Here is a 111,635-nt window from a genome sequence, read left to right on the forward strand (position 1 = left end):
GAGGATCGAAGAATCAAGTGAAGATGCAAGCAGAGTGGTAGTTTTGTAAATTCAGAACTTTTCAAGAAGTTTCGCCGCGGCGAAGAAATACTCTTCGCCGCGGTGAAGTGAGCCAAACACACACCAGATCTGTTTAGTTCTTCGCCGCGGTGAAGTTTCTTCTACGCCGCGGCGACGGTTGTAATTTTCAGTTTTGTAAAACACACAACTTTACTTTGTGCATGTTTTTCTGAGGACTTTGGGCGAGGTATAAAAGAAACACTTAGCCTTTTGGTCAGGGGGTCGTCCAGAAAATAGGTTTAACAGTTTTTACATTTTTCTTTGATTAGGTTGGAGCATTTTTAGAGATTAGAAGGTTGAAGATTCGATTTTGAACCAAATGATTCATCATTCGGGGAGATTTCTTGTCCTTTCTCTTACTTTTCATTATGTTAAACTTAAATATTATCGTTTTTCTTAGTTGTAGTGTTGATTTAGCTATGAACTAACTCATTTTGGGTTAGGGTTTTGATGGAAATTCGGATTTTATTGGGTTAAGTGTTTGTTTGTTTTATTTTCATATGATTATGCTTTGGTTGTGTGTTTGCTTTGAGTTTTAATGCTTATATTTGATGAACATGATGAGATTGAGAAATGAATCATGTTAAGCTTCTTGGGTAATCACCATTGTAGTATTGGATGCTAGAGATAGATTCAAAAATCAATGAAATCATTGTAGGATTCTTTTGCTTAATGAGTTTGGAATTGTTAACTTTCAATTTGTTAGGTGTGGAAAGTTAATAAGGAAGAATAGGAAAACATAGCTTGAGAAGGTATGTTTAACACCTTAGTGAATCCGATTTATAACCAGTGCATATGAATGTGAATTTAGTTTAAGGGTATATTGGCTGGAAACTAGAACCCGCCTTAAAAACTGCCTAGCAGTATTTGGCAACCTCTGGTATAACAACGCCACGTGCACCTTAATTTTTAGGTTTAACCCATAAAATCCGGATGAAGTCAAAACCCTTCCCATTTTAATTGAATTGAATTTATCCGTGTTTTCATTTTGCATTCGTAGTTAAAACCTTAAGTTGGTAGTTTCAGTTTTTGTTTACTTTAATTAAAAATTGCTCCCAATTATCCAAAGAATTCGGTTGCTCCAACTTGAGAACATTAGGAAACTTATAAGTGCTTAGCTAGTAGTCCTCGTGGAAACAATACTCACTCATCACTTTATTACTTGAGCGATTAGTATACTTGCTACATATTGCATGTTGTAGGAAACACGCATCAAGTTTTTGGCGCCGTTGCCGGGGAATAGTTTTAAGTTAACATTGAGTTTTTCTATAGTTAGCTAGATTGGAGTTTTTATTTTTTGTTTTATTTTTGTTTTATTCTCAGTTTATTTGTGATCTCACTTTCCTTCCTTTCTGTTTTTGCAGTTTATGCGAAGAGCGAGACATCAACCAGTGGTTCCTGTTGATCCTGAGATTGAGAGAACCATTAGACGACGTAATAGAGAGAGAAGAGAAAGAGAGGATTTAGTTGTTGAAGTAGAAGAAATAGTTGTTGAAATGGCAGAACCAGAAAACAGGACACTAAGGGAATTTTTAGTTCCCACGGTGAATGGTAGTGGGTCAAGTATTACTAGGCCTACGGTGCAAGCCAACAACTTTGAGATTAAACCGACAATCATCCAGATGATCCAACAGTCGGTTAGATTTAATGGAGATTTGAAGGAAGATCCGAATCAGTATATTACAAATTTCTTGGAAATTTGTGACACCTTCAAGTCAAACGGAGTGTCGGATGACGCCATTAGGCTGAGGTTGTTCCCATTCACATTGGGGGATAAAGCTAAGGGATGGTTAATGGCACTACCACTGGGAACTATAACAACTTGGCATGACCTAGCACAGAAATTCCTTACCAAGTTCTTTCCTCCAGCTAAATCAGCAAAATTGAGAAATGATATCACATCATTTCTACAAGATGAGTCCGAGTCATTGTATGAGGCATGGGAGAGCTACAAGGAGTTAATGAGGAAATGCCCATACCATGGCTTGCTAGTTTGGCTTCTAGTCCAAACATTTTACAATGGATTGATGGGTAACATGCAAACCATGGTTGATGTAGCTTCAGGAGGGGCCTTATAGAATAAGACACCAGAAGAGGCCTATGAGCTGCTTGAGGTTTTGGCAAGCAACAACTATCAAAGACCAAATGAGAGAGCAACACCAACGAAATCTTCGGGTCTTCATGAAGTTGATGCCTTTACAGCCATCTCAGCCCAACTCACGGCACTTCAGAAATAGTTGGGAAGTATGCATGTAAACTCTATTCAAACACCTCAACTAACTTGTGATTTTTTTGCAAGGTAATCATGTGAGCAGCGAGTGTCAAGTTGGGAACACATTTGCTTCGTCATCTTCATCAACGGAGCAAGTAAATTACTTGGCAGGAAATCAGAGACAACCAAACAACCCGTACTCCAACACATACAATCCGGGGTGGAGAAATCATCCAAATCTGGCTTTGGGCAATTAGAACCAGCAATTTATTTATTGGAATCAAAGAACATTGCCAAACAACCAACCAGGGGTGAATAATCAACTGGGAGATGGAAGAGTGACAAAGTTGGAAGACATGTTTGGAAAATTCATGCAAGAGACCACGGGTTTCATGAATGAGACGAGGACAAATTTTAGGAATCAAGGGGCGTCCATTCGAAATCTTGGGGTACAAATGGGCCAATTGGCCGAGAAGCTAAATGAGAGAGCTCAGGGTTCTTTACCGAGCAACACGGTGATTAACCCACGTGAGCAAGCAAATGCCATAATTTTGAGAAGTGGGACAGTTTTGGAAGAGGTAGAACAAGCTACCAAGGAGGTTGAGCAACCCGGAAAAGAAAATTCTGATGAGGAAGTAGATGAAGAGATTGTTGCTGAAGAGAAATCAAGTGGTTTGGAGGAAGAGAAAAAGAAAAAGGAAGAAAGGTAAAAGAAGAAGGAGAAATTGCCATTCCCCGAAATACCATCAGAGTTGGCACATCACACCCCACCTGTGCCTTTTCTTCAGAGATTAAAGAAAAAGAATCAGGATAAGCAATTTTCAAAGTTTATTGAAATTTTTTAAAACTTTGAAAATTGCATATTAACAATCCTTTTGCAGATGCATTGCAGCAGATGCCGAGTTATGCGAAGTTCCTGAAGGAAATCCTTTCAAACAAAAGGAAGTTAGAAGATGAGGAAACAGTGATGCTCACGGAGGAGTGCAGTGCCATCCTTCAGAAAAAGCTACCCCCGAAGCTTAAAGATCCAGGGAGTTTTACTATTCCTTGTGTTATAGGAGATATTACTTTTGATCGTGTTTTATGTGATTTAGGAGCTAGTATTAATTTGATACCTTTTTCTTTTTTCAGGAGATTGGGAATTGGTTAAGTGAAGCCAACGACCATATCGTTGCAACTAGCGGATAGGTCAATAAAACACCCGAGGGGGATAGTTGAGGATGTTTTGGTGAAGGTGGGCAAGATTATTTTTCCAGTTGATTTTGTGGTGTTAGACATGGAAGAGGATAAGGAAATTCCTCTGATTTTGGGCCGACCATTCTTGGCCACGGGGAGAGCACTTATTGATGTACAGGAAGGAAAGTTACTGTTGAGAGTCCAAGATGAAACAATAACTTTCAATGTCTTTGAGGCGATGAAGTTTCCGGCTGAATCAGATTCATGTTTCAGTGTTGATGTGGTGGACAGATTGGTTTGGACACTATTGAAGAGAACACCCCACAATTACCTCTAGAAGCATGTATAGCCAAATCAAAACTAGTGGAGGTAGATGAGTCGGCTAGTAATGAATGTGCTAGGATGTTAGAAGCACTTCAACCGATTGATGAGAGTCAAGATAGAGAATTTGAGGAGTTTGATTTTGACAAAGAGAAGGAGAAGGAAAAAAAAAATGAATAACCTCCAAAGCTAGAATTGAAACCTTTCCCTTCCCACCTCAAATACATTTATCTTAGAGACTCAGAAACCTTCCCAATGATCATTAGTTCAGGTCTGAGTACATTAGAGGAAGAGCGGTTGATTAGAGTGTTGAGGGAACATAAACTAGCAATTGGATGGACCATATCAGACATTAGAGGTATATCACCATCATTTTGCATGCATAAGATACTCATGGAGGATGATATTAAGCCTAGAGTGCAACCACAGCGTAGATTGAATCCTTCAATGAAGGAAGTGGTGAGAAAAGAGGTGGTGAAACTCTTAGATGCGGGGATTATTTATCCTATTTCTGACAGCCCATGGGTGAGCCCAGTACAAGTGGTTCCAAAGAAGGGAGGTATCACGGTGGTAAAGAATGAGAGTAACGAGTTTATACCAACAAGGATGGTGGCGGGCTGGAGAGTGTGCATTGATTACCGGAAACTTAATGAGGCGACAAGGAAGGATCATTTTCCATTACCTTTTATTGATCAGATGTTGGAGAGGTTGGCAGGACATGCCTATTATTGTTTCCTGGATGGGTATTCAGGATATAACCAGATTGCCATCGCTCATGAGGATCAAGAGAAGACGACCTTCACTTGCCCCTATGGCACCTTTGCTTACCGAAAGATAACTTTTGGGTTATGCAATGCACCAGCAACATTTCAAAGATGCATGATGTCAATCTTTGGAGACATGGTGGAACGGTTTATAGAAGTCTTCATGGATGACTTCTCAGTTTTTGATTCATCTTTTGACAACTGTCTAACTAATCTTTCTCTTGTTTTGCAGCAATGTAAAGAGACGAACTTGGTGCTGAATTGGGAGAAATGTCACTTCATGGTCCAAGAGGGAATAGTGCTCGGGCATAGGATTTCCAATGATGCGATTGAAGTTGATCGAGCAAAGACGGAAGTGATTGAGAAGCTACCACCACCATCAAATGTCAAAGCAGTCCGAAGTTTCTTGGGGTATGCGGGGTTTTACAGACGCTTCATCAAGGATTTTTCTAAGATTTCTAAACCCCTTTGCAATTTGTTAAATAAAGATGTTGTTTTTGACTTTAATGATGATTGCATGCATGCCTTTCTAACTTTGAAAAAATTATTAGTACCTGCACCTATAATTGCAATTCCCGATTGGGGACTACCCTTCGAATTGATGTATGATGCTAGTGATTTTGCTTTAGGAGTATTTTTAGGACAGCGGAAAAACAAAGTGTTGCATGTAATTCAGTATGCTAGTAAAACACTGGTTGATGCACAATTGAATTACACCACCATTGAAAAAGAATTGTTAGCCGTAGTTTTTGCTTTTGATAAGTTTCGTTCTTATTTGTTAGGTGCAAATGTGATCGTATACACCGACCATTCAGCACTCAGGCATCTATTGGCAAAGCAAGAAGCAAAACCTCGGTTGATAAGATGGATTTTACTACTTCAGGAGTTCGAGTTGGAAATCCGAGATAAGAAGGGGTCGGAAAATATGGTGGCTGATCACTTGTCAAGAATTGAGAGACCACTCAAGGGAAGTGAGGAGGAATTGCCAATTAGAGAAACATTTTTGGATGAAAAGTTGATGAGAGTGGAAAAAGCACCATGGTAGGCAGATTTTGCGAACTATTTGTCATCAAGGGTGCTCCCAAGTGGTATGACGTATCAACAAAAGAAAAATTTTTCTCAGATTTAAAGTTTTACTTTTGGGAAGAGCCATTTCTTTACAGACACTGTGCAGATCAAATGATACGGAGATGTGTCCCGGAGGAGGAGATGGAAAGCATCCTACGACATTGTCATGAGAGGGAAGTTGGTGGCCATTTTGGAGGGGCTAGAACGGCAGCCAAGGTTTTACAATCGGGTTTTTATTAGCCAACCCTCTTTAAAGATTCTTTTCGGATGATTCAGGAGTGCGATCTATGTTAACGGGTAGGTAATATTTCAAAAAGAAATGAGATGCCATTGAACAACATCCTGGTGGTTGAGCTTGTTGATGTGTGGGGGATTGATTTCATGGGTCCTTTCCCAAGTTCTTTTGGGAACACATATATTTTGGTAGCGGTGGACTACGTGTCGAAGTGGGTAGAAGCAGTTGCATTACCGACTAATGATGCTAGGGTAGTAATGAAGTTCATGAGAAAGAATATTTTCTCCAGGTTTGGGGTACCACGGGCAATCATTAGTGATGGAGGATCTCACTTTTGCAATAGGCAAATGGATGCACTATTGAGTAAGTATGGAGTGACACATAGAGTTGCAACACCGTACCATCCACAGACGAGCGGGCAAGTGGAACTGTCGAATAGAGAACTCAAGGGGATTTTAGAAAAGACAGTCAATGCATCTAGGAAAGATTAGTCACGAAAGTTGGATGATGCATTATGGGCTTACCAAACTGCCTTTAAGACTCCTATTGGTATGTCTCCATTTAGGATGGTTTATGGGAAAACGTGCCACTTGCCGGTTGAACTCAAGCATAAGGCATACTGGGCTGTCAAACAGCTAAACATGGACTTGAAAGCTGCTGGAGAAGAAAGGATGTTGACTTTGCACGAGCTTGATAAGTTTCGTCTCAAAGCATATGAAAATGCTCGGATTTATAAGGAAAAGACGAAAAGGTGGCATGACAAGCATATCCGGAAGAAGGATTTTGAAGTAGGGTAGAAGGTGTTATTGTTCAACTCTAGACTTAGGCTTTTTCCCGAAAAACTCAAGTCTAGATGGTCCAGACCGTTCACAGTGACAAGAGTTCACCCATACGGAGCAATGGAAGTGTCACATGAAGAAAAGGGCACTTTCACGGTAAATGGACAGAGACTGGAGCCCTACATAGATGGGATGTTGAGGCACAAATCCATCCTAATCCGGCTAGACATCCCGACTTGAAGGATGGAGAGAGTCAAGCTTTCGACTATAAACAAGCGCTCCTTGGGAGGCAACCCAAGTGTTTTTAATTGTTTATTTTTCATTTTGGTTGTTTGAAGTTGTTTGCATTCAGTATGAGTTTGTATGATTGTTAATCTTTGTGTTTTTGGGTGTTTCAGGTGACATTTTCAGCAAAAGAAAGGAATAAAAATGATCCAGACTTTGCCGGGGCGAAGTAGCAAAATAATTATGGGAGCTCCTGGAGAGTTTCGCCTCGGCGAAGGAAATGGGATAGAAATTTTGAAAAATTTTCTAAGGCATTCTCGCCGCGGCGAAGAAATTTCTTCGCCGAGGCGAGTTGCCTCTGTCTGTCTTCACCACGGCAAAGAATTCTTCTTCGCCACGGCGAGACCTGGGTATGGTTTTTAGGGTTTGTGAATGATGAACATCGCCGCGGCGAAGCTTGCTCTTCGCTGCGGCGACGGTACTTTTTTATAAATACCCACTCTTCTTTCTCATTCTTCATGCGACTCTTCACATTCACTTGAGAGTAAAATTTTCAAAATTCAATCTTTTGCTTCCCTAGTGCTTTTCCAACCAAATTTCTTACTCTATAACATTCCTAAACACCAAAAAAACCCATTTCATCAACAATTTTCGCGAAAATTTCACGAAAATTTTTGGATAAAAAATTGGGGGCTTTTCAATCTGGGCTGTTCTTGGTTCAATTGGTGGCGAATACTCCTTCATAGCGGTAAGATCTCAAGTTCCCTAACCTTTTTATTGCACAATTTCAAGTTTTTGATTGTAGATCTGAAAATTTTTGTTGCGATTGAGTTGTGGGATTTAGTTGATTTTGAGCATTGATTGTGTTTGAAGAAGGGTAGTTCGTGCATAGGGTGATTGTTAGGAGTGTGGGTGTTGAATTATTGGAGTGTTTGTGTAGAATTGAAAATTTGAAGTTTGGGGGTAAAGTACAAATTTTTGGAAGTGTGGTGTGTTTTTGTAGGATTGAACTGATTGTGTAGAACAACTAGGTTTGAATTGTTAGGGAGATTTTTGAGTGAATTTTAATTGTGAACAATGCCTGCCAAGATTAAGCACCCATACACTGGTAAGGGCAAAGGGAAGAAAGTTGACAACCGTTTTGTAAGTGAACAAGCCCGTGAAAGGTATGAGAAGGCCATCCAAAGGAAGGATAAGGGTATTATTCCTGAGCGCGGATTGACTTCTAGTCACGCCTTGGATTGGAGTAGATGGAGAAAGTGGGAGATTTTTATGAGTGCTTCTACACTAGCGGCTGTCGAGCCGCTAGTAAGGGAGTTCTATGCCAATTTCCCGGAGAGTCAGGAAGGAACAGTTTTTGTGAGAGGGGTTGATATGCTTTTTAGGGATAGGGAGATCAATCAGTTCTACAACTTTCCTAACCTTGGTCATGATGAATACGTCCGGTTTTAGAGATCACGGATTGAGGACAGTGTCATCCTTCAGGCCCTTGCAAAACCGGATGCAGAACGGGCAGTGTTGAAGAAAGAGAAGAAAACCATCAAGGGAACTCAGTTGACCCCGATGGCTCGACTGGAAGCTGCATGCATAATGCTTCTGATCAAGCTCTTTGATCGCTTGGACACTTTCCATATTGCTTCTAATCGCGATTACCTTCTGTTCGCTTCTTCCAGATCACATGCTCTTGAGACACATGATTATAACACATCTACTTTAGCTTGCATCCTTCTTATCTAGCACATCTGGTCGCTAACTTTAGATCACAAAGCCTTTAGATCATTTTTATGTTTACAGAAAGGTATCACATGTCATAACGAGATGGTATCCGCGACTGGTTAAATAAAAAATGACAATTTGAAGCGTTAGAAGATTCTCGATATGCAACAGAAGTTGAGTACAAGAAACAATTGAGATTCAAAATGACACTAATTTAACCTGTTTGAGGCAATATATTCTTTGTCAAGACAGACAGAGTTTTTCCAGGAGTCAGTTTAGCCTACTATTTAAGATGTGGATAAATTGCCTCATCTGACTGTCTCAAAGAACTGGAATCTGGAAGAAACAAGAGTTATATAGGCTTACGTGATAATTACCTTTAAAATTAAACAATTATAAAAAAAATTGCTTACGAACTTGATAAGTTGCATTGCCTTGAAGAAAAAAAAACAAAAAAACGCAACGCTTGCAAACCCTTAAAACCCAGTTTGTTTAGATTTGTTTTGACAAGCACTTTGCTTTGTTTCTCTTCGATAGCAGATAAAGCTCAGGTTTGGATCAAGTCCTTCCTCCGTTAATCCATGAAGTTGATGAACAATCGAAGCAGGACAATGCTGATACTAACGAAAGCGATAGTAACTTGCAAATCACGTGCTTCTCCGACCCTCGTAGATGATGTCACTCTCAGTTTTCATATCATCTGTTTCCTAATTAGGTTCTAGTTCTAGTTCTACTTCTACTACATACATAACGTGATATGCATAACTAGATAGTAATAATTTACTTTGATTTTTGTTGCACAAAACAAGTATATGCTTAATGTTGGTTGTAACTCTACAAAATTGGCCGCTGATATGCAGCTGTGCCTACTCAGCCTAAGTTATTTTAATTCAATATTTTTTAGTAAATTTAAATTCATCATGAACTTCATTTGAAATTATGAAAATCATCGTTACTATAATTATTAAATGAATTTTCAGCTAACATATATTTTAATGAAACCAAAAATTGTCATTGTAACCAAATATATTTTGGTGTTAGGACCCGGTAATGAGGTACGAACCTAGAAGGAAAGAGAAAAAGTGATTGAATTTTTCTTACTGTAATTTTTATGATGAGTTTAGAACAATACAGTGAGTGTTAGTTCAATACTTGAGGAGTTTCTGACAATACTAGATATGGCATTACGTGAAGATTAGGTATTGTATGGGCCAAAATTCTTGGGTCTTATCAGGCCCAAGCAAATTTTTTACGATGTAGGCCCAAGGCCGTGGCCTAATTCCGATTGGGCCAACATCATAATTCATGCCATGGCCATAACGCACGGCCTAAACCCAGCATCTTTCTAGATTGGGCATCACCATTGGCCCACCTAGGGCCAAGCCCATTGGTCCAAGAATTAGGACCTCTCTTATTGGGTCCTATCCTAATTCACCCAAGATTCCGTATTTTAGGTGAATTAGGACTCTTAATCCTATTGAGGCAAGTAAATCCGGATCTTTTCGTATCACTAACCTTTACCATTAGGATTCAAAGTCCTACTAGATACAAGATCCTACGACTACTATATAACAGGGGTCACACTTCTGTTTGGGCATTCAATCTCTACCACCTACTCGCATCGAACTCTTACTTCTAAAAGTTATACACCTACACCGTGTTGATAATCTATGGATTATACAGTTTTCATTAGAATTTTTAGTCGGATTTCAGGTACTTTTTAGTTTCATTTTGACCTGAATTGTTACTTAATTCTTCACATTTTGTGTTTCAGGTTAAATGGATATTTGAGCAAATAAGGACAAAACTGGAAATTCTGGACTCAAAAGTACGGATCTCAGGAGTTGGGAGAGTTCTGAGCAGGATAAAGCACTATGAGGCTTGTTACAGAGGGAGAGCACCGAGGATCGAAGAATCAAGTGAAGATGCAGCAGAGTGGTAGTTTTGTAAATTCAGAACTTTTCAAGAAGTTTCGCCGCGGCGAAGAAATACTCTTCGCCGCGTTGAAGTGAGCCAAACACACACAGATCTGTTTAGTTCTTCGCCGCGGTGAAGTTTCTTCTACGCCGCGGCGACGGTTGTAATTTTCAGTTTTGTAAAACACACACTTTACTTTGTGCATGTTTTTCTGAGGACTTTGGGCGAGGTATAAAGAAACACTAGCCTTTTGGTCAGGGGTCGTCCAGAAAATAGGTTTAACAGTTTTTTACATTTTTCTTTGATTAGGGTTGAGCATTTTTAGAGATTAGAAGGTTGAAGATTCGATTTTGACACCAATGATTCATCATTCGGGAGATTTCTTGTCCTTCTCTCTACTTTTCATTATGTTAAACTTAAATATTATCGTTTTTCTTAGTTGTAGTGTTGATTAGAGCTATGTAACTCATTTTGGGTTAGGTTTTGATGGAAATTCGGATTTTATTTGGTTAAGTGTTTGTTTGTTTTATTTTCATATGATTATGCTTTGGTTGTGTTTTGCTTTGAGTTTTATGCTTATATTTGATGAACATGATGAGATTGAGAAATGAATCATGTTAAGCTTCTTGGGTATCACCATTGTAGTATTGGATGCTAGGATAGATTCAAAAATCAATGAATCATTGTAGGATTCTTTTGCTTAATGAGTTTGGAATTGTTAACTTTCAATTTGTTAGGTGTGGAAAGTTAATAAGGAAGAATAGGAAAACATAGCTTAGAAGGTATGTTTAACACCTTAGTGAATCCGATTTATAACCAGTGCATATGAATGTGAATTTAGTTTAAGGGTTAATTGGCTGGAAACTAAACCCGCCTTAAAAACTGCCTAGCAGTATTTGGCAACCTCTGGTATAACAACGCCACGTGCACCTTAATTTTTAGGTTTAACCCATAAAATCCGGATGAAGTCAAAACCCTTCCCATTTTAATTGAATTGAATTTTCCGTGTTTTCATTTTGCTTCGTAGTTAAAACCTTAAGTTGGTAGTTCCAGTTTTTGTTTACTTTAATTAAAAATTGCTCCAATTATCCAAAGAATTCGGTTGCTCCAACTTGAGAACATTAGGAAACTTATAAGTGCTTAGCTAGTAGTCCTCGTGGAAACAATACTCACCATCACTTTATTACTTGAGCGATTAGTATACTTGCTACATTTGCATGTTGTAGGAAACACGCATCAAGTTTTTGGCGCCGTTGCCGGGGAATAGTTTTAAGTTAACATTGAGTTTTTCTATAGTTAGCTAGATTGGATTTTTTATTTTTTGTTTTATTTTTGTTTATTCTCAGTTTTTTGTGATCTCACTTTCCTCCTTTCTGTTTTTGCAGTTTATGCGAAGAGCGGACATCACCCAGTGGTTCCTGTTGATCCTGAATTGAGAGAACCATTAACGACGTAATAGAGAGAGAAGAGAAAGAGAGGATTTAGTTGTTAAGTAGAAGAAATAGTTGTTGAAATGGCAGAACCAGAAAACAGGACACTAAGGGAATTTTTAGTTCCCACGGTGAATGGTAGTGGGTCAAGTATTACTAGGCTACGGTGCAAGCCAACAACTTTGGATTAAACCGACATCACCATGATCCAACAGTCTTAGATTTAATGGAGATTTGAAGGAAGATCCGAATCAGTATATTACAAATTCTTGGAAATTTGTGACACCTTCAAGTCAAACGGAGTGTCGGATGACGCCATTAGCGTGAGGTTGTTCCCATTCACATTGGGGGATAACTAAGGGATGGTTAATGGCACTACCACTGGGAACTATAACACTTGGCATACCTAGCACAGAAATTCCTTACCAAGTTCTTTCCTCCAGCTAAATCAGCAAATTGAGAAATGATATCACATCATTTCTACAAGATGAGTCCGAGTCTTGTATGAGGCATGGGAGAGCTACAAGGAGTTAATGAGGAAATGCCCATACCATGGCTTGCTAGTTTGGCTTCTAGTCCAAACATTTTACAATGGATTGATGGGTACCATGCAAACCATGGTTGATGTACTTCAGGAGGGGCCTTATAGAATAAGACACCAGAAGAGGCCTATGAGCTGCTTGAGGTTTTGGCAAGCACAACTATCAAAGACCAATGAGAGAGCAACACCAACGAAATCTTCGGGTCTTCATGAAGTTGATGCCTTTACACCATCTCAGCCAACTCACGGCACTTCAGAAATAGTTGGGAAGTATGCATGTAAACTCTATTCAAACACCTCAACTAACTTGTGATTTTTTTGCAGGTAATCATGTGAGCAGCGAGTGTCAAGTTGGGAACACATTTGCTTCGTCATCTTCATCAACGGCAAGTAAATTACTTGGCAGGAAATCAGAGACAACCAAACAACCCTTACTCCACATACAATCCGGGTGGAGAATCATCCAAATCTGGCTTGGGCAATCAGAACCAGCAAGGTAATCAGTGGAATCAAAGAACATTGCCAAACAACCAACCAGGGTGAATAATCAACTGGAGATGGAAGAGTGACAAGTTGAAGACATGTTTGGAAAATTCATCAAGAGACCACGGGTTTCATGAATGAGACGAGGACAATTTTAGGAATCAAGGGGCGTCCTTCGAAATCTTGGGGTACAAATGGGCCAATTGGCCGAGAACTAAATGAGAGAGCTCAGGGTTCTTTACCGAGCAACACGTTGATTACCCACGTGAGCAGCAAATGCCATAATTTTGAGAAGTGGGACAGTTTTGGAAGAGGTAGAACAAGCTACCAAGGAGGTTGAGCAACCCGGAAAAGAAAATTCTGATGAGGAAGTAGATGAAGAGTTGTTGCTGAAGAAAATCAAGTGGTTTGGAGGAAGAGAAAAAGAAAAAGGAAAAGAAAGAAGAGAAATTGCCATTCCCCGAATACCATCAGAGTTGGCACATCACACCCACCTGTGCCTTTTCTTCAGAGATTAAAGAAAAAGAATCAGGATAAGCAATTTTCAAAGTTTATGTGAATTTTTTAAAACTTTGAAAATTGCATATTAACAATCCTTTTGCAGATGCATTGCAGCAGATGCCGAGTTATGCGAAGTTCCTGAAGGAAATCCTTTCAAACAAAGGAAGTTAGAAGATAGAGAAACAGTGATGCTCACGGAGGAGTGCAGTGCCATCCTTCAGAAAAAGCTACCCCCGAAGCTTAAAGATCCAGGGAGTTTTACTATTCCTTGTGTTATAGGAGATATTACTTTTGATCGTGTTTTATGTGATTTAGAGCTAGTATTAATTTGATACCTTTTTCTTTTTTTCAGGATTGGGAATTGGTTAGTGAAGCCAACGACCATATCGTTGCAACTAGCGGATGGTCAATAAAACACCCGAGGGGGATAGTTGAGGATGTTTTGGTGAAGGTGGGCAAGATTATTTTTCCAGTTGATTTTGTGGTGTTAGACATGGAAGAGGATAAGGAAATTCCTCGATTTTGGGCCGACCATTCTTGGCCACGGGGAAGCACTTATTGATGTACAGAAGGAAAGTTACTGTTGAGAGTCCAAGATGAAACAATAACTTTCAATGTCTTGAGGCGATGAAGTTTCCGGCTGAATCAATTCATGTTTCAGTGTTGATGTGGTGAACAGATTGGTTTGGACACTATTGAAGAGAACACCCCACATTACCTCTAGAAGCATGTATAGCCAAATCAAAACTAGTGGGTAGATGAGTCGGCTAGTAATGATGTGCTAGGATGTTAGAAGCACTTCAACCGATTGATAGAGTCAAGATAGAGAATTTGAGGAGTTTGATTTTGACAAAGAGAAGGAGAAGGAAAAAAAAAATGAATAACCTCCAAAGCTAGAATTGAAACCTTTCCCTTCCCACTCAAATACTTTATCTTAGAGACTCGAAACCTTCCCAATGATCATTAGTTCAGGTCTGAGTACATTAGAGGAAGAGCGGTTGTTAGATTGTTAGGAACATAAACTGCAATTGGATGGACCATATCAGACATTAGAGTATATCACCATCATTTTGCATGCTAAGATACTCATGAGGATGATATAGCCTAGAGTGCAACCACAGCGTAGATTGAATCCTTCATGAAGGAGTGGTGAGAAAAGAGGTGGTGAACTCTTAGATGCGGGGATTATTTATCCTATTTCTGACAGCCCATGGGTGAGCCCTACAAGTGGTTCCAAAGAAGGGAGGTATCACGGTGGTAAAGAATGAGATAACGAGTTTATACCAACAAGGATGGTGGCGGGCTGGAGAGTGTGCATTGATTACCGGAAACTTAATAGGCGACAAGGAAGGATCATTTTCCATTACCTTTTATTGATCAGTTGTTGGAGAGTTGGCAGGACATGCCTATTATTGTTTCCTGGATGGGTATTCAGGATATACCAGATCCCATCGCTCATGAGGATCAAGAGACAGACCTCACTTGCCCCTATGGCACCTTTGCTTACCGAAAGTACTTTGGGTTATGCAATGCACCAGCAACATTTCAAAGATGCATGATGTCAATCTTTGGACATGGTGGAACGTTTATAGAAGTCTTCATGATTGACTTCTCAGTTTTTGATTCATCTTTTGACAACTGTCTAACTAATCTTTCTCTGTTTTGCAGCAATGTAAAGAGACGAACTTGGTGCTGAATTGAGAAATTCACTTCATGGTCCAAGAGGGAATAGTGCTCGGGCATAGGATTTCCAATGATGCGATTGAGTTGATCGAGCAAAGACGGAAGTGATTGAAAGCTACCACCACCATCAAATGTCAAAGCAGTCCGAAGTTTCTTGGGCATGCGGGGTTTTACAGACGCTTCATCAAGGATTTTTCTAAGATTCAAACCCCTTTGCAATTTGTTAAATAAAGATGTTGTTTTTGACTTTAGATGATTGCATGCATGCCTTTCTAACTTTGAAAAAATTATTAGTACCTGCACCTATAATTGCAATTCCCGATTGGGGACTACCCTTCGAATTGATGTATGATGCTAGTGATTTTGCTTTAGGAGTATTTTTAGGACAGCGGAAAAAACAAAGTGTTGCATGTAATTCTATGCTAGTAAAACACTGGTTGATGCACAATTGAATTACACCACCATTGAAAGAATTGTTAGCCTTAGTTTTTGCTTTTGAGTTTTCGTTCTTATTTGTTAGGTGCAAATGTGATCGTATCACCGACCATCAGCACTCAGGCATCTATTGGCAAAGCAAGAAGCAAAACCTCGGTTGATAAGATGGATTTTACTACTTCAGTTTCGAGTTGGAAATCCGAGATAAGAAGGGGTCGAAATATGGTGGCTGATCACTTGTCAAGAATTGAGAGACCACTCAAGGGAAGAGGAGGAATTGCCAATTAGAGAAACTTTTTGGATGAAAGTTGATGAGAGTGGAAAAAGCACCATGGTAGGCAGATTTTGCGAACTATTTGTCATCAAGGGTGCTCCCAAGTGGTATGACGTATCAACAAAAGAAAAATTTTTCTCAGTTTAAAGTTTTCTTTTGGGAAGAGCCATTTCTTTACAGACTGTGCAGATCAAATGATACGAGATGTGTCCCGGAGAGGAGATGGAAAGCATCCTACGACATTGTCATGAGAGGGAAGTTGGTGGCCTTTTGGAGGGCGAGAACGGCAGCCAAGGTTTAACAATCGGGTTTTTATTAGCCAACCCTCTTAAAGATTCTTTTCGATGATTCAGGAGTGCGATCTATGTAAAACGGGTAGGTAATATTTCAAACAGAATTAATTATTAATTTTTGAATAATTTCTTTTAACCCCCAATATTTCAGATTTAGCTAAAATACTCCCGCTTATATAAAACTTTAATAACAAAATCACCCCCACCACCCTGCTGCCATCGCAAACCATTACCGGAAGTCGCCTAGAGTTGCCTGGAGTCACTGTGAGTAGCCCACCGTGACTGAGAGTCTCTGATATGGCAGTTTTCGGCTATATTAATGGCCAAAAATAGCCATATTAGACTAGATCTGGCTGGATGGGTCTGGTTGTTCCCTAGCCATTATTGACCAGATCTGGGCGAGATCTACCCAATAATAGCTAGGGATTTGGACGTTTTTGGCTATCAATATGGTCAGAAACAACCATATCGAAGCCTCCCAGCGACTCTCAATCATTTTTGGTGACTTTCTGGTGGTGGTCCGCGGTGGTTGGCCCGCTGTCGGCAGTGGTGGTTAAGCGGCATGGTGGTCTGTAATTTGTTTTAAATATAAGGGCAATATTGTCCAAAATTTTTATTAATAGGGATAGAATTGTAATAAAAATAAGATTACCTTGCCAATCTTACAATACCTAAGAAAATAGATGTAATCAGAGTACCTCCAATATTACCAACAGTAACTACTGTTGGTATTGGAAGATTATCGGAATCTTATATTGCTTGACAACCAAATGTGGTAATCAAAGTAATATAAGATGACATAACTCCAGTAATGTGATATTACCCCCAACCAAACGCCCCCTAAGAAACAGTTGAATCCCTTCGGCTAGTTAACTGTCTCTGAAAACATTGATGGTGACTCTAAATCAACGACCTCTTTCAAGCAGCACGCATGATACGTTTACAAGTCCTAAAACACTTGNTGTGAGTTTTCTTATAGTTATAGTGAAGTCTTATTTGGTTGTTATTGTTCTTGTTGTTGTTTTGAGTTGTAGAGAGAAGACAAGACAACAAAGGAAAGGAAAAGTGCTAGAGAAGCCACTTTTTCACAAGGTAAGTAAATCCAACCAAGTTGAGTTTTGAATAAGCTTTTGAGTAGAGATTGTGTATGTATATGTGTGTATTATGCTTTCTGAGAATTTGAGATGTTATGAGTATTTGTCTATGTTGATATGAATTTAATTGAGTTATGAGAAGTGTTGTGATTGCATGATGATGAGTTGAGTTTGAGTTGAAGTTGGAGGAGTTGTGTATGAATATTTTTGGGAGTGTTTTCTTTGGCAGGAATTTTGTTTTTATGAGTGTGTTTTCCTCCCATTTTTGATGATTAAAGAGAAGAGTAGAGTTATAGATAAGTAGAGCTTTGGTATGCACATGAGTTGTTTGAGGAAATGCCTAAGTGAAATCTGCCCTGTCACAGTCGTGACTTTCTAGGTAAATTTTGGGCATCTTACAGACTGAACTGGGCTGAGACAAAAACATCAAAGTTGTAGCCCTGTATCTAAGCTTTAAAACGAGACCAAACCTGTAGCAATCCGAGGTGTATAACGCAAGTTATGGTCTTCTTAGTGTGACCTGCGCAGAATGGCCGTTTTGAGGCAATCTTGCATTTGACATTTCATAAGTGCATTAGTGAGCATGAGTTGTCCATACACATTTTTCTTATGCACTTAATAAGTAGCTTGAGACATGATAGAGAATGTAAGTATAAGGTACTTTAAGAGTAAAAAGAGAGAAAGAGAGAATAAGCACTAGAGAACGAAGAGAAGAGAGAATAGAGTAGGTTATGCGATGGGGAACCCGTGAGTAATGGGTAGAGTTTCCCGCATGTACGCCGCATTGAGAGAGCGGCATGAGTATGAGAGAGAGAAAAGTGGTGTAGCCCGTGAGAGTGCATGCGGATGAGGGCTATACCCGAGAGTACCCGAGAGAGAGATTATACACTCACATGGCCAAGGGTTCCGAATCCATGCATAACCGAGTCTGATCGGCTAGAATGAGTAGAGGTCACGTAGAGTGAGAACGAGTCCCGGCTATGCCCCCAGTAAGATGGGGTCGTGACTTACTAAAGAGAGTTAATAGCAAAGAGTTCTAAGAAAGAGAAATAAAGAGAGAAGTACCAAAGAGAGAAATTGAATGAGGAGTTGCAAGGAAAGAATTAGACAAAGAGAGCTACGGGGATAAATGAGTAGAGGATTTACTTACTGAGCATTATTTTAGTGCTCACCCCGTTGTTTTTCCTATGTTTTGCAGGATCTAGGTGAGGACACGGTCGGATGGACGTCAGCGCTCGAGGGGAAGCGGTTACACTGTCTACCATATTTTTGATGACTTTTGTACATAGTATAATTTTGTGTAAAAATGTATATGTTTGTAAAGAATGTATATGTATATTTAATAAAAAACAAAAATTTGGGCCCAATTTCTTATATTACTTTATATGTATTTCATATGAGTATTTGAATAGAAAGTGGCTATTACAATATGATTATGCTTTGGTTGTGTGTTTGCTCTGAGTTTTAATGCTTATATTTGATTAACATGATGAGATTGAGAAATGAATCACGTTAAGCTTTTTGGGTAATCACCATTGTAGTATTGGATGCTAGAGATAGATTCAAAAATCAATGAAATCATTGTAGGATTCTTTTGCTTAATGAGTTTGGAATTGTTAACTTTTAATTTGTTGGGTGCAGAAAGTTAATAAGGAAGAATAGGAAAACATAGCCTGAGAAGGTATGTTTAACACCTTAGTGAATCCGATTTACTACCAATGCATATGAATATGAATTTAGTTTAAGGGTATATTGGCTAGAAACCCGAACCCGTCATAAAAACTGCCTAGCAGTATTTGGCAACCTCTGGTATAACAATGCCACGTGCACCTTAATTTTTAGGTTTAACTCATAAAATCCGGATGAAGTCAAAACCCTACCCGTTTTAATTGAATTGAATTTATCCGTGTTTTCATTTTGCATTCTTAGTTAAAACCTTAAGTTGGTAGTTTCAGTTTTTGTTTACTTTAATTAAAAATTGCTCCCAATTATCCAAAGAATTCGGTTGCTCTAACTTGAGAACATTAGGAAACTTATTGCTTAGCTAGCAGCCCTCGTGGGAACAATACTCACTCATCACTTTATTACTTGAGCGATTAGTATACTTGCTACATATTGCATGTTGTAGGAAACACGCATCAAGTTTTTGGCTCCGTTGCCGGGGAATAGTTTTAAGTTAACATTGAGTTTTTCTATAGTTAGCTAGATTGGAGTTTTTATTTTTTGATTTATTTTTGTTTTATTCTCAGTTTATTTGTGATCTCACTTTCCTTCCTTTCTGTTTTTGCAGTTTATGCGAAGAGCGAGACGTCAACCAGTGGTTCCTGTCGATCCTAAGATTGAGAGAACAGTTAGACGATGTAATAGAGAGAGAAGAGAAAGAGAGGATTTAGTTGTTGAAGTAGAAGAAATATTTGTTGAAATGGCAGAACAAGAAAACAAGACACTAAGGGAATTTTCAGTTCCCACGGTGAATGGTAGTGGGTCAAGTATTACTAGGCCTACGGTACTAGCCAACAACTTTGAGATTAAACCAGCAATCATCCAGATGATCCAACAATCGGTTAGATTTAATGGAGATTTGAAGGAAGATCTGAATCAACATATTGCAAATTTCTTGGAAATTTGTGACACCTTCAAGTCAAACGGAGTGTCGGATGATGCCATTAGGCTGAGGTTGTTCCCATTCTCATTGGGGGATAAAGCTAAGGGGTGGTTAATGGCACTACCACTGGGAACTATAACAACTTGGCATGATCTAGCACATAAATTCCTTACCAAGTTCTTTCCTCCAGCTAAATCAGCAAAATTGAGAAATGATATCACATCATTTCTACAAGATGAGTCCGAGTCATTGTATGAGGCGTAGGAGAGATACAAGGAGTTAATGAGGAAATGCCCATACCATGGCTTGCCAGTTTGGCTTCAAGTCCAAACATTTTACAAGGGATTGATGGGTAACGTGCAAACCATGGTGAGTACTTCAGGAGGGGCCTTATAGAATAAGACACCAGAAGAGGCCTATGAGCTGCTTGAGGTTTTGGCAAGCAACAACTTCAAAGACCAAATGAGAGAGCAACACCAACGAAATCTTCGGGTCTCATGAAGTTGATGCCTTTACAGCCATCTCAGCCCAACTCACGGCACTTCAGAAATAGTGGGAAGTATGCATGTAAACTTATTCAAACACCTCAACTAACTTGTGATTTTTTGCAGGTAATCATGTGAGCAGCGAGTGTCAAGTTGGGAACACATTGCTTGTCATCTTCATCAACGGAGCAAGTAAATTACTTGGCAGAGAAATCAGAGACAACCAAACAACCCGTACTCCAACAATACAATCCGGGGTGGAGAATCATCCAAATCTGGCTTAGGGCAATCAGAACCAGCAAGGTAATAGTGGAATCAAAGAACATTGCCAAACAACAACCAGGGGTGAATAATCAACGGGAGAGTAAGAGTGACAAAGTTGGAAGACATGTTTGGAAAATTCATGCAAGAGACCACGGGTTCATGATGAGACGAGGACAAATTTTAGGAATCAAGGGGCGTCCATTGAAAAATTGGGGTACAAATGGGCCAATGGCGAGAAGCTAAATGAGAGAGCTCAGGGTTCTTTACCGAGCAACACGGTGATTAACCCACGTGAGCAAGCAAATGCCCTAATTTTGAGAAGTGGGACAGTTTGGAAGAGGTTAGAACAAGCTACCAAGGAGGGTAGCAACCCGGAAAAGAAAATTCTGATGAGGAAGTAGATGAAGAGATTGTTGTGAAGAGAAACCAAGTGGTTTGGAGGAAGAGAAAAAGAAAAAGGAAGAAAGGAAAAGAAGAAGGAGAAATGCCATTCCCCGAAATACATCAGAGTTGGCACATCACACCCCACCTGTGCCTTTTCTTCAGGGATTAAGAAAAAGAATCCGGATAAGCAATTTTCAAAGTTTATTGAAATTTTTTAAAACTTGAAAATTGCATATTAAAATCCTTTGAGATGCATTGCAGCAGATGCCGAGTTATGCGAGTGTCCTGAAGGAAATCCTTTCAAACAAGGAAGTTAGAAGATGAGGAAACAGTGATGCTCACGGAGGAGTGCAGTGCCATCCTTCAGTAAAAGCTACCCCGAAGCTAAGATCCAGGGAGTTTTACTATTCCTTGGTATAGGAGATATTACTTTTGATCGTGTTTATGTGATTTAGGAGCTAGTATTAATTTGATACCTTTTTTTTTTCAGGAGATTGGGAATTGGTTAAGTGAAGCCAACGACCATATCGTTGCAACTAGCGGATAGGTCAATAAAACACCCGGGGGGATAGTTGAGGATGTTTTGGTGAAGGTGGGCAAGATTATTTTTCCAGTTGATTTTGTGGTGTTAGACAGGAAAGGATAAGGAAATTCCCGATTTTGGGCGACCATTCTTGGCCACGGGGAGAGCACTTATTGATGTGGAAGGAAAAGTTATGTTGAGAGGTCCAAGATGAAACAATAACTTTCAATGGCTTTGGGCGATGAAGTTTCGGTGAATGATTCATGTTTCAGTGTTGATGTGGTGGACAGATTGGTTTGGACACTATTGAAGAGAACACCCACAATACTCTAGAAGCAAAGCCAATCTATGAGTAATGAGTCGGCTAGTAGAATGTGCTAGGATGTTAGAGCATTCAAGATGATGAGAGTCAAGATAGAGAATTGAGGAGTTTGATTTTGACAAAGAGAAGGAGAAGGAAAAAAAAATGAAAACCTCCAAAGCTAGAATTGAAACCTTTCCTTCCCACTCAAATACATTTATCTTGAGACTCAGAAACCTTCCCAATGATCATTAGTTCAGGTCGAGTACATTAGAGAAGAGCGGTTGATTAGAGTGTGAGGGAACATAAACAGCATTGGATGGACCATATCAGACATTAGAGGTATATCACCATCATTGCATGCATAAGATACTCATGGAGGATGATATTAAGCCTAGAGTGCAACCACAGGTAGATGAATCCTTCATGAAGGAAGTGGTGAGAAAAGAGGTGGTGAAACTCTTAGAGCGGGGATTATTTATCCTATTTCTGACAGCCCATGGGTGAGCCCAGTAAAGTGGTTCCAAAGAAGGGAGGTATCACGGTGGTAAAGAATGAGAGTAACGAGTTTATACCAACAGGATGGTGGCGGGCTGGAGAGGTGTGCATTGATTACGGAAACTTAATGAGGCACAAGGAAGGATCATTTTCCATTACCTTTTATGATCAGATGTTGGAGAGGTTGGAGGAACGCCTATTATTGTTTCCTGGATGGGTATTCAGGATATAACCAGATTGCCATCTCATGAGGATCAAGAGAAGCGACCTTCACTGCCCTATGGACATGCTTAAGAAAGATACTTTTGGGTTATGCAATGCACCAGCAACATTTCAAAGATGCAGATGTCATCTTTGGAGACATGGTGGAACGGTTTATAGAAGTCTTCATGGAGACTTCTCAGTTTTTGTTCATCTTTTGACAACTGTCTAACTAATCTTTTTCTTGTTTGAGCAATGTAAAGAGACGAACTTGGTGCTGAATTGGGAGAAATGTCACTTCATGGTCCAAGAGGGAATAGTGCTCGGGCATAGGATTTCCAATGATGGCGATTGAAGTTGATCGAGCAAAGACGGAAGTGATTGAGAAGCTACCACCACCATCAAATGTCAAAGCAGTCCAAGTTTCTTGGGGCATCGGGGTTTTACAGACCTTCATCAAGGATTTTTCTAAGATTTCTAAACCCCTTTGCAATTTGTTAATAAAGATGTTGTTTTTGACTTAATGATGATGTGCATGCGCTTTCTAACTTTGAAAAAATTATTAGTACTGCACCTATAATTGCAATTCCGATTGGGGACTACCCTTCGAATTGATGTATGATGCTAGTGATTTTGCTTTAGGAGTATTTTTAGGACAACGAAAAACAAAGTGTTGCATGTAATTCAGTATGCTAGTAAAAACTGGTTGATGCACAATTGAATTACACCACCATTGAAAAAGAATGTTAGCCTAGTTTTGCTTTGAAAGTTGTTCTTATTTGTTGTGCAAGGTGATCGTATACACGACCATTCAGCACTCAGGCATCTATTGCAAAGCAAGAAGCAAAACCTGGTTTGATAAGATGGATTTTACTACTTCAGGAGTTCGAGTTGGAAATCCGAGATAAGAAGGGGTCGGAAAATGGTGGGGCTGATCACTTGTCAAGAATTGAGAGACCATCAAGGGAAGTGAGGAGGAATTGCCAATTAGAGAAACATTTTTGGATGAAAGTTGATGAGAGTGGAAAAAGCCCATGGTGGAGATTTGCGAACTATTTGTCATCAAGGGTGCTCCCAAGTGGTAGACGTATCAACAAAAGAAAAATTTTTCTCAGATTTAAGTTTTACTTTTGGAAGAGCCGTTTCTTACAGACGCTGTGCAGATCAAATGATACGAGATGTGTCCCGGAGGAGGAGATGGAAAGCATCCTACGACATTGTCATGAAGGGAAGTTGGTGGCCATTTGGAGGGGTAGAACGCAGCCAAGGTTTACAATGGGTTTTTATAGCCAACCCTTTTAAAGATTCTTTTCGGATGATTCAGGAGTGCGATTATGTAACGGGTAGGTAATATTTCAAAAAGAAATGAGATGCCATTGAACAACATCCTGGTGGTTGAGCTTGTTGATGTGTGGGGATTGATTTCATGGGTCCTTTCCCAAGTTCTTTTGGGAACACATATATTTTGGTAGCGGTGGACTACGTGTCGAAGTGGGTAGAAGCAGGTGCATTACCGACTAATGATGCTAGGGTAGTAATGAAGTTCATGAGAAAGAATATTTCTCCAGGTTTGGGGTACCACGGGCAATCATAGTGATGGAGGACTCACTTTTGCAATAGGCAAATGGATGCACTATGAGTAAGTGGAGTGACACATAGAGTTGCAACACCGTACCATCCACAGACGACGGGCAAGTGGAACTGGTCGAAAAGAGACTCAAGGGGATTTTAGAAAAGACAGTCAATGCATCTAGGAAAGATTAGTCACGAAAGTGGATGATGCATTATGGGCTTACCAAATGCCTTTAAACTCCTATTGGTATGTCTCCATTTAGGATGGTTTATGGAAAAGTGCCACTTGCCGGTTGAACTCAAGCATAAGGCATACGGGCTTCAACAGCTAAACATGGACTTGAAAGCTGTGGAGAAGAAAGGATGTTGACTTTGCACGAGCTTGATAGTTTCGTCTCAAGCATATGAAAATGCCGATTTATAAGGAAAAGACGAAAAGGTGGCATGACAAGCATATCCGGAAGAAGGATTTGAAGTAGGGTAGAAGGTGTTATTGTTCAACTCTAGACTTAGGCTTTTTCCCGAAAAACTAAGTCTAGATGGTCCAGACCGTTCACAGTGACAAGAGTTCACCCATACGGAGCAAGGAAGTGTACATGAAGAAAAGGGCACTTCACGGTAAATGGACAGAGACTGGAGCTACATAGATGGGATGTGAGGCACAAATCCATCCTAATCGGAGACATCGACTTGAAGGATGGAGAGAGTAAGCTTCGACATAAACAAGCGCTCCTTGGGAGGCAACCCAAGTGTTTTTATTGTTTATTTTCATTTTGGTTGTTTGAAGTTGTTTGCTTCAGTATGAGTTGTATGATTGTAATCTTTGTGTTTTTGGGTGTTTAGGTGACATTTTCAGCAAAAGAAAGGAATAAAATGATCCAGACTTTGCCGGGGCGAAGTAGCAAAATAATTATGGAGCTCTGTGGAGAGTTTCGCCTCGGCGAAGGAAATGGGATAGAAATTTTGAAAAATTTTCTAAGGCATTCTCGCCGCGGCGAAGAATTTCTTCGCCGAGGCGAGTTGCCTTGTCTGTCTTCACCACGGCAAAGATCTTCTTCGCCACGGCGAGACCTGGGTATGGTTTTTAGGGGTGTGGAATGATGAACATCGCCGCGAAGCTTGCTCTTCGGCGGGAGGTATTTTTTATAAATACCCACTATTCTTTCTCATTCTTCATGCGAATCTTCACATTCACTGAGAGTAAAATTTTCAAAATTCAATCTTTGCTTCCTAGTGCTTTTCCAACCAAATTTCTTACTCATAAACATTCTAAACACCAAAAAAAACCCATTTCATCAACAATTTTCGCGAAAATTCACGAAAATTTTTGGATAAAAAATGGGGGCTTTTCAATTGGGCTGTTTGGTTCAATTGGTGGCGAATACTCCTTCATAGCGGTAAGATCTCAAGTTCCCTAACCTTTTATTGCACAATTTCAAGTTTTTGATTGTAGATCTGAAAATTTTTGTTGCGATTGAGTTGTGGGATTTAGTGATTTTGAGCATTGATTGTGTTTGAAGAAGGGTAGTTCGTGCATAGGGTGATTGTTAGGAGTGTGGGTGTTGAATTATGGAGTGTTTGTGTAGAATTGAAAATTTGAAGTTTGGGGGTAAAGTACAAATTTTTGGAAGTGTGGTGGGTTTTTGTAGGATTGAAATGATTGTGTGAACAACTAGGTTTGAATTGTTAGGGAGATTTTTGAGTGAATTTAATTGTGAACAATGCTGCCAAGATAAGCACCCATACACCTGGTAAGGGCAAAGGGAAGAAAGTTGACAACCGTTTTGTAAGTGAACAAGCCCGTGAAAGGTATGAGAAGGCCATCCAAAGGAAGGATAAGGGTATTATTCCTGAGCGCGGATTGACTACGAGTCACGCCTTGGTTGGAGTAGAGGGAGAAAGTGGGAGATGTTATGAGTGCTTCTACACGAGCGGCTGTCGAGCCACTAGTAAGGGAGTTCTATGCCAATTTCCCGGAGAGTAGAAGGAACAATTTTGTGAGAGGGGTTGATGTGCTTTTAGGGACAGGGGGACCAATCAGTTCTACAACTTGCCTAACCTTGGGTCATGATGAATACGTCCGGTTTTAGAGATCACGGATTGAGGACAGTGTCATCCTTCAGGCCCTTGCACAAACCGGATGCAGAATAGGCAGTGTCGAAGAAAGAGAAGAAAACCATCAAGGGAACTCAGTTGACCCCGATGGCTCGACTGTGGCAATATTTTGTAGTGCGAAATTGATGTCGGAATCACACTATAGCACAGTACTCACGAGAAAGCAATACTGCTTTATGCTATTGCCACGGGGAGAGTATCGATGTGGGAGACGTGAGGGAAAGCATTAAGCAGGCCTCCAACCTAGGCGAACAAGTTACGGTTTTCACATTTCATCACAGTCTTGTGCCTTAGAGCTGGAGTCAGGTTCAGGATGATGAGCACCGTATTCAAGCTGCCCTAGTTCTAGACTCTGAGATATAGGAAGCACCTTGACCGTCCGAAAGCTGCGCAACCAAGAGTCGGGGCAAAATGACAGAGAACCATACAAGGCCCTGCCAATCATCCAGCTCCACCGCAACACAGAAAAGAGATGATGCAGTAGATGATAGATATGATGAAACAGATGAGAAAACCGACAAGATTGGTTGGTTGAGCAAACCTAGATGATGTTTTGAAATGCAGAAGAAGAACGTTTCAGCGAGACAGATTGACACTTCGCATTCCAATGGGCTGACTAGGATTCGGATGATATAGGGGCTCCGAGTCAGAAGAAGATGAGGATGAAGAGGAAGAAGAGGAAGCAGAAGAATGAGCTGGAGCACATTTTGTTTATCTTTATGTTTATTTGTTTTTATTGTGTTTGGCGTTCATTTAAACATTAAACTCAGTTTTTTTTCTGTTTTGGATTTGTTTAGTGTTTTAGTTAATTCTTTGATTTGTAGTTGTTAAAAGGACGGGACTAGGTTGAATTTTTAAGTTAGTTTGTGAATTGTGCAACCCAAGGGACACCACAGTTTCAATGTTTTGACAGATTCAGGTGATGAAAAGTCCGAGACCGGGTGTTCAGGGTGGAGCGACACTTCACGGATTAACAACGCCACGTACACCTTAAACGAAAAAAAAAATTGTTTTTCTTTAGTTGATTGTTTTTGCCGATGATGAACTGTATAAATCAATGATGAGAATTGATTGTTGAAATTTATTTGTGAGAAATGTGAAGCATTGCTTTAAGTTTTGTTGTATTGACTAGATTTTTATTGAAATTTGTTGAGTGGTTCAGCCAAAATTTCATTATTTCGGCATGCTTAGATTCATTTTATGTGTTAGGTGAAGTTTGATAATGTTGGTGGACTCTAGAACCTAGTAGAGAAGTGCTTGAGGCGAAATTTTGGTTAGACCTGGTTGAGAAGATGATTAGGCATTTTTCGGAACGTTTGAGCCTTTAGCCGACCCATGAATAAATTTTCCGTAGTCACCCATTTGAGCCGTAGATTTTTAGTGCTGTATTTTCCTTGTCAACAACAAAATTTTCCGATCCTTTTACCTAAACATTTGTGTACCCTTAGGAGAATCGGTCTAATGCAAAACAAAGAACGGGAAGAGTGTACGAATAAGCCAAAAGAATAGTTTTGGGGTTGGGAGAAGAAAAATGACGAATAGGCCAAATGAATTGTAACAACTACTGAAAACTAGTACAATGCATGCATAATAACAATATAAAATTGGGCCCCAAAATTTTCTTTCATTATAATTCATATGTCTTTTATACCCAAGAGGACTGTTTACAAAAATTCGTTTTAAAAGACAAAACAGGGAAACAGTGTAGCTATTTCTTCGCTTGCCGACGCCCCTCCGACTGCATCATCACTAGATCGCATCACAAAGGAAAAAACGGGGTGAGCACAAATAATGCTCAGTAAGTAAAACCCTCTATCTGTCTGTCCCCGTATGTGTAACTTTAATCTTCCTTACCTATTCGATTCTATCTCTGTTTCTACTAAACATCATGGCCTCATCTTACGGAGGTACGGCCGGATGGGTTCACACAGCACCATCTCACTCTCTATGGCTATCGGGTGGAATTCACAAGTACCAACCCGTTCTTAGTGGACTACTGAGTGGGATCACAAAGCACCAACTCGGTTCTTCCTAACTAGGGTGGAGATCACTTAGCACCTACCGTTCCTCAGAATTTGGGTAACGATCACCAGCATTTACCCGTCTCTAGTCACTATCGGGTGATGGTCACAAAGCATCGACCCATTCCACTAAATGTCGGATGATGATCACAAAGCATCAACCTATTATCTAATAACTAACCGGGTGGTGGTCACAAAGCACCATCCGTTTATTACTTATCGGGTGACAATCACAAAGCATCAACCCATCTCTAATGGCTATTCGAGTGATGATCACAAAGCATCAACCCGATTCCACAACCGTTGGGTGATGATCACAAAGCATCAATCCAACTATACTACTCTCTAATTCATCTATTATACATCTTCAATTCTCTCTACCCTTAGAGTAGTTGTACCCACCAAGCTCTCTACTCATGGGGTGATTGTATACACAAAGTTTCCTACTCTTTCTTAGGTCACTTTTCATGCATATAATAATGCATATGGATGGTTCACTCTACCAATGCACTATGAAATGCCAACATTCAATGTTGCAAGAATTAAGGTTCACTACTCACACTCAAACCTCTATTAGGCATTTCATCAAACAACTCAAGTGCACTATAAACTCTACTATAGCATGATTCTAAAAATTTTCCTTATCATCCAAAATGGGAAAACCCTTCACATAACCATAAAACCTGTCAAAGAAAGCACTTCCAAAAAGGGATCCATGACACCCCTTCAATTCCACCTCAAACTACCTTTCCAACCCAACAAACTCATTTCTCATATTTGCAAGGTATTAACACTCACAAAGCATAGAAATCTCTATTTAAACCTCCAACATGGCATATCACATGCATAACCCATACATACATCATTCTATCAAAACCCTAATCAAGAGAATTCTTAAATCTCAACTTGGGTTGGGGTGTTACTTACCTTGTTATGGAGAGACTTCACCAACTTTCCTTCATTGTTTTGCTTGACTTTTTCTCTACTCTTAGGAAGCTAGGTGATTTTCTACCCAAATCACTTCAAAAACCCCTTAGAACTCTTTGATCAAAAGAAAGAAAAGTTGAGAGGAGCAAGGATGGAGAGTTGCGTTTTTGAGAAAGAGATGAGGGTTTGCTTACTCTTATCCTTTTAATGAAATTTATACCAAGCATTCCCATTTTGCCCTTATCTTCTTTGGGAATTCCATCTATCCTTTGATTCATTACAAACTCACCCCCATAACAACTATTCTCCATGAAAAATCCTTACAATTAAACTCCCACTTTTCCTGTAATTAGGGTAGAAGGTAAATTGCCTTAGGGAAGAAAATATCAAAACTTAATCAACATTTTAACGGCCTGTCGCGCGCGTGAAGAAACTTCTGTCGCCGCGGCGAAACTGTCCAGCAGCTTCCCCGTGGCTTCGACACCTCTTCGCTGTGGCGAAGATTCTTCTTGCCCGGTGAAGACTGAAACACTAAATTTCTTCTATTTTCCACCAATTCAGGGCAAACATTCAACAACAACACTCAACCAAACAATATTACCAAAACCAACTCAAATAAGAGGAAAGAAGAAACAACAAATACGTACCTCAAGTGGGGGTTACATGAATAGTTGGGGGTTGGGAGAAGAGAAATAAAAACAGAAGAGGTAGCTCACCTCAATTCAATTGAACTGTTGTCAAAAAAAAAAAAAAAAAAAAAAAGAAACGAACTCTGCTAGTTTAAGGGTACCAACTGGAAACCAGAACCCGCCTTAAAAAACTGCCTAGCAGCCATGACAACCTCTGGTATAACAATGCCACGTACACCTTAAACGAGACTCCCCACAATTTGGTATCCCAAATAAGAAAGATACACGTTTGAGGTTTGTGAATTAGTGGACATTTCGATTGGTGGTTGAAAAAAGTGGAGTTCGATTTGATGTTTAGTCTTGCATTAGGAAACCGAGTTTTCTTATTTGTTATTCCTATCCTTTTTCTTGGAACCCACTACCGAGCCTAACGTTACAAGCTTTTAAAGACCTTTTGATTCTTATCTTTGTCTAGTCCTCATTAGTGGAGAGTAGTGTTGTATTTAGGCTTATGGAGTCTGCCACCATTTGATAAACTTTACATTTTTGTATAAAATAACCAGGAAGTTGGAATGTGGATTTAAGTGGGGATCACCTACCAGTAGACCGATTGAGGAAGACAGTCGATAATGCTTATAACTTCTTGGAGGGGTGAACATTTCCTAATAATAATTTTTCAACAACTTTTGAGACTTGGGTAATTCTAGGAGTTCATTTGTAGAGTTTGAGTCTTGGTTTGTTCATTTTCCAGTTTGTGTGTGGTGTTTTTGTTTTTGTTAGTTGTTTGTTATTTTGTTTCCATTAGTTTTGTACCGTATGCTCGGGGAGAGCATATCTTTAGTTTGGGGGTATTTGATAATCCGGGATTATACAGTTTTCATTAGACTATTAAGTCGGATTCAGTACTTTTATGTTCATTTTGACTTGAATTGTTACTTAATTCTTCGCATTTCGTGTTTCAGGTTAAAATGGACATTTGAGCAAATAAGGACAAAACTGAAAATTTTGGACTCAAAAGTAAGCGGATCTCAGGAGTTGGGAGAGTTCTGAAGCAGGATAAAGCACTATGAGGCTTGCTACAGAGGGAGAGCAAAAAGGATGAAGAATCAAGCGAAGATGCCAAGCGGAGTGGTAGTTCTGTAAATTCAGAACTTTTCAAGAAGTTTCACGCGGCGGAAGAAATACTTCGCGCGGCGAAGTGAGCCAAACACGCACCATATCTGTTTAGTTCTTCGCGCGGCGATGGTTGTAATTTTCAGTTTTGTAAAACGCACAGCTTTACTTTGTGGTGTTTTCTGAGACTTTGGCGAGGTATAAAGAAACACTTAGCCTTTTGGTCAGGGGGTCGTCCAGAAAATAGGTTGAATAGTTTTTACATTTTTCTTTGATTAGGTTTGGAGCATTTTTAGAGATTAGAAGGTTGAAGATTCGATTTTGAACCAAAGGATTCATCATTCGGGGAGATTTGTCCTTTTCTTACTTTTCATTATGTTAAACTTAAATATTATCGTTTTTCTTATTTGTAGTGTTGATTTAGTTATGAACAACTCTTTTGGGTTAGGTTTTGATGGAAATTCGGATTTATTGGGTTAAGTGTTTGTTTGTTTTATTTTATATGTGAACACCCCACTTGAGGTACGTACTAAGATTGTCGTATACTTAAAGGATTCACTGTTCAGCTTCAATTGAGTTTGTATGTTGGTGGTTAGCCTTTAATGAATTGGTATGTTTGCCTAGGTTTTGGTTGAGTTTTGTTGAAGTTTGGAAATCCAATCTTCGCGGGGCGATGAGGAAGCTTCGCCGCGGCGAGGAGGAGCTGCACTCAGGGTAGGTTCTGCCCTTTTTCGTCGGGGCGACGGAAAGTTCTTCGCGCGCGACGAGACCTAATAAAAGGTTTCTTGAGTTCTAGAGAATTCTTCTTTTGGGGCACAATGACCATTTTACCCTTAATTAGTAGGAAAAGTGGGGAGTAAGATGTAAGGAAATTTAGTAGAGATTGTGTTTAGATGGGGTGTATGTAAAGAATAAAGGATAAGATGGAATTTTCAAGGAAGGACAAGGGCAAAATGGGAAATGATGCTTTAATATGAGCTAAAAAGGGTTAAGTGTAGAGAAACCCTTTAGTCCATCCATTCCACCGCCCTTCCATTGCCATTTTTCTCCAATTTCTTCACAATCTTCCAAGTTTTCCAAGGGGTTTAGAGAGCTTTTGAGTAATTTTTGGTAGAGATTCATCTAAAGCATCTAAGGTAAGGATTCATGCTTTAGATGTGAGTTTTCTTAGTTATAGTGAAGTCTTATTTGGTTGTTATTGTTCTGTGTGTTGTTTGAGTTGTAGAGAGAAGACAAGACAACAAAGGAAAGGAAAAGTGTAGGAAGCCACTTTTTCACAGGTAAGTAAATCCAACCAAGTTGAGTTTTGAATAAGCTTTTGAGTAGAGATTGTGTATGTATAGTGTGTATTATGCTTTCTGAGAATTTGAGATGTTATGAGTATTTGTTATGTTGATATGAATTTAATTGAGTTATGAGAAGTGTTGTGATTGCATGATGAGTTGAGTTGAGTTGAAGTTGGGAGTTGTGGATGATATTTTTGGGAGTGTTTTCTTTGGCAGGAATTGATTGTATGAGGGAGTTTTCCTCCCATTTTGGATGGTAAAGAGAGAGTAGAGTTATAGATAAGTAGAGCTTTGGTATGCACATGGTTGTTTGAGGAAATGCCTAAGTGAACTGCCCTGTCACAGTCGTGGACTTTCTAGGTAAATTTTGGGCATCTTACAGACTGAAATGGGCTGAGACAAAAACATCAAAGTTGTAGCCCGTATCTAAGCTTTAAAACGAGACCAAACCTGTAGCAATCCGAGGGTTATAACGCAAGTTATGGTCTTCTTAGTGTGACCTGCGCAGAATGGCCGTTTTGAGGCAATCTTGCATTTGACATTTCATAAGTGCATTAGTGAGCATGGTTGTCCATACACATTTTTTTATGCACTTAATAAGTAGCTTGAGACATGATAGAGAATGTAAGTATAAGGTACTTAGAGTAAAAGAGAGAAAGAGAGAATAAGCACTAGAGAACGAAGAGAAGAGAGAATAGAGTAGGTTATGCGATGGGGAACCCGTGAGTAATGGGTAGAGTTTCCGCACTGTACGCCGCATTGAGAGAGCGGCATGAGTATGAGAGAGAAAAGTGGTGTAGCCCGTGAGAGTACATGCGGTGAGGGCTATACCGAGAGTACCGAGAGAGGATTATACACTCACATGGCCAAGGGTTCCGAATCCATGCATAACCGAGTCTGATCGGCTAGAATGAGTAGAGGTCAAGTAGAGTGAGAACGAGTCCGGCTATGCCCCAGTAAGATGGGGTCGTGACTACTTAAAGAGAGTAATAGCAAAGAGTTCTAAGAAAGAGAAATAAAGAGAGAAGTACCAAAGAGAGAAATTGATGAGGAGTTGCAAGGAAAGAATTAGACAAAGAGAGCTACGGGATAAATGAGTAGAGGATTTACTTACTGAGCATTATTTTAGTGCTCACCCCGTTGTTTTTCCTATGTGTTTGCAGGATCTAGGTGAGGACACGGTCGGATGGACGTCAGCGCTCGAGGGGAAGCGGTTACACTGTCTACCATTTTGATGACTTTTGTACATAGTATAATTTTGTGTAAAAATGTATATGTTTGTAAAGAATGTATATGTATATTTAATAAAAAACAAAAATTTGGGCCCAATTTCTTATATTAATTTATATGTATTTCATATGAGTATTTGAATAGAAAGTGGCTATTACAAATGATTATGCTTTGGTTGTGTGTTTGCTCTGAGTTTTAATGCTTATATTTGTTAACAGATGAGATTGAGAAATGAATCACGTTAAGCTTTTTGGGTAATCCCCATTGTAGTATTGGATGTAGAGATAGATCAAAAATCAATGAAATCATTGTAGGATTCTTTGCTTAATGAGTTTGGAATTGTTAACTTTTAATTGTTGGTGCAGAAAGTTAATAAGGAAAGATAGGAAAACATAGCCTGAGAAGGTAGTTTAACACCTTAGTGAATCCGATTTACTACCAATGCATATGAATGTGAATTTAGTGTAAGGGTATATTGGCTACAAACCAGAACCCGCCATAAAAACTGCCTAGCAGTATTTGGCAACCTCTGGTATAACAACGCCACGTGCACCTTAATTTTTAGGTTTAACCCATAAAATCCGGATGAAGTCAAAACCCTACCGTTTTAATTGAATTGAATATCCGTGTTTTCATTTTGCATCTTAGTTAAAACCGTAAGTTGGTAGTTTCAGTTTTTGTTTACTTTAATTAAAAATTGCTCCCAATTATCCAAAGAATTCGGTTGCTCCAACTTGAGAACATTAGGAAACTTAGTGCTTAGCTAGCAGTCCTCGTGGGAACGATACTCACTCATCACTTTATTACTTGAGCGATTAGTATACTTGCTACATATTGCATGTTGTAGGAAACACGCATCAGTGGTTCTAGTCTCCAACTAAACTTCTGGTAACCCTTCCTTCCCTTAGCCCTCACTAAATTGCCTCATTCAGCCTTATTGACTTGAGCATCGGAGTGCCTATAGTAGACATCACACGAGTGTTTACATAAGCTTCACGCTTGTTTACTTTGTGTGCAGGTACATTGGATTGTTAGTGGCCTCAACCTCACAAGATCAAACCTTCTTTCCATAACAGTAGAGTTTAGCATCTACAGTTTGACACCCACCATGGGGCTTTTGGCAATCAACTCCCGTTCAACATCCTGCTCTACAAAGAATCACATCATGGCTAAAATCACAGACACTGCCCCAATAGACCTCACGGTTAAGGTCGAGGCTCTCTCGGCATTAATGCAGCAACAGGCTAACAAGGTCACGACATTGGAAGCCGAAAACAACAGCTTCCGAGCCGAGAATCAGAGCTCATGGGAAAAGGTAACTCAATTTTATTCTCTTGAATTCCCATTCAACCAGATACCGGAGAATTGCTTCCGCGTCCTAGTAAAGTCAATGCAACGGCTCATGACTCTAAACACCAGATCCTTGGCCTTAGACCCATAGTCTTCCCAACTCTAATCATCTATAATGGATGGCCTGACACCCATCATTATAGACACAACAAACCTAGCCATGCAAACATGATCCTTATCAGTTGACCCTTTAATCACCCGTGACCAGCTTAGTCAAGCCATCCCCAGCCAACAGCAACAAAATATTACCAACATCGATCATCCCATCAGTATGAATGACCCACATTACACCCAGACCCTTCTAGCTTGCTCTTCCTCATGGATCGAGTAGTCACCCCCACTGAACACTGCTCGGTTCGACTCACCCTATGGGTCAAGCGGCACAACAAACCTAGCCATGCAAGCACGACCCCTATCAGCTGACCCTTCAATCACCCGTGACTAACTCAATCAAGCCATCCTCAGCCAACAACAACAAAATATCACCAACATCGATCACTCTATCAGTATGAATGACCCACATTACACCCAAGACCCTTCCAGCTCTACACTTCCTTATGGGTTGAGTAGTCACCCCTACCGAACACCATTCGTTTCGACTCACCCTCGAGCCGTCCTCAGATCACACCTTTAACCATCCATACTGGCAAAAGCACCCGAAACATCACATTTGGGATGACTCATCCTGAAGAGGTGAATAGAGTCCCCAACACCCATACAACCAACCATCAAGCTGCACCTAATGACTTGGCTTGCCATACTAGATCGAGTGAGAAAAACACCCATCACCAAACCGTCAATCTAGACCTGCTATCTACCGCCACTCCCCTTCAACAAGTATTAGCAAAGAAGCTAGCCGACATGGAACCTATGATAAGATGCATACCTTGAGTTCCCACCACAGCCAAGAAAAGCCTTCCCTGTAGTTATGTCGACTCACCCTTCGTGGTAACAATAATAAAGGGGATGGGTTAGACAGTCAAATGGCCACCCAAGCTTAGACCCGATGTTAAAAGGGACACGACCAAGTGGTGCGAGTTCCACCATGACCATGGACACACCATGACTAATTGCATCATTTTGAGGTTAGAGGTTGCGACTTTACTCAAAAGAGGACACCTTTGGGACCTGCTGACAGACAAGGGCAAGGGCACCATTACAAAGATGAGAAAAATTGATCCTCCCCTCCTCTAGATCCGAATCCAGAAGGCTTCTACCACATGATATTTGGTGGTTTAGAAATCAGTGAAGTGAGTTACTCTTCAACTAAAAGGCACGCCCGAGCCAACCATCACCTCGAAGCCCACTCTTCCCATCCACCAACGTAGAAGCCAACTAAGTAGGTCATTCAGTTCAAAGATGATGAGCCAGTCACCTTAACTGCCCTACACCATGATGCTTTAGTGATCACTCTGTAGATAGTGAATATCATAGTCAAGAGGATATTTGTGGATAGAGGCTCTTAAGCCAACATCCTCTTCCTAGAAGTTGTCAAAATAATGGGCTTGGATGAGTTGGCCATCAGCAGGTGCCCCACCATTCTAGTCGGTTTCAGCTTTGAGTAGAAATACATCATCGGGGAGATAGCCCTTCCTGTCTATACTCGCGGAGTGAGTTGACATACCACCTTCCTTGTGCTAGATTGTCCTTCACCGTACAACGTCATGTTGGTTCAACATTGGATCCATGACATGAGAGTCGTCCCTTCAACTTTTCATCAGACAATCAGGTTCCCTGCCAGATGGGGAGTGAGAGAAATTAAGGGCAACCTTAAAGCCTCAAGAGACTGTTACAAGAATGCTTTCAAAGGCAAATCCCACACTTTATAGCAACTACAGACAAACCTAACTCGTCAAGTTGAGTTAGATCAGCCCTCTATGGAAGAGTTGGATGAGGTCCAAGTCCACCCAGAGTATCCTAACTGGAATACTCAGATTGGATCCCAAATGAGTCCTGAAATAAGAGAACAGCTAATAAACTTCTTGAAGCAGAATCATGATTACTTTGTGTGGTCCCATGCAGATATGACATGGATCAGCCTTGACGCAATTGTGTACCACCTCTTGGTTGACCCTAACTATCACCTGATCAAATCGAAGAGAAGAAAGTTCGCTCCAAAGCAAAATTGAGTCATAAATGAAGAGGTAGAAAAACTCTTAAGTAATGGGCTCGTCGAGGAGGTTCACTACCCCGACTGGCTCAGGGTGGGTGGGATTATTCCATCTTGTTCATCTTTTCTTGGAGACCCTTTCAATTATGATGTAGAAAAAGCACAAAAGCACAAAATCTCATATGCAAGCTAATCAATTACCCCATTTTAATACCTTGTATTGTTCTTGTGGTCGATAAAAACAAAGATAAAAAGGGCTTACACTTTTCAAATAAGAAGAGACAGGTTACCTTTCCCTTAAAAACTATTAGTTGAAGTCTGTATATTATTAGAAGTTGCATTTGTCCAATAATGTCAAGTTGGTAGGGTATTATGGTGTATGGAATTGATTGAGCTCCTTTCTCCTTCCCTTGAGCTAGCTTTTGAGGGTAAGTTCTACCCAAACCCATTTATCATGGTATCAGAGCTATGCCGAACATGGAATAGGGTGTTAGGGTTTTAGAAAAGTTGATGGGTTGTAATGATGCCCACTTTTTCATATATAACTTTTTCATTTTTATTTTTGTGTAAACATATACAATTGTCATTATATCACATGTTCTTCCGTCAATAAAATTTAACACACATGTTAGATTAATGTTATCCTTCTATATAAGATTATATTATTTGATGTTATACATTGGTGTGCCATTATAATGGACTATACTATGATAACTAGTTTGGTCTTCTGTGTCATATACTATATATTTTTTTTTCTTGTCTAGTGATAATAAAGCAACTGTTATTAAACCCAAAAAGATTCCTCAAGTCGAATAATGTGTAGGGAAAGGTATATGGTTTAATATTTTTAACTTGGTTCACATTACAAAGAATAGAATGGATGGTTCCTCAATGTTGAAAAATCAATCCTTTGAAGTAAAAGACAACATACATTTTTACTTTTACCCTTAAGTTAGGAATATTAGCTTTCTTTCTTTGGTTAAATATAAATAGAGTTCAAAGGTGATTGCTGTGACATGTATCTCTTCAATTTATGCAAATAATTTTGTTGTGATGGGCAGTCTCGTTGGTGAAAAGGATGGTATAAATGTTCTTTCTCTTTGTGTATTTATATATGTGCCTTTGAATGATCATAAGCATTCAACACTATTAGTAGTCTCCTATCATGTTTATGTTATTATTGCAGGGATCATAAGATCTGTATCAGATACACCACCAACTCATTATCAAGTCATAATACAGTCATTTTCATTACTTTTCGAGAACGCAGAGAAATATGAATCTGCAGAATTTGAAGCTGGAGGCTACAAATGGTATATTTCTTTCCATAAACCAAATCACATAACATCGCACGTTCTTTAATTTTAGACTCCATTATTTTGGTTAATTGTGTCCATGATAATGATTGCAGGAAACTTGTTCTCCACCCAAATGGAAATAAAAGCAAGAATGTGGAAGACCACATATCTCTCTACTTAGCCATGGCAGATGCAACTTCTCTCCCTCCTGGTTGGGAGGTCTCTGCAGTTTTTCGATTGTTTTTGCTTGATCAGAACCAGGACAACTACTTGATAGTTCAAGGTGTATAGGACAATTTAGCCACCTCCCACCTTTTTTCTTGTTAATTTTATCTTATGACGTGTAGATAACTCTTATTGAACGGACATGTAGATAACGTGATCCATGCATCTAATCCAAGATTTTTAGTCCCTAATTCCATTTGATCTTGAACAACTATTATTAAGCCTGTTACTCTTACTAATTATTTGGTAAATTGTAATGCCTAGATTCCCAGAGAAAGCAAAGACGGTTCCGTAGATTGACACCTGAATGGGGTTTTGATCAATTCATCCCAATTACAGTATTTCGCGATTCTTCTAATGGATACCTGGTGGATGACATGTGTGAGCTTGGAGCAGAAGTGTTTGTTAGGAAAGAAAGAAGCACAGGCAAAGGAGAGTGTCTAAAAATGATCAAAGATCCTGGCGGTTTTAATCATCTTTGGAAGATTGAAAACTTAGAAAAGTTAGACTCTTATGACTCCAGAGAATTCATTGCTGCTGGTTACAAAGGGTATAACTCATAACACTTTTCCATTGGACTTCAATGTGAATAGATTGAAATTACTAAATGTTATTTCTGTATTGGTTGCTGCAGGAAGATTTAGCTCTATCCTAAAGGAATAGATTCTGGAACTGGAAGTCATCTTTCTCTGTACTTGGTTTTGGCAGATTTAGCATCTCTTACTCCTCCTCCTAAAATATATGCAGACTATTCTCTGGTCCTCTCGAATGAAGTGGGGACCAACGGCGTATCTTATAAAGGTAAAACTGATTCTTACACAGCGACTTTGTTACAACAAAAACTTTGATTATATCATTCAATTTTATTTACCATATGATCTTACTATGTCTAGAAGACGAAACAGTCGAGATTTGCATAGCTGTTCTGTATGTGAAAACTAGGAAAGCTCATAATGTTCCTTTCTCTTGCAGAGAATCACTGGTTCAATGCCTCAAGTCGGGAAAGTGGTTCTGCAAACTTTATTCCCTTAAGATTCTGTTTTGAGCCTGCATATAAATATCTAGTGAAGGATTGTTTCCTCTTTGAAGCAGAGGGACCATCCGGGGTATTGCTAGTACTTTGTAATAAGTTTGTCTAAGTTCTCAAATTTCCCAGATGAATTGTGGGAGAAAGTATAATAAATGTGGCATTATTTTATTGGTTAAAGATTGTAAATTTACATAAGTTTGTCTAAGTTCTTTTACATTTGAAAAGTCAGTGCCGAACCATTGGAAGTCAATTACACACAATTGCAGGAACACGTATTTACATATGTACCAGGAAAATTGATGTTTCTCAGCCAAATGTTTTCCAGCTGCTGTAGCAGATACATAGGAAATTGGAGAATGCAAAGGAAAGAACGCACAATTGGTTTTGGGAGATGAATTTTTCTTGTTTTGTCTAAATTTGACTGACTTTTTCTTATGCAACTTATCTCTATTTCATTATCTCAAACAACGGTTATTTACATGCTAATTACATCACTACATACGTCATGGGTAGACCTATTATGAGGAGCATTAAATGCTGTCTTAGGCTTATGACATTTTTACCATTTACAAAGTTATCATATTACACAAAATCATTACATCGAATGTTTAAATTATCGAAATCTTATATTATTTTAAAGATTATTAAGAATTTAAAAAAATATATATTTTATTCGTTGGAATAAATGAGTAAACATGTTATATTAATATGTTTGGTTAAGAAGAATATATTAGGGGATATATTATTTAAATTACTAAGCGATCCTTTTTTTTAAATATAAATAGATTGTTATTTTTATTATTAATTTTTGAATAATCTATTTTAACCCCCAATATTTCAGATTTAGCTAAAACACTCCCGCTTATATAAAACTTTAATAACAAAATCACCCCCACCACCCTACTGCCTTCACAAACCATTGCCGGAAGTCGCTGTGAGTAGCCCACAGTGACTAAGAGGCTTCGATATGGCCGTTTTCGGCCATATTGGTGGTCGAAAATAGCCATATTAGACTAGATCTGGCTGGATGGATCTGGCCGTTCCTTGGCCATTATCGACCAGATCTGGGTAAGATCTACCTGATAATGACTAGGGATCTAGCCGTTTTTGGCTATCAATATGGTCGGAAATGACCATATCGGAGCCTCCCAGCGACTCTCAATCATTTTTGGTGACTTTCTGGTGGCAGTCCGCAATGGTTGGCCCGCTGTCAGTAGTGGTGGTTAAGTGGCATGGTGGTCTTAAATTTGTTTTAAATATAAGGGCATTATTGTCCAAAATTTTTATTAATAAGGGATATAATTGTAATAAAAATAAGATTACCTCGGTAATCTTACAATACCTAAGAAAATAGAGGTAATCAGATTACCTCCAATATTACCAATAGTAACTACTATTGGTATTGGAAGATTACGAGAATCTTATATTGCTTGACAACCAAATGTGGTAATCAAAGTAATATAAGATGACATAACCTGAGTAATGTGATATTACCCCCAACCAAACGCCCCCTAAGAAACAGTTGAATCCTTCCGGGTAGTTAACTGTCTCTGAAAACATTGATTATGACTCTAAATCAATGACCTCTTTCAAGCAGCACACATAATGCTTCTGATGGCAAGCTCATTTGATCGCTTGGACACTTTCCTATATTGCTTCTAGATCGCATTACCTTCTGGTCGCTTCTTCCAGATCACATGCTCATTGAGACACATGATTATGAACACATCTACTTTAGCTTGCATCCTTCTTATCTAGCACATCTGGTCGCTAACTTTAGATCACAAAGCCTTTAGATCAAATTTTTATGTTTACAGAAAGGTATCACATGTCATAACAGAGATGGTATCCATGCGACTGGTTGTAAATAAAAAATGACAATTTGAAGCGTTAGAAGATTCTCGGTATGCAACAGAAGTTGAGTACAAGAAACATCATTGAGATTCAAAATGACACTAAATTTTAACCTGTTTAAGGCAATATATTCTTTGTAAAGACAGACAGAGTTTTTCCAGGAGTCAGGTTTAGCCTACTATTTAAGATGTGGATAAATTGCCTCATCTGACATGTCTCGAAGAACTAGGAATCTGGAAGAAACAAGAAGTTATATAGGCTTACGTGATAATTACCTTTAAAATTAAACAAATTAAAAAAAAAAAAATTGCTTACGAACTTGATAAGTTCCATTGCCTTGAAGAAAAAAAAAGCAAAAAAACGCAACGCTTGCAAAACCCCTTAAAAACCCAGTTTGTTTAGATTTGTTTTGCCAAGCACTTTGCTTTAGTTTCTCTTTGATAGCAGATAAAGCTTCAGGTTTGGATCAAGTCCTTCACTCCGTTGAATCCATTAAAGTTGATGAACAATCGAAGCAGGACAATGCTGATACTAACGAAAGTGACAGCAACTTGCAAATCACGTGCTTCTCCGACCTCGTAGATGATGTCACTCTCAGTTTTCATATCATCCGTTTTCCTAATTAGGTTCTAGTTCTAGTTCTACTTCTACTACATACATAACTGTGATATGCATAACGGTAGATAGTAATAATTTACTTCGATTTTTGTTGCACAAAACAAATATATGCTTAGATTGGTTGTAACTCTACAAAATTTGGCCGCTGATATGCAGCTGCGCCTACTCAGCCAGTAAGTTTATTTTAATTCAATATTTATTAGTAAAATTTGAAATTCATCATGAACTTAATTTGAAATTATGAAAATCATCGTTACTATAGAATGATTAAATGAATTTTCAGCTAACAATATATTTAAATGAAACCAAAAAATTGTCATTTGTAACCAAAATATATGTTTGGTGTTAGGATGCCGGTAATGAGGTACGAACCTAGAAGGAAAGAGAAAAAGTAATTGAGATTTTTCTTACTGTAATTTTTATGATGATGCGTAGAACAATACAGTGATTGTTAGTTCAATACTTGGAGGAGTTTCTGACATTACTAGATATGGCATTGCGCGAAGATTAGGTATTGTATGGGCCAAAAATCGTCTTGGGTCTTATCAGGCCCAAGCAAATATTTTCTACTATGTAGGCCCAAGGTCGTGGCCTAATTCCTGTTGGGCCAACATCATTAATTCATGCCATGGGCCATAACGCACGGCCTAAACCCAGCATCTCTCCAGATTGGGCATCACCATTGGCCCACCTGGGGCTAAGCCCATTGGTCCAAGATAATTAAGACCTCTCTTATTTGGGTTCTATCCTAATTCACCCAAGATTCCGTATTTTAGGTGAATTAGGACTCTTAATCCTATTGAGGCAAGTAAATTAGGATCTTTTCTTATTCACTAAACCTTTACCATTATGGATTCAAAGTCCTACTAGGATACGAAGATCCTACGACTACTATATAAACAGGGGTCACACTTCTGTTTGGGCATTCAATCTCAATACCACCTACTTGCACTGAAGCTCTTACTTCTAAAAGTTATACACCTACACCGTGGTTGATAATCTATGGATTATACAGTTTTCATTAGAATTTTTAGTCGGATTTCAGGTACTTTTTAGTTCATTTTGACCTGAATTGTTACTTAATTCTTCACATTTTGTGTTTCAGGTTAAAATGGATATTTTGAGCAAATAAGGACAAAACTGGAAATTCTGGACTCAAAAGTAAGCGGATCTCAGGAGTTGGGAGAGTTCTGAAGCAGGATAAAGCACTATGAGGCTTGTTACAGAGGGAGAGCACCGAGGATCGAAGAATCAAGTAAAGATGCAAGCGGAGTGGCAGTTCTGTAAATTCAGAACTTTTCAAGAAGTTTCGCCGCGGCGAAGAAATACTCTTCACCGCAATGAAGTGAGCCAGACAACAGATCTGTTTAGTTCTTCGCCGCGGCGAAGTTTCTTTTTCACCGCAGCGACGATTGTAATTTTCAGTTTTGTAAAACGCACAGCTTTACTTTGTGCGTGTTTTTCTAAGGACTTTGGGCGAGGTATAAAAGAAACACTTAGCCTTTTGGTCAGGGGGTCGTCCAGAAAATAGGTTTAGCAGTTTTTACATTTTTCTTTGATTAAGTTTGGAGCATTTTTAGAGATTAGAAGGTTGAAGATTCGATTTTGAACCAAAGGATTCATCATTCGGGGAGATTTCTTGTCCTTTCTCTTACTTTTCATTATGTTAAACTTAAATATTATCGTTTTTCTTATTTGTAGTGTTGATTTAGCCATGAACTAACTCATTTTGGGTTAGGGTTTTGATGGAAATTCGGATTTTATTGGGTTAAGCGTTTGTTTGATTTATTTTCATATGATTATGCTTTGGTTGTGTGTTTGCTCTGAGTTTTAATGCTTATATTTGATGAACATGATGAGATTGAGAAATGAATCATGTTAAGCTTCTTGGGTAATCACCATTGTAGTATTGGATGCTAGAGATAGATTCAAAAATCAATGAAATCATTGTAGAGATAGATTCAAAAATCAATGAAATCATTGTAGGATTCTTTTGCTTAATGAGTTTGGAATTGTTAACTTTCAATTTGTTGGGTGCGGAAAGTTAATAAGGAAGAATAGGAAAACATAGCCTGAGAAGGTATGTTTAACACCTTAGTGAATCCGATTTACTACCAATGCATATGAATATGAATTTAGTTTAAGGGTATATTGGCTAGAAACCCGAACCCGTCATAAAAACTGCCTAGCAGTATTTGGCAACCTCTGGTATAACAATGCCACGTGCACCTTAATTTTTAGGTTTAACTCATAAAATCCGGATGAAGTCAAAACCCTACCCGTTTTAATTGAATTGAATTTATCCGTGTTTTCATTTTGCATTCTTAGTTAAAACCTTAAGTTGGTAGTTTCAGTTTTTGTTTACTTTAATTAAAAATTGCTCCCAATTATCCAAAGAATTCGGTTGCTCTAACTTGAGAACATTAGGAAACTTATTGCTTAGCTAGCAGCCCTCGTGGGAACAATACTCACTCATCACTTTATTACTTGAGCGATTAGTATACTTGCTACATATTGCATGTTGTAGGAAACACGCATCAAGTTTTTGGCTCCGTTGCCGGGGAATAGTTTTAAGTTAACATTGAGTTTTTCTATAGTTAGCTAGATTGGAGTTTTTATTTTTTGATTTATTTTTGTTTTATTCTCAGTTTATTTGTGATCTCACTTTCCTTCCTTTCTGTTTTTGCAGTTTATGCGAAGAGCGAGACGTCAACCAGTGGTTCCTGTCGATCCTAAGATTGAGAGAACAGTTAGACGATGTAATAGAGAGAGAAGAGAAAGAGAGGATTTAGTTGTTGAAGTAGAAGAAATATTTGTTGAAATGGCAGAACAAGAAAACAAGACACTAAGGGAATTTTCAGTTCCCACGGTGAATGGTAGTGGGTCAAGTATTACTAGGCCTACGGTACTAGCCAACAACTTTGAGATTAAACCAGCAATCATCCAGATGATCCAACAATCGGTTAGATTTAATGGAGATTTGAAGGAAGATCTGAATCAACATATTGCAAATTTCTTGGAAATTTGTGACACCTTCAAGTCAAACGGAGTGTCGGATGATGCCATTAGGCTGAGGTTGTTCCCATTCTCATTGGGGGATAAAGCTAAGGGGTGGTTAATGGCACTACCACTGGGAACTATAACAACTTGGCATGATCTAGCACATAAATTCCTTACCAAGTTCTTTCCTCCAGCTAAATCAGCAAAATTGAGAAATGATATCACATCATTTCTACAAGATGAGTCCGAGTCATTGTATGAGGCTTTGGAGAGATACAAGGAGTTAATGAGGAAATGCCCATACCATGGCTTGCCAGTTTGGCTTCAAGTCCAAACATTTTACAAGGGATTGATGGGTAACGTGCAAACCATGGTTCATGTAGCTTGAGGAGGGGCCTTGCAGAATAAGACACCAGAAGAGGCCTATGAGCTGCTTGAGGTTTTGGCAAGCAACAACTATCAAAGACCAAATGAGAGAGCAACACCAAGGAAATCTTCGGGTCTTCATGAAGTTGATGCCTTTACAGCCATCTTAGCCCAACTCATGGCACTTCAGAAACAGTTGGGAAGATATGCATGTAAACTTTATTCAAGCACCTCAACTAACTTGTGATTTTTGTGCAGGTAATCATGTGAGCAGCGAGTGTCAAGTTGGGAACACATTTGCTTCGTCATCTTCATCAACGGAGCAAGTGAATTACTTGGCAAGAAATCAGAGACAACCAAACAACCCGTACTCCAACACATACAATCCGGGGTGGAGAAATCATCCAAATCTGGCTTGGGGCAATCAGAACCAGCAAGGTAATCAATGGAATCAAAGAACATTGCCAAACAACCAACCAAGGGTGAATAATCAACCGGGAGATGGAAAAGTGACAAAGTTGGAAGACATGTTTGGAAAATTCATGCAAGAGACCACGGGTTTCATGAATGAGACGAGGACAAATTTTAGGAATCAAGGGGGTCCATTCGAAATCTTGGGGTACAAATGGGCCAATTAGCCGAGAAGCTAAATGAGAGACCTCAGGGTTCTTTACCGAGTAACATGGTGACTAACCCACGTGAGCAAGCAAATGCCATAATTTTGAGAAGTGGGACAGTTTTGGAAGAGGTAGAGCAAGCTACCAAGGAGGTTGAGCAACCCGGAAAAGAAAATTCTGATGAGGAAGTAGATGAAGAGATTGTTGTTGAAAAGAAACCAAGTGGTTTGGAGGAAGAGAAAAAGAAAAAGGAAGAAAGGCAAAAGAAGAAGGAGAAATTGCCATTCCCCGAAATACCATCAGAGTTGGCACATCACACCCCACCCGTGCCTTTTCTTCAGAGATTGAAGAAAAAGAATCAGGATAAGCAATTTTCAAATTTTATTGAAATTTTTAAAAAATTGCATATTAACATTCCTTTTGTAGATGCATTGCAGCAGATGCCGAGTTATGCGAAGTTCCTGAAGGAAATCCTTTCAAACAAAAGGAGGTTAGAAGATGAGGAAACAGTGATGCTCACGGAGGAGTGCAGTGCCATCCTTCAGTAAAAGCTACCCCTGAAGCTTAAAGATCCAGAGAGTTTTACTATTCCTTGTTTTATAGGAGATATTACTTTTGATCATGTTTTATATGATTTAGGAGCTAGTATTAATTTGATGCCCTTTTTTATTTTCTGGAGATTGGGAATTGGTGAAGTGAAGCCAACGACCATGTCGTTGCAACTAGCGGATAGGTCAATAAAACACCCGGGGGGGATAGTTGAGGATGTTTTGGTGAAGGTGGGCAAGATTATTTTTCCTGCTGATTTTGTGGTGTTAGACATGGAAAAGGATAAGGAAATTCCTCTGATTTTGGGCCGACCATTCTTGACCACGGGGAGAGCACTTATTGATGTACAGGAAGGAAAGTTATTGTTGAGAGTCCAAGATGAAACAGTAACTTTCAATGTCTTTGAGGCGATGAAGTTTCTGGCTGAATCGGATTCATGTTTCAGTGTCGATGTGGTGGACAGATTGGTTGTGGACACTATTGAAGAGAACACCCCACAATGAATGTGCTAGGATGTTAGAAGCACTTCAACCGATTGATGAGAGTCAAGATAGGGAAATTGAGGAGTTTGATTTTGACAAAGAGAAGGAGAAGGAAAAAAAATGAAGAACCTCCAAAGCTAGAATTGAAACCTTTACCTTGCCATCTCAAATACGTTTATCTTGGAGACTCAGAAACCTTCCCAGTGATCATTAGTTCAGGTCTGAGTACATTAGAGGAAGAGCGGTTGATTAGAGTATTGAGGGAACATAAACTAGCAATTGGATGGACCATATCAGACATTAGAGGTATATCGCCATCATTTTTCATGCATAAGATACTCATGGAGAATGATATTAAGCCTAGAGTGCAACCACAGCGTAGATTGAATCCTTCGATGAAGGAAGTGGTGAGAAAGGAGGTGGTGAAACTCTTAGATGCGGGGATTATTTATCCTATTTCTGACAGCCCATGGGTGAGCCTAGTATAAGTGGTTCCAAAGAAGGGAGGTATCACGATGGTAAAGAATGAGAGTAACGAGTTGATACCAACGAGGACGGTGACGGGCTGGAGAGTGTGCATTGATTACCGGAAACTTAATGAGGCAACAAGGAATGATCATTTCCTATTACCTTTCATTGATCAGATGTTGGAGAGGTTGGCAGGACATGCCTATTATTGTTTCCTTGATGGGTATTCAGGATATAACCAGATTGCCATCGCTCATGAGGATCAAGAGAAGACGACCTTCACTTGTCCCTATGGCACCTTTGCTTACCTAAGGATGCCTTTTGGGTTATGCAATGCACCAGCAATATGTCAAAGATGCATGATGTCGATCTTTGGAGACATGGTGGAACGGTTTATAGAAGTTTTCATGGATGACTTCTCAGTTTTCGGTTCATCTTTTGACAACTGTCTAACTAATCTTTCTCTTGTTTTGCAGCGATGTAAAGAGACGAACTTGGTGCTGAATTGGGAGAAATGTCACTTCATGGTCCAAGAGGGAATAATGCTCGGGCATAGGATTTCCAATGATGGGATTGAAGTTGATCGAGCAAAGACGGAAGTGATTGAGAAGCTACCACCACCATCAAATGTCAAAGCAGTCCAAAGTTTCTTGGGGCATCCGGGGTTTTACAGACGCTTCATCAAGGATTTTTCTAAGATTTCTAAACCCCTTTGCAATTTGTTGAATAAAGATGTTGTTTTTGACTTTAATGATGATTGCATGCATGCCTTTCTAACTCTGAAAAAATTATTAGTATCTGCACCTATAATTGCAGTTCCCAATTGGAGACTACCCTTCGAATTGATGTGTGATGCTAGTGATTTTGCTTTAGGAGTAGTTTTAGGACAACAGAAAAACAAAGTGTTGCATGTAATTCAGTATGCTAGTAAAATACTGGTTGATGCACAATTGAATTACACCATCACTGAAAAAGAATTGTTAGCCATAGTTTTTGCTTTTGATAAGTTTCGTTCTTATTTGTTAGTTGCAAAGGTGATCGTATACATTGACCATTCAGCACTCAGGCACCTATTGGCAAAGCAAGAAGCAAAACCTCGGTTGATAAGATGGATTTTACTACTTCAGAAGTTCGAGTTGGAAATCCGAGATAAGAAGGGGTCGAAAAATGTGGTGGCTGATCACTTGTCAAGAATTGAGAGACCACTCAAGGGAAGTGAGGAGGAATTGCCAATTAGAGAAACATTTTCGGATGAAAAGTTGATGAGAGTGGAAGAAGCATCATGGTGTGCGAATTTCGCGAACTATTTGTCATCAAGGGTGCTCCCAAGTGGTATGACGTATCAACAAAAGAGAAAATTTTTCTCAGATTTGAAGTTTTACTTTTGGGAAGAGCCGTTTCTTTACAGACGCTGTACAGATCAAATGATACAGAGATGTGTCCCGGAGGAGGAGATGGAAAGCATCCTATGGCATTGTCATGAAAGGGAAGTTGGTGGCCATTTTGGAGGGGCTAGAACAGCAGCCAAGGTTTTACAATCGGGTTTTTATTAGCCAACCCTCTTTAAAGATTCTTTTCGGATGATTCAGGAGTGCGATTTATGTTAACGGGTAGGTAATATTTCAAAAAGAAATGAGATGCCGTTGAACAACATCCTGGTGGTTGAGCTTTTTGATATGTAGGGGATTGATTTCATGGGTCCTTTCCCAAGTTCTTTTGGGAACACATATATTTTGGTAGCGGTGGACTACGTGTCAAAGTGGGTAGAAGCAGTTGCATTACCGACTAATTATTTTAGGATAGTAATGAAGTTCGCGAGAAAGAATATTTTCTCCAGGTTTGGGGTACCACGGGCAATCATTAGTGATGGAGGATCTCACTTTTGCAATAGGCAAATGGATGCACTGTTGAGTAAGTATGGAGTGACACATAGAGTTGCAACACCTTACCATCCATATATGAGCGGGCAAGTGGAACTGTCGAATAAAGAACTCAAGGGGATTTTAGAAAAGACAGTCAATGCATCTAGGAAAGATTGGTAACGAAAGTTGGATGATGCATTATGGGCTTACCGAATTGCCTTTAAAACTCCTATTGGTATGTCTCCATTTAGGATGGTTTATGGGAAATCTTGCCACTTGCCGATTGAACTCGAGCATAAGGCATACTGGGCTATCAAGCAGCTAAACATGGACTTGAAAGCTGCTGGAGAAGAAAGGATGTTGACTTTGAACGAGCTTGATGAGTTTCGTCTTGAAGCATATGAAAATGCCCAGATTTATAAGGAAAAGACGAAAAGGTGGCATGACAAGCATATCCGGAAGAAGGATTTTGAAGTAGGGTAGAAGGTGTTATTGTTCAACTCTAGACTTAGGCTTTTTCCCGAAAAACTTAAGTCTAGATGGTCCAGACCATTCACAGTGACAAGAGTTCACCCATACGGAGCGATAGAAGTGTCACATGAAGAAAAGGGCACTTTCACGGTAAATGGACAGAGACTGAAGCCCTACATAGATAGGATGCTGAGGCACAAATCCATCCTAATTCGGCTGGACATCCCGACTTGAAGGATGGAGAGAGTCAAGCTTTCGACTATAAACAAGCGCTCCTTGGGAGGCAACCCAAGTGTTTTTAATTGTTTATTTTTCATTTTGGTTGTTTGAAGTTGTTTGCATTCAGTATGAGTTTGTATGATTGTTAATCTTTGTGTTTTTGGGTGTTTCAGGTGACATTTTCAGCAAAAGAAAGGAATAAAAATGATCCAGACTTTGCCGGGGCGAAGTAGCAAAATAATTATGGGAGCTCCTGGAGAGTTTCGCCCCGGTGAAGGAAATGGGATAGAAATTTTGAAAAATTTTCTAAGGCATTCTCGCCGCGGCGAAGAAATTTCTTCGCCGAGGCGAGTTGCCTCTGTCTGTCTTCACCACGGCAAAGAATTCTTCTTCGCCACGGCGAGACCTGGGTATGGTTTTTAGGGTTTGTGAATGATGAACATCGCCGCGGCGAAGCTTGCTCTTCGCTGCGGCGACGGTACTTTTTTATAAATACCCACTCTTCTTTCTCATTCTTCATGCGACTCTTCACATTCACTTGAGAGTAAAATTTTCAAAATTCAATCTTTTGCTTCCCTAGTGCTTTTCCAACCAAATTTCTTACTCTATAACATTCCTAAACACCAAAAAAACCCATTTCATCAACAATTTTCGCGAAAATTTCACGAAAATTTTTGGATAAAAAATTGGGGGCTTTTCAATCTGGGCTGTTCTTGGTTCAATTGGTGGCGAATACTCCTTCATAGCGGTAAGATCTCAAGTTCCCTAACCTTTTTATTGCACAATTTCAAGTTTTTGATTGTAGATCTGAAAATTTTTGTTGCGATTGAGTTGTGGGATTTAGTTGATTTTGAGCATTGATTGTGTTTGAAGAAGGGTAGTTCGTGCATAGGGTGATTGTTAGGAGTGTGGGTGTTGAATTATTGGAGTGTTTGTGTAGAATTGAAAATTTGAAGTTTGGGGGTAAAGTACAAATTTTTGGAAGTGTGGTGTGTTTTTGTAGGATTGAACTGATTGTGTAGAACAACTAGGTTTGAATTGTTAGGGAGATTTTTGAGTGAATTTTAATTGTGAACAATGCCTGCCAAGATTAAGCACCCATACACTGGTAAGGGCAAAGGGAAGAAAGTTGACAACCGTTTTGTAAGTGAACAAGCCCGTGAAAGGTATGAGAAGGCCATCCAAAGGAAGGATAAGGGTATTATTCCTGAGCGCGGATTGACTTCTAGTCACGCCTTGGATTGGAGTAGAGGGAGAAAGTGGGAGATGTTTATGAGTGCTTCTACACGAGCGGCTGTCGAGCCTCTAGTAAGGGAGTTCTATGCCAATTTCCCGGAGAGTCAGGAAGGAACATTTTTTGTGAGAGGGGTTGATATGCTTTTTAGGGATAGGGAGATCAATCAGTTCTACAACTTGCCTAACCTTGGTCATGATGAATACGTCCGGTTTTAGAGATCACGGATTGAGGACAGTGTCATCCTTCAGGCCCTTGCAAAACCGGATGCAGAATAGGCAGTGTCGAAGAAAGAGAAGAAAACCATCAAGGGAACTCAGTTGACCCCGATGGCTCGACTGTGGCAATATTTTGTTAGTGCGAAATTGATGTCGGAATCACACTATAGCACAGTTACTCACGAGAAAGCAATACTGCTTTATGCTATTGCCACGGGGAAGAGTATCGATGTGGGAGACGTGATCTGGGAAAGCATTAAGCAGGCCTCCAACCTAGGGCGAACAAGTTACGGTTTCTCACATTTCATCACAGTCTTGTGCCTTAGAGTTGGAGTTTGGGTTCAGGATGATGAGCACCGTATTCATGCTACCCTAGTTCTAGACTTTGAGTATTATAGGAAGTACCTTGACCGTCCGAAAGCTGCACAACCAAGAGTCGGGGCAAAATGACAGAGAACCATACAAGGCCCTGCCATTTTTTCTTTTTCTTCTTTATTTTTTAATTTTTTTTTTTTTTTTTTTTTGTTTTTTTTTAATTGTTTTTTAATCTTTTAGTTTTGTTTGTTTTTTTAATCTTTTTTTTTTTTTGAAATGCAGAAGAATAGTTTCAGCGAGCTCAAGGTTGACACTTCTGCATTCCAATGGGCTGACTGGGATTTGGATGAGTATAGGGGCTCCGAGTCTGAATAAGATGAGGATGAAGAGGAAGAAGAGGAAGCAGAAGAATGAGCCAGAGCACCTTTTGTTTATCTTTATGTTTATTTGTTTTTATTTGTTTTGGCTGTTCATTTTAAACATTAAACTCAATTTTATTTCTGTTTTGGATTTGTTTAGTTGTTTTAGTTAATTCTTTTGATTTGTAGTTGTTAAAAGGACGGGACTAGGTTGTAATTTTTTCAAGTTAGTTTGTGTATTTGTGCTAACCCAAGGGACACCACAGTTTCAATTGTTTTGACAGATTCTAGGTGATGAAAAGTCCGAGACCGGGTGTTCAGGGTGGAGCGACACTTCACGGATTAACAACGCCACGTACACCTTAAACGAAAAAAAAAAATTGTTTTTCTTTAGTTGATTGTTTTTGCCGATGATGAACTGTATAAATCAATGATGAGAATTGGGTTGTTGAAATTTTATTGTTGAGAAATGTGAAGCATTGCTTTAAGTTTTTGTGTATTGACTAGATTTTTATTGAGGTTTGTTGAGTGGTTCAGCCAAAATTTTCATTTATTTCGGCATGCTTAGATTCATTTTATGTGGTTAGGTGAAGTTTGATAATGTTGCTGGACTCTAGAACCTAGTAGAGAAGTGCTTGAGGCAAAATTTTAGGATTAGACATGGTTGAGAAGATGATTTAGGCATTTTTCGGAACGTTTGAGCCTTTCTAGCCGACCCATGAATTAAATTTTCCGTAGTCACCCATTTGAGCCGTATGATTTTTAGTGCTGTATTTTCCTTGTCAAACAACAAAATTTTCCGATCCTTTTACCCTAAACATTTTGTCGTACCCTTAGGAGAATTCGGTCCTAATGCAAAACAAAGAACGGGAAGAGTGTACGAATAAGCCAAAAGAATAGTTTGGGGGTTGGGAGAAGAAAAATGACGAATAGGCCAAATGAATAGGGTTGGGGGTTGGGAGAAGAGAAATAAAAACAAAGAGGTAGCTCACTATCCCTCAATTCAATTGAATTGTTGTCAAAAAAAAAAAAAAAAAAAAAAAAGAAACGAACTCTGCTATTTAAGGGTATACCAACTGGAAACCAGAACCCGCCTTAAAAACTGCCTAGCAGCAATTGACAACCTCTGGTATAACAATGCCACGTACACCATAAACGAGATTCCCCCACAATTTGGTATCCAAATAAGAAAGATACACGTTTGAGGTTTGTGAATTAGTGGACATTTCGATTGGTGGTTGAAAAGAAGTGGAGTTCGATTTGATGTTAGTCTTGCATTAGGAAAACCGAGTTTTCTTACTTTGTTATTCCTATCCTTTTTCTTGGAACCCACTACCCGAGCCTAACGTTACAAGCTTTTAAAGACCTTTTGATTCTTATCTTTGTCTAGTCCTCATTAGTGGAGAGTAGTTTGATATTTAGGCTTATGGAGTCTGCCACCATTTGATAAACTTTACATTTTTGTATAAAATAATCCGGGAAGTTGGAATGTGGATTTAAGTGGGGATCACCTACTCAGTAGACCGATTGAGGAAGACAGTCGATAATGCTTATAACTTCTTGGAGGGTTGAACATTTCCTAATAATAATTTTTCAACAACTTTTGAGACTTGTGTAATTTCTAGGCAGTTCATTTGTAGAGTTTGAGTCTTGGTTTTTGTTCATTTTCTAGTTTTGTTGTGTGTGTTTTCTGTTTTTGTTAGTTGTTTGTTATCTTTGTTTCCATTAGTTTTGTACCGTATGCTCGGGGACGAGCATATCTTTAGTTTGGGGGTATTTGATAATCCGTGGATTATACAGTTTTCATTAGACTATTAAGTCGGATTTCAGGTACTTTTTAGTTCATTTTGACCTGAATTGTTACTTTATTCTTCACATTTCGTGTTTCAGGTTAAAATGGACATTTTGAGCAAATAAGGACAAAATTGGAAATTTTGGACTCAGAAGTAAGTGGATCTTAGGAGTTGGGAGAGTTCTGAAGCAGGATAAAGCACTATGAGGCTTGTTACAGAGGGAGAGCATCGAGGATCGAAGAATCAAGCGAAGATGCAAGCGGAGTGGCATTTCTGTAAATTCAGAACTTTTCAAGAAGTTTCACCGCGGCGAAGAAATACTCTTCGCCGCGGCGAAGTGTGCCAGACACGCACCAGATATGTTTAGTTCTTCGCCGCGGCGAAGTTTCTTCTTCGCTGCGGTGACGGTTGTAATTTTCAGTTTTGTAAAACACACAGCTTTACTTTGTGCGTGTTTTTCTGAGGACTTTGGGCGAGGTGTAAAAGAAACACTTAGCCTTTTGGTTAGGGGGTCATCCAGAAACTAGGTTTAGTAGTTTTTGACTTTTTCTTTGATTAAGTTTGGAGCATTTTTAGAGATTAGAAGGTTGAAGATTCGATTTTGAACCAAAGGATTCATCATTCGGGGAGATTTCTTGTCCTTTCTCTTACTTTTCATTATGTTAAACTTAAATATTATCGTTTTTCTTATTTGTAGTGTTGATTTAGCTATGAGCTAACTCATTTTGGGTTAGGGTTTTGATGGAAATTCGGATTTTATTGGGTTAATTGTTGGTTTGTTTTATTTTCATATGATTATGCTTTGATTGTGTGTTTGCTCTGAGTTTTAATGCTTATATTTGATGAACATGATGAGATTGAGAAATGAATCATGTTAAGCTTCTTGGGTAATCACCATTGTAGTATTGGATGCTAGAGATAGATTCAAAAATCAATGTAATCATTGTAGGATTCTTTTGCTTAATGAGTTGGGAATTGTTAACTTTCAATTTGTTAGGTGCGGAAAGTTAATAAGGAAGAATAGGAAAACATAGCCTAAGAAGGTATGTTTAACACCTTAGTGAATCCGATTTACTACCAATGCATATGAATGTGAATTTAGTTTAAGGGTATATTGGCTAGAAACCAGAACTCGCCATAAAAACTGCCTAGCAGTATTTGGCAACCTCTGGTATAACAACGCCACATGCACCTTAATTTTTAGGTTTAACCCATAAAATACGGATGAAGTCAAAACCCTACCCGTTTTAATTGAATTGAATTTATCCGTGTTTTCATTTTGCATTCATAGTTAAAACCTTAAGTTGGTAGTTTCAGTTTTTGTTTACTTTAATTAAAAATTGCTCCCAATTATCCAAAGAATTCGGCTGCTCCAACTTGAGAACATTAGGAAACTTAGTGCTTAGCTAGCAGTCCTGGTGGGAGCGATACTCACTCATCACTTTATTACTTGAGCGATTAGTATACTTGCTACATATTGCATGTTGTAGGAAACACGCATAAGTGGTTCTAGTCTCCAACTAAACTTCTGGTAACCCTTCCTTCCCTTAGCCCTCACTAAATTGCCTCATTCAGCCTTGCTGACTTGAGCATTGGAGTGCCTGTAGTAGACATCACACTGGTGTTTACATAAGCTTCATGCTTGTTTACTTTGTCTGCAGGTACATTGGATTGTTAGTGGCCTCAACCTCACAAGATCAAACCTTCTTTCCATAATAGTAGAATTTAGCATCTACTATTTGACACCCACCATGGGGCCTTTGGCAATCAACTCCCGTTCAACATCCTGCCCTACAAAGAATCACATCATGGCTAAAATCACAGACACTACCCCAGTAGACCTCACGGCTAAGGTCGAGGCTCTCTCGACATTAATGCAGCAACAGGCTAACAAGGTCACGACATTGGAAGCCGAAAACAACAACTTTCGAGCTGAGAATCAGAGCTTATGGGAAAAGGTAACTCAATTTTATTCTCTTGAATTCCCATTCAACCAGATATTGGAGAATTGCTTCAGCATCCTAGTAAAGTCCATGCAACTGCTCATGACTCTAAACACCAGATCCTTGGCCTTAGACCCATAGTCTTCCTAGCTCCAATCATCTATAATGGATGGCCTGACACCCATCATTACAGACACAACAAACCTAGCCATGCAAACACGATCCCTATCAGTTGACCCTTCAATCACCCGTGACCAGCTTAGTCAAGCCATCCCCAGCCAACAGCAACAAAATATCACCAACATCGATCATCCCATCAGTATGAATGACCCACATTACACCCAGACCCTTCTAGCTTGCTCTTCCTCATGGATCGAGTAGTCACCCCTACTGAACACCGCTCGGTTAGACTCACCCTTATGGGTCGAGCGACACAACAAACCTAGCCATGCAAGCACGACCCCTATTAGCTGACCCTTCAATCACCCGTGACCCACTCAATCAAGCCATCCTCAGCCAGCAGCAACAAAATATCACCAACATCGATCACTCCATCAGTATGAATGACCCATATTACACCTAAGACCCTTCCAGCTCTACTCTTCCTTATGGGTTGAGTAGTCACCCCTACCGAACACCGTTCGGTTCGACTCACCCTTGAGCGGCCTTGAGATCACACCTTTAACCATCCATACTAGCAAAAGCACCCGAAACATCACATTTGGGATGACTCATCCGGAAGAAATGAATGGAGTCCCCAACACCCATACAACCAACCATCAAGCTGTACCTAATGACTTGGCTCGCCCTACTAGATCGAGTGAGAAAAACACCCATCACCAAACCGTCAATCCAAACCTGCTATCTACCGCCACTCCCCTTGAACAAGTATTAGCAAAGAAGCTAGCCGACATGGAAGCTATGATAAGACGCATACCCTGAGTTCTCACCATAGCCAAGAAAAGCCTTCCCTGTAGTTATGTCGACTCACCCTTCGTGGTAACAATAATGAAGGGGATGGGCTAGAAAGTCAAATGGCTACCCAAGCTTAGACCCGATGTTAAAAGGGACACGACCAAGTGGTGCGAGTTCCACCATGACCATGGACACACCATGACTAATTGCATCATTTTGAGGTTAGAGGTTGCGTAGGCTTTAAACATCCAGAACTTGGAGCAACCTTTGGACCTGCTGACATACAAGGCAAGGGCATCCTTACAAAGATGAGAAAACATCCTCCCCTCCCTCGATCCGAAGCATAAAGGCTTCTGTTCTACCTTGATATTTGGCGGTTTAGAAATCAGTGGATGAGTACTTCTCACTAAAAGGCACGCAGCCCGAGCTAGCGCACTCACCTCAGAAGAGCCTGCTCTTGCTGCCCCGATCCACCACGCTGGAATATCGCATACAGACTAAGCACGGCCATGAACTCACTTCAATGTCTGAGCCAAATCAACCCTGACTGCCCTACACTATGATGCTTTAGTGATCACTTACAGAGGCGAATACATCCTAGGTCAATTGGGATAGTCAGGGATGGAGGGCTCTTTAAACCAATATCGTCTTCCAGAAGCTGTCAAACATGGGCCTCAGAGAGATTCGGCCATCGCAGGTGTCCCACAATTCTATCAGTTTCAACTTTGAGTAAAAATACATCACTCAAGGAGATAGCCCTTCCTGTCTATACTGGCAGAATCGACATACCACCTCCTTGTGCTAGACTGTCCTTCACCATACAATGTCTCTTAGTTCAACCTTGGATCCATTACATGAGAGTCATCCTTTCAACCTTTCATCAGAACTCAAGTTCTCTGACCAGATGGGGAGTGAGAGCAAATCAGGGCACCTTAAAGCTCTCAAAGACTATTACAGATGCTTTCAATGGCAAATCCCATACTTTATAGCAATATAGAACAAACCTGACTCATCCAGTCGAGTTAAATACACACCTCTATGGAAGATTGGATGAGGTATAAATCCACAGACTATCCTATCACAACTGTAATACTTTGTTTGGATCCCAAAGGAGTCCTGAAATAGAGAACAACTAACTTCTTGAAGCAGAATCATGACTACTTTGGTGGTCCCACGCAAATTGACATGAATCAGCCTTGACACAATTGTGTACCACCTCCTAGTTGACCGTAACTACCACCCGATCAAACAAAGAGAAGAAAGTTTGCTCCAACGAAATTGAGTCTCAATGAAGAGGTGAAAAACTCTAAGTAATGGGCTCGTCGGGGAGTTCACTATCCCGACTGGCTGCTAATGGGTGGTGGTTTGAAAAGAAATGGGAAGTGGCGATTTTGCATAGATTTCATGAACTTGCCACAAGGCATGTTCCAAAGGCTCCTTCCCACTCTTGCACATCGACATGTTGGTCGATGCTCACAACCAATCATGAGTTACTTAGCTTCATGGATGTCTTCTCTGTTTACAATCAAATACTCATGCACCCCAGGTGAGCAAGAAGATTGTATCATCACAGAGAGGAACATTATTGTTACAAAGTGGTGCCATTTGGCTTAATGTCGAGTCTCCCTATCAGCACTTCCTTGTCAACAGAGTTTGCAGAAACACTTATAGGACATTATGGAAGTATACATTGATGACATACTTGTCAATCCCTTATAGCCGAGAGCACATGGACCACCTCAGTCGGGCTTTCACATGTCTAAGGAATTACAATGAAGTACCTTAACCCGCTAATGCTCATTACGAGGTATCCTTTAGTAGTTTTTCGGGATACATGGTGCTCAGCGTAGGGTAAGACTAACTCTAATCAGATTCGAGTCATCCTAAACATTCCCTCACCCACATGCATCAAAGACACCAGCTCACTCTAAAGAGTGGCAGCCCTAGCCATTCATCTCTTGGTCACCGATAAATGCCACAACTTTTCGCATCCCTTTGCAAATCAAAGTATTTGAATGGGTCCTAGCTTGCAAAGAGCTTTGCAGTAGCTAAAAAGGTACTTGACTTCTCCCCTTCTACTTTTTAAGCCACTAACTGGAAAAAAATTTATACATACTTGCAGTTTGGAATCAGCAATTTCAACCATTATGATTAGAGAAGACAATGGGAAACAATTGTTGGTCTACTATGTAAGCAGTTGCTCCCCGATGTTGAGACCCGGTACAGTCAGTAGAGGTGGAACAAGGGCCGGTTAGGCGGGTTAACCCTAACCTCTCCCACATTAACTGGTTTAATCTGGATGCTGGGTAGGCCAGGTTTTAATATGTCAATCCCGTAGGTAAATTTTTTTATTTTTTATTTTTAAAACCCTCACAACCGTTAGGTTGGAGTTTTCAACCGGCGGGTTGGCTTTGCGAGCCAACGATCAACCCTTGGTTGTGACCCACGGTTGGATAAAAAATAATATAATATTTTTTTTGTGGCAAATACCCATTTTACCCTTGAAATATAGCCTTTATAGCAGTTGGATGGGTCTTTTTTCTCATTTTCTTTCCCCCCTTTTTTTTTTTCTATAAATAGGGCCTAAACTCTCATATTTTTCCCTCACATTCTCAATTCCTCATTCTCTCATTTTCTCTAATCTCTATTGAATCTCTTAATTATTCTTTTTGTTGTCAATTTGTTTCTCATTTTAATTTTTATTAGTTTTTTGCAATTTTCAATTCATATTTCCAAATTCCAATTCTCCTTATTTTTTTATTTCTTTTATATCAATTTTTTTTTTTTTAACTACAATGGATAGATATTCCTTCCCATCGATTTCGATGATGAAGGAAACTATCCTAGTCCCCCTGAATTACTAACATAATGCATAGATTCAATAGTCCCGCTTTCCCCAGTCTGAATCCGATAACCCCTCATAATATTCCCCCGATTCCTCCCCATGCTCTACAGCTCCCGGTGGTTCTAGAAGTTGTCCTTGTAATCGTCGTCCTCTCCAACTTCATCTCAAGCAGAAGCGATTCATTAACTGCTGTTGAAACTGACGACAGGCACACATCAGACGTTTGGGTGCATTTCGATAAGTTTTACGAGACAAAAAAGCATGCTAATAAAGATATTACTCAACATGGAAATAGAGAAACCAATCAACTAAATAACTAATATGGTACTACTGGCATTATAATTCGATGTATAAAGGAATATTAGTTTTATATATTGCTGCAATTGATCAACCTATTATATTGGCTGAAGATAATATTTTGAAAGATTTATTAAAATTCATTTTTTCCAGATTTAAAAGTTATTCTAAAACTGCAACTAGAAATGATTTAATAAAATTGTTTGGGAAAATGAAATTGAATTAAAAATAAAATACATAGTTGTCAGTTAGGATGGCTCTAACTGTCGATATTGGGACTGGTAAAGCTAAACAAGATTATATTTGTGTGCTAGTAATTATTTTGATAACGATGTAAATTAAATAAATCTTTATTGAGATTTAGATTAATGGATGTGATCATAGTGGTCAACAAATTTATGATATATTGTTGATGTTTTAGAAGATTATGATATTGTTAATAAGTATAATTTAACTTTGATAATGCAGTGCTAATAGTACAACTATATATTTTTTTAAAATTAATTATCCTTTTTATGCAATTTGAAGTTTTTTCACACAACGTTATGCATGTTACATTTTAATTTACTTGTGAAAAATGGTATGAAAAAAATTAGAAATAATATTGATAGAATTAGATTTTTACTCTGATTACTAGTAGTAAATAAGATGCTATATAAAATCAAATATGTCTCCAAAACTTTTGCATTAGACATGCCTGTTAATGGATCACTTATTAATGCTTGATTCATGTTTACCTTATGCAAATATATTGGTTATTTTGTAGCAAATAATAGAGGTCCTCATTATTTGTAAAAAATGATTGGCATATAGCTAAAAATTCATTCTTTTTTAAAATTTTTACCAATCAACTTACAACTTTTGGTGTGTATTATCCTACTAATCCATTGATAATCATACAATTATAAAAATTTCAGATTTATTTAGAAAAAACAAAACAATGAAATTTTAGTAAACCAATAAGGCATGGAAAATATATTTTAAAAATATTGGAACCCATTCCTTTTCTTTATTGTTTAGGTGCTATATTTGATCCTAGAATTAAAGTAGCAGGTTTAGAAAATGTTTTAAACACATTAATGAAAATTATATAACGAAGCATATGCCAATCAACAGGAAAGGTAAAGAGTGTCTTGCAGAGGTATATTTGCAATATAAAACAAGTTGAGAACCAAAAGAGGCAAATACCCGGGGAAGTTGCATCAAAAGAACAAATGAACTTGACTCCTAGAGTGCACGTAGTGGGCCGAAGAGGACACGACTGAAGCACAACCTCCTCTTAAGCAGCAACAACGAATGTACTATCCTCCATGCATTATAGAGTAATGAGCTTCACCAATATTTGAGAACCCCCGAAGTGTTCCAGCAAATCCACACACAAGAGCCAACTTTGATGTCTTAGAATATTGGAAACCCAAAAAATGTATTTTTCCAATATTATCAAGACTTGCCTTGGATGTTTTCTCTTGTTCCTGTCTCAACCATCTCATCCAACAAACATTTAGTGCAAGTGGAAGAATTTTAAATGAAAGGAGGACTAAACTTTCTCCAAAAATGATTGAAGTCCTCACATGTCTTTGAGATTAGGAACGTCACCGCCATAAGGATCAATACAAGTTATTGACGATATTTAATAGAATCATTTCAATTTTGTAATATAGATGATACAGATGAGAAAGGTCCTAGTCAACCCCCCAAATTAGTTGTTTTGTAAATTATGACTTTAAATTAATTGTCAATTATTGCACTCTTTTTTCCTTACTAGTTTTTGTCCATTGGGTTTTTCTTGGTGAGGTTTTTAACGAGACAATTATTGTTGTAATTTCTTATTTTATTTTCTGATAAATGAATAAATCTAATTTTTCTTATATTCAATTTTATTGTATCAATTGAATTAATATTTGAAATCTTAACAAAAAAAATTAATTTAATTGAATTATTGATATTTGAAAAGTTACACTAAAACAATTACACCAAAGAAAAAAATTAAAAAACAAAAAAAAAAAAATTATGGGCTAGCCTGCCTTAGCCCGCATCAAAACCTGCCAGGTTAGGGTTGGCAGCTGGGTTGGGCTAGCCTTTTTGGCCAGAGGCGGGCCTAACCCGACCCACCAATCCCTTAACCCGCTGTAGACTAGGCTAGCAGGTTATTTTTCCACCTTTAATAGTCAGTTGGAAAGTTGGCCCTTGCACTCATTCACGCTCCGAGAAAGTTGTGGCCCTATTTCTAGTGTCACTCCTTTATTGTTCTCACCACTTACCCTTTCAGAAGATCCTGGATAAACCTGAGCTCGGGACAACTCACCCAAAAACAATGAAATCAACGGAGTGAGCACTAATTGCTCAATAAGTAAACCCATAATACTTCTATTCTTTCTCCGTGTAATACCCAAGATATCAAAGGTATGTTCCTAACTCAAATAGTCCTTTAGATGTTAATTTTATGTTAAAAATCATAAAATCTAACTAAGGGTAAATAGTCGATTCATTTAGAGAATGGTATGAATCAATTATCCATAGAAAGCATTAGGGAAAATAGTCATTTTGCCTAGGATAAGCATTGAAAAAGTCAAGATAGAGTAGCTTCATTGCATTTAATGGCATTATTAAGTAATAATTATGTTTAGTACAAAATGACCAAAATGCCCTTATATGAAGAATTAAGGACTTTGAGTATAACAATTAAATAATTGGGCCAATAGCATAATTTTGGAAAATTAATGAAATATTTTCCTATAAATGAGATGAAATTCGTTCAAGCCAAGTGAGAGATCATTTCTTCAACGTTTCTCTTCCATTTTCTCTCAATCTTCCATGAAACAAATTTCTTTCTCTAAGTTTTAAAGGAGTTTTACATATTTATCAAGAGAACAAGATAGCCTTGGATCTTCAATTTGAAGGGTTTAAGGTAGGATTAAAACCCAGTATTTTGATGTGATTTGAAGTAGAGTTGAGTGTAATTTTATATATATAGGATTAGTGTAAAGAAGACAAAGGCAAAGGATTTGTTGGAGGAATTCTTTAAAAAGGTAAGAAAGAACCCCTCCCATGACTTTAGGGATTATAATAGGGTTTGTAGATTTTTATGAACTTAATTATGACTTTAAGACATAGAATAGTTATGGAAAATGTAGTTGAACTCATTTATTCTACTTATTGCCTTGAATTCATTATACATGAAGTTATTGCTATTTATGTTTTGAGGTGTTGTTTGCATTAGCTTACAATTTATAACATAATGGATGATTTGGGATAGATTTTACACTTCTTTTAATTTATGATAATTTTAGGGAGGTTTTTGATCATAAGTTGACCTATTGGTTAATTGTCAATATGATGATGTGGCATAGTTAATAGAAAAATTCGGATTTGGTAAGCTTAGGGGTTTGTATTTAACATGCTTCAGTATTTTGACTATAACTTGAGTTATAAAAATCAAATGAGATAATTCTTGAAGCATTAGAAGTTAAGACATAGACCTATAATTTTATGTATATGCTAAAGCCAATTTGTTTGAGAAATGGATGAAAATGGCCTGATTATAAACTTTTGGTTATTAAAGTTAAGATTTAACATGATCAATTCTTATGATTATGATTGATTAGTAATGTATTATTAATTAGCCATGTATTAAGTTTACCCATTAGTTAGATGATTTTTGAAAGATATACATGGTCATGATTCAATGCATGATAATGTTACAATGGCATGAAGATGCATGTAATACTGATATTTTAAAATGATGTATGTGAGCAAGAGGTAATGTAAATGGATTGATAATCCATAGATGAATTAAAAGTATTAAGCTCACCAAAATATATATTTACATGCCATAAGATGTTAGAGATGCATTAGACATGATAGAGATGCATATAGACTTGATGGGAAACGCATAAGCATTATGCTCGTATACCGGTTGAATAGATGAATAAATTTTCATGTTAATAAGGTGTAAGCACACCTCCCGATGTATAGCTCCAAATGAATTTGAGGCTAGATGATATAAAGTGCTTAAGATGCTAAGAAAAGTCCGATCGGCTACACATTACATTCTTCTATGCATTTAGTTGCACTAAATGAGTTATGATGTTATTACATCATGAGATGATTTATACTCATGTTAGATGATATTTAGATCTTATATCATGACATGTATTGTGTGTTACTGTGTCTACATACTTATTTGTATGGTATGCATTGATGTTTATATAGCCTGGGATAAAATGATGAAAGACAATGAAATAGAAAGGAAAAAAGGGGAAGTATCCTTATATGTAAAAGATAAGTGGTGTGTTAACAATATGTTTAAATGAGGTGTCAATAGGATATTTAGAATGCAATGGATCATTCCTTGCTGAGCGATTAGCGCTCACTCTTTTATTGTTGATTGCTTTGCAGGTAGACCAAAGCGAAGAATGCTAGAGACATCGGGCTACATTGAGGGGAGATGATTTTTTCATCTTGATGTTTTTATTTTGATGTAAACAATGTAAATGATAAATGTTTGTGAAACACCTTTGGAAGCTTCCACCCTATAAATATGTTTTGATTGTGTAATTTTCGGATAAATTCTTAAAGTTCCTGAATTTAAGTTTGGATCCTTGACATTTTATATTCAGTTTTGGATATTATTATTATTATCCTTACACAGTTTTTTTTTCTAATACAACTCTTTCTCCAGACATGTATCCCCGGAATCTCATTAAGGGATATTCAGGATACCTGACTAGAGGGGGGTTTTACACTCCTTACTCAGATCCTAGATTTTCTTTCCTTACACCAACTTCTCATTCTTCTCTGCTCTTTCTAAGATTCTAGTTTCTCACTTACTGATATGTAAGCACAAAAGGGAAACTAAATCGAGATATGAAATGGCATGATGCAATGCGCAAATGCATAAACTTTTTCTATATAATGAATTTTTCTTTTTCTGTTTCTTATTCATATTTTTTATTTCTCTTGTTTTTTTTTGTTTCTTCTTTCTTTGCCTTTTCTTTCTTTTTTTGCATTTCTCTCTTTTTCTTCTTCTCTTCTTTTCTGTTTCTTTTTCTTTCTTTTATATTCTTTCTTTCCTTCCTGTTCTTTCTTTTTCTATTATGTTCTTTTTCTTCTTCTTTTCTTTTCTATTCTTAGTTTTTTTTTTTTCTTGATTTTTTTGAGTTCTTTTTCTTATTTTTTTATTCGTTTACTCGTTCTTCTTTTGTTGTTTTCTTTCTGTTAATTGTTTCGTTTTTCCACCCTTTTTCTTTATTTTCTTATATCTTTTTCTTTTTGTCTTTCTTTTCTACTTCTTTTCTTTGCGATCGGACTCCGAGTGTGAGCATGGATTTGGAACCTGGCCTGGTGGTGTATTCTAATTCTTTCTTAGTACAGTCCTCATACAATCACTTCTATGGATTGACAAATCTTCTTTCTTATTCTTAACACATCACTAAAGCAGGTAAATGAATTTTCTTTCTTCTCTCTTATTCTTTAAATTCTCATACATGTTAGATGTCAAGTAAATATGCTCATTCTTTGCTATCTCTTCTAAATGCAAATGCTCAAATGTAAGATGCATATGATATAAATAAAGATATCATTATGGAACTAGTATTCTCTACCAACAACATTCATAACAAGTAATAATCTAACATACTCATATATATTCTCTCTTCTTTGCATTCTCAAACACCTTACAGGCACATACAAACCCTAAATGGTTAACTCCACTATTTCTCAGCCACCAAAATTGGAGCAAAAACTCCCTAAGGCCAACAACCACCCTAGCCGAATTTATCCTCCCCATTCCACATCTATCTTCATATTCATCCAAAATCCATCAACCCAACACATACAAATACATCACTTCTCATGGCCATAAGATTCCAAATCAAACAACCTCAATTTCAATCCATAATTCATCATCCAACACCATACAGAATATAAGAATAATGGGTGGAGTGGCTAGGGTTTCAATCCTTGAACTCTTATCTACATAATAATATATATATAGTTTCCCATTTTATCCTTGCACTTTCTAAAAATTCATCTATGTCCCTAGTCAATTCAAGAATGCCTTATTTTTATTAACTTCTCCAGTATTCTACTTCTTTTCATTTGCCACTTTTCATCTATTATGAGTGTAATAACCATTTACTTTACCCCTAATAACACTTTAAATTTCCTTTATACTTGTTTAAGATAATTTTAAACAAAATTAACTAAAGGTATTAGGCATAAATAAGCATGTACCTTGATGTGGGTGTTACATGGCCCACTATGCGCTCGGACTCAGCCTATATGTGAAGAAGTATGATAGTTGCCACGATTTGCTCAGTCTCGCACCTCCCCCCTAAACGACTCAATTCCATCCTCCCCCTTGGTCATTTATGAAGTAGAATTAACATTGTTAGCAAACTTCCAACTGCACTCGAGCAACGAGTGTATATGCTGGCAATCACAAACTACTTCACAAAGTGGATTGAGGTAGAGGCATTCACCAAATCTAAGACTGGGAGGTAAAGGTTTTATCTGGAAGAATGTTATCTATCAGTTCAAGATTTTGAAAGAGATAGTTACCATAACGGTCCCAGTTCATCAGCTTTGGCTTTAAGGACTTCTGTGAAATATGGGGAATCAGCTCAACTTTTGACGCACTCAAAACCCTCAGTCAAACGGCCAAGCTGAATCATCTAATAAGATTGAATGCATACAATGAAGAATCACCTTAAAAAGCAAGGGCTGTGCGACAAACTACCAGAAGTCTTATGGTCCTACAAAACACTGCCCACTAATCCATAGGTGAGACACCCTTCTCCCTTGCATATGACCTGGAAGCAGTCATCATAGCGAGGTGTAGTCTCATCACCTAGACTCCAATGGAGGGTGAAGAGTCAAATACTCAGAAGCCTAACTTGACACCGTCGATGAGCTCTAAGAACAAGCCCAGATCAGAAATGCCATCTACCAGCAGTACAAGACTCGGCACTACAACTGCAACGTCCAAGTGAGAACATTCAAAGAAGGCGATTGGGTCTCTGTAAAGATCCTAAACACCAACAGATCAATGTTGGCAAACTTGTCGTACCTAGGAGACCATACAAGATCACAAGTCAGTCGGCAAGGGCGCCTACAAACTCCAGTCTCCTAACAAATACATCAGTTACAACTGGAACGCCATCCACTTTAAGCTCTATCACTTATGATAGACCACATCTCATCTTGTTTTGTTTTTGTTGATAAAAAGATAAGGGCCTGTCCACCTCCTCCACCGCCATTTGGCCTCTAGCCTCGAATCAATAGAAGTATAATCAGCAAAAAACATGTTCATCTTCATCAATTCACATCGCTCGACACATAAGGACTCGTCTTAAAACTTTCAACTACAAATCGTCATCACTGACTCATCCCACAAGGCCTAATGCCTTAATTTTCAACTACAGTCAGTCACACACCGACTTGGAGCAAGGGTAATACCTTAAATTTTAACTACAAGGTATAATGCCACATCGGCCTGGGACTAATACCTATACCACACCTCTGTGGGTCACGCTGACTCGACCTTAAGGCTTATGCCTTTCTTTCACAATCATCGGTCACCTGACTCTGCTCAAAAGGCTCAATGCCTTTATGTTCGCATTCAGTCATCATACTGACTCGGCCTACTCGGCATTTGCTTTATTATTTACAAATAATTGAATTTTCTAGGTAAATGATTCAGCGACAATCGGTCATACCACACGCCTTACGCATCAATGTGAGTATTTCTAACGAGTCAAGCCAGTCGGTCACACTAACTCAGCCTCAAGGTACTTGGCTTTTATTATGCATGTTTACACACTCAGCCGGTTACATGACTCAACCTTAGGCACTAAATAATCTACGCACTCAGTCAGTCATGTTGACTCGACCTCAGGACCACTTCTTTAGAAATCAAACATTCTAAGTACCACAATTCATACAACGACAGAAGAAAAGCAACACTTGATAATGAGTCGAATAAAATATTAAAAGTCCATGTAATCCTAAACGGTTGAGAGTTGAAAATCACAAGCAAAGGGCACTATGTACCTAAAATTTTTTATAGTAAAAACAAATAAATTTGAGTCCACATGATCCGACTGATCATCCCCAACTGATTGTTCTATAGTTGCCCTAACCTCTTTCTCTTGTTTGCTGACGCTCCACCACTTGTCGCATCCAATTAGCTTTAGTTACTTTGCCAGAGCGCCTTCTAAATCCTTAGCAAATTCCTCCATTTGATCTTTGGCATCAGACTCGATTCGATCCTCCTCTGCTAGGTTGTCTCCCCCCCTATCTTAGCCGTAATCTCTGCCCAAAGCTCAATATCTCCATAGGGTCCCAATGTGTGGTTTTCACCTTGTATTCTCTCATCAGTTTGGCACGGGTTTTGTGGCGTCTTCAAAATGGACTTGCACTACTCCATAAGGAAACCAACTCCTCCTCTTTCTCGACCAATTCCCTTTCTACTCGAAACACTTCTTCGTCTAGCAACACCTTCTTCAATTCGGTTGATTCCAACTGGCCTACCTTGCTTAGCGGAGCTCTCCTTCACATTCTTCATGCCCGGCCTCCCAATTTTTTAGACCAGTATTAGACTTAGTCGACTCTTGGATTCTCGCATCCTGAGCAACCGCGACCTTCTTCAAGTAGAAGCTCTTGCTCAAAGCCTACACAAAGCATGCAATTAAGCTTTGTAACTTAACAAAAGAGTTCAAATCAAGATATACTTGGAGTTGTTGAGTCATTACCCTGGCCATAATAGTCATCCCCTCTAATTTAGTCGGTTCATCAACGAGGAGAAAAGGAATCGGCAGATTCCCCATCCCATCTACGTCGGAGTAGACCAGACCGGACGCGGCCGGTAGGGAGGGTGATCATACCTTCTCGTCCTCATCAAACGGACCTCCTTTGATGAACCAGCTCCGGCTAACGACTATCTAGCTAAGGAGTCATCTCGGTTTGCTGGACTTGGACTTTTTTGGGATCGACTCCCTCTTTCTCTTGGCTGATGTTGCGCGGCCACCTTACTTGCACTTGGTATATCCAATTCAAATTCCTCCAGTCTCTCTACAATGGCAACTCTTCAAGTGTTAGTGGATGAAGAAACAAATGTCGGAAGAGTATAGGGTTACAGTAGCGAATCAACGCACGTGCCACACTTGCTTCAATGAGGGGAATAGTACCTCTTTGAACAGCCTCAACTCCGCCAACAGGTAACTCGTTCTCAGGTTGGACTTTTTTAATACCACTTACCATCTCTCTGCTCCTTTGGAATGGCGAAAACTTCTCTAGTTGTCACGTCCAATCGCTTCGCTTTGTTTAGCTCAGTTGTAGTGGGATCTGCAAGAGAAAGGGAAACAAAGCTTATTAATCACAAGTATAGACTAAAATCAATCGCTTCCCCATGGCTCTCCATGTGTACGGTATCTCGCCTCGGCCTCTCTCGCCAAATATGGCTTCACCCTTCAAGAAGAAGAAACACTCTTCCAGTTCTTGTCACTCTACCTAAGGTTGGTCACCAAGTAGATGCGGTCATGCCTTAAGGTGATGGCGTATCTACCGTTCTCTAGTTGTTGCTCCTTCAGATAATAAGAATATGGAAACTCGCAGACCAAACATCACTTGGTTCTGGACCTCATCACCTCCAAGCAAGCAATAGTCTCCACCCGTTCGGCATGATTTGTGTCTGGACTATAAAGTGGTTCAACACCTCCCAGATAGTTTGGGTTGGGAAGGTGTAACCATCATAAACCACACTCATACCCACTAACCTATCTTTTTGCCTCCTAGTCAACTCGTTTGTAACTCTTGAATATTCTGATTTCCATAGAGCTGAGTATGCGGTACTGGGTCCGAATCTGCCACCATCATTCTTCTTGAGTAGAGGTAGATAGTCGATGCCCAAAATCCACCTGGTTGGTTTGACTTCTCTGCTAATCTACCACTGTTGAAACATCACTTTTAGAACTATCGAACCTGTCATCCGTTTCTTCCCTACTCGTCCTGTACTCTCATAATTGTCGCTACTCAAATCAACACCATCACCTGGCTCGAAGATAGCCACGTTTAACCCCTTGGGAATTCCCACTAACACATTACCTTCTTCTGGCAGTACCACTATAGTGGGAGCACGTTCGTACTCACCTCCTATGTCTATCTCCATTTGACTCTCCTCACTCAACTCAAGTGTAACATTGAATAAACCTTAGTACACTTCTCACCTCACTCTACCGGTCGGTAGACCAACTGGATGACCAAGGCAACCCTAATTTCAACTAGCCCCTTAACGCAAAACCAAACTCACTTCACTACTCCCATAAAGACCCGAGACGAGCAGGTGGTAACCTAAGTAAGTTAAACTTATCTTCTCTCAACCAACAAACACAAAAAAAACCCAGAATTTTGGCAAAATCACCCAAAATCCCCCAAAAAAATCCCACTGTTCACCAAAACTCTAGTTTCCCAGGGAAACTCAAAAAATGTTATATTCTCTATTTTCTCAATACAATCCCTTTCGAACCCAATTCAAACTTAGTTTCTCAAGGAAAGAACGAGAAACCAGTGAAAACACCAAAGATTCACTCCCCCCAACCTCTTCAAAAACTAGCCAAACGCACTGAAACTACTCTAAAAATTCGAGGCACGAAAACAAGAAAAAGAAGTTGAGTTTTGTAAGAGAATGAAGTTTTCCCATGAATAAACATGATGTGTCTGCAAACCGCCGCTACAACTAGAGGGAGTTTTTGAGGAAAGACCAAAAGCTAAGAATGAAAATATAGGAAGATGTACAATCACCCTAAAGAAGTTTATCCTTTTCTACTACTCATCCAGCCTATCAGAGGTGGCACGCGACAGCTAGATTGGGCATGAACATTCAAATTCATACTTAAAATGAGAAGAAATCCCTATCGTACACATGTGATAAGCTACCTTAGGAGTTGCAATCCATTTCTTGCTCAAAGTCCATGAAACCTTACATTACACTGTCTCGTTCTCCCAGCACAGCAAATCAGACTCAGACAGAACTCGCCTCACCTGGACAAGTCGCTCGAGCTCCATCCTCAAAGTGATGAAATCTTCCTCTCAAAGTTTGTGGGCAGACTACATTCGCACTTAGCTTGGTCGTCGAGTCAGGACATCTACAAAAGATGTGCCTTGCATCATCTCGCTCAACTCGATCAGCCAAATGAAACACCAAATAGGTGTACTTCGTGTCTTATCACTCGACTCGGTCAATAGAGTGGGCACAACTACAGTAGGTTGCACCTCGCATCCTATACCCAGCTTGGTCAGTCGAGTGGGCTCAGCTACAAAAGGTTGCACCTTGCATCCTATCACTCAGCTCTGTTAGCAAATAGGGCAAATCCACAAAAGGGTGCAATTTGCATCCTATCACTCAGTTCGGTCAACCGAGTGGGTACATCTACGGTAAAGGAACTTTGCATCATTCGTCAAGACAGAACACCTTCATTCGGCTGAGGGAACGCTCGCTTGGCCTGGGATACCGTCGTCCGGCCTAGTTAACCTCCACTTAAACTGATTACTCACCTAGCTAACTACTTCTTAGCTTAGAGAGTGGGGGGGCTAACTGTATGGGCCAAAAATCGTCTTGGGCCTGAGATATTTTCTACTATGTAGGCCCAAAGCTGTGGCCTAATTCTACTTAGGCAAACATCAGAATATATGTCATAGGCCAAAATGCATAGCCCAAACCCAACCTCTCTCCAGATTAGGCATCACCATTGGCCTGCCTAGGGATAGGCCCATTGGTCCAAGATAATTAGGACCTTCCTATTTGGGTTCTATCCTAATTCACCTAAGATTCCATATCATAGGTGAATTAGGACTCTTAATCCTACTAAGGCAAGTAAATTAGGATCTTTTCCTATTCACTAAACCTCTACCATTATGGATTCAAAGTCCTACTAGGATATGAAGATCCTACAACTACTACTATATAAATAGTGGTCACACCTCTGTTTGGGCATTCAATCTCAATACCACCTACTTCCACCGAAGCTCTTACTCCTAAGAGTTATACACCTAAGTTGTGGTTCTAGTCTTCGACTAAACTTTCGATAACCCTTCCTTCCCTTAGCCCTCACTAAATTGTCTCATTCAGCCTTGCTGACTTGAGCGTCAGAGTGCCTATGGCAGACACCACACCGGTGTTTACGAAAGCTTCATACTTGTTTAATTTGTATGCAGGTACAACAGATTGTCAGTGACCTCAACTTCACAGGATCAGACCTTCTTCCAGTAACTGTAGATTTTAGCATCTACAGGTATATATTTCGTTTGAGAGTTGGATTACATGTTTTATAGCTGTAAAGGTTTTTGTGTTGGCTGATATAAATCTTTGTGGCAGTGATAAAAACCGGTCTCAATGTGATCTTAGCTTGCAGTATACCTAAGAATAGTCCTATGCTTGAGGTTTGGCTCTCTCTCAAGTGTTTGTGTTTTGGTTAACATCACTTCTTTTTGTTGTTGTGTGTTTAGAGCTTGTTGCTGATATATATATGGGTTTTTAGGTAAATGCGGAGAAGAAGTTGGTTGAGAAGCTGATAAGTTCGGGGTACACAAGGCCAAAATCTTCATAGCGAAGAGGGGCCGCTTTTTTTTTTTTTTTTTTTGGGTGGGTGAAAGTGCCATTATGATGTAGGCTCCTGTTGAAACCAAGGAATTATTAAAGGGGGTTCAATACCCATATACAGATTTACAGACAGTAATTTGTTTTGTTTTCCTCGGTAGTTGATATTCAGTGATTTGGAGGTGTTATAACTGATTCTTCGTTAGCTCTAGCTTTTCCCTTTATTAGGAGCCCTGTCTTGTTATGCAAGAAAGGTTACTGTTATGAAAAAAAATTTAAGTTTCGCTTGTGCTGTTTGTAAAGAATTGTTCCTATGAATTTTATGTGCATTGATCTTGCTGCTTTTTCGTGTTTATGACTCGTGATTTCTGTTGGGACATATGTAATTTACTGTGTAACACCTCTTGTGGAACTGATAGTGCAAGGCTGCCCTTTGGATCAATGAGACAAATTGATGATTATAATGGCCCAATTTCAGGTCTGAATCTGTGTTCTTCAGTAATCCAACACATAATGCCAACTTTTTGACTGATACGGCGATCAGGAACCCAAAACATCATCCAAACTTTCTTATGGTTTGCCTTTGGTTGGACTACATTTATCACTGCAATCATTGGCATAGTTTTTATACTTCTCTTTTATAAGTTAATAATTTTTGAGTGATTTGCACATGGTATACTCACTGAACATTAATATTTGTAATTTTGTTGACACTCCAAGAATAGAATTTATACTTATTAAATGTTCAAAAGGTAATCCTTTTAAGCAAAGGATAAAGTTTTAATTTTGTTTTAATTTAGGAATATCAGCTTGCTTTCTTTGGTTAAATATAAATAGAGTTCAAATCTGATTGTTGTGACATGTATATCTTCAATTTCTGAAAATAATTTTGTTGCGATGGCCAGTCGCATTGGTTTAAAGGTCCACAAGACTGGTATAAATGTTCTTTCTCTTTGTGTATTTATATATGTGCCTTTGAATGATCGTAAACATTCAACATTATTAGTAGTCTATTATCATGTTGATGTTATTATTGCAGAGATCACAAGATCTGTATCAGAGACACCACCAACTCATTATACAGTCACAATACAGTCATTTTCATTGCTTTCCAAGAACGATAAGAAATATGAATCTGCAGAATTTGAAGCTGGTGGTAACAAATGGTATATTTCTTTCCCGAAACCAAATCACATCTCATGTTCTTTAATTTTAGACTCCATTATTTTAGTTAATTATATTCATGATAATGATTGCAGGAAACTTGTTCTCCACCCAAATGGAAATAAAAACAAGAATGTGGCGAACCACATTTCTCTCTACTTAGCCGTGGCAGATGCAAGTTCACTCCCTCCTGATTGGGAGGTCTCTGCAGTTTATCGGTTGTTTTTGCTTGATCAGAACAAGGATAACTACTTGGTAGCTCAAGGTGTGTAGGACAATTTAGCTACCTCCCACCTTTTTTCTTGTTAATTTTACCTTATGATATGTGTATATTTCTATTATGGAACGGACGTCTAGATAAAGTGATCCATGCATCTAATCCAAGATTTTTGGTCTCTAATTTCATTATATCTTCAACACCTTCAATTAAGCCTGTGACTCTTACTAATTATTTGGTAAATTGTAATGCCTAGAGCCCCAGGGAAAGCAAAGACGGTTCCATAGATTGAAACCTGAACGGGGTTTTGATCGATTCATCCCAACTAAAGTATTTAGCGATGCTTCTTATGGATACCTGGTGGATGACACGTGTGAGCTTGGAGCAGAAGTTTTTGTTAGTAAGGAAAGAAGCAGAGGCAAAGCAGAGTGTCTAGAAATGATCAAAGATCCTGGCAGTTTTAAGCATGTTTGGAAGATTGAAAACTTTTCTATGTTAGCATCTGAATATTATGACTCCAAAGAATTCACTGCTGCTGGTTTCAAATGGTATCACTCATAACACTTTTCCATTGGACTTCAATGTGAATAGATTAAAGTTAGTTAATGTTATTTCTGTATTGGTTGCTGCAGGAAGATGCAGCTCTATCCTAAAGGAAGAGACACAGGAGCTGGATGTATTTCTCTGTACTTGGTTTTGGCAGATTTAACATCTCTTACTCCTGCTTCTAAAGTATATGTAGACTGTACTCTGCGCATCCAGGATCAAGTGGAAAACAGGCACATATCTTTTAAAAGTAAAAACTTATTCTTACACAGCAACTTTATTACAACAAAAGCTTTGATTATATCTATCAATTTTATTTAGTATATGATCTTACAATGTCTATAAGACGATCTTAACATGTCTATAAGACGAAAAAGCCGAGATTTGCGCAGCTATTCTATATGTGGAAACTAGGAAAGCTAATAATGTTCCTTTCTCTTGCAGAGAGTCACTGGTTCAGTGCCTCAAGCCGGGAAAGTGGTTGGGCAAGATTTTTTCCCTTGAGTTTCTTTCTTCGGCCTAATGATTGGGTAGTGAACGATGTTTGCTTCTTGGAAGCAGAGGTGACCGTTCGGGGTATTGCTAGTACTTTGTTATAAGTTGTCTAAGTTCTCAAATGTCCCAAGTGAATTGTGGGAGAAAGTATAATAAATGTAGCACTATTTTATTTCTTAAAGATTGTAAATTTACAGAAGGTACCAATAATTAAAAGCTGTCTTTTACATTTGAGAAGCCAGTGCCAAACCATTGGAGGTGAATTACACACAATTGCAGGAACACATATTTACCAGGAAACATGATGTTTCTCAGCCGAATGTTTTCTCGCTGCTATAGCACATATACAGGAACCCATCATTTACAATGAATGAATTGTTCTATAATTTGCTATCACACTCATAACAAGATAAAAGTATGTTTATATACTAGGTTTAAGTAACAAAACCTAGTTTACAAGGATTTCTATTCCTATGTCCAACCCAATAAGAAATTAATAACTTAAAGAAATTCTATAGCGGTTATACAAGGAAAATGCCCAAACCGCCTATAGGCGCAAGGGCGCTGCCCCCACGACCCCCGGCCGCTCACTATTAGGAGCCCTGTCTTGTTACACAAGAAAGGTTACTACTGGGCCCTCGCTCGCTGACTGGGCAACGGGACCTCCGAATGCGTCTGCGTAACCCAATAATGTTGAAGTAGTCGACAACTCTAGTAGAATTCACGTTGCGAATCTTGAATCAAGTGCAGGCCAAGCACATAGTTGGTACAGGTAGAAGTTGTCACATACTCGTTCCTTCAACACGACCGGTAGGAAGTTAATTTCAGCCACTATGCCAGAACCATATCTAGATAAGCTCATTATTTCCCATTCTCTGACAGCTAAATACTGGTTCAGTGCCTCACAGGAGGAATATGGTTGGCCAAGATTCATGTCATTCACTTACTTAAATCTGCCAAGCACTGGTTGTCTAGCAAAAGGTGTTTGCTTGGTGAAAGCAGAGGTGACTGTCCTTGGAATTTCTGATGCACTGTAACAAGTCGGCTCAGTTCACAATTTCCCTCCTTGAAAACTAAAATGTGGCACTCTATTGAACTTGTGAAAGGCTGTAAATTTACTCTCAAGTTATCAATAGAAACCATGTATTTTACATTCGAGAATACTGTTTCAAATGTGGATAAATTGCTCCGTTTGACATGTTATATGCTTAGGGTGGGATTATTCCAATTTTCTACGTCTTTTCTTGGAGACCCTTTCAATTATCATGTAGAAAAGCACAAACAAACAAAATCTCATATGCAAGTTGATCAGTTAACCCATTATGGAATCTTGTATTGTTCTTGTAGTTGAAAAAATCAAGATGAAAAGGGCTTACACTTTTTAAATCAGAAGAAACACGTCACGTTGCCTTCTTACCTCCATAAAAGCATTAAATATTGTCGTGTTGATAATTTTTTATAAATAAACGTCTATTGAATATAGGTTTATTAGTATTTAAACACTCAACTATCCTCTTATGGGTTTGATGCGGAATTTTAAGTTACAACATAATCTAATGATAATAATAAACATTATTGGTAACAAAAGATAATTATATAATTTATATTGAATGATTTGGAGGGAAAGGTATATGGTTTAGTATTCTTAACTTGGGTTCACATTACCAAGAATAGAATGGATGCTTGCTCAATGTCGGAAAAACAATCCTTTTAAGTAAAAGACAACAGACAGTTTTAATTTTACCCTTAAAAATGAAACTTTAAAGTTTGGAATATTAGCTTCTTTTATTTTGTTAAATATAAATACGATTTTGGTAAATTGTAATGCCTAGATTCGCAGGGAAAGCAAAGACGGTTCCATGGATTGAAACCTGAATGGGGTTTTGATCAATTCATCCCAATTAAAGTATTTACCGATGCTTCTAATGGATACCTGGTGGATGATACTTCTGCGTTGGGAGCAGAAGTGTTTGTTAGTAAAGAAAGAAGCACAGGCAAGGGAGAGTGTCTAGAAATGATCAAAGATCCTAGCAGTTTTAAGCATGTTTGGAAGATTGAACACTTTTCTAAGTTAGCCTCTGAATATTATTACTCCAAAGAATTCACTGCTGCTGGTTACAAATGGTATAACTCATAACACTATTCCATTGGACTTCAATGTGAATAGATTAAAATTAGTAAATGTTATTTCTGTAATGGTTGTTGTAGGAAGATGCAGCTCTATCCTAAAGGAAGAGACTCTGGAACTGGAAGTCATCTTTCTCTGCACTTGGTTTTGGCAGATTTAATATCTCTTACTCCTCCTTCTAAAATATATGTAGACTATACTCTGCGCATCCAGGATCAAATGCAGGCCAGGGACCTAATTGCTAAAAGTAAAACTTATTCTTATACAGCGACTTTATTACAACAAAAACTTTGATTATATCGGTCAATTTTATTTACTACATGATCTTACTATGTCTATAAGATCTATAAGATGATCTTATCATTATAAGACGAAAAAGTCGAGATTTGTGCAACTGTTCGGTATGTGAAAATTAGGAAAGCTCATATTTTTCTTTCTCTTGCAGAGAATCACTGGTTCAGTGCCTCAAGCCGGGAAAGTGGATGGGCAAAATGTCTTCCCTTAAGTTTCTTTCTTGAGCCTACAAATGGTTGTCTGGTGAAGGATGTTTGCTTCTTTGAAGCAGAGGTGACCATCCGGGGTATTGCTAGTACTTTGTAATAAGTTGTCTAAGTTCTCAAATTTCCCAAATGAATTGTGAGAGAGAGTATAATAAATGAGGCACTATTTTATTTCTTAAAGATCGTAAATTTACAGAAGATACCAACAATTAAAAGCTGTCTTTTACACTTGAGAAGCCAGTGCCAAACCATTGGAAGTGAATTACACACAATTGCATGACCACATATCTACATATTTACTAGGAAACATGATGTTTGTCAGCCGAATGTTTTCTCGTTGCTATAGCATATATACAGGAACCCATCATTTTCCTTGAAAGATTCATAGATGGTATCCATGCGACTTGCTGTAAATAAAAAATGACAATTAGAAACGTTAGAAGATTCTCGGTCCTCAACAGAAGCTGAATTTCACGAAACGTCATTGAGGTTCAAAATGACACTGAATTTTAACCTGTTTGAGGCAATGTATTCTTTCCAAAGACAAATAGAGCTTTTCCAAGAGTCAGGTTTAGCCTTCTGCTTAAGATGCAGATAAATCACATGCTTCTCCGACCTCGTCGATGATGTCACTGTCCATTTCCAGATAATCCGTTTTCCTAATCAAGTTTTAGTTCAACTACTACTTCTACATACATAACTGTAATATGCATAACCGTAGATAGTGTTGAAAAATGGCTTTTAGCAAAATCACATGGGATAGAAATGATAATGGAGAAAGGTTTAGGGACTTATATGTAATAGGCCAAGAAAATGTTGTTTGTCCCACATTGATTAGGATTGAAAAGTGGGAAACTTTTTGGGCTTATATATAAGGACCTAAATCAATGTTAATTGTATCCCAAGTTGTAATTCCATTATACTTCTTTTGTTTAGGGTTCTTTCTTTAAGGACCCTTTAGTTTGCAAGTTTTGTTGTATCTCCCCTTTGTTTTGGGTATTTGTTGTATTGCCCACTATTTGTAATATCATTTGGGAGATCGATGGAGTTCTTTGCAGCGGCACCGCGGAGGAGTAGGTTTTATACCGAAACTCGGTTATTCCTGGTTTCTTTATTTTGCATTTACTTTTGGCCCCCTTTTTATGCTTAAATTGGATATTTATAATCATCAAATAGCTTGCGTTTAGAGTTTAGTTCGTTGCTAGCCAGATGGTATCAGAGCCTCGGTTTTAGGACAGGTGAGTAGCATTTGTTGGTTATGCCCGTCTCGGGAAACCTTCTAGTCCCCCAAAGTATGTGATTAAAACGTTTCAGGAGCCGGGGATTTTAAGTGGGCACCCTTGGGGCCCCCTCCAGTGTATTTGGGCAATTTTCTGGTGCGGAGATTACTCCACTTTCGCCCTTCCTCCTGACCTAGGGTCTTGTTACACTTTGTTGGTCGCTATGGATATCCTCCTTGTGTGGAGCGTGGTTCTTGGGAATTTTGTTACGCCAAGCCACTGGTAAGGCATAAAATGGGCCTTCACCGGGTCCAGGATTCATCGTTCGGAGGGGTCAGCCCGTTTGGCCGAAGGCGGCCGCACACAATCCGGCGGTAAGTCCCGCTGCTCCCCGCTTCACATGCCCCCTTAGGTGTTGCACCTTTGATGCCACCATAAATTTGCTGCGGCTTCTGCAGCGTGCGGGTAATGGCGCAGATTGATGAGTCCGCCGGCTTCTCGCTCTCGCTGCTGGGGGCGGGCCCAACGAACCAACGAGGTCTCTAGCGCCCGATTCGGTGGGCGGTGGCCGGTTACCCAGCCTGTGGGTTGCTTCGCGTCTGTCCTTCTGTCCGCGGCGCAGACCTCTCGCCCTGACAAGTGGGCCCGCGCCCGTCTGCCCCTCCGTTCGGGCCGGGCTGGCCCGACGCGCTACTGCAGCCCCGTGCCATGCGCCTCGGAGGGTCCTCTTTGATGCCACGACTGGTTCGTCTTCCGTTGAGCCCGGCGGAAAAGGTCCACCATCAACGTAGCCATCTGATGTCATGAGTTCACGATTTAATGGGAGTTGTACCCTTTGCTGACCCATTCCCGATGAGATCCGGGACCTCGTGTGTTCCGGGCTCTCTCCCGGATGCGTTGGACCCTATTTCGTTCGTCCATCTTAGGGTGAGGACATGCCCCCTTGTCCTTTGCCGAAGTTTGTTATAGCTCTGTCCCCATCAGGGCAAGCGCTTCGGCGACGGTCCGACGGCGGGCCTAGCGCTGCCGAATCGAGCGAGGGCCAAGAGCTGGCGCGCCGCTTGACTGTCGCCCGCGGGCGGCCGCGCACGCGATACCCCTCCGCGGTCCCTCCGCCGGCGCGCAGGGGCGCTTCTCGTTCCCAAGGGCCCTCCCTCGGGTCCCGTGCTTTTTGGGTTCAGTGAGCGACGGGCCTTGGCAGACGGCTTGAGTGCGCCGGTGCCACCGGCAAGAGGCACCGTCTTCTGTGTAGATATGTCCGGTGGTTGACGCTGGTGCACAGCGGCTGAGATCTGCTTTCGTGGTGGCTCCTTCGAGTTACCCTCCCTTGGCACCCCGTGCGTTGCTTATGGATTCAGGTTGTAGTTCCGTTCCATATGGTCCCCCCTACGGCGGGTTCCCTTTCCTTTGACGACCTTGCGGTTGGCGTTGTTTCTATGGGCATGTGCGCTTGTTCCCCCCTTGGGCTCGGTTCCATGCGGTTGCAGCACCTGATGGTCCACTCGCACTGGCCGCTGTTCCCGTCTGTCGCCCCCGTTGCCCCTGCCTCTATCTCAGACATTAGAGGAGAACAGCACGGGGCAGGAGTGGCAGTTCATGACCAGTCCCGTTTTTCACGGCGTCTTGTAGTGAGGCGCATTGTCCGAGTCCGCAGGCGCCCACAGGATGGCGAGATAAAGAGGATGATGCAGCCGTGGCGGGGCGTATGCATTTGGGGGGCATGAAAGGTCGCTAGAGAACCACGGGGGGGGGAACGCGAGAACCCTTAGCTCGTTGGTTGAATCCGCAGGCGAGAGGGGCTCTATGTTGGAAAAATGAGGCGACAAGGGACCATAGTCAATTTGGGCTTAAGTGAGCATTGTGTTTCGTGGGGGGAAAACAGACAAGAGTGAAATTCGGCACGCACACCATAATACTAAGGTATTTTGGATTATGTTCATTCTGAGTGTGGGACCTACCAACAAACAAACATCTTTGGGAGGTTATGGCACTATTTTGTCATTTTGTAGATGTTTCCAGAAGAGTTTGGGTGGTATGTGTTAAAACACTAAAGGAATAAGAGGTTTGGGGTATGTGAGTAAAAAACTAAAGTATAAAAAACGTACTTGGTGTTTTCCCTTACATGGAAAAGATGATTGAAATAGGGACTGGCAGAAAGATCAAGCAGTCGACAGATATGTGGGAGTATCGTATCGTGACTTCTTTTTAAAGTTTGCCAAGCGAAGGAATAGTACGTCAATTTTCAGTAAGAAATCACCACAACCGAAGTGGGTTGGTGTGCGAGACCATTGCTTGACACTACTGGACGAAGTTCGAGGTATGTTGTCCACATTCTGGGTTGGCAAGCGTTTGGGTGAGTTGGCCGTTAATCATGGTGTCATTCTCAATTCGTACTACCTAATGCACTGCCTTGCGCAGAGAGATTAAGAGCACTCCGAGCACGGAGCAGCATGGAGAGCTCGATGTCTGTGGAGAGAACCTGAGGTCTAAAACTTCTATGACTCTTTACTGTTTTGGTTCCACTGAGATTATTCATGGTTGAAAGCGTCTGTTGATCATTAGAGCACAGAAAGCAGCTTTTCTGGGGATTCCCTCAGGGTGCAAGGATACCGTCTTTGGTGTCCAAGTCGAAGAAAACTGTTAGTAGGATGTGACATTGTGAGTCTTCATGTTAAACGCAAAGATAGGAGCCAGAGTTAAGGTTTCGTACTCGCAACAGGTGGAGCATACATCAGCAGCAGGTGGAGTTTGAAAACAACATCAGTTAGGCCCAGCTGGAAAATGCGACTCCTCTGATAGAGGGATTCCTTGGGAGATGAAAGACGGGATTTTCCCAAGAACCTCACAACGATCCCTTAGGATGTTAATAGCCACGCGCGAGAACTTCGCGCCGTGCTCATTTTGCTGATACGGTGGCCTACTGGCACTTCCCCATGACCGATGGTGCAGCCTTCCACTTACTGAAGTAGCTACAGTTCGAAACCTCATAAGGGGAGGAAAAAGCTGAACAGAAAAGCTGCAGTCTCTCCATACGAATGCACCTTGGAGCGGTTGTTCAATACCAGCATAGACGGCATGGATTGCAAGGGTATCTTGCCCCAGAGGGGGGGGCGGCAGAGACTTTCCGCATGTTGAAGACACTCCGATATAGGCGAAAGAGTTGGCTAGGTGCCGCCTCGCTCCCCAGGAGCTCCGCAAGGCACTAGAAGACTTCATAAGACGTGTAAGTGTGGTCAAGACAAGTTGTAAAAGGATTCATTCTCCACAAATAGAAAATTTATGTTGGCGTGGATTGCTCAAACGACGCAACGTGTGTGAAAAGCGTTTCTCACTTGTGATTGGAACGAGGAATTATATCCACCGCCACCCGGAGTCATTGGGATGAAGAAACGAGGAGTTGAACGACAATTCCTGATGTTGAACTCCTAGACGCAGTGTAAGAAGGTATTGACTGGTTAGTGGATGTCAGGCGTTGGATAAAAGATTGACACAAGGATAACTTGTGAGTTTGAACAAGCGCGAAATGGATCACGAAGGTGATACTTTATGCGGAGGCCAGTGCATTATCATTTATCTACTCTATATGTTGATGATAGTGTATTGCTTCAAAGAATGTAGAGAAAGGGATAATAGGCTCAACTAAATCAAGAATTTGAGATGAAGGATTTAGGGGAAGCCCAAAAGATTCTCGGTATGGAGATAATAGAGATAGGAAATGGCAGGTTTGTTGACACAAAAGCAGATCTAAGGAAGGTCTTACAACGTTTGGCATAACTAAAGGTACAAAACCTGTAAGTACTCCACTTGCTCCTCATATAAAGCTTAGTGCGTCATTATCTCCAAGTACGCATGAAGAACGAGAGTATATGTCAAAAGTTCCGTATTCAATGCGGTTGGTAGCTTGAGTATTCAATGGTGTGTACTAGGCCCGACATTTCACATGCAGTTGGAATTGTGAGCAGGTTATGCTGATCCTGGTAAGGACATTGGCAAGCTGTGAAGTGGATTTTACGGTATATTATAGGTACTGTAAACATTGGTTTGGTTTTTGAGCGAGATGAAATCTTAGTCAATTTGCTGTTGGCTATGTTGATTCTGATTATGCTGGTGATTTGGACAAGCGTCGGTCACACTACTGGATATGTATTTACTCTGCTAGAGCTCCAGTATTGGAAATCTTCTTTGCAGTCTACAATTGCTTTGTCTACTACAGAGGCAGAATACATGGCAGTACGGAGGCTGTGAAAGAAGCTATTTGGTTACAAGGGCTATTGATGAATTGAAAATTAGTCAGAAGAAGATCACTATCTATTCTGACAGTCAGAGTGCTATTCACTTAGCAAAGAATCCAGTATTCCACTTTCGCACAAGACATAGATGTTCGTTACCACTTTGTGCGGGAAATTTTTTGAGGAGAATCTTATTAGAGAAGATTGGGACTACTGAGAATCCTACAGATGTCTTAACAAAAGTAGTGACAATGATCAAGTTCAATCACTGTTTGAACTTGATCAACATCCTGCGAGTTGATTGTGCTTTTGGCACATTGGAGGTGTTGCAAAATTGACAGAAGAATACAAAACTTGAAGGTTTGCTAATTCGCCAAGGTGGAGAATTGTTGAAAAATGGCTTTTAGCAAAATCACATGGATAGAAATGATAATGAGAAAGGTTTAGGGACTTATATGTAATAGGCCAAGAAAAGGTGTTTGTCCCACATGATTAGGATTGAAAAGTGGGAAACTTTTGGGGCTTATATATAAGGACCTAAATCAATGTTAATTGTATCCCAAGTTGTAATTCCATTATATCTTTTTGTTTAGGGTTCTTTCTTAAGGAACCTTTAGTTTGCAAGTTGTTGTACCCCATTTGTTTCGGGTATTTGTTGTATTGCCCAAATTTTGTAATACATTTGGAGATAGGGAGCTTTTTTGCAGGCCCGAGGACGTAGGTTTTAATACCGAACCTCGAATTCCTGGTATTCTTTATTTTTGCATTTAATTTTGGCAATATTTATGCTTTACTACTTGTTTATTTATTCAATAAGCTAGCGTTAGAGTTTATGTTTCCGTTGCATAACAGATAGTAATATTTACTTCGATTTTTGGAACAAAACAGATATATGTGTTGGTATTTGGCCGGAGATTCTAAAAAAGAAAGAGGAGAAAAATGCTGAAAGTGAACTGACTTTTTCATTATACTGAAACTTGAAATATAAACAACGGTTACGTTTTACCAACACAACACCTATTCAGACTTTAAATTAAAAAAAAAAATAAAGTGGCAACTTAATACCAGCTTATCTTACGCTGTTACACTTAAACATGTCACAAAATTAACAACTCCAGCAGCTTCAATTTAGGCAGAAAAAAGGGATGCCTGCTCACTTGTACCAAAAACTCATCCAAAACAACTACTTAACTGAATTTTCCAGCAAATTATCAATGCTTCAATCCTCTCTTGATAATTTGCTGGAAACACCAAGTCTGATCTGAAGCTTTCAAACTTGGTTTGGTAATCCCTTAGTTAGGATGTCAGCCACTTGATCATCACCATTGCAGTGGACCGTTTTACTTCTCCTTCTGCTAGCTTCTCTCACTGCATGGAACTTGATCTTTATGTGTTTAGTTCTCCCATGATGGCTGGATTCTTAGCCATAGCCACAGCTGATTGATTATCACACATTATCACAGTAGGATGCTTCTGTTTCAGCTTCAACATCTTCAGGATTTTTCTCAGCCAGACATCCTGATTCATAGTAGCTGCAGCTGAAATGTACCTTGCTTGTTGTGGATTGTGCAACCGTTTCTTGTTTCTTCGACTCCGCAGATTGCCCATGATTCGGAGAGAGTACCCTGAAGTGCTTTTCATGTCCTCCACTGAACACCCAGCACTATCTGAAAAACGATTAAACCAAAGTCTTCTGACCTCCTGTACCATACTCCAAGCTGGTGTCCCCTTCCAATACCTGAGCACTCTTTTTGCAGCTCTATTGTGTTTTTGCTTGGGCGATTCATACACTGGACAGTAGGTAGTTGCAAACATGGATGTCTGCCTAGTTGCTGTAAGATATAACAACAGCCAACCAAGCTTTGTAATGACCCTTATCAACACTTTCTACATTTTCATCTTTGACAGCTTCGATTTGGAACCGCAGGCACATCCACTGTATTGCAAAACCTCTACCATTATGGATTCAAGTCCTACTAGGATATGAGATCCTAGACTACTTATACGTGGCCCCACCTATATTTGGCATTCAATCTAAATCCACATACTTCAAGACACAGTCTTATCCCTCAGAGTTTACACCCTAAGTTGTGGTTTCGTCTTCGACTAACTTTCGGAACCCTTCCTTCCCTTAGCCCTCACAATTTCTCATCCGCCTTATTGCCTGGCGTTAGAATGCCTACGCGACAGACACCACGCCGGTGTTTACGTAAGCTTACACTTGTTTCTTGTATGCAGGTACATAGATTTTCAGTGGCCTCACTACAAGGATCAGACCTTCTTCCAGTAACTGTAGATTTTAGCTCACGGTATATATTTGTATGAGAGTTGGATTACATGTTTTATAGATGTAAGGTTTTTGTGTTAGCTGATATAAATGTTGTGGCAGTGATAAAACCGGTCTCAATGTGATCTTAGCTTGCAGTATACCAGAATAGTCCTATGCTTGAGGTTTGGCTCTCTCTCAGTGTTTGTGTTTTGGTTAACATCACTTCTTTTTGTTGTTGTGTGTTTAGAGCTTGTTGCTGATATTATATTTATTATATATTAATATATATTATATGGTACTGCGGGAAGAAGTTGGCTGAGAAGCTGATAAGTTTGGGGTACACAAGGCCCAATCTTCATAGCGAAGGGGGCCGCTTTTTTTTTTTTGGTGGGTGAAAGTGCCATTATGATGTAGGCTCCTGTTGAAACCAAGGTTATTAAGGGGTTTCATCCCATATACAGTTACAGACAGTATTTGTTTTGTTTTCCTGGTGTTGATATTCAGTGATTTGGAGGTGTTATAACGAATCTTCTTAGCTCTAGCTTTTCCTTTATTAGGAGCCTGTCTTGTTTTGCAAGAAAGGTTACTGTTATGAAAAAAATTTTAAGTTTCGCTTGTGCGTTTTGTAAAGAATTGTTCCTATGAATTTTATGTGCATTGATCTTTCTGCTTTTTCCTGTTTGATGATGTGATTTCTGTTGGGACATATTAATTTACTGTGTAACACCTCTTGTGGAACTGATAGGCAAGGCTGCCCTTGGATCTGAGACAAATTGATAATTATAATGGCCCAATTTCAGGTCTGAATCTGGTTCTTCAGTAATCCAAAACATAATGCCAACTTTTTGACTGAAACGGCGATCAGGAACCCAAACATCATCCAAACTTTCTTATGGTTTGCCTTGGTTGGACTGCATTATCCTGCAATCATTGGCATAGTTTTTATACTTCTCTTTTTATAGTAAAATTTTTGAGTATTTGCACATGGTATACTCACTGAACATTAATATTCGTAATTTTGTTGACACTCCAAGATAGAATTTATACTTATTAAATGTTCAAAAGGTAATCCTTTTAAGCAAAGGATAAGTTTTAATTTTGTTTTAATTTAGGTATTCAGCTTGCTTTCTTTGGTTAAATATAAATAGAGTTCAAATCTGATTGTTGTGACATGTATCTCTTCAATTTCTGCAAATAATTTGTGTGATGGCCAGTCGCATTGGTTAAGGCCACAAGCTGGTATAAATGTTTTTCTCTGTGTATTTATATATGTGCCTTGAATGATCATAACATTCAACATTACTAGTAGTCTCATCATGTTGATGTTATTATTGCAGAGTCACAAGATCTTATCAGAGACACCACCACAACTCATTATACAGTCACAATACATTTTTCATACTTTCCAGAACGCTAGAAATATGAATCTGAGAATTTGAAGCTGGGGTAACAATGGTATATTTCTTTCCCGAAACCAAACACATCACATGTTCTTTAATTTTAGACTCCATTATTTTAGTTAATTATTTCATGATAATGATTGCAGGAAACTTGTTCCACCACAATGGAAATAAAAACAAGAATGTGGCAAACCACATTTCTCTCTACTTAGCCGTGCAGATGCAAGTTCACTCCCTCCTGATTGGGAGGTCTCTGCAGTTTATCGGTTGTTTTTGCTTGATCAGACAAGGATAACTACTTGGTAGCTCAAGGTGTGTAGACAATTTAGCTACCTCCCTTTTTTCTTGTTAATTTTACCTTATGATATGTGTATATTCTATTATGGAACGGACGTCTAGATAAAGTGATCCATGCATCTAATCCAAATTTTGGTCTCTAATTTCATTATATCTTCAACACCTTCAATAAGCCTGTGACTCTTACTAATATTTGGTAAATTGTATGCCTAGAGCCCCAGGGAAAGCAAAGCGGTTCCATAGATTGAAACCTGAACGGGGTTTTGATCATTCACAACTAAGTATTAGCGATGCCTTATGGATACCTGGTGGATGACACGTGTGAGCTTGGAGCGAAGTTTTTGTTAGTAAGGAAAGAAGCAGAGGCAAGAGGAGTGTCTAGAAATGATCAAGATCGGCAGTTTTAAGCATGTTTGGAGATTGAAACCTTTTCTGTTAGCATCTGAATATTATGACTCCAAAATTCACTGCTGCTGGTTTCAAATGGTATCACTCATAACACTTTTCCGTTGGACTTCAATGTGAATAGATTAAAGTTAGTTAATGTTATTCTGTTTGGTTGCTGCAGGAAGATGCAGCTCTATCCTAAAGGAGAGACAGAGGAGCTGGATGTATTTCTCTGTACTTGGTTTTGGCAGATTTAAATCTCTTACTCCTGTTCTAAAGTATATGTAGACTGTACTCTGCGCATCCAGGATCAAGGGAAACAGGCACATATCTTTTAAAAGTAAACTTATTCTTACACAGCAACTTATACAACAAAAACTTTGATATATCGATCAATTTTATTTAGTATATGATCTTACTATGTCTATAAGATGATCTTAACATGTCTATAAGACGAAAAAGTCAAGATTTGCGCAGCTATTCTATATGTGAAACTAGGAAAGCTAATAATGTTCCTTCTCTTGCAGAGATCACTGGTTCAGTGCCTCAAGCCGGGAAAGTGGTTGGGCAGAGATTTTTTCCCTTGAGTTTCTTTCTTCGGCCAAGTGGGTAGTGAACGATGTCTGCTTCTTGGAAGCAGGGTGCCGTCAGGTATGTCTGTACTTTTAATAGTTGTCTAAGTTCTAAATTTCCCAAATGAATTGTGGGAGAAAGCATAAAAATGTGGCACTATTTTCATATGCGGCTAATCAATTAACCCTTAATAAAATCTTGTATTGTTCTTGTAGTTCAATCAGAGAAGCACGTGTCTTCCCAAAGATACTCAACACCACAGAAAAGCATGATATAAACACACATTATACACTGTTAGTTAATGTTATCCTTCTATATCAGATTAATATTATTTGATATCATGTATTGATGTGCTATTATGATGGACTATATCGATTACTAGTTTGGTTTCTCATTCATATAGATGTTATTAATAATAAACAAATATGACCAGCAATTTATTAAACCTAAAAAGATGTCTAATTATTAACTTAGGCTCACATTACCAAGTATAATGGATGCTAGCTCAATGTGAAAAGAACAATCCTTTAAGTAAAGCACAACAGCTATTTTTACATTTTACCCTCAGCAGAACTTTTAAGTTAGGAAATTAGCATTCTTTTTTTGTTTAAATAAATAGATTCAAAGCTGTTGTTGTGAGATGTATTCTCTCAATTTCTGCAAATAATGTTGTTGTGATGGCAGCTCATTGGTGACAAGGATGGTATAAATGTCCTTCCTTTGTGTATTATGTATGAGCCTTTGAATGATCATAAGCATTCGACATTATTAGTAGTCTTCTCTCATATTTATGTTATTATTGCAGGGATCACAAGACTTGTATCAGAGATACCAACAAAATCATTATACAGTCACAACAGTTATTTTCTTACTTTCTAAGATGCAGAGAATATGAATCTGCAGAATTTGAGCTGGAGGCTACAAAGGTATATGTCTTTCCCTAAACACAAATCACATCACTGTTCTTACTTTTATCCATATTTTATGCTAATTGTGCATGATAATGATTCCAGGAATTGTTCTCTACCACAATGGAAATAAAGACAAGAATGTGGCAGACTAAAATATCTCTCTACTTAGCCATCGCAGATGCAAGTTTACTCCCCGCGTTGGGAGGTCTCTGTCCAGTTTTTTCGATTTTTTTGCTTGAGACAGAACCTGAACAACCCACGATAGCTAAGGTGTATAGGACAATTCAGCCACGTCTCACCTTTTCTGTTTGTGATTTTACCTTCTATATGTTATCATGCACTAATACAAGATTAAGCATGCGACTCTTACTAATTTTTGTAAATTGTATGCGTAGATTGCAGGAAAGCAAAGACGGTTCCGTAGATTGAAACCTGAATGGGGCTTTGATCAATTCATCCCAATTAAGTATTTACCGATGATGTCTAAGGATTCGGGGATGACACGTGTATAGGTTGAGTACAAGTGTTTGTTAGTAAGAAAGCAGCACAGGCGAGGAGAGTGTCTAAAAATGATCAAAGATCCTCGCAGTTCACGTATGTTTGGAAGATCGAAAACTTTTCTAAGTTAGACTGTGAATCTATGACTCCAAAGAATTCACTGTTGCTGGTTTCAACTGGATTACTATAACATTATCCATCGGACTTCATGTGAATAGATTAAAATTACCAAATGTTATATCGTATTGGTTGTTGCAGGAAGATCAGCTCTATCTCAATGGAAGAGACTCTGGAACTGGAAGTCATATTTCTCTGTACTTGGTTTGGCAGATTTAACATCTCTTACTCCTACTTCTAGAATATACGACTATACTTTCGCATCCAGGATCAAGTCCGGGCCAGGGACTATCTGTAAAAGTAAAACTTATTCTTACCAGCAACTTTATTACACAAAACTTTGATATATCGATCATTTTATTTATTACATGATCTGACTATGTCCTAAGACGATCTTAAATGCATAAGACGAAAAATCGAGATGTGCTGCTGTTCTATATGTGAAAATAGGAAAGCTCATTGTTCCTTTCTCGTGCAGAATCACTGGTTCAGTGCCTCAAGCCGGGAAAGTGGGTCGGCAAAATTTCTTTCCTTAAGTTTCTTTCTTCTGCCTGCAAATGGTTGTCTGGTGAGGATGTTTGCTTCTTTGAAGCAGAGGTCACCATCCGGGGTATTGCTGTACTTTGTAAAAGTTGTTCTAAGTTCTCAAATTTCCCGTGAATTGTGGGAGAAAGTATAATAATGTAGCACTATTTTATTTCTTAAAGTTGTAAATTTACAGAAGGTGCCACTAATTAAAAGCTGTCTTTTACATTTGAGAAGCCAGTGCCAAACCATTGGAGGTGATAAACACCATTGCAGGAACACATATTACATATTTACCAGGAAACATGATGTTTGAGCCGAATGTTTTCTCTGCTATAGCACATAACAGGAACCCATCATTTCCTTGAAAGACTCATAAAGGTATCCATGCGACTTGCTGTAAATAAAAAATGACAATTAGAAACGTTAGAAGATTCTCGGTACTCAGCAGAAGTGATTTCACGAAACGTCATTAAGGTTCAAAATGACACTGAATTTTAACCTGTTGAGGCAATGTATTCTTTCCAAAGACAAATAGAGCTTTTCTAGGAGTCAGGTTTAGCCTTCTGCTTAGAGTGGATAAATCACGTGCTTCTCCCACTCGTCGATGATGTCACTCTCCATTTCCAGATAATCGTTTTCCATCAAGTTTTAGTTCAACTACTACTTCCAACATAACTGTAATAGCATAACCGTAGATAGTAATAATTACTTCGATTTTTGTTGAAAAACGATATATGCTGGATTGCTTGTAACTCTGCTAAATTTTGCCGTTTATATGCAGCCGCGCCTACTGGCCTGAAGTTTAGTTATATTATTCATCTTATTTATTAGTAGATTGTGACAACTGCTTGGAATCTTCATCAGATTTTTAGTAAAAGATGTACCATCTCTCTGGGTTTCAAGGACTATGTAAAGATTTTTAGTAATTTTTTGTGTTTGTTGTGTTGCAGGAAATCACAGCTCTATCCAAAGGGAGACGCCTTGGAACTGGCACTCAGCTTTCTCTGTACTTGGCGATGAATTAACTACTCTTGCCCCTGGTTCGAAAAATACGCTGAATTCACGTTGCGAATCCTGGATCAAGTGCAGGCCAAGCACATAGTTGGTAAAGGTAGAAGTTGTCACACTCGTTCCTTCAACACGACAACCAATGTCTCTTTGTAAGGCTGTACCAGCAGGAAGTCAATTTCAGCCATTGCTTAATCATATCTAGATAAGCTCATTTTTCCCATCTCTGACAGCTAATAAGGTTCAGTGCCTCACAGCAGGAATATGGTTGGCCAAGATCATGTCATTCACTTACTAATCTGCCAAGACTGGTTGTCTAGCGAAGGTGTGTTCTTGGTGAAAGCAGAGGTGACTGTCCTAGGAATCTTTGAAGCACTGTAACAAGTCGGCTCAGTTCACAATTTCCCTTAAAAACTAAAAGTGGCACTCTATTGAACTTGTGAAGGCTGTAATTTACTCAAGTTATCAATAAAAACCATGTATTTTACATTGAGAATACTGTTTCAAATGTGGATAAATTGCCCGTGTTGACATGTTATATGCGTAGGGTGGGATTATTCCATTTGTACGTCTTTTCTGGAGACCCTTTCAATTATCATGTAGAAAAAACACCAAAAAATAAAAAAAAATAAAAATAAAAATTCATATGCAAGTTAATCAATAACGATTATGGAATCTTGTATTGTTCCTGTAGTTGAAAAAAACATGATGAAAAGGGCTTACACTTTTCAAGAAAAAAAAAACATCATGTTGCCTTTTACCTCTATGGCATGTTGCCTCTACTCATGAAGCATTAAATATTGTCGTGTTGATAATATGTTATGAATGACGTCTATGAATATGGTTATTAGTATCAAACAACTAACTATCCTCACAAGAGTGATGTGGGATTTCAGTTACACACAGTCTAAGATGATAATAAACATTCTTGGTAACAAAAATAATATATAATTTATATTGAATGTTTTGGAGGGAAAGGTATGGTTAATATTCTAAACTTGGGTTCACGTTACCAAGAATAGAATGGAGCTTGCTCAATATGAAAAAAGCAATACCTTTTAAGTGAAACTTAAAGTTTGGAATATTAGCTTCTTTATTTTGTTAAATATAAATGAGTTCAAAGCTATTTTGTGAAATGTATCTCTTCAATGTCTAAAAAAGTTTTGTTGTGATGGGTAGTCTCTTGTGGTGAAAGGTGGGATAAATGTTCTTTCTCTTCTGTATTTATATATGTGCCTTTGAATGATCATAAGCATTCAGATTATTAGTGTCTCTATCATGTTGATGTTATTATTGCAGGGATCACAAGATCGTATCAGATATACCACCAAATCATTATGTGTCACAATACAGTTATTTTCATTACTTTCCAAGAACGCTGAGAAATAGAATCTGCAGAATTTGAAGTTGGAGGCTACAAATGTATATTTTTTCCCTAAACCAAATCACATCACATGACATGTTCTTTAATATTAGACTCCATTATTTTAGTTAATTATGTGCATGTAATATTGCAGGAAACTTGTTCTCCACCCAAATGGAAATAAAAACAAAATGTGTCGATCAAAATCTCTCTACTTAGCCATGGCGAGGCAAGTTCATCCGTCCTGGTTGGGAGGTCTCTGCAGTTTTTCGATTGTTTTGTTGATCAGAACAGGACAACTACTGGTAGTTCAAGGTGTGTAGGAAAATTTTACCTTTGATATGTGTAGATAACGAGATCCATGCATCTAATCCAAATTTTGGTCTCTAATTTCATTTATCTTCAACTCCTTCATAAGCATGTGAACTAATTATTTGGTAATTGTCGCTAGATTCGCAGGGAAAGCAAAGACGGTTCCATAGATTGAAACCTGAATGGGGTTTTGATCAATTCATCCCAATTAAAGATTTACCGATGCTTCTAATGGATACCTGGTGGATGACACGTGTGAGCTTGGAGCAGAAGTGTTTGTTAGAAAGAAAGAGCAAGGCAAAGGAGAGTGTCTACATGATCGAAGATCCTCGCTGTTTAAGCATGTTTGAAGATTGACACTTTCTAAGTTAGCCTCATATTATGACTCCAAAGAATTCACTGCTGCAGGACAAATGGTATAACTCATAACACTTTCCATTGGACTTCAATGGGAATAGATTAATTAGTAAATGTTATTCTGTATTGGTTGTTGCAGGAAGATGCAGCTTATCCTAAAGGATGACTCTGGAACGGAAATCATCTTTTCTGTACTGGTTTTTGGCAGACTTAACATTTCTTACTCCGTTCTAAAATATATGTGGACTACTTGCGCATCCAGGATCAAGAGAAGGCCAGGGACCTATCTGCTAAAAGTAAAACTTATTCTTACACAGTGACTTTATACAATGAAACTTTGATATATCGATCAATTTATTAATACATGATTACTATGTTTATAAAACGATCTTAAACATTATAAGGCGAAAAAGTCAAGATTTGTGGAACTGTTCTGTATGTGAAAATTAGGAAGCTCATAATTTCTTTCTCTTGCAGAGAATCACTGGTTCAGTGCGTAAGCCGGGAAGTGGTTGGGCAAAATTTCTTCCTTAGTTTCTTCTTCTGCCTGCAAATGGTGTCTGGTGAAGGATGTTTGCTTCTTTGAAGCAGAGGTGACCATCCGGGGTATTGCTAGTACTTGTTAATAAGTTGTCTAAGTTCTCAAATTTCCCAATGAATGTTGAGAGAAGTTATAATAAATGTGGCTATTTTATTCTAAGATTGTAAATTTACAGAAGGTACCAACAATTAAAAGCTGTCTTTTACATTTGAGAAGCCAGTGCCAAACCATTGGAGGTGATAACACAAATTGCAGGAAACAATTTACATATTTACCAGGAAACATGATGTTCTCTCGCGAATGTTTCTCGCTGCTATGACATATACAGGAACCATCATTTGCTTGAAAATCTCATAGGTATCCAGCTTGCTGAAATAAAAAAATGACAATTAGAATGTAGAAGATTCTCGTACCACAGAAGCTGATTTCGAACGTCATTGGATTCAAATGACACTGAATTTTAACCTGTTTGAGGCAATGTATTATTACAAAGACAATAGAGCTTTTCAGGAGTCAGGTTAGCGTTGCTCGTAGGGATAATCACGTGCTTCTCCACCTCGTCGTGTGTCCTCTCCATTTCCAATAATTCGTTTTCCTAATCAAGTTTTAGTTCTACTATACTTCTATACATAACTGTAATATGCAAACCGTAAAGTAATAATTACTTATTTTTTGTTGAACAAAACAGTATATGCTTGATTGCTTGTAACTCTGCTAAATTTTGCCGCTTATATGCGCCGCGCCTTTCGGCCTGTACTCTATTGTAATTCCTTATTTTTAGTAGACTCTGAAATTCATCCGACTTCTTGTGCCCTGCTTGGGTATCTTCATCAGATTTTAGTAAAAGTGTACTATCTCTCCGTGTTTCAAGACTAGAGATAAGTTTTTAGTAATTTGTTTGTCTTTGTTGTGTTGCAGGAAGATACGCTCTATCAAAGGGAAGACGCCTTGGAACTGGCACTCATCTTTCTCTGTACTTGGCTCCGGCAGATTAACTACTGTTGTCCTGGTTCTAAAATATTGCTGAATTCCGTTGCGAATCCTGGATCAAGTGCAGGCCAAGCACATAGTTGGTAAGGTGGAGTTGTCCCATACTCGTTCCTTCACACCGCCGGCAGGAAGTTAATTCCAGCCACTAGCTACACATATCTAGTAAGCTCATCTATTTCCCATTCTCTGACAGCTAATACTGTTCAGTGCCTCACCGCGGATGGTTGGCCGTCGTCATTCCACTTACTTTCTGCCAGCCTGGTTGTCTCGCGGTGTTTGCTGGGGGCGAGCGGTGGCTGTCCTGGATTTCTGATGCACTGTCCGTTGACTCAGTTCCAATTTCCTCCCTCAAACAAATGTGGCTCTATTGCTCTGTGAGGCTTGTTTATCCACAGTTATCAACCACAGTATTTACATTTGCGAATCGTTCACACTGTGGAAGTGCCGTGGACATGTGGTAATTGTATCGCACTTTTCTTAGGCTCTTGGAGACTCGATCACCTCGCGTTGCTTGCGCCCTTTCCAATCCATGAGAAACCACAAAAATACTCTAATATCAAGCTAGGAGTAATTCGTCTAGTGCCAGATTTGATCAAAACCCACTGGCGCACCACCTAGCCACTCAGCGATTGCGGGCTGCGCCACGGTTTTTTTCCCCCGTTCACGGCCCTGACTATCGCGACTTCACCTATCGTGATTTGACACAGACAGCACCAGGACTGTATCTGCACAGACCCACAAGATGAACAGGCTTACTTTTAAATCAGCAGAAACCACGTCACACGTTGCCCTTTTCCTCCATAAAGCTTAACTACTTGTGTGTTGATACTCTTGTTGTAACATAAACCCGGCTATTCCATCTAGGTTTATTAGTCTTTAACACTCAACCTATCCTCTAGAGGAGTGATGCGGAATTTAAGTTAACCTAGTCTACATGGAATACTAAACCCATTGCTTGTAACAAACGATAATTATTAAGTTATGATTGGAATGATGGAGGGAAAGGTATATGGGTTAATATTTAACCTTGGGTTCACACGTCCAGAATAGAATGGTGATTGCTACATGTTACACAATTCCAGATCCTTCAGTACGACAAGAACAGTTTTACTTCCCTTACGGACACTAAATGAACTTATACAGTTCGGAAAGTTAGCTTCTATGATTATTTTGTTAATATAAATAGAGTCTCAAAGCTGATTGTTGTGCAATGTATCTCTCTCACCTGTCTAAAAACTAGTTTTTGGGTGCGGGTAGTTCATTGTTGAAAGGGATGGTATAAGATGTTATTCTCTTTGTGCTCTTTATATACGTGCATTTGGACATGATCATCAGCTTACATTATTAGTGTCTCTTATACGTAATGGTTTTATATGCAGGGATCACAAGAAATTGTATCAGCATAACACACCACCAACCTCATTAGGCCCGTCCACAATTACAGTATATTTCATACTTCCAAGAACGCTGAGAAATATGAATCTGGCCGAAATTTGAGCGGCGAGGCTAAAATGGTATTTCTTTCCTAAACCAAATCACATCAACACTGGTTCTTATCTTTTAGACCACCATTATTTTAGTTATTTTGTTTGCATGATAATGATTGCAGGAAAAACTGGTACTCCACTCAAATGGAAAATAAAAACGAGAATGTGTCAGACCACATATCTCTCTACTTAGCCATGGCGGATGCAAGGTCACTCCTCCGGTTGGGAGGTGTCCTGCAGGTTTTTATCGTTGTTTGCTGACAGACCCAGGACAAATACTTGATAGTTCAGGTGGTAGGATAATTTAGCCACCTCACTTTTTCTTGTATATTTACCGTAGTTGTGTATATAACTATTATTGACGGACGTGTAGATAAGTGATCCATGCACTCTAATCCAAGATTTTTGTCTTCATTTTTTATCTTCCGCACCCAATTAAGCATGTGACTCTTACTAATATTGGTACAATGTTATGCTAGATTCGCAGGGAAAGACAAGACGATTCCATAGATTGAAACCTGAATGGGGTTTTGATCAATTATCCATTAAAGTATTTACCGATGATGCTAATGGATACCGGTGGTGATACCGTGTGCGCTGGGAGCAGAAGTGTTTGTGAGTAAAGAAAGAGCACAGGCAAAGGAGAATGTCTAATATGATCGAAGATCTCGAGTTTAATAATGTTGGAAGATTGAAAACTTTTCTAGTTAGCTGGAAAGTATGACTCCCAAAGAATTCACTGCTGCTGAGGATCCAAATGGGTATACACTCTCAACTTTTCATTGGACTTCAAGGTGAATAGAGTAAATAGTAAATGTTACTTCTGTATTGGTTGGTTGCAGGAAGTGTAGTTCTACTCCTTAATAAAGAAGAGGACTCTGGAAATGGAAATCATCTTTCTCTGTACTTGGTTTGAGGAAAAGATAACTTCTTATCTCGGCTTCTAAAATATAGTAGACTATACTCTGCGCATCCACGATCAAGTGAGGCCAGGACTATCTGCTGAAAAGGAAAACGAGTCTTAACAACAGCGACTTTATTACAATAGAACTTTGATTATATCGATCAATTTTATTTACTACATGATCTTACTATGTCTATAAATCGATCTTAACATTATGAGACGAAAAAGTTGAGATTTGTGCAACTGTTCTGTGAAAATTAGGAGAGCTCATAATTTTCTTCCTCTTGCAGAGAATCACTGGTTCAGTGCAGAGAATCACTGGTTCAGTGCCTCAAGCCGGGAAAGTGGTTGGGCAAAATTTCTTCCCTTAAGTTTCTTTCTTCAGCCTGCAAATGGTTGTCTGGTGAAGGATGTTTGCTTCTTTGAAGCAAAGGTGACCATCCGGGGTATTGCTAGTACTTTGTAATAAGTTGTCTAAGTTCTCAAATTTCCCAAATGAATTGTAAGAGAAAGTATAATAAATGTGGCGCTATTTTATTTCTTAAAGATTGTAAATTTACAGAAGGTACCAACAATTAAAAGCTGTCTTTTACATTTGAGAAGCCAGTGCCAAACCATTGGAAGTGAATTACACACAATTGCAGGAACACATATTTACATATTTACCAGGAAACATGATGTTTCTCAGCCGAATGTTTTCTCGCTGCTATAGCACATATACAGGAACCCATCATTTTCCTTAAAAGATTCATAGATGGTATCCATGCGACTTGCTGTAAATAAAAAATGACAATTAGAAGCGTTAGAAGATTCTCGGTATGCAACAGAAGCTAAATTAAGGAAATGTCATTGAGATTCAAAATGACACTGAATTTTAACCTGTTTGAGGCAATGTATTCTTTACAAAGACAAATAGAGCTTTTCCAGGAGTCAGGTTTAGCCTGGTGCTTAAGATGTGTATAAATTGCCCAATAGACATGTCTCGAGGAACCAAGAATCTGGAACAAACAAGAGGTTATATAGGCTTACGTGAGAATTATAAACGAAAAAGTAGAATGCTATGAAGCAACACATGTTATTCCTGTTCAATAATTCGGTTTCATCAAATTTAGGAGATATATTAAAGCATAGAAATCTTTATAGCTCCAAGAACCGAACAACAATTAAACATAAAGAATTTTTCCTGATATAATAAGAATTGAACTATACAGCTAGAGCTTACTTTGTCTTTTCCATATCAGGCAGATCTGTTCTTGTATATCTTTCAATAATCACCTGTTGAAAAGCAAAAAAAAAATAAAAAAATAAAGTAAAGTTCTATTGGGTGCGACAAGGAAAGAGTAACCAATCAGTAAACAAACAATAAATTCAACGGATTCCAATCAAATGTTGCCACCTATGTTGACTTATTCTTCAAGTTAAAACATAAATCTCTCTCAAGCTTTCTGAGTTATCATTTCGGTTAGAAATTTAGGCATACAATATTCACACACAAAATAATCAAGCTTTCCCCAGAAAACAGCTACATCAAACCCTGAATTACTTTGTGGAATAACCAGAACAAAACAATGAAATTTTGTGATAAATGTCTAAAGATAATTAACGAAATTAAATCTAAATTGGATTCGTGCAAAATTAAAGATATAAATTAATGCTCCATTTTCAATGATGCTTTCTTAGAAACAATACCAACAATTCTAAAGAAATGAAACTAAGCATAAACTTACAGGAACTCTATCTGGGTATTTTGCAATGATGGACTTTGCCTCTTCAAGCCTCTCATCTACACATAACCAAAAGATCAAAGTAATTAAAAAAAACAAAAATTAAATTATCTTGAAGCTGCAATGGGGAAAATAGAAAACAAAAACATGATAACATAAAACAAAAGATTAAACTTAAGATAATATAACAAACCGAATGAATATTGCTCTTTGAAGCTCTTGACTTTCCCCATCAAATTTGAAACACAAACAAATGATAAGAGAAAAATGGGATTTCTTGGTGTTGGGTATTCTTTTTTTGGTGGGTCAAAATCAGACGAGACAAAGAACGTAAATAAGACGAGTTTGGTTGACAGCAACGAGGCAGAAGTGGCGTGTCGGTTACAATTGACAACTCAAATCCAACTATTCAAGCGGCAACTAATAGCAATTTCTGCAGCTTTGACGATTTAGTGTTTCCAATGGGCCTTTTTCATGGGCTTCAATTTGGGCCTAGTTCTGCAAACCCTTTGATAGTCTTATTTTGGTTACAAATGGAAATATCGTTATTTGTAACCAAAATAAGACCATTACAAATTGTGGGTACCATCATTGTCCCCAACATTTTCAACAATGGACCCAAATCCAAATTGATTTAACAAGACTGAAAATTTCTGGCAATCTCAGCCCACCGCTCGCATACTTGGGCATCACCTAGACAACCCAGCTCCAGCTGCAACATTTCCCAGCCGCTGCACCTTTGTGGGCTACATTTCCATAAAACAAGGTCGAACATGTTCATTGCCTAGGCCTTAAATGAGAGGAACTCGCATAGAAGGCTTTTTTTATTGATGAGATGTCTATGCATCGGCTGCAGTCAAGAATTTCTCTCTATCCTGGCTCTGTAACCTTCAAGAGTCAAGAAATTCATTCTTTTCCCAGTTAAAGGAGGTATTATAAAATAAAATCGCAAAGCCACCGTCAGTGTCATCACCAAATAATTAAATTGCACGTGATGTCAACATATATTTAAGGTCATTTTCATTATTCTAATAGTTTTTAGATTAATATTTTAAAAAAATTAAATATTACGATATAAAATTTAAAAATTAGTAAAAATATCCTTTATATTTGTTTATTTATTAAATACTTATATAATAAAATATTAAAAATTATCAAAAACACTCTCAATCCACTCATTAAATATGAACAGTTAGCTACCACTATCGGAGGGTGGCTATAGCGTTTTTATAATTTCTAAAAAAAGTTGACAGTGTTTAATTAAATTAATAAATTTAAAAAGTTTAAAAGAAATTGAATAATATAAAATAATATTGTGAGAATAAACAAATTTTACTGTTTAACATCAGTTGGAAAATTTTGAATAACAATAATGCTATAGACACCGAAAAAACTGCACCGAAATCGTGTACCGGCCTATGTGTAACACTCCTCTCATTTTTTTTAGTGAACGGCCGTCCATCAAATTTAGACGGTCATTTACTCACATGAATGTCCGTCCATATTATATGGACGGACATCCATATATAAGGGACGGATGTCCCTATTTAAAGGATATCCATCCATAAATAAATTATGAAAATTAAAAAAAAAAAAAAAACTTTGGGGACAGCCGTCCATAATTCCTTACGTTTGGACGGTCCATACTTTTAAAAAGAAAAAAGAAATGTTTGGACGGACATCCATTATTTTAGTTTCTACAAATTAAAGAAAAACTTTGGATGGGACGGGCGGACGCCCATCCATTACTTACGTTTTTGTGAACTCTTTCAGTGATAGCAATCTCATGCAATATCTCCTGCACATTATCAGCCAACTTTTTGACGTCCTCCAGCCGGTATAGTACGTTTGCATCTGGTTGAAGTTTTGTAGCTTATCCTTATTCTCTTCATCGCTACTGACTTCCCCGAAAATCTTAAACTCTTGCCTCCCCAAAAAAAACACAGTGAATGAAGACGAAGAAGTAGACGGGCGAAGTTCTGCACCTTCTTCACTTGCCTCCATGGAAACTTTATTGCATCCTTCTGAAGTTTCGGACACTTTGTGCTAGTGGCTATTGTGCACTGGGCTGCCATGGGAGTTGCACGCACAACAAGCAGATTGACCGTACTGTGCATGGGAATTTTTCAAACTTACCATGTAATTGTGTTTCCTGAAACAAATTAACTCTTCTGTGCTTTCCACCAAGTATGCCTTTTATCTCTAGTTCTTTTGCTTACAGTACAACATGTTTTTCTGCTCATCTTTCAGCGGCATATGTATTGCCCAGTCGTGAAGCCCTATGTTTAGGAGATAGGGTCATAATGTATCTTCCACGTTGTGCAGACACTAATTCTGAAGTTAGAAAACTTTCTGCTCAGGTATGAATTTTATAGGCAGTTGGTAGTTTCTCCTATGGTTGAATACTTGCAAGTCTTTTACATAAAGTTTAGTAGCTCTCCAAATATTTTACTCAGAAATTTACTGTCCCTCAATTTTTATTTTGGTAGATTCTTGATCAACTCTTTAGCATCTCTCTTTCACTTCCAAGGCCTGTTGGTTCAAGAGTTTTGCACCGAAAATTTTCAGGTAATTTTAAACACAGTGAATGAAGACGAATACACTATTCGTCTTCATTCACTGTGTTTTTTTCGGGAAGGCAAGAGTTTAAGATTTTCGGGGAAGTCAATAGCGATGAAGAGAATAAGGATAAGCTACAGAACTTCAACCAGGATGCAAACGTACTATACTGGCTGGAAGACGTCAAAAAGTTGGCTGATGATGTGCAGGAGATAATGCATGAGATTGCTATACGTAAGTAACCCGTTCCATCCAAAGTTTTTCTTTAATTTGTAGAAACCAAAATAACGGAGAATGGACGCCCGTCCGAACAATTTTTTTTTTTTAAAGTATGGACGGACGTCCATTAGAATGGACACCCGTCCAAACATAAGGTTATGGATGACCGTCTCCAAAGTTTTTTTTTTTTTTATTTTCATAATTTATTTATGGACGAGCGTCCTTTAAATGGGGACTCCCGTCCCTTATATATGGACATCTGTGTATATAATATGAACAGGTGTCCATGTGAATGCATGATCGTCCAAATTTGATGAATGATCGTTCACTAAAAAAAATTATAAAAAAATGAGAGCCATGTTACACGTAGATCATTACACGATTTTGGTCAGTTTTTTATCGTGTTCGTTGCATTATTGTTTGAATAATATTAGGAAGAGTGAAACAAATGAACCTCATTTTCTCACATTTAATTCCCTTTGTATGAGCATTTAATTTCATTGAACTTTGTATAGTAGTACTCACATGTAGCCGTTGCCCACGTGATCATCAGGAGAGTTTCCAGCCGTAGATTTAGCTAATTGTTAGTTTGCTACAATATAACTATCAAAAGGAAGTTTCTGACCCACCAACCAAAATTAAAACAATATTACTACATCGATAATTTTCTTTTATACGAAATAATTTATAATTAATCAGTTGTTTCATATAGGTTTTATTAATTAATTATGAATTAATCAATTATAAACTAGAAAAAAATTTAAAAATTAATTATGAATTCATCAATTACAAAATACTATGTTAACAAAAATTTGAAGAAAAAAAATTATGAGTATAATATTATTTAAATTAAAATCTGAAAACTTACCACCGGCACAAACAAGCCGTGGGAAATCACCACGTGTTGGCTTATCTTGAAAGACTTGAACTGTTGGACTATTACAAGTCAAAAAAACTCTCAACCGAGTGGTGTGTTTTGGACTCATCAAAATGTTACAACCAACAACAGCCTGGGCTCGGGGGTTGGTAGCTGGCATTGGTCATAATCATTCACCGAACCCCAGGAATATCAACGGCTGAGATCTTTCTCTACTAAAATCTAGAGGTCACCCGGCAGATCTTCGGTGAAATGAACCTAGCCCATATCATGTATCTGGGGGCCTTCGACACTGCCCTATAAATTGCCCTTTTCTGGTTCAACTGACTCGCACACCAGCTCCAAAGATAAGAGTTTGAATCGAGGTACCTATTTATCAGAAATATTGTAAAACTTATGTGGATTGTTTGTTATCTTTAGTGAAATAATATTAATTCATTGTGTTTTATGCAGCTAAGCTTGAGAGAAATGGAGACTTTTCTATTTACTTCCGAATCTGTGAACGAGGGACACCCAGACAAGCTCTGTGACCAGGTTTCTGATGCAGTTCTTGATGCTTGTTTGGCTCAGGATCCCGACAGCAAAGTGGCATGTGAAACATGCACCAAGACCAACATGGTGATGGTGTTCGGAGAGGTCACCACTAAGGCCAATGTGGACTATGAGAAAATCGTGCGTGACACTTGCAGAGCAATTGGGTTCACTTCTGATGATGTTGGACTTGATGCTGACAGCTGTAAAGTTCTTGTTAATATTGAACAACAAAGTCCCGATATTGCTCAAGGTGTTCATGGTCATTTGACTAAAAAGCCTGAAGAGATTGGAGCTGGTGATCAGGGTCACATGTTTGGTTATGCCACTGATGAAACTCCTGAATTGATGCCACTCAGTCACGTTCTGGCAACAAGGCTTGGTGCTCGTTTAACAGAAGTTAGGAAAAATGGAACCTGTCCATGGCTGAGACCTGATGGAAAAACCCAAGTCACAGTTGAGTATTACAATGACGATGGCGCCATGGTTCCTGTTCGTGTTCACACCGTTCTCATTTCAACACAGCATGATGAGACAGTTACAAACGATGAAATTGCAGCTGATCTTAAGCAACATGTGATCAAGCCTGTGATTCCTGAGAAATACTTTGATGAAAAAACAATTTTTCATCTGAACCCGTCTGGGCGTTTTGTCATTGGTGGGCCTCATGGTGATGCTGGGCTTACTGGCCGTAAGATCATCATTGATACTTACGGTGGATGGGGAGCTCACGGCGGTGGAGCCTTCTCAGGAAAGGACCCAACCAAGGTGGACAGAAGTGGGGCCTATATTGTTAGGCAAGCTGCTAAAAGTATTGTGGCAAATGGGCTTGCCAGGAGGTGCATTGTTCAGGTTTCTTATGCTATTGGTGTGCCTGAGCCTTTGTCAGTCTTTGTGGATACTTATGGTACTGGCAAGATTCCTGACAAAGAGATACTGAAGATTGTGAAGGAGAATTTTGATTTCAGGCCTGGAATGATTTCTATAAACCTTGACCTTAAGAGGGGTGGCAATGGCAGGTTTTTGAAGACTGCAGCTTATGGACATTTTGGTAGAGATGATGCAGACTTCACTTGGGAAGTTGTGAAGCCTCTCAAGTGGGACAAAGTTCAAGCTTAATCGACTGGGATTCAGTTTTCTCTGTTTTGGGTATACTATACTCTACCACTGAGGGAAATTGCCTTCTGGCTGTTTTGTGTTTTCATATGTTTTTGTTTTGTTTTATATTTTCTATCTGTTTGAATGATGCCTATATTTGAGGCATAAAGAGAAGTGAATACAGATTGTATTGAATGCCATTTTGTTGGGTTGCTAAAATGTGAAATTTATTTCTTTCTCTTGATAAAATGTGTTCCTTGTCCATGACAGAATCTTATTTTGTCTAAGATTTTGTTCTGTCTAATATTGAGCTATATTACAGAGTGTTATGGTTAGTGACTTATTTTGGTCAATACACTCTGATTAGAAAGAGCTGATTCATTTATAATGTTACTAAGTTGATAATAACAGTTGAATTGGGGAAAAAAGTAATGCACGCAGAGCAAATGTGGAATATGAGACAAGTAAACATATTCTCTGAACACTTGTTGAATAATCAAATCAAAACCATGTCCACTTTTATTTTAAAAAAAAAAAAAAAAATCAATTACATAACATAGGATCAGAATTCAGAACCACAAGAAGACAGTCCAGACCCCATTATTTACTATTTCCTTCTCATTGGAGTCGTGCTAAATGAGCTAAATCCTTTCATAACTGTGGATATACGCAACTTCCAACAGCTGCAAAAAAGGAAACCAGAAACTCATCAAATCTCTTCAATTAACAATTAAATTACAGTACTTAGTTATAGGCCTAGAACTAGAAGGCATATGGATGTTAACTTACATGGATCATCATAAACAAGAATGCCACTGTTATTGAAATTGCAATTGTGGAGATGCTTTCCCATTATCTGGTAGTAGATGTTCATTACAACTGATGCATTGGAAACTTTGTTTGTAGGGTTGTAACAGGATCCCCCATCTTCAATATCTTTGCAGGAGGCAGGAACCTCTGTGCAACAGAAGTCTATGTTACGTTGAAGCTGATCATCAGACATCGAAGGTTTCACAATGCACCAGTTTCTCTGAAACTGGTTGTCCTACCGATCAAAATAATATACTTCAGAGTTGCAAAAGGAATGCATCAAATGTTCAAAAAACCAAGAAGGTGAGTTTAATTGTACCTGCTTATCCTTCACTGCAAGAGGCATTGCTTCTGCAAAAAGTGACCATAGAATTAGATTAGAGGTGTTACAAAGACGTCATTTATAAAGGAAAACATACGAAATTTAATCAATTAATGGATTTTATTAGTACACGGCTAAACTCATGTACCTGTGCTCATAGCATAACACAGGAGACAAGCCAAAGCGAAAATTACAGAAGCTGAAGATTTTTTTGCCACAGACATTTTCTTAATACTGAGAAAGCAACAAGAACGAGAAAGAATTAAGAGATATTATTGCAATGCAGCTTCGGTTTGCAATGTTAATGCTGCTTATATAGAGGGAGAATGTACAAGTTACACTGCACCATTAATGAACATAACATCGCTTAGTGCTAAATGTATTACACTGTTCCAGTTCATGCAATATGTTGATTGTACAAACCCATACAAGGACGGAATATAGGAAACAAAAATGATCAGTAAGATATGCATATATTCTTGTTTCTATATTTATAATATGCTTTGGCTTTATTGGGTTCGAGTTCATAGACTTGATTCATTACAACTGAAAATCAGAGCCTGTTTTGACATTAATGCCTTTCATTAGAGACAAATAATAGATTGGTAGTGAAATTAACTTGCTAAATTTACTCATTTCGTGTTGTATTCGATAATCTTGCATGATATTACCATGATAGAGTTTATATATAGTATGCAGTTTTCACCTACTAATCTTTATATAACCTCCTTATTGTAATTTCCAGATCTGGTATTTGATTTGAGCTGTATGAGATTATTGACTGTTTTAACTTGTTTAATTTAGTGAAAAAGTTGTTGAGTTTTGACAACTTAGATTAGTGATATTACAACACAACAAATCTGCAGTGTATCAGTATCTGTTCCAACATGACAAATTGTCATCGGAATATGCCATATATATTGACACAGTCTAGCGTTGTTGACCATTTAACAAGTCCCGATCAAACTTGCGCCGATTCATAGATCTATTACAACATGAATGGTGCATTGTTATACAATATGTACTGAGCGTAGCCTGCGACGCCTTGCTGGCGTCAGAGAAGGATAAAAAGGCTGCCCCGACACCAATAGTAACTTGTGTTTTTGGTTTCTTATATCCTAAGCATATAGAAACCTGTGGACAAAGGGATTGTGCTTTAATTGTTTGCCCATGTTATATATGTAGTTGGATTCATAATAGTACTGAAATTGGGACTTGATATTAGGCTGATCGACTGATGTAATTAGTGAGGGCAGAAAATGAGAGAACAACATAAGAAGATCTGCAAAAACTGAAAAAAATTCGCTACTTAAGGCTTCTAGCTTTTTTTTATTTTACAAATACAAGTTGAATTAATGCCTGATGAGAAATCTTAGATATTGTCACAAGTTCATTACAAACCTGTATCGATACATTTGAAGCCTTTATCTAATTTGTAGCTCAATGCCAAGCCTTTTATCAATGTCAATTAGAGAGATTTAAAGCTTTTTACTAGAAGAGTTTGCATATGTAAGATTATCATAGAATAACTCATCAAGAACTGAGAAGAGGATTGGGAAACAAATAAATAAACAAAGGGCTAAAAGTATGCTACTCAATCGTTTTGTTTATTTTTTATTAAGCAACTCCATAGATATTACAATACAAGCCACAACATTTTTAACATCAAGTCATTTACTTCATTTAGTATGAGATATCTGTTACTCATATTTGCATTCCCTCCTCATCATCATTCTTCAAATTTGCATTCTCCTAAAGCTGCAAGCAAGACGTGAAAATCAAATACATCAGATGTCTTCTTCAAGTTAATTGCATAGATTATTGTTCCCCATTACACCCTGAAATGAAAGTGCAAAATTTCAGGGGTAGATTCATTATAACTGATAAGGGTAGTTTTTGTTATTGTTTAAACTATGGAGCATTTATAGATATATTTATTACTCTCTATAATATTGATTTATCCGTCACTATTATTTTGGCCAAAGTTTTATAGATATGATTATTACTCTATAATATTATTACTTACATGGATCCTGAGAGACAATAAGACCAGTCTGCTGGAAATCACAGGTTTGGGGTTGCTTATTCATGGCCTTGTAGTAGAGATTCATCACAATTGAAGCCTGTAAGTAGATGTTGTTTGGGCAATCACCAAGTTCAATATTACTGCAGTTAATCACTGGTTGGTCGCAGCAGAAATTTATGTTGTCAATAAGTTGCCGAGGTGCAGTTGAAGGCTTAGAAATGCACCATGTGTTTTCCCCTTCGCGACCTTGCACCTTCTCTAGCCCAATTGCTGGATTCTGGGCAGCTGGAGGGACTGATAAAGCATTGCCATCCTTATTATGCCCGTGTATATGGATTATTGGTGGCCTTACAGGCTCACTGTTCACTGCAAACTTGAATTGCTCCACCTGTTTTAGAGACCCCAGATTGTTAATATTCTAATACATATACCAGGAACAATATTAACTTGTGAGTTATCATAATAGAAAATAACAAACAATCAGAAACCTTTAATAACGCATATGGTGCATTGTTGAACATGGTTTGCTGTTTAATAATATGCATTGCCCATTGTTTTTTAAGTCATATTTCTTATAATGACTTCAACAAAGGGGCTAAAAACCAGTACCTGTTCACCTTTATTTGCTACAGCCATTGCCTCTGCACGTTATTGAAATAAGACATTAATTAGACCATATTGATTGCATAACTAAGACAGTGTATATGAATTGAAAGTAGAATCCTAGACAGTAGACATTATAAACATGTTAGAAACCTGAGTTCATAGTGAAGATGAGGAGAGAAATGAGAATTAGCAAAAGGTTGAAAGCTGAGAGCTGGTTTGCCATTGACATGAAAGAACAAAGTTGAAGATATATGAAAGACTTGAAGAATGAGTGTGTCATATACTGCTATTTGAATGAGGCTGCAACTGAACCCACTAAAGCTCTATTTATGTCTCAATTATCTGGCTGTGGTATGTTTGAATTGGACTGATAACTGAAATCTATCTTCTATTCGAGAACATTACGTATACCCACCTCACCAACAATAAAATCAGTAATCTTATGAGTTGCGTATTCTCCAATACATCAAAGAAGACACTAAGACTTTAATCTTCTTTAAAAATAAATTTTTTATCCGTTATTAATCTCATATACATTTCTAATAAAATAAAATAAAAAATATTTTAATTATATATTTTAGACACAAAGAAGTGACCATTATTATCATGATTATTTTTTATACTCCTTTAGAGAAGATATCAAAAAGGGCTGAAATAGAGATTGAGTTTAGCCCAGATTCAACTCATTGGGCTTTATTTGGACTTTGACATTTAGATAATATAATCAAAGCCCAATTAATATCTACGAAGTTGGAATATTTGTAAGACACGGGAAAATATGATACGATTATGGGGTGTTTGTAAGCTTTAAAATTAAGTTGACCTNCAAGAAGCAAAAGAGGAATTGGCTTAGTGGGTTTTGGCTCATTGTGACACACACACACACACACATGGTCTATCTTTTGTTTTGAAGGAAACAAGCAAAATCAATTATTGGGATTTTAGTGTTTTCAGCTTTTAAATGTTTCTCTATTGGCCTCCACATTTTGCAAAAGAGGCAAAAGCAAGAGTTCATAAAGGTGGCCACACGACAATGATGCAGACAACCATAAACTCATTGCTCCATTAACATCATTGTAAGTAGGGGTGTTCGGTTTTAGGTACCCTGCATTTTTTGAAAGAACCAGAATCGGAACTGACGGTTCCTTGAAATTTGAAATTGGAACCAGAACCGACAGTTCCGATTCCTAGGTTTCGGTTCTGGGTATCCTGTAAAATTTTAGTTACCCCCAAAAGTTTTTAAAATGGCAAAAAAAACCTTTAAAAACTTACAAATACCCCTCCACCTGGCACTTGTTAACAAACATAAAATTACAAATTCAATTACTTTGAAAAGGTAGATTATTAAAAGTCAAACTAACTTACTTTAAATGTTATGAAATATAAATATAAATGTATTCACATTACTTTTTCTATAAAAGTTTTTATTAACCCCTCCTACTCTTTAATTTTATTTTATATTAGTCTCGGTTCCCGGTTCTGGTTCCCGTTCCTAACTATAGGAACAAGAATTAGAACCGCACAGTAACGGTTCCAAAAATTTGGAATCGAAACCTACCCGTTGACAATCGGTTCCAGTTCCAGGTAGGAACTGGAACCAAACCCTATTTACCCTTCAGTTTCGGTTCCAATCGGTTCTTTTGAACACCCCTAATTGTAAGCATGAATTTTGAGCCTTAAATATAAGGTTTGCCCCTATGATGCAAAGCCAAATACAAATACACTTAAATTGAAAGCAAAAGTAATTATAAATTGCATTTGCCAAAAGTCGAACCTAATCTATTACTCCGAAGGCCAATTATCCTAACCGTTCGACTGCAAATATTTACATTTTGCTATTGCTATAATACTAATATTTATTGAGTTTTCTCTATTTCCGGTCTTTAATGACCTTAAAAAAATTTGATAAAACGGTTAAACATTTTGTTTATGAATTTCAATTTTCTCAATAAATTTATTTAATGACTTTAGTAACCACCCTAATAATCTCCCTCCTTGCTTTGAAAAAATATTTAATGAATCTCATTTGTTCATTCTTTTATCTTCTTTAAGTTTTTATATATAAATGGATGTATAAGTTTTACGTTTTTTATTTACTAGTTTTACGTAGTTTACAAAATTCATGTTAATGATCATCATCATCTTCAAATTTGCATTCTCCTAAAGCTGCAAGCAAGAACGTGAAAATCAAATACATCAGATGTCTTCTTCAAGTTAAGCATAGATTATTGTTCCCCATTACAACCTGAAAGTGCAAAATTCAGGGTGGATTCATATAACTGATAAGGGTAGTTTTGTTATTGTTTAAACTATGGAGCATTTTAGATATATTTATTACTCTATAATATGATTTATCCGTCAACTATTATTTTGGCCAAAGTTTTATAGATATGATATTACTCTATAATTTATTACTTACATGGATCCTGAGAGACAATAAGACCAGTCTGCTGGAAATACAGGTTTGGGGTTGCTTATCATGGCCTTGGTAGTAGAGATTCATCACAATTGAAGCCTGTAAGTAGATGTTGTTTGGGCAATCACCAAGTTCAATATTACTGCAGTTAATCACTGGTTGGTCGCAGCAGAAATTTATGTTGTCAAGTTGCCGAGGTGCAGTTGAAGGCTTAGAAATGACCATGTGTTTTCCCTTCGCGACCTTGCACCTTCTCTAGCCCAATTGCTGGATTCTGGGCAGCTGGAGGGACTGATAAAGCATTGCCATCCTTTTATGCCCGTGTATATGGATTATGGTGGCCTTAACAGGCTCACTGTTCACTGCAAACTTGAATTGCTCCACCTGTTTTAGAGACCCCAGATTGTTAATATTCTAAACATATACCAGGAACATATTAACTTGGAGTTATCATAATAGAAATAACAAACAATCAGAAACCTTTAATAACGCATATGGTGCATTGTTGAACATGGTTTGCTGTTTAATAATATGCATTGCCATTGTTTTTTAAGTCATATTTCTTATAATGACTTAACAAAGGAGCTAAAAACCAATACCTGTTCACCTTTATTTGCTACAGCCATTGCCTCTGCACTATTGAAATAAGACATTAATTAGACCATATTATTGCATAACTAAACAGTGTATATGAATTGAAAGTAGATCCTAGACAGAGACATTATAAACATGTTAGAAACCTGAGTTCATAGTGAAGATGAGGAGAGAAATGAGAATTAGCAAAAGGTTGAAAGCTGAGAGCTGGTTTGCCATTGCATGAAAGAACAAAGTTGAAGATATATGAAAGACTTGAAGAATGAGGTGTGTCATAACTGCTATTTGAATGAGGCTGCAACTGAACCCACTAAAGCTCTATTATGTCTCAATTATCTGCTGTGTATGTTTGAATTGGAATGATAACTGAAATTATCTTCTATTCGAGAACATTACTATACCACCTCACCAACAATAAAATCAGTAATCTTATGAGTTGCGTATTCTCCAATACATCAAAGAAGACACTAAGACTTTAATCTTCTTTAAAATAAATTTTTTCCGTTATTATCTCATAACATTTCTAATAAAATAAAATAAAAAATTTTAATTATATATTTTAGACACAAAGAGGACCATTATATCATGATTATTTTTATACTCCTTTAGAGAAGATATCAAAAAGGGCTGAAATAGAGATTGAGTTTAGCCCAGATTCAACATCATTGGGCTTTATTTGGACTTTGACATTTAGATAATATAATCAAAGCCCAATTAATATCTACAAGTTGGAAATTTGTAAGACACGGGAAAATATGATACGATTATGGGGTGTTTGTAAGCTTTAAAATTAAGTTGACCTATTTGTTTATAACTTTTTTGAACTTATAAATTGAGCTATAAGTAAAAAAAAATAAGTTCGGGGGGAGGGAGAGGCATTTTTTTTTTTTTTTTTTGCTTATAAGCTAGATTGACCAAATATACATATTATCCTTATAATTTTAAAATTCCATAGTATATTCTTGTTTATATAATACCATTTTTATCATTTAAAAAAATGTACTATAAGCCACATTTT

General features: G+C 38.6%; 5 protein-coding genes, 4 non-coding genes and 1 pseudogene across 10 annotated transcripts; 4 read left to right on the plus strand and 6 right to left on the minus strand.

Annotated features, from left to right (window-relative positions):
* Positions 1 to 1,940: 1,940 nt before the first annotated feature.
* Positions 1,941 to 2,047, minus strand: LOC116114477. The gene has a single exon (XR_004125554.1). It is a non-coding gene; the product is annotated as a small nucleolar RNA R71 (small nucleolar RNA).
* Positions 2,048 to 12,356: 10,309 nt separating this feature from the next.
* LOC116114476 lies at positions 12,357 to 12,462 on the minus strand. Its single transcript, XR_004125553.1, has one exon. It is a non-coding gene; the product is annotated as a small nucleolar RNA R71 (small nucleolar RNA).
* A 7,551-nt stretch (positions 12,463 to 20,013) lies between these two features.
* On the minus strand, positions 20,014 to 20,120 carry LOC116114478. Its single transcript, XR_004125555.1, has one exon. It is a non-coding gene; the product is annotated as a small nucleolar RNA R71 (small nucleolar RNA).
* A 17,689-nt stretch (positions 20,121 to 37,809) lies between these two features.
* LOC116114379 (ubiquitin carboxyl-terminal hydrolase 12-like) lies at positions 37,810 to 38,889 on the plus strand (the record flags this gene model as incomplete). The annotated part of the gene is made up of 4 exons (XM_031400513.1): positions 37,810 to 37,902; positions 38,008 to 38,134; positions 38,233 to 38,402; positions 38,609 to 38,889. Coding segments are annotated over exons 1-4 (606 nt in total), but the record flags the coding sequence as incomplete, so codon positions are not given.
* Positions 38,890 to 40,503: 1,614 nt separating this feature from the next.
* Positions 40,504 to 72,404, plus strand: LOC116114343 (annotated as a pseudogene).
* LOC116114474 lies at positions 45,052 to 45,158 on the minus strand. The gene has a single exon (XR_004125551.1). It is a non-coding gene; the product is annotated as a small nucleolar RNA R71 (small nucleolar RNA).
* An 864-nt stretch (positions 72,405 to 73,268) lies between the features above and the next one.
* LOC116114378 (MATH domain and coiled-coil domain-containing protein At3g58360-like) lies at positions 73,269 to 75,055 on the plus strand. Its single transcript, XM_031400511.1, has 6 exons — positions 73,269 to 73,328; positions 73,434 to 73,560; positions 73,654 to 73,823; positions 74,032 to 74,323; positions 74,408 to 74,571; positions 74,766 to 75,055. Exons 1-6 carry the CDS (start codon positions 73,292 to 73,294, stop codon positions 74,918 to 74,920), a joined length of 945 nt encoding a protein of 314 aa, XP_031256371.1. The 5' UTR covers positions 73,269 to 73,291; the 3' UTR covers positions 74,921 to 75,055.
* Positions 75,056 to 75,099: 44 nt separating this feature from the next.
* Positions 75,100 to 98,953, minus strand: LOC116114381 (autophagy-related protein 8i-like). 2 transcript variants are annotated; one of them, XM_031400517.1, is made up of 6 exons: positions 98,753 to 98,953; positions 98,563 to 98,618; positions 98,058 to 98,110; positions 97,715 to 97,833; positions 97,563 to 97,608; positions 75,100 to 75,170 (listed from the first exon to the last, which is right to left on the minus strand). In XM_031400517.1, exons 1-6 carry the CDS (start codon positions 98,790 to 98,792, stop codon positions 75,128 to 75,130), a joined length of 357 nt encoding a protein of 118 aa, XP_031256377.1. In that variant the 5' UTR covers positions 98,793 to 98,953; the 3' UTR covers positions 75,100 to 75,127. The 2 variants fall into 2 exon arrangements, with proteins under 2 accessions (XP_031256377.1, XP_031256375.1); XM_031400515.1 differs by lacking the exon at positions 75,100 to 75,170 and having other exon boundaries at positions 97,351 to 97,608; positions 98,753 to 98,949.
* A 3,468-nt stretch (positions 98,954 to 102,421) lies between these two features.
* Positions 102,422 to 104,107, plus strand: LOC116114404 (S-adenosylmethionine synthase). The gene is made up of 2 exons (XM_031400542.1): positions 102,422 to 102,579; positions 102,668 to 104,107. The coding sequence occupies exon 2, from the start codon at positions 102,683 to 102,685 to the stop codon at positions 103,862 to 103,864; it is 1,182 nt and encodes a 393-aa protein (XP_031256402.1). The 5' UTR covers positions 102,422 to 102,579; positions 102,668 to 102,682; the 3' UTR covers positions 103,865 to 104,107.
* A 2,521-nt stretch (positions 104,108 to 106,628) lies between these two features.
* On the minus strand, positions 106,629 to 107,881 carry LOC116114471 (glucan endo-1,3-beta-D-glucosidase-like). The gene is made up of 4 exons (XM_031400624.1): positions 107,758 to 107,881; positions 107,611 to 107,642; positions 107,002 to 107,389; positions 106,629 to 106,733 (listed from the first exon to the last, which is right to left on the minus strand). Exons 1-4 carry the CDS (start codon positions 107,834 to 107,836, stop codon positions 106,705 to 106,707), a joined length of 528 nt encoding a protein of 175 aa, XP_031256484.1. The 5' UTR covers positions 107,837 to 107,881; the 3' UTR covers positions 106,629 to 106,704.
* Between the last annotated feature and the right edge of the window lie 3,754 nt (positions 107,882 to 111,635).

The sequence above is a fragment of the Pistacia vera genome, unplaced genomic scaffold (assembly GCF_008641045.1).
Source record: "Pistacia vera cultivar Batoury unplaced genomic scaffold, PisVer_v2 Contig71, whole genome shotgun sequence".
NCBI lineage: Eukaryota > Viridiplantae > Streptophyta > Magnoliopsida > Sapindales > Anacardiaceae > Pistacia > Pistacia vera.

Excerpts from the sequence above, each read along its gene's own strand:
- LOC116114378 (XM_031400511.1), top strand. The coding sequence starts at position 73,292 with ATGGCCAGTCGCATTGGTTTAAAGGTCCACAAGACTG. Across the intron at positions 73,561-73,653 it reads GAAGCTGGTGGTAACAAATG|GAAACTTGTTCTCCACCCAA; the intron begins GTATATTTCTTT and ends TAATGATTGCAG. Across the intron at positions 73,824-74,031 it reads TAACTACTTGGTAGCTCAAG|AGCCCCAGGGAAAGCAAAGA; the intron begins GTGTGTAGGACA and ends TGTAATGCCTAG.
- LOC116114381 (XM_031400517.1), bottom strand. The coding sequence starts at position 98,792 with ATGGGGAAAGTCAAGAGCTTCAAAGAGCAATATTCATTCG. Across the intron at positions 97,834-98,057 it reads CCTGATATGGAAAAGACAAA|ATTCTTGGTTCCTCGAGACA; the intron begins GTAAGCTCTAGC and ends TGTTTGTTCCAG. Across the intron at positions 75,171-97,562 it reads TCTTTTAAGGAAAATGATGG|GTTCCTGTATATGTGCTATA; the intron begins GTTCCTGTATAT and ends TGTAAATGATGG.
- LOC116114404 (XM_031400542.1), top strand. The coding sequence starts at position 102,683 with ATGGAGACTTTTCTATTTACTTCCGAATCTGTGAACGAGGGACACCCA.
- LOC116114471 (XM_031400624.1), bottom strand. The coding sequence starts at position 107,836 with ATGTCAATGGCAAACCAGCTCTCAGCTTTCAACCTTTTGCTAATTCTC. Across the intron at positions 107,643-107,757 it reads CATCTTCACTATGAACTCAG|AGGCAATGGCTGTAGCAAAT; the intron begins GTTTCTAACATG and ends AATAACGTGCAG. Across the intron at positions 106,734-107,001 it reads TATTGTCTCTCAGGATCCAT|CTTTAGGAGAATGCAAATTT; the intron begins GTAAGTAATAAT and ends TCTTGCTTGCAG.